Source organism: Cajanus cajan, chromosome 7 (assembly GCF_000230855.2).
Source record: "Cajanus cajan strain Asha chromosome 7, NIPB_CcT2T_4, whole genome shotgun sequence".
NCBI lineage: Eukaryota > Viridiplantae > Streptophyta > Magnoliopsida > Fabales > Fabaceae > Cajanus > Cajanus cajan.
Window position 1 is genome coordinate 53,520,378 of NC_138523.1, and position 135,590 is coordinate 53,655,967.

The 135,590-nt window shown below is 29.7% G+C and overlaps 10 protein-coding genes across 26 annotated transcripts; 7 read left to right on the forward strand and 3 right to left on the reverse strand.

Moving 5' to 3' along the window:
- Nucleotides 1-394: 394 nt before the first annotated feature.
- LOC109805856 (Cleavage/polyadenylation specificity factor, 25kDa subunit) lies at nucleotides 395-3,623 on the reverse strand. The gene is made up of 7 exons (XM_020368113.3): nucleotides 3,313-3,623; nucleotides 3,163-3,208; nucleotides 1,644-1,737; nucleotides 1,468-1,541; nucleotides 1,267-1,353; nucleotides 1,056-1,166; nucleotides 395-718 (listed from the first exon to the last, which is right to left on the reverse strand). Exons 1-7 carry the CDS (start codon nucleotides 3,429-3,431, stop codon nucleotides 647-649), a joined length of 603 nt encoding a protein of 200 aa, XP_020223702.1. The 5' UTR covers nucleotides 3,432-3,623; the 3' UTR covers nucleotides 395-646.
- A 3,349-nt stretch (nucleotides 3,624-6,972) lies between these two features.
- MSH3 (homolog of DNA mismatch repair protein MSH3) lies at nucleotides 6,973-16,998 on the forward strand. Of its 5 annotated transcripts, none has more exons than XM_083060084.1 (14): nucleotides 6,973-7,931; nucleotides 8,991-9,179; nucleotides 10,054-10,218; nucleotides 10,799-10,897; nucleotides 11,020-11,268; nucleotides 12,112-12,348; nucleotides 12,444-12,575; nucleotides 13,687-13,947; nucleotides 14,026-14,097; nucleotides 14,523-14,672; nucleotides 14,974-15,438; nucleotides 15,744-16,036; nucleotides 16,639-16,678; nucleotides 16,749-16,998. In XM_083060084.1, exons 1-14 carry the CDS (start codon nucleotides 7,080-7,082, stop codon nucleotides 16,776-16,778), a joined length of 3,234 nt encoding a protein of 1,077 aa, XP_082916210.1. In that variant the 5' UTR covers nucleotides 6,973-7,079; the 3' UTR covers nucleotides 16,779-16,998. The 5 variants fall into 5 exon arrangements, 4 of the variants coding, with proteins under 4 accessions (XP_082916210.1, XP_020222085.1, XP_082916211.1 ...); XM_020366496.3 differs by having other exon boundaries at nucleotides 16,801-16,998; XR_003803821.2 differs by having other exon boundaries at nucleotides 6,974-7,931; nucleotides 16,438-16,678; nucleotides 16,801-16,997.
- Nucleotides 16,999-23,640: 6,642 nt separating this feature from the next.
- Nucleotides 23,641-27,994, forward strand: LOC109795360 (RNI-like superfamily protein). Of its 2 annotated transcripts, none has more exons than XM_020354831.3 (3): nucleotides 23,641-23,793; nucleotides 26,299-26,705; nucleotides 27,114-27,994. In XM_020354831.3, exons 2-3 carry the CDS (start codon nucleotides 26,347-26,349, stop codon nucleotides 27,670-27,672), a joined length of 918 nt encoding a protein of 305 aa, XP_020210420.1. In that variant the 5' UTR covers nucleotides 23,641-23,793; nucleotides 26,299-26,346; the 3' UTR covers nucleotides 27,673-27,994. The 2 variants fall into 2 exon arrangements, with proteins under 2 accessions (XP_020210420.1, XP_020210419.1); XM_020354830.3 differs by having other exon boundaries at nucleotides 23,646-23,852.
- A 3,125-nt stretch (nucleotides 27,995-31,119) lies between these two features.
- LOC109793055 (membrane steroid-binding protein 2) lies at nucleotides 31,120-33,719 on the forward strand. The gene is made up of 2 exons (XM_020352528.3): nucleotides 31,120-31,538; nucleotides 32,994-33,719. The coding sequence occupies exons 1-2, from the start codon at nucleotides 31,225-31,227 to the stop codon at nucleotides 33,343-33,345; spliced, it is 666 nt and encodes a 221-aa protein (XP_020208117.2). The 5' UTR covers nucleotides 31,120-31,224; the 3' UTR covers nucleotides 33,346-33,719.
- Nucleotides 33,720-46,811: 13,092 nt separating this feature from the next.
- LOC109790402 (protein phosphatase inhibitor 2) lies at nucleotides 46,812-51,016 on the forward strand. 9 transcript variants are annotated; one of them, XM_020349548.3, is made up of 6 exons: nucleotides 46,812-46,862; nucleotides 46,993-47,061; nucleotides 48,213-48,284; nucleotides 48,443-48,558; nucleotides 48,934-49,119; nucleotides 50,516-51,016. In XM_020349548.3, the coding sequence occupies exons 3-6, from the start codon at nucleotides 48,280-48,282 to the stop codon at nucleotides 50,707-50,709; spliced, it is 501 nt and encodes a 166-aa protein (XP_020205137.1). In that variant the 5' UTR covers nucleotides 46,812-46,862; nucleotides 46,993-47,061; nucleotides 48,213-48,279; the 3' UTR covers nucleotides 50,710-51,016. The 9 variants fall into 9 exon arrangements, with proteins under 9 accessions (XP_020205137.1, XP_029126459.1, XP_082916217.1 ...); XM_029270626.2 differs by lacking the exon at nucleotides 46,993-47,061 and having other exon boundaries at nucleotides 46,844-46,862; nucleotides 48,446-48,558; XM_083060091.1 differs by lacking the exon at nucleotides 46,812-46,862 and having other exon boundaries at nucleotides 46,881-47,061; nucleotides 48,446-48,595.
- Nucleotides 51,017-55,189: 4,173 nt separating this feature from the next.
- On the forward strand, nucleotides 55,190-61,870 carry LOC114916396 (uncharacterized). Its single transcript, XM_029273020.2, has 4 exons — nucleotides 55,190-55,545; nucleotides 55,808-55,829; nucleotides 60,710-60,752; nucleotides 61,591-61,870. The coding sequence occupies exons 1-4, from the start codon at nucleotides 55,239-55,241 to the stop codon at nucleotides 61,675-61,677; spliced, it is 459 nt and encodes a 152-aa protein (XP_029128853.2). The 5' UTR covers nucleotides 55,190-55,238; the 3' UTR covers nucleotides 61,678-61,870.
- A 7,651-nt stretch (nucleotides 61,871-69,521) lies between these two features.
- Nucleotides 69,522-73,367, forward strand: LOC109795106 (transmembrane protein 161AB protein). 4 transcript variants are annotated; one of them, XM_020354526.3, is made up of 3 exons: nucleotides 69,522-71,000; nucleotides 71,092-71,132; nucleotides 73,044-73,367. In XM_020354526.3, exons 1-2 carry the CDS (start codon nucleotides 69,634-69,636, stop codon nucleotides 71,120-71,122), a joined length of 1,398 nt encoding a protein of 465 aa, XP_020210115.2. In that variant the 5' UTR covers nucleotides 69,522-69,633; the 3' UTR covers nucleotides 71,123-71,132; nucleotides 73,044-73,367. The 4 variants fall into 4 exon arrangements, with proteins under 4 accessions (XP_020210115.2, XP_029126460.2, XP_082916218.1 ...); XM_029270627.2 differs by lacking the exon at nucleotides 73,044-73,367 and adding an exon at nucleotides 72,284-73,035; XM_083060092.1 differs by lacking the exon at nucleotides 73,044-73,367 and adding an exon at nucleotides 71,624-72,239.
- Nucleotides 73,368-79,088: 5,721 nt separating this feature from the next.
- Nucleotides 79,089-80,540, forward strand: LOC109794597 (heat stress transcription factor B-2a). The gene is made up of 2 exons (XM_020354047.3): nucleotides 79,089-79,536; nucleotides 79,616-80,540. The coding sequence occupies exons 1-2, from the start codon at nucleotides 79,297-79,299 to the stop codon at nucleotides 80,129-80,131; spliced, it is 756 nt and encodes a 251-aa protein (XP_020209636.2). The 5' UTR covers nucleotides 79,089-79,296; the 3' UTR covers nucleotides 80,132-80,540.
- Nucleotides 80,541-84,720: 4,180 nt separating this feature from the next.
- On the reverse strand, nucleotides 84,721-88,798 carry EMS1 (Leucine-rich repeat transmembrane protein kinase). Its single transcript, XM_020368955.3, has one exon. The coding sequence runs from the start codon at nucleotides 88,678-88,680 to the stop codon at nucleotides 84,877-84,879; it is 3,804 nt and encodes a 1,267-aa protein (XP_020224544.1). The 5' UTR covers nucleotides 88,681-88,798; the 3' UTR covers nucleotides 84,721-84,876.
- A 29,283-nt stretch (nucleotides 88,799-118,081) lies between these two features.
- On the reverse strand, nucleotides 118,082-122,729 carry LOC109793977 (E3 ubiquitin-protein ligase XBAT33). Its single transcript, XM_020353456.3, has 10 exons — nucleotides 122,424-122,729; nucleotides 122,290-122,349; nucleotides 121,868-121,939; nucleotides 121,455-121,639; nucleotides 120,897-121,057; nucleotides 120,758-120,816; nucleotides 120,629-120,675; nucleotides 120,386-120,529; nucleotides 119,468-119,559; nucleotides 118,082-119,109 (listed from the first exon to the last, which is right to left on the reverse strand). The coding sequence occupies exons 1-10, from the start codon at nucleotides 122,598-122,600 to the stop codon at nucleotides 118,568-118,570; spliced, it is 1,539 nt and encodes a 512-aa protein (XP_020209045.1). The 5' UTR covers nucleotides 122,601-122,729; the 3' UTR covers nucleotides 118,082-118,567.
- Between the last annotated feature and the right edge of the window lie 12,861 nt (nucleotides 122,730-135,590).

A 135,590-nucleotide genomic window follows, 5' to 3' on the forward strand; every position in this document is an offset into this window, starting at 1 on the left:
ATGTGCAAATTTAAGTAGAAGTCTAAAAAATAAGGAATCTAGAAGTGTGACTTTAGATAAAAGATTGAAAAGGAAAACGAGCTACTATCATCAATAATTGAATCAGGTGATACTTTACCACGCGTGCACTAGCAACAACTTCGGGAAGTAGTAGTGGATACACATACACTAAAACTCTGTATTTAATAAGTAAAAGTACAGTTTAAACTTAGCCGTTGTTTTATACATTTTGCCCCATGAGGATTATGTTGGAATTCATGCGTATAATTTTGTCACTCAATTCCTTTCACCACAAAAACTTACACTAAAAACCAATGTCATCCATTCCTTACCCCTTCCATTCCAATATTTTGGCATCCTGAGCAGGGCAGAGGCAACATACATAGGATCGAGATACTTCTTAATCACATTGATTTCTCCTACGGCTTAGGTATACAGCCTACGAATTGATTACATGATAATATCTTGGGTTGATAATCGAGTACAGTAAATAAAAACAGAGAAACCATGTCACAAGCTTACTCTATTCAGAAACCCACTTCAAAACTCAGTTCTCTAACTAGTCTCTCAATGATAATGTCAGTCCTAGTTACGAAAATAACAAATAAAAATAGTGATTTATCAGCATGCAAGCTTCAATTTACGTTTAATTGGTGATCATTTTAAACTGGAATCTGGACAGTTGCTGGGGAATGGTGGATATAACTGGCCCGTATCTCTGCAAAAAAAGAAAATGGTACACAAATTTCATACAACACAGAATAAATTATAACAATTTGATTGATAAGCATAGTTATGTGAATAAGTTTCATAATTAATACCATAATCAATCATCAGATGAAAAATTTTAATAAGTGCCAAATAAAAGCATTTTAGATATGCCCCATAATCTCCCACATCAATTGATAGGATTCCTTTACTTGAAACATTTTCAGTTAATATATATGTTTTCCCATTAAACAATAGATGATAAGAATTTTAATTCTTCACATTATAAAGAATTCATTATACAATCTAGTGATAGAAAAAAAAAATTAAAAATATTAAGTTCAAACCTGGACATTGTCATAGAGTTCAAACAACGGAACAGCAAGCAGTTTTAAATTTTTGGGCACTGCAAAGTATTCTCTCTCAGACAGATGAACAAGGAAAAGCTTTTTGCACTCCTACATTCAAGATAGTCAACCATATTATTGTAAACAAGGACCAACTGACTAAGAAAGCCAGGAATGCAAGATATCCAATGACATTGTCTTCGTAAATTACCTTGGGTTTAGTTATATGAGGAGGGCAGTATGGATACATTATAGTTTCAAAATTTGGCCTCCACCAAATTGCAACACACTCGCCAATCTGCAGTTTTCCAAGGATAAGTGCTAATGAATAACAAATATGGGGATAGTCACAGAATGCCAAATTTAACGTATTTATCCAGAGTCCCAACATCTAAAGAGTAAGTAATAATACCTCCCAGTCAGGCACAAGAGCTGGTGAATTAGCACCAAGCTTGCTAGTCAACTTTCTCTTCAAGCCCTCAGTTTCTGTAAACAGCATCAAATAACCCCAAAAGAAAAGTACATTAGGAAAATCATAAGCTGCTATTTTCAGACTATCATATTCAGAATATAGAAGCAAAATCTTACCATTCTCTCCTGGTTTGAGACGACCACCTGGTAGTTTGCAGAATGTGTTTCCTATTTGCAGAAGAAGTATATGAGGATGATTGTGTTCTTGTACCTACAAAATTAAAAGCATAAAGACAGCAATAAGCAGATTCTCAAAGCAAATTAGATGAAAGTCTTTCTTAATGAAAGCAATGTGACAGATGAGAATTAACAAGAACATAGTGGGAAGCCATGGACTAAGTAATTGAAAAAGTAAAAAATCTAAGTGACCCAGACGAATTTAGCAGGGAATTGATCAGATGTGTAAAGGATCTCACTGACAGTGGAATCCACTTTTTTCCTCACTTATAGAAGTGCCTTTCTGACCTCAGCGTGTCAAAGCTTTTTTTTATTTTTTGTGGGGGGAGGGGAGGATACCTCATGACCACCAAGTTGAAAGTTAACAATCTTATTTTCTTATTGGAGTAAACCAAGGATATCCTCCAACCGTTAGTTGAAGACTAATTCTTTTTGAGACATAGAAATCACTGAAAAAGGGCACCGCTAAAGAACTGAATTATTGTCATAATGGTTAACAATCTTATTGTTGCACCAAGATTCGCCCTCATAATGGGCAGCACAATGCATAAGGTTGTAGAGGGTCAAATGTAAATAGTCTTACCATTATCCAATCTAAGCATAGAATTATAGATGTCTAGGATTGGATACTTGTCAATTCTTTATTATTCACCAAAACAGCAACTAATGATTAGTCCCCATGTTCCATAATATATGTCTATTCTATTGTATACAATTCCTGCGTGATAAGTCAAACATGCCTCTCTTCTACAAAATGAAATTAAAGTTGCATGGGAGAAGTGACAAGTATCCAATCTATCACGCAGAGAAATTGACTCGACTAAAATCAGGCAGGTATCATCTATCACCAATCCTTCAATTCAGATAATTAACACAACCAAACATTGGCATACAAAATCTTATAATTTCAGCAAGTTATTGAAATCAATTAACTCAATTTACTATCATAATTCAAATCTCAACCAACACTAGTTCCAACTTTTAGCATCCTACAAGAGAATATTTCAAGTAAAGATCACAACATCAATACTGTTCTGTACCTTCTACACACCAAAAAATAAATAAAACAGCAAAGCCCCAAAACGTGGCAGATAATTGTACGTTATCCTATATACTGTGTTACAAGTTCATGGAAATAATTTTCTAGCTAATGATAAGTTTAGATAATAATTAATAAAAATTCAACCATGACAAGTAGTCTAGTCTAGGGACCAAATTGAAAAAGAAAAAAAAAAAAAAAAAGTGTCATGTATGTAAACCATAAATACTGTATATTTAGTTCTTATACGCGATTATCATTTTCAATTTAGCTTTTTCATGAAACAATTGTTTTGAATTTTGCGCTTATACTTAAGGGTAACTGAATGGCAAGGCAACAGATGATTAGGAGGAAGTTAAAAAATGTTGTTCATATAGGGAGGAAACTGAACTAGAGAGAGAGAGCAGTGACTTAACATACCAGTAAAATTCCTTCGACACTGGTCCTCATCCCTTCCTTCATGTAGCTGAAACAAAAGAAATAAACAAATTTCATAACCGTTAGGGTATAAAACGAAGAGGAGGTTAGGGTTTGGGGTTTAGGAAAAGAAAAGGGAGAAAGGATACGAACTTGACTTTCATACGAGCGAGACGATCGGCGACGGAGGTGTCCTTCTCCATCTTGGGCTCCTTGGTGCCGAAGGTGTAGCTGGACAAGGGATACGTATTCACCACCTTCGACGACACCATTTTGTGTTCCCTGCTATGGATGAATCGAACAGAAGAGAGTGAGTTTGTTTTGTCTTTTGGAAATTGGGATGACCGATTGATTAGGTCTGTGTGTTTTCATATTTCAATGTCCGTTCCTTACTGTTAGATCTCACCCGCACCGGATCATGGGCCTTAGCCTTAGCCCGCTCCCTTTATCCACCTTCATGTAAAAACACACCGCTTCAACTCGGCTTTAAAAAATAATTCATTTTCATTAATACTATCTTAGTTTGCCTAATATATACAATAAATATTTCTTTTATATTTATAATAGGTAATTTTAAAGGTTTAAATTATATTTTATGTAATGCACTGCTTCAAATCTTAGTTAAAATATAATTTTATTGGCCGGAAGTAGTTTATAAAATAAAATATCCAACTTGAAAAAAAATAGAAATGGTGAATGTCTCTTTTCAATTATATGTTTTCTAAATCAATTTTACCAAACTCTAAAATAATAAGTTAAGAATTTATATATATGAGGTGACATACTCCATAATTAAAGAAATTCATTATATATCCAACTTCACCTCCAACCCAAGGATGGCGTTGCCCCTTAAACTTTGAGGTTATCTCATTGGTTTCGTTTCGAACATTGTACAATATTAATTCGTTTAATAGTTGTGACTAACTGATGGGGTTATTTTATGGTACTTGTCTGAGAGGATATTTTATAATTTTATTACAAACATACTCCACAATGATGAGATATTGTCCACTTTGGGACTTAGCCCTCACGATTTTATTTTTTGGTCATCACCCAAGGCCTCTCAATCATTGAAATATGTTTATGTTATATAAATTGTTATTTCTTGTTTTATTTTATCGATGTGGGACTTGTTTAAATTTCAACACTAACCTACAAAACAATATTGTTTGGAGGTAGTAATAATGAGGGTGGGAGGAGGTAGTAGGAGTTCAATGTCCTTGAAAACAACGTTATGGAGAAACTTGACGAGGAGTGAGAACAAGGTTGCATGAGGAGATGTCTAACCGCAATGATGAGAGGAAGGGACATCAAGATCAAGACAAAACAAAGACATCAAAAAGAAGCTAGTTTTAGCTTTTGGTGCCGAATAATGTAACACTTCGATTTCTATAAAATATAATATAAATCTTTTATCGATAATTTTGATATTTTTATTTTTTATTAATAAGAGTTCTTTTATATTTATTTAATTATTTTATATTTTTTAAAATATAATATAAGATATTTTATTAAAAAGATTTATTATGATATTTCATTAAGATGGAAGAGATTTGTAAATGTGATTATGTATTTATTTGAAGGAAAATCATGGGAAGGTTAAGGTTTTTAAAAAAAAAATTAATCAAACATTTTTTACGTTTTCATTTTATACATGCACTTTGGAGTTTAAAGAACAAAAGTAAGAAGAAAATTATCTTGGAATCGTGCATTCGTCTTCTTCTACTTACTAAGGTAAGAATGAGTGAGAAGTCTCACTTTGAATGTGGGATTATATGTTGGATAATGGGATTGACATCGATTATGTGCATGTTGTATGCCTATGTGTGTGAGAATTTTCCAAAATGCGTATGTTTTATCTCTTTTTCTCTTTACACGTTCTTAATGACATGAATTGTTCAGATGTATGGTGAGTTATATATGTTTAGATTATAATTGTATGACTTGAGGTTCTTATGGGTTTGTATGGGAAACCCTAAGGGAATTTGTTGTGATAATTTGTTCAATATGTATCAAGCATATCTTGAGATTGGTACCACATACATGCAAATTTAAGAGTTTGTGTCATTTGCATTTCATACTTGCATGTAAATGAATTAATTATGATTGATGTGTCTTAGATGAGTAATTGTATAAATGATGGTAAATAAGTTTATTGTATTGATTGTGATAATAGAGGAATGTGTGATGTGTGAAATGAGAGCATGTGTATGTTATTGCATAAAGTTTGTTTGACATGCATCATATGCACGTAAATTGACAAATCGACAAAATGTTTAATATGCATTGTGCATATCTTGAGATTGGTACCATGTGGATGCAAATCAAAGTTCTATGTTCTCTATATTGCATAGTTGCATGTAAATGAATTAATAATGGTTGGGGCGTCATGAATGAGTAATTATATCAATGATGATGAATAAGTTATTGAATTGGTCGTGATAACTATTATTAATATCATGTTATTGTGTAAATAAAGTGTGTATGATTATTTGTTATTTATTTCATGTCATTAGCTAAAGTGGAAAGTGTGCATGGCTACGTATTGTTTTATGTCTTGTTTGTGTTTGACTATCCAGTTTGCATTTTTGCACCATAAGCTAGAGTGAGGTGTTTGTCACTCCATTTGTCTTGTGTTATTTTCATTAGTTGTTATGCATGTGATCATCAACACGAGGTTGAAGATGTTGGTGATAAGGCTTAAACTTCAGTGTTAGGTTTTACTTTAATAAAACATGTGACATTGGACTAGTTAGGACTAGATTAGGATATCGTTTAGTTGAATTATTTTGTAAAATATTTTTTTATTTTCTTACAATTTCATTGATTATGTTATTTGGTTGAGTTAAAAATATGATACTTAAAACCTAAACATGTTTAGTTTATTTATAGAATTTGTATTATTTAGTTTATTTCGTTACTTATGTGTTATGGCATATGTGGAATAGAGGTGTTACAAATAAAGCAAATGGCATCATCGACCTCTTTAGGATATCAAACATGAACTAAAAGACAAATATTTTAATTAAAGATTTAATAATATTTTTATTATAGTTAAAAATATTTTAAAAAAATATTTAATTATCTTAACTTGTTTGGATCACATGACAAGCTTCCTCGTGATAGTATTAACCTAGTTTGATATGATAGAAATTGAGAAGAAACTAGATAGAGTGAAAATGAATAAGAGATAGGCAATAAGATTTTTTTTATTAGTAGGAAAGATGTAAACAACAAAAAGGAGAAAAAAAATCTAACAAACTACCCCTCAAATACAAGGTTCTCATTATATCCCAACAATGAAAACATGTGAGTAAGATAAGAAAATCACATGACCAACGTGTCAAATAAGATATTTCCAATCTTAATAAAAGAGTTTGCTATCCTATTCTATTCCTGATAAATATATAAAAAAAATGAAAGTTATTTGGATATAGAAAGTTTATAATTTTAGAAGTTAAAAGAACATAAGGAGAGTCAACAAAATTCAATATTGAATAAGAAAAGTAATCACTTATAAAATTTATTCACATATTATATTTAGAAAATCACATTATTAAACTATAAATGAATAATGAAAAATAACAAACGGTTCATTTGTATTTGAAGAAAAATTACACAATTCACATATCTCTTTATCCAATTTCTAATATGATATTTGAAAGCTCCTCCAAAAATTGAAAATTAAAAAATACAAACAAATAAATAAATAAAACATTAAATATATTTGAATTTATTAAATTGATTTTGATTTAATTCGATATAAATAATTACAAATTCGATTTAATTTATTTTGATGAAGAGGAAAAATTAGGGGGATAGAGTGAGTGCAGTGACAGTGACGGTGATAGCATTGGGGACGTAACAGAGAAGAACATAAAAAGGCGAAGCGCGCGAAATCCAGCATCGGCAGTGGGCAAATGGGAAAGCAAAAGCAACAAGTGATTTCCCGCTTCTTCGCTCCGAAACCCAAAACTCCTCCATCAGCCACTTCCCAAACACCTCCTCCTACTCCCACTCCCAAAATCTCAGCCACCGTCGCTTTCTCCCCTTCCAAACGCCGCCTCACTTCCCATCTCACACCCCCTCGCAAACACCAGAAGCTTCTCGAACCTTCCACGTCCTCTCAGCCACAACCTTCTTCTTCTTCTTCCAAGCCCCCAAACTACACTCCCTTGGAACAACAGGTCCTAAACCTCAAGGCCAAACACCCCGATGTCCTCCTCATGGTCGAAGTCGGTTACAAGTACCGTTTCTTCGGCCAAGACGCGGAACACGCCGCCAGAGTTCTCGGCATTTACGCCCACGTGGACCACAACTTCTTAACCGCGAGCATACCAACTTTTCGACTCAATGTCCACGTCAGAAGGCTCGTCAGCGCGGGCTACAAGGTCGGCGTCGTCAAGCAGACCGAGACCGCCGCCATCAAGGCCCAAAGTTCCAACCGTTTGGGCCCATTCTGCCGTGGGCTTTCGGCCCTCTACACCAAGGCCACGCTAGAGGCGGCGCCGGATTTGGGGGGACCCGAGGACGGGTGCGGGGGAGAAAGCAACTACTTGATGTGTGTGGTGGAGAAGAGTGTTTTGGGTGAGAAGGGAAATTGTGGGGTTAATGTCAGGCTTGGGTTTGTTGCTGTGGAGATTTCCACCGGGGATGTTGTTTATGCGGAGTTTGGTGATGATTTTCTGAGGGGTGCGCTTGAGGCTGCTCTTCTGAGCTTGTCTCCGGCTGAGTTGCTTCTTGGGGACCCTCTTTCGAAGCAAACAGACAAGGTAGTTTTATCTGTAGGAATCACTCGCCTTTTAATTTCGTCATGTTCATTAATGTGTTGTCAATGGAACTTCAGTCTGTATGTAGTTGCTGCACGTTATTTGAAATGGTTTTTATTCATGGGATGTTGAATGTTGATGTCTTGATACATGGAGCATGTGTAGTTTGAAGTTCAGGTTTCAAGGTAGCTTCTTTCTTGCTCCCTCGAAGAGGTGGAGCATGTTTGATACTGCAATGTACTGTTTCTTAACATTGCTTCTAGCTGAGCCATCTAAAATTGGATTCATTTGGATTTCGCTTGTTGAGGTTGGTAAAATATTCATGGGCACGGGTGTTTATTGAGGAAAAGTAGCGAAAACATTTGATTTATCACTCATTGTAATTTATATATGGTTATGCAGTACAAATCCCTTATCATAATACAGATATTTTGTGTGACAATCTGATTTAGATTGTCACACAGATACAATAGATGGAATTTTGAATAATCTGAACAGAGGATTAAAGTTTCCAGTATTGTATGTTTTGATTTGAAAAACTTATCAACAAAAATTTAATGTGCGTGAGTGTTTCCATTCTTAGTGGAGTTTATACGTCGGTCCTTCATAGTTTAAAATATATCATCAATTTAGGGGTGAAATTGGTGCTATTTTATTTTAAGCATTAAAGGACCAAATTGATGTCCAAAATCATTGTTGGACCAACATTACATCTTATGTGACAACCAATTTGATTCTTTACTCTTACCATTTATATACTGTACAATTGGGTATATCTTCGCCACTTTTTGAATCATTTTTCTATTTATCTCCATGTTCTTGTATCTTGGCAATCTTCTCTTCTAACAAAAAGAATGATGTTTTAACAATTTGAAGTTTGTTGAAATGATTTCATGCTTGGAAAACTTATTTCTGAAACTATAAGGTAATTACTGTTCTTAATATTTTTTTAGAATAAAATATTATCCCAACAGGGAGAATGTTCTTATAGTTACTAAATGAATTACTGTAAAACTCTACTATCATTGAACCCAATTATGTGATCGGGTGTTCTGTTATTAGTTATTGTTGAATTTTGCTGGACCTGCCTCAAATGTTCGAGTAGAGCGTGTTTCACGAGATTGCTTCACTGGGGGGGGTGCTCTTGCTGAAGTTATGACCCTGTACGAGAACATGCATGTAGAAGGTTCATCAGATTCAATACAAAGCAATGATTTGGCTGAGAACAGAAGTCAGCAGTTAGTAATCAAGGTATCAACTATTGGTATATATACTTATATATAAAGATGATTTCCTATTTTTGTGCATACATTTTTTTTTTTACAAATTTTAAATTTTAAATAAAAATAAAAAACTGCACGATAATAGTTAATAAAAAGGTCATAAAAGTCTTTTAGTGTACAAGTTTTATTCTTAAAACTATTATTGAATAAGAATAACTGCACACTATTTCACTAACATGTGTATTTAAGCGGAGACACAAATTGTTTTTTTTTTTTTCCTACTAGTTTATTAAGAAAAGTTATTCCCTTAGAAGGCATTAGAAACTCTTAAAATCATTTTTTTTTGTTAGTTTGAGTATGCATTTTTAAGTCAAAATCTATCTTGTGATTATTGACCATGCCATTGTAATTTGTTATATTTTATGACAAATGTAACCAGGTGCCAAATTTCCATATACTTCTCTCGGTGTTCTTATAAGACCCAAATCAAGTGTTGCTTGGTCCTTTTTATAAGAATTAAGTTAAAATGTCTCTTGCATTAATTATTTTCTTACAAGAAATACCCTTTAATTGAAGTAGTTGGTAGAGTAAGAGTCTCATTAATATTAGGGTTATTTAATATTTATGGGAAAAAAACAAATTTAGGGCAAATTTAATTCTATCAACTAAATTAACCAACTTCCTTAATCCTAGTGAATTAAGTAATTGGGTTTTATAAAAAGGAATGAGGGAGTACTTCTCTTTTCTATCAACTCTTATGTGTTTAATTTTTTATTCACCAGATCATAGCTTGTAGTTTTTTTTTTCTTCACAGATGCTAGCTTTACATTTATTGTTTTTGCTCTTTCTAGTTTCTACTCATAACTAGTTCTGTTTTCATCTCTACTCTTTTTATTATAAAGGAGGTGATGAACATGCCAGATTTGGCTGTCCAAGCTTTGGCCTTAACTATTCGCCATTTGAAGGAATTTGGTTTTGAAAGAATTCTGTGTTCAGGAGCTTCTTTAAGGCCCTTCTCAAGCAAAACGGAAATGACTCTCTCAGCCAATGCACTTCAACAACTGGAGGTGATTATAAACTGTACATTTTTTGATAACGTTTAGTAAGTACTGGAGCATATTTTATGCTTACTTGCTACATGTTTTAATTTTTTCGATGTCTCAAAGTGAGCAATTACAAATTGTGCATATGTGTGTAGGTTAAACTTAAATATTCAGTAGGAACTAATCAGTATTGCTCCTTTGTCTCACAGTCATGACAATTTTGGCTAATTACCAATCTTGTAAACATACACTTTGACTACGATTTCCTTTCAGTACTCCTACAATGCATGAATAAACTGGCACTATTAATAATATCTAATCAAACCAAAACCTGAACTGCCCTTTCTTTGGTTCAGGTATTAGTTCTCGTAGATTCATATAATTGTATAGCAATCAAATATCTTGGCTTTATGCTGGCCAGTTGCTTCTGGCCCATAACATGAATGGCTGTATTCTTTTACAATGAGTCATAAGATGATGAATATATTTTATACTTGTGAAATATATTTTATACTTGTGTTCTATAAGCTAGAAGATCATTTTTAATACCAACATAATATTCCCTGTAGTTCTTGTAGCCAATGAATGCTTCATGTATTTTCAGGTTTTGAAAAATAATAGTGATGGATCTGAGACCGGTTCCTTGCTGCAAATTATGAATCGAACTCTTACTATATTTGGTTCCAGGCTTCTTAGGCATTGGGTATGAGGTGCTTTCATTCCTCATATACAAACACTGAATGTTGAATTCTTGATTGTCCTGTCTCTATGAGCCATTGAACGAAGAAGATCCATCTTTAATTATTGTTCTTGTGGGTGATACAGGTATCTCATCCTCTGTGTGATCAAACCTTAATTTCTGCTCGTCTTCATGCTGTAACTGAAATTGCAGAGTCCATGGGATCTTGTAATAGTGTGAAGAATCTTGGACATGTTGAGGAAGATCCTGATGTAGCAATTGTGCAACCTGAGTTAGCATACATACTTTCACTGGTTTTGACAACTCTTGGCCGAGCACCTGATATACAACGTGGAATTACAAGAATTTTCCATTGCACTGCTACCCCATCTGAGGTGATAAATGGATTCTTGTTGTCAATTGTCATGTTCTTGTATTTCACTATATTCTGTACTTCAATCAATTGTCTTTATATTCCTTGTAATTTCTTTTCACAATGGAGCTTTATATGAGATAGGGAGACAGAAAGAGAGCTAAACATATTCTGTGGATTACTTAATGACAATATTCTCTGCATGGGCATGGCAAGATTTAACTGTTCTGATGTGAGTCTCGTTTCATGTTCAATTAAGAGCAATATGCATGCTAAGAATCTGTTAGGAGTTCTACAATGCATGCTTTGAGCATTTGAGTGGGAGCAGCCAAGGATAAGGCGTGTTTCAAAACCCATACTACAACACAAGAATACAAGTGTATTTCCAACTGTAATAGCACTGTGCCTCAGATGAGGCCTGGACCTAATCTGAGTGTTTCTTTAATTATTACCAAGATACAAGGAACATATGAGGGGTATGTCATTATGCTAATTTGTTTTAAAAACACCAGCTTCTATCTTTAGAACTTGAGTATTTAAAGTTTGTATCTAATGTATATAGTCAATGAAGTGATCTATACTTGATCTTTGAAAAGATTGAGACTGTTTTTAATATGTGTGAATTTCAGGTTTAAGAAAGTGATCAACTGTAATGAAATTAATATTTTTTTTCATGAAAATAGTCTCATTGTTTGATAACTTTGAGTTTTAATGTGGTGCAAGGGAATGGTTGAGAATGTTTGTGTCACTGTTACTGATCAACTGTAGGCATTCAGATTCTTCATTTATCATATTTGATGTGTTCAAAAAATTGACAAGAAGGCTGCTATGTATTGATTGCTTGAATCTTCTTGTGTTTATACAGTTCGTTGCAGTAATTCAAGCTATTTTGTCTGCTGGAAAACAGCTTCAACAACTTAACATAGGAGATGGGAATAATAATACATTGCACTCTAATCTGTTAAAAAAGTTAATTTTGACTGCTTCCTCTGGCATTGTTATTGACAATGCTGCAAAATTGTTGTCATCTTTAAATAAAGACGTTGCTGATCAAGGAGATCTAACAAAATTAATCATTGCATCAGAGGGACAATTCCCAGAGGTTTGTCAATGTCTTTTGCATTAAAAATTTACTTTTTACAATTTCCTTCTTTATACTTTTATCTTGAACCATGTTGGTTTTATTACTGTGTATAGATCATTAGAGCTCGGAAGGCTTTCAAGCTGGCGGTGGAACACTTAGATTCATTGATTGACTTGTATCGCAAACGGTTTGGAATGCAAAATTTGGAATTCATGAGTATTTCTGGAACAACTCATTTGATTGAGGTAGTCTAATACTCTAATTAGATGGAAAATCCATAATTTTTTTTTACTAGAAGAAAATCCATAATATTTAAACATTGCAGATGCTTGAAATTTGGTTACAAAATTCCATTTAGTATTCCAGTTCTTGCTACTTCCTCAGTTTTCTCTTATTGCCATGTAGTGCTCCAAATTTGCGTCTTAATATTCTTAACTTGATAAACTGAAGGAATGTGTTTTAACTTAAAAATAAATTACGGTAATGGCTCTCTTTCGCTTGCCCTACCTGCACCCCTCAAATAAGGGTATAATGTATAAGATAAGACCCTTCTTTTTTGGCTTCTTTTCTCCTTAAGCCTCTGGTTGGTATCAGTGAAATACTATGGAAATTGAGTAGAGGGTTAAGACTTAATTTGTTTGGTATCAATGAAATATCTAGGAAAGAAATAAAAAGGTTGTGGGGCTTAGATAAAAAAATCCTCTTCAGAAGGAGAGCGGAAATGTTGTGGAAATGGGAAGATGTGAGGAGAGAGAGTATAAATTGGGAGAGTTTAGGAGAGAGTGTACTTTTTTATCCTTTTATTCTATTTTCTTCTTTACTTCTTTCAAACCAAACACCCCTAAATTTCACTCCTTGTCTGACCTATTTTCATTCACTTTATTTCTCTCTTCTCTATTTTCATCTATCTGATTTATTTCTCTCTTATCAAACACACCTTGAATGTAGAAGACAAACCAAACATATTTACAATAGTCTTAAAATCAAAGTAGTTTTTTTGGTAATACACAAAAGACAAAAAAATAGAGCTTTTGTAGGAAGGAAAAGAAGCCCCAAAACTGGGCCTACCACTACTAAAGATGGGTCGAAAATGCTTATTGCATGTTCCCAATGCCCATTTGGTACTTTTAAACTTTTTCTACATTAAAGTTGATATTACCAATTGTCTCTATTTTATTTTCCTTTCTTTCCTTAAACAATTTTTTATTTATTTATTTTTTTTATAATTTTCTGTTTCTTGTTTATTAGTCAAGAGCTCTGATTTAACTCAAGTTCAAAACTGTTGTATTTTTCCATAGAGTAAATGCTTGACAGTGAAGACGTTTTAATTGCCATTTATTTTATGTTTGGCTGCAGTTATCAACTAATGTAAAGGTTCCTTCAAACTGGGTCAAGGTAAATAGCACAAAGAAAACAATTCGATATCACCCTCCTGAAGTAGTGTCAGCATTGGACAAGTTATCATTAGCAAAAGAAGAACTCACTGTTGCCTGCCAAGCAGCTTGGAATAGCTTTCTTAGGGACTTCAGTAAACACTATGCTGATTTCCAAGCTTCTGTTCAAGCACTAGCTGCTTTAGATTGTCTACATTCACTTGCCATTCTTTCAAGAAATAAGGTTTGTTCTTAAAGGAATTTTCAAGTGTCTTCAAATATTTCTTGCATCTTTAATATAATTCTCTATTTTCTGTAATAGGGTTATGTTCGGCCAGTGTTTGTAGATGATCATGAGCCTGTTCAGATACAAATTTGTTCTGGTAGACATCCGGTATGAATTTAATGGCTTATACTTTTGTATGAAATTCTTCACCTTGTGGGATTAGGCTTTTGTTGTTGTTGTACTTTTGTATGAATTGACATTCATGTTTTCTTGAATCCATTTGAGTTGCAAATCCTTGCCTGTAATATTTGTGGTTTTGCTGGTTTGTGTATTTAGTACACACCCTCATGTGCATTAATTTTCTTCAAATTGGTTCTTGGATGACTAAGGCATTGTCTTGTGCATCGAAACAATTGTTTGACGGTTGCAAAAGTAGTTGAAATGACTTTTGCAACTTTATCTAGTGTAAACCAGAATACACTTCCCTCAAAATTATCAGTGTTGCAATACTTTTGACTTCAACTCAGTTGATTCAAGTTCGTCATTATTGATTGGTAACCAGAGGTTCATTCTTCTAAGTCATTTCTCACCAGGTTTTGGAGACTACCTTACAAGATAATTTTGTTCCAAATGATACAAACATGCATGCAGATGGAGAGTACTGTCAGATTGTTACTGGACCCAATATGGGGGGAAAAAGTTGCTATGTTCGCCAGGTGGCTCTGATTGCTATAATGGCTCAGGTATCAATATAGCATCTGCCATATTTGTGCTTTGATTTTCTCCCATTAATGCATCAACCTGTTGAGGTTGTGCTGTAGAGCATAAGCTTTACTTTGTAAATACTGAAAGGCAATTATATAGTGTGAAAGGTTCTGTATATCATGTCTTGAAATTCAGTTAACTTTTTGTTTCAAATTATTTTCTATATTTTCAGCTTAAGTTGATCTATTTCCCCCTCCAAAATATTTAGCTTACTGCTTTTCTTTGACAACCTAGTCCCTTCCGGCTGTTGCTTTATTGAAACATCTCTGATCTCTCTAGGTTGGTTCCTTTGTACCAGCATCATCAGCAAAACTGCATGTCCTGGATGGAATCTACACTCGGATGGGTGCTTCTGACAGTATTCAGCAAGGGAGAAGCACCTTCCTAGAAGAACTAAGTGAGACTTCACATATACTACATAGTTGCACAGAACATTCACTGGTTATCATTGATGAGCTTGGGAGAGGTACAAGTACACATGATGGTATGGCCATTGCTCATGCAACATTGCATTATCTTCTGAAGCAAAAAAGAAGCATGGTCCTCTTCGTCACTCACTATCCAAAGATTGCCAACCTGGCTGCTGAATTTCCTGGCTCTGTGGCAGCATATCACGTATCACATCTGACCTCACGTGATGCAAGTAAAAATTCCAACTTGGATCATGATGTCACTTACCTCTACAAGCTCGTGCCTGGTGTTTCAGAGAGGAGTTTTGGCTTTAAGGTTGCTCAACTAGCACAGGTAATAAATTCACAAAATTATATATTACTATTGCACACCTGTCAGAAATACAAACATTACTAGTGCACTGCTGACAGAGCAATTGGTTGATTTTGTTTGAGTTGATAAGAGATATGTGATGCATAAATCTTCCTCAAGTAAAGCTAGTCCATTCATTACAGACAAACATTAGGGCTAGGAAATTTGGGGATTGCCTTAGTCCTTAGCATCTGAGTTTGACTGCTGAGGTCTCTAATGATTAAATTGTTGAAATTTATTATATATTGACTTTCATTTAAGAAAGTTGGAAACATCATGCTTTTCAGTTACCATCACATTGCATCAGTCGAGCCATGGTCATGGCTTCCAAATTAGAAGCACTAGTAAACAATAGAATACATAGTAGATCAAGAAAGGAACTACTATTGGATATGCTGGTGATTGGTCAAGAGCAAGAACAGCTTATGGCTCAACCATATGATCGTCCACATCAAGAGTTTGGTATGGCTTACAAAGATTTCTATTTAAACTTAAAAGCTGCTCTACAAGATGATGACTGTGCAAAAAACTTTCACCTTTTGGAGCATGCTAGAAGCATTGCAAGGAAATTAATTGGCAGGTCAGCTACCTTGTCTTTTCTTCTTCTTCTTCTTCAACTTCTTTTTTTTCATTTTTTAAAAGAATGGATATTGTTAACTAATTTTTATCTCATTACTCACAACTTAATAGCTCCCTTTAGTTAACTAATATGTCAGTACTTTTCCACTATAAGAAAAGGAGGAGGGCTTGCTTAGTGACAAGATTATCAGTTTAGACCTTTAACTCAATTTTCTCGTCAGATATTATCTATATAATATATTTAACATCAGAATAGTTGTTTAGTTACATGAGGCTGTAACAAAGAAGCTTTGATAATTATGTTTGGAGTGATTGACTAACTGATTTCTTTGTGGTTGATGGAGTTAACGTCAAAAATTTTATTTATCACAACTCTAATTAAGTTTGCATATGCATTAGCAGATAAATGCATTATGGGTAAGACAGGATGACTTGCAGAAGCAGGGTTCAGGTCTCCTCCAGTGTTGTAGAATGTAGATAATATCTAGCATAAAATAAAATTGATTCCGTAATTTTTGCTTCTTTACCTTTCTCCTGCCAAGCTTATAATTTTGTAATTTTGGTCATGCTTGGGAATTGATTTTGTTTACTGCCATGTATAAGGATGTCCGTCCTTTTTGAGCCTACGGAAGTAAAAGCAAAGGTATGACTGTAAATAACTACGTTTATCCTTAAAATATTTATTTAATATTATTAACTACGTTTATTGACAGATAACTTGCATGCTAGTATCATATAAATAATTAGGCTCCGGTGTTCTTTCAGTGCGGCATATGGTTGTCCTGAGGGTATCTTTTGTAGAATATGGCTTCGAATTTAACGGGTCAGTATTGGGCTAATAGAAGTGTTAGTAGGTAAAATGTCTTTCTCCAAACATTAATGGGTGGAAAGTATTAACAGTACTTCATGCAAAGGAAGTTTTGTGCAAATAAATATCTTTCAGCTGCAAAAGTATATATATATATATATATATATATATATATATATATATATATATATATATATATATATATATATATATATATATATATTAAATGACACTATTTCTTAAGAGGGGAAATGTGTTGTAAAATGATTGGTTTAATAGAGAAAAATTATGTTCAAGAAAGTTATTGTATTATATAATTTAAAAATCTTCATCTATCAAGTTATTCGATCACCACCCATTCTAAAAAGTGAAATAGGAATGGTGTGATGGGAATTTTATGCTTTAATCTCGCAAACTTACTTTTTTAGTAACCGTGCATGGGAAGTTTGTGATCAATAAAAATCTTCAACAATTCATTCAAGTCTTCACAGGTTCTGGTAGAGTAGATTTGCATATCAATCGGTGTTAATAGCTTTAGCAGTGAAATCAAAATGAAAGAATCAGGGATACATGTCTATATCCTAATCACAGTGGGTAAGTTCTCATTAGCGTGTGGTATTTGGATCAGTGTTGACTGTTGATCCTCAACAAGACTAATAAATCAAATTGATTGATAGTGTCTTCTACATGAACATCTATTATTTTACCCTAAAAAGAAAAAAAGAGAATGAATAATAATAATAATAATAACCTGTGTTCTATGGAGGGATTAGGATCTGTGTAGTAAAACCTTTTTTTTATATCTTAAATGAACCACATACTTTACTTTCATTACGAAAAGTAGAACAAAATGACATGCTTCACTACTAGACGATATTGTTCGGCTAACTTGGACACTGGGCTATTGTCACTCACCGCTTAGAAGTTAGAATCCTCCTATAACGTCCAACCTTAACGAAAATTTAGATTGCTGAACTTGCTATTCCAGTTTAAGTGAAAATAAATAAATAAATTATCCAAAATGGAAGATTTCGTATGTCCATTCCAGGCAAAACTGTTGATTATTTTCAATCACAATATTAACTTGATTAACATTTACAATTTTGCTATAAAAAAACGTGAAAATGACGCATGCTTAGTACTTATGTGACACTGCAATGCTTAGTACTTAGTACTTATGCTTAGTATTTATCGATATCTAATTATAGAGACAATATATAATTCCCATTCACACGACATGAAACCTAAATCTTAGGTTGCAATTTTGTTGTGCGACCCAAATTAAGTGTAGTATGGTAATCGAATATATATTAAGTGTTATATTCTACAACTACTCATATTACATAAGAATGAATATAATATTAGTTTTTTTTTTTTCAACTTTCGATTTTTTAAGTTTTTATTTTTATATGATAAATTCAATGATCCGATATAATTATAGTTGAATTAGTTTAATTCAATTGTAAAACAAAATTAGAGAAATCTAATAAAATCAATCTAATTAAATTTAATCGGATAAAAAAATACAAATCCAATCTAAATAGATACGTGCCACTACTAAGAAAAATACAATTTTTTTTCAACAAAAACAACAAAACTTCTAATTTAAATGAGACTAGTCAAGACAATCTAAACTTTGCATGTGATTTTATACTACATTTATACTTTATGTAAATTTTTATATTTTGCATTTCTATTATTCTGGAAAAAAATACTTTATGTCTGTTTTAAAATAATAATAAATAATAATAAAACAATTATTTATTAGTAGTTTTAAAATAAAGTAAAAAATGTTATATTTCTGACATGTGAGCAATAGTATCATAGTTTTATTACATAATATAATGTTACCGTTTATTTAAATTAACTTTGACTTAATAATGAATTAATATTTAAGTTAAAAGAAGCCTCAAATATGTTTTTATAAAATGATGGAATCTTTTTTTTTTTGGTAAAGATAGGAAAAATTACAATGATGATCGCAATGAGGATTAAACCTAGGTCCTCATGCTTTTAACTACCCCAATCTCTCCCCACTTAACTACTAGACTAACTTTAGTGGTCATCTTGATTTTGGTTTATGTATAAAGAACTTTTTTTTTTATCTTTCTAAAATTGAGAAACATTACTTTGATCTATTTAAAATGAATGGATTTTAGTTTTGATTTTTATAAAATATTTATTTTTAACTTTTATCTCTTTAAAACCTAAAATTGTTAATTTTTTTAATCTTAAATAATCATTTGAAGGTAAACCAATAAGTTTTGCTTTAATAATCAATAATTTTTCTAGACAATATCATTAACAATTGTAATAGTACTTGAGATGACCATTTAATAATTTAATAGATAAATAATAATTAAAAATAATTATATAATAGAATGAATTAAAAATAATAGTTCTAAATTTTAGAGAAATAAAAAAATAAATAATTTATAAATACTAAAACCAAAAAGTTTATTTATTTTCTAAAGACTATAAATATATTTAATATGAAAATAATTATATTTAGAAAAAAATAAAAACAGGCCGAATAATAGACTTTGAACATAATAGATGCTTACTTCGATTGCAAAGGTGTGAGCACAATATGGCAATGCAACAAAAAGGTTATTTTGAGTGGGATGGTGAACATATATGTTACCGCTAATATTAAAAACATGAAATTAAAACATATATGTCGTAAAGATAATAATAGAGTGATTTATTTTTTAATTTAGTCCCTAAAAATGTAACGATAAGTTAAATTAGTTTATAAATTAATAAAGTAAAAATTCTTAAAATTATAGATTATCAATCAATTTACTCCTTAAAATCGTAATGAACAGTCAAATTTAACCTTCTGTTCCGAAATAAGTAAAATGTATGATAAAATAATTATTGAAATTATAAAGTATTAATCAATTTAGTTCATGGTCCATTAAATTAGTCCTTAAAATTAACAAGGTTTTATATTTAGAAAAGTATTAAAATTTAATATAATAATTTTTTATTAATTATTTTTTAATTATATATATATATTTATTTATTTATTTATTCAATTATATATAATTATTTGTACATATTCTACCCGTTTATCTGCAGTGTAGTATTTTTTTAGAGATCTGCAGTGTAGTTATTCATAAAGAAATATGTTCAATCAATAAATTGATAAGATATTTTATAATTTAACTATTAAATAAATTTATAAATTTAATAAATAAATTTTTTTAATTTTGAAAATTTTTGAATGTTGCAATTTTTTTTTAAACTTTGAGAGTCAATTTGACTGACTGTTATAATTGAAAGAATTAAAATGATTGATAATTTACTATTTAGAGATTATTTTTTCCATTTAAATTATTTATGAACTAATTTGGCTGTGTATTAAATTCTTTGACTAAACTGATTGATAATGTATAATTTAAAGGATTGTTTTGTCACTTTATTAATTTCAGCAATCAATTTTATTGACCACAATAATTTTATTGATCATTGATTAACATTTTAAATATTGTTTAATTATTATTTAGCAATTATAAAAAAAAATTGGACAGAAGTTATCAATTATAAAATTATTAATTATAATTGATACATTTGACTATCTTTAAGAATATTAAAATTTGGATTTCTTTTTATATATATAAATGACCTTGTGATGGGTTGAGCCAGTTCTGCATTTCAAGTACATTTATCAGTGAAGATAGCACATCCTCAAAGAGAAGATGATGATTTCAAACCTTCTCTCAGGTACACAATTATCGATTTTACTCTTAATTAACATGCCATACAGTGCATCAACTCACGATTGTTACACAATCACACCCTTATGAAATAATCGATTTAATTATGTTTGAGGGTTTGATTTTGTGGCACTTTAATATTTGGATGAGAACTCAAGTATGTATTGGTGATATATTAAATTGATTTTAGGCTTTCGTTTATTAGTGAATTTTGATTCATTTGTCCCAATTTTGGTTTGCATTTAGATGATTAAATATGGAGAATTCGTATAATGCACTACCGTCCCTTAAAATTAAAACAAATTATTGATTGGACAATTTTACTTTTTTTTTTAATGAACTTATGAATATTTACACCGGACTTTGACATCATGAATTATATCTTCTTAACAAATAAAAAAAAAAAGTGTGTTGTTTCAAATTATTTTTTTTTATCATTAATCTTTAAGTTATTCTCCTTTTTTTTTTGTCTATCACATCATTTATTATGTTTATATGTCTTTATAATTTTAATTTATTTTTCTTTCTCTTTACAATTATTTTTCTTACAATTGATAGCATTAAATTAAGAACAATGTCATATTTTCTACTTCTTCCTTCTACAAATTCTCTTCTTACCTAGTAAGAAAAGTATTAAATGAAAATAATATACTATTTTGAATGTATTTTTAAGATATAAAATACTATATATATATATATATATATATATATATATATATATATATATAATACTTTCTTTATAAAATAATAGTTGGTTTTTGAGGAGGGTGAAGAGAAAATAACATTACTCTTAAGTTAAAAGTAATTTGATAAATTGGAAAAAAAAAAGTGAAATCTATAAAACTATGTGTGAAAAAGTTACGCGTGATAAAAAGATATGTTTGGTTTTTTCTATGTGAAAATTTTATTGATGAATAATCTATAAGTATATTTAAAAAAAAAAATTGAGGTTTAGGATAATGGATAAGTTTCTGAATTTTATCTCACCTAATTTTTTTATTATAAAAAAATAAAAGAGAGTAGAGAAGGGCATAGGTGAAATGGAATAGATATAGAAATTGTTACACACATTCTCATGTGAGTATAAATAGATTGAGTTGAATGTACGTTTAACTTTTTTAAATGATAAAACAAACATGAATATAGTAAGTGGCATGCAACTAAGTTAAGGCTGTGGCTGCGTTTGTAGGCAACAATTGCTGCTAACTCAACCCACCAATTCATTATATGATGTCAATATTTCTATAAACAAATATCTTACTTTAAACTTTCTATATTTATCTCACACTAATCTTTTATTTGGGTATAAGGGATGAAAAAAAAGTTAAGATAGAAAAAAAAAAAGGTCAGCACGAGATACACCATTTTTTTAATATGAACTTATGATATTTTTATTTGTGATTCATTTATTTGTTAAAAATTTATATTGTAAACTTATTTTATTACTGTTGGTAAATTTATTTGTGACTTTTTTTTTTTGATGAATAGACTTATTAAATATGTGTGTCAATGAACATTTGAATTATTACTAATTATATATATATATATATATATATATATTAATTATATCTGATCATAAGATTTGAGATATCTTTAGATAAATTTTTTTGAACAATTAAAATAAGTAGAATGAAAAATAATTTATAAATATTTTCAATAGGTTGGCAACCAATTCAGTCTTTTTTTTTATAATCCAAATAATTAAAAATAAAAGAAGTACAAAGAGTATTCCAATCAATTCAGTTTAATTCATTTTTTTAATAAGATAAGAAAAAATTAAATTAATTGAATTGATTTATTTGACACTCTTATTGATTTATATTTTTTTTGTTATATTATTTATTTAAGTTGAACATGATTATTTTTTGAGAATGTATTTGATTAACATTTGAAGAGTATATAATTTTTTTAACTAATTTATAAGTTAATCTTATTAAAATAAGTTTAATTAATAAGAGTTTATTTTCATGAACTAATTGAAATAATTTATAATTCATGAATTCTTATTCTGTTTTCCTTTTTTTTGTAAGTTTAATTAATAAGAGTTTATTTTCATGAACTAATTGAAATAATTTATAATTCATGAATTCTTATTTTGTTTTCCTTTTTTTTCTTGTTAATTTACTATAAATTATTTCTTTTTATCTTTTTTAAATTTATAAATTATTTTTCTTATCATGTTATTTTCTCATACTCGTTACTAAAATCATTTAATAACATTTAACATTTATTAGTTAATCTTTAAAAATCAATTCAATTAGCTAACTTACAAGCTTTCAATTCTTTTGTTTCTATCTTGTAACCAATAAATTTTCACCTAAACTATAAGTTAACTTTTTCAAACATATCTAAAAAAAATATTAAGAAAAAAAAAAAGAATATCACGAATGATAATTTTTTAAGTTTCACAGTAATTTATTTTTAAGAAAAATAATCACTTTTCGTCTTTATTTTTTAATAGACTATTATACCCTTTAAATATATATAAAAAAACTTTTTATATTTTTTTTAAATAATTACATGTAACCTTCTAATATTTTGTTTGTGTATAAACTCTTGTAAGATTCATGACGTATTTTTTTTATTGATTAACGGTATAAAAAATAATTATTGATAGTAAATCAAATTTAGAGTAATGTTTTTTTAGATACTCAAAAAATTACAAACACACGACTGAAACTCTTTATTTCTCTCTATCTCTCATATAACATTACAAATTATATCAATTATTTATTTTTCATTTATTATTTTTTTAAAGTGTCTAGTGAATAGAGAAGAAACGGTTAAGATTAAAATAGTTAAAAATAAACACTTTGATTCGAATTTTTATTATGATCATTTTAGTAATTTTTTGTATGTTAAAAGAAATCGAATCTTTTAGTATATAGAATGTGAAGTGAAACTCAAATTTTAATAGCAAAATAATATTAAAACCATGTAATTAACTGTATTTAAGTGTTTTTTACTTCTAGAAATGACTGCATATGATGATGACCTAAGCTAAGCCTTTTCCCGTAATTTCTCACCGTCCCTTGGAATCCGCATCTACATCCACCTTTCTCTTTGCAATTACATGTTTCCCTAACAATTTTATTAAAAAAAAAAAGGGGAAAAAAAAGCGTAGCATGAACACCTCACAACCTTTGCACTTGTTCATCCTCAACTCAGCTACTCAACAACGACACCAACATCCTCATCCACACCGCACACTACTTGTGTTCTCTCAAGGTCTGTTTTTTCTCCTCATTCTACACAAAGCAATCACCTTTACACTCGCGTACTTCTGTGTATGCCTTCCTTCCTTTATTTTATTTTATTTATTTATTTTTATTTTAAACAAAGACCAAATTTTGGGGTAACGGGGGATTAGATCTTCATCTTAAATGACCGACCCATGATTTTTAGAGTTTCCAAGGCTTGTTTTCCGTGCCTTTTCATTTCTGGGTTTCTGGATTTTGTTTGATCACAAATTGTGGTGGTGATTGGTCCTGTACTTGTTTCTGTCTCGGATTTGGTACTTTTGCGATCTGGTGTGTGAGGGGGTTACAAGTTTTTATTTTTATTGAGCAATTATTCTGTCATGAAAATTTTCAAGTTGGCCCGAGTGGCTGAGTGAAACAGGACTAATTGGGACTGGGGAGTTTAATTGAATGAGTGTCAAATTTCCTTTGGGAGTTCAGTAATTTTCTTCATTCTGTGCTTAATTGTTCATTTCCCCACTCATTTGACATCCATTCTTCATCTTTAATGATCAAGTTTTATTTTTGCGCGAATGTGGTTTGGACTCGTAATACACTTTGCTCGTCGTTTCCTATGTCTTTTTCTTTTGGTTTGTTTTTCTTTGCTGGCCTCACATCTCTTTTGTTATCCTACTCGTAGTTTGTAGATGAATGATGATATATTTGCTAATCAAAGATCTTTCTGAAATCTGAATTAAAAGGTTTTATTGAGCGTGTTTATGAGAATCATGGAGTGGAGTTAGTGGTGTTTAGTATAGAGGTTATGAGAATTGTGAATTGCTTCTATGTTTGTCATTTAGCATTTTATCTGTCTAATTTGTAAGTTCAGGCGAAAATGATTGAGTTCAGTAACAATGGGGTTGTATCCATGGTGGTTCTGGATGATGAGTGTGAAATTCTCTCTGTCTCTAAAAGCTTTCCGATGGGGTGATGAAGGTTAAAGGTTTTTAGCCCCTGCATGTTAATCGGAACTTATGCTGATGCTTAGTACTGCCAATTAGTTATTGGTTTATGATTAACACTGTATATTAGCACTGGGGTGTTTGGTAAGGGGATTCATTTAGGTTTCACAGGAATCTTAAGTTAGGAGTGATAAATTTGTATGTTTGGTAGGATTTTTTTATAAATATCCTGGAGAAACTAACATTTTGGGGATTTCCTGTAGGAATATTTTACCCATATTCAAGTTAACATTTCAAGTAGGATTACTGAGACACCTGATTTTTGAGAAACATAATTCATGAATTCTTTGAAGTCTACATACTAAATGTGCTATAAGGAAATGTTATCACTCCCATTAATTTGTTGAAGAATAACAAAGAAAGTTGTCTTTCTCAAAACTTGTGATGTGAGATTGAGTTGTACTTGTATACCAAATTAAGAATTTGAGTATATTAAGTTATTTGTGAGCTAAAATCTACATTTTTTGTGAATGAAAGCTAGCATCTCAGGCTCAGTGTTTTTAACTCTTTTAAAAAGAAATCTTTGTTTATTTCTCCATCTATTATCATTGTTTTGAAAAAGAAATCTTTGTTTATTTCTCCATCTATTATCTTTGAATAATGTGGTATTGGCAGAAAGGAGACTTGAAATATCGCTGTAATGAACAGAAGATTAAACATTAAAGACCAAAGACTGAAAGCTTAAAAAGACCAAAAGGCAAAGTATAAAAGTTGTTAATATAAGTTAATTATGTATTTATTTATTTATTCCAAAGGCAGCTTAAAACAACCTTACTAAATAAAGTTGTTAGTTTATATTTGTCGTTTACTTTGTTGGTCCAAAAATGTGGCAATCTGGTGATGATTGTAATCAGGGTTGAGATTAGTGCGCATATAGTGCCGTGGCAAAGCACACATAGCAGTGTGGTTCGGTGTTTGCGGCTGTAATGGCTGTGATAGCGCCATCATTTTGTTTTTCCTGAAAATTCCCTCTAAGGATTACTGTTAGAGCTTTTATGTAACGGTGTTTTTGGAACATTATTCTGCTTTGTTTGCATGTATATACAACAAAAAACTCTTCTAAAGTTTGAAACGCTTATGACAGTTATGCAACCAAACTCCTTTAAACCCTTTCATCTTTCTTGCTACCCACTCTTCCTGTGATGTCCTTCTCTTCTCCAGCAATGTTACACTAGGAAATTTATTTTTGACTTTTGTTGGTATTTACTTTTATCTTTTGTTTAAGACACCTATGCTTGTTTATTGTTAATTATGAATGTCTTGAATTGAGTAATTTTTATCATTTTTAGAATTTATGTGTGTATATAGTTTACATTATATATATTATATACTACACAATATTTTTTTAGAATAGAGGCTATCCCGCTATAATGTTTTTTTGATCAGCTACTAAGCTGTTGAGATTTGAAAGCTTGCTTGTAATTGCTGTTACCCTGTGTTTATTTCAGAACTTTTATTCGTTTCATTGACTGCTGTAGTTTTTCACTCTGATGGTTTAAACTTGCTACTGTTTTTTAATTTGGTTTCTGCAGGTGTTTCTTCAAACTGAAATTGTGTTAGAAATTTGGAAAACCAGCATAATGGAAGACAACGACTCTAACATAAGGAGATGGGAGGATCTGGACATAGATATTTTGGTGAAGATTTTTCAGTTGCTTGACATTTTTCAGTTGACATCTGGCATCTCTCGTGTTTGTAGTGCATGGCGCATGGCTTGCTGTGATCCACTTCTTTGGAGAACACTAGATTTGTCACTGTTAAGATCTAATTTCATCAAGATCCCATTAGAGCCATTTGTTTACGTTGATGGACGATCTGATAGGACATTGACGCGTATATTGAAGATTTCACTGGGTCTCAGCCGGCTGAATATAATGACTTTGATCTTCCATTTCAACTTGTACGTAAGTGATGAGCAGTTGACATACACTGCTGAAAGGTAACTTTTCAACTTTCAAAATCAGGATATCTATGTATTAAACGTATACAGTTAGCATAAACGATATGAAATCAATACACACAGGTTGTACATAACAATGAATATTTTTAGCCTTTGTTTGGAATATGATATCTTGATCCATCATGTTTCCCTTTGGTTTTAACATCTTAATGATCTTGCTTGATATTGGGGGCAATAACTTCCACTAGGACTAGCTTTTGTGAGATTTTTTCCCGTGGATTGCTGTAAAATTTATGAAAATAATGAAGTACTAGCAAATTAGTAGGATAGTTTGGTTGTATTTCAATTTTAGAAGAGAACGGGGCAACCATTGTCAGTTATTAACTCCTTCAAAATGAAGATTGCATATGTGGTTTGTCTGAAGAGCTAATCATCTCGCTTTTGCAGGTGCCCAGGACTCAGACGACTCGTGCTGCCAGCTTGGAACAGAATCAAGAAACCAGGAATGTGCAAGGCCATCCGCGGCTGGAAGGAGTTAGAGTCCATGACAATGCCTAGTATAGCAAATCCACCATATATTTTGGAGGAAATCTCAACGCACTGCCAGAACTTCAGTGAACTCAAGATTATGGGGCCATGTGACATGTTCTTTGCTAAGTCTCTTGCTGTGTTTCTCCCAAAACTAAGAGTCTTGAGCCTTCGATGCTCAATATTATATAAGGATGTTCTCATTTTCATCCTTGACAACTTGCAACACTTAGAAGTGCTCAACATATCACATTGCATTCTGATGGAAGCCCTTCCAGCTCCTCATCATAGAAGAACCATTAAAGAAATTGATGTGTCTATTTGCCAGAAGGCTTCTCGGTTGCGTGAATTTCTCACATGCATGGACGACGCGTGTGTCATGTGCCAAAGAACAAGAAATGATGAAGGATTGGTTAGGTGGTACAAGTACGAGGAAGGGCTTTGGAAAACAGATGAGGTGAGGTCTCTCGCACTTTAAGCAAACAAAAGCGATCTGATACTGATCTAGCTGTTACCGAAACACATGTCACATTTTCTTTTGTCAAGTTACAATGCTACCTTTTTTTGGGTACATAGTTACCATGCTACCTTAAGTCTAGATCCAAATAAACAAAGTTTTAATTCTTATGCATGAATGCTGTTGCACCCTTTAGGAGTCAGCCATATCTTGTAACTGTATATAGGAATAATAAGTTAGTTTCTGTAGTTGGTTTCATTTTGAGAAGTATTATCTATCATGAAAATTTGATAAGACAATAATTTTAGTTCTTTATAGAGTACAAGGAGATTAGTTTTGGCCTGTTCTTTAGTTTCAAATTTACATGGCTACCTTTCTTCTCTTCCTCTGCCATGCTAATGGATAAGTTTTGTCTTTCTCGCATCTTATACTATCAAGTAATATGTTTTAAAAATCGGTTGAACCGACTAATTGGAAAGAAAGATTAGGATCCTCTGTAGTTGGTAAAAACTTCAAGAAGCTTCAGTTTTTAATGCGAGTTAATAGTTTATATATTGACGGTTTAAATGTTTTTTACGTTTTCTAATCAGGCAATTGCAAGTTGTTATGTAGGGTGATTTTGTTGAATTTTTTTACTATAGTAGTTTTATGAGTCATCAAATTTATGATGGATTCTGGTATAAAAATATCTATATCAACAATATATAGAAATCAAACTCTTTTTATACAAGGTTGAAATTTATTAAAATACATTACTTGATAAAAATTTTCATCGCAACAAATCTTTTTTTTTTTTTTTTTTTCGAGATCTCATGCAGTTTTTGCAAAACCAGAGACGATCTTCCTTGGAAAGAAGGGTGATTCAATGTTCATGGGTCAATGAATTTAATTAGTGGTTATACTATATTTTAAAAAATAATTAACCTTACGTGATTATATATTGAGATTTGTCGATGTACACCAAGAAGTTTTCGAAAGGAGAATGTTAAAAGAAAAAAAAATTCTTAAAATATACCTAGAGATGTAAGGTGTTAGCATATATTTTTTTTTAAAAAATAGATAGGTGTATTGTAGCAATCATGATTACTAACATACATCTGCTTTTTCTTTTTCTTTTTTAAGGTATAAAATATGCTATAAGTTTTATTTTCTTTAAATATACTAGGTATAATTTGACAACAAATAATATTATTAGTGCAAAGCATTAATGTTTACTAACAATTCAAATTCTATTAAATAAAGACTATCCAACTACTACCATTTATTTTGTATTAGCATATGGTATGTTTTTGTAGTGTTAGTTTCCTTTATTTCTTTAACTAATATTCATCTTCTTTTTTTTTTATATATCAATATTAAGTGCAATTAGATGTTTACAAAATATCGTTAAAATACTGTTTTATCAATTGAATTAGTTTTTGAGACTTTTCAAAAGTGAAAGTTTCAATTCTATTTATTTTTATTTTATTTTTTCATCAATAAAATAATTTTCTAATAATTAAATTAATCTTCTCGTAACTAATCTATATATGTGTCATATGTCTTCACAGGGACCCATATATAACGCATAAACTGCTGGTTAGCATAAAGTCATTTTGTATTTTCTAATAATTTTTAGCAAGAAATATATTTTTATACGAGCGAGGAACGATTCAACAATAGAGAGATAATTAATATTAGAAGTTAATTACTTAAAATCACCTGATTTTTATGTTTTAATTGATTTAAGTTTTTTACAGTAAGTTTTAATAATTAACAGTTATTTATTTTACTCTCATATATGTATTATGTAAAAGCTTCTAACTATTATAAATATTAATTACAACTATCTGATTAAAATCAATTGTGCATTTTCGTATTTAATTACAAATCACATGTAATTTTTAAAATTTTAGTATGATCTTTATTATACAAGGAAGAAAAATGTGTGTTAGATTTGTCACTATACAAACTTGAGCCATCAATTTTAATTTAAGGGTTGTAATTAAATTTTTTCATTTCTCGTAATAATTAAAAACTTTGACATGGTACATTCTTTCTTTCCCTCTCTGTATGTAGTTATAAATCCTAAAATTTGAGGTTCATCATTCATCCCCCTTAAAAAATATACTATATGATGTAAAAGATTGGCGCGGAAACATGCTGTAAAAACAAAAAAGTATCTTAAAACTTCTAAGCCCAACTCTTTCACTTTCACTTTCAGTCCATAAAAAAGAACATCAGTCTTCAATCTGCTAAAATACAATAAAGATAAATTGAACTGGTTTTAAGCATGTGTTAGAAATCTCAACCCAGCATAACTTGAAGTGTGAGTTATAAAATGATGACCCAAAACACTAATATTGTGTTTAGACCAAAAATTTTACAAATTAAATTTTTTTTTAAATTCTTGATATTTAAATTAATTTGATTTTAATTTCTATCATTCTTAAATAAGTCAATTTAAAATTTTTAAAATTTTAAGTTATTAAGTTGAATATGATAATTTAATTCTACCATGATAAAATTAATTTTAAAAATATATTTATATATTAATATTTTTAAATTAAATTTTATAAAAATAAATATTAGTTAATTTTTAAATATTTAATAATTTAAAAAATTAATATTAGATAATATTTAATAATTTTAAAAATATTTTTAAATATTCAATAATTCAAAACATGAAGAAATAAGAGATAAAATAAAATATATAAGTGAAATAAGAAGAAAAAAAAAATATGAAAAATTTTAAATTCTTACTTGTTTGGGAGAATTTAAAATTCTACTATTTCTCTTTAAGTTTCTTAAAAAAATAAACTTATAAAATTTAAGTTTTAAGAAAATTCTATATAAATTCTCCTAAACTTAATTAATGTTAACCTCAACTCAAAATAATTTCTAAATAACTAAATTAATAAAAATTTCTTGATGCTTAAAATTTTATATTACAATAACTATTCACACAGTCTTTTAATTAATAAAATTAAACAAATAGTCTCTCAGTTTCACAATGTTACAAATATTTTATTCACTTCTTTATTCTAAAACTACTTATATTTTTCAAAAGTTCAAATATCACTTATATTTTAGCATAATATATGTAAAAAATTTATTTTATATAAATAAAAATTATAATAAATAAATACTTCAAATATTATAAATATATTATAACTAGTATTAATAATTAAAAACAATTGTTTATTATAAAATTTAATTATATAAAATAAATAATTATTCTGTAGACGGCACGAAGTAAATAATATTTTATGAAATGGAAAAAAAATGCTTAATTTTTAGAAACGTTTAATGCCTTAGGAAGTTGTAGAGAAAAGTAAAATTATTATTTATAATGAATTAATAGTATAATTAAATTTATAACCTTGCATAAGTGACAGGGTAATAAAAGGGGTCTGAAACGTGTGGTACATGTCTAATTAATAATGAATTAATTTGGTGGAATAAATAACGGGGTTAGGTGCGTAGATGCCACAACTTACAAAATGAAGTGCAAACCCTCCACGTTCTCTCTTCATTCTTTATCTACTCTCACTCTCACTCTCTCTCTCTCTCTCTCTCTCTCTCTCTCTAGCCATGGCTGTGCAAGCGTGGGAGACCTTGAAGGAGGAGATCGTCACCTACACTGGGCTATCTCCAGCCACCTTCTTCACCGTCCTCGCGCTCTTTCTCGCCGTTTACTACGTCGTTTCGGGTCTCTTTGGCTCTTCCGACGACCACCACCGCCGCCACCGCTCCGTCGAGGACGAGGAGGAGATGCCGCCTCTCCGCCCGCCGGTTCAGCTCGGCGAGATCACGGCCGAGGAACTCAAAGCCTACGACGGCTCCGATCTCGAGAAGCCCTTACTCATGGCCATCAAGGGCCAGATCTATGATGTCTCCCAGAGCAGGTTTGCCCTCACACACAAACCACCCCTTTCTTCTTAAATTTTACTTTTTTTGTTTCCTTTTCATGCTCTATGCTTATTTTGGGTTTTGGGTTTATTTTATTAGGTTTTCTTTGCTTAATATTATTAGTATATTTTCCGTCTGTGCTGTTTGGGGGTGCTCTTTTGTGCACGTGATCGATCATGTTGTAATTTTTGAGTTTGAGGTGCTTTTGCTTTTGTAAAGGTCTGATTTTTTTTTTCTCTTTGTACATTAGCTCCTTTATGTGGTTATTTTTTTGTTTGTGCTTTATGAGGTACCTTCTCGGTTGTTTTACGGCTAAGTAGAATTAATTTTGAATAATTGAACCTATTTAGAATGCATGTCCGAAGCGATTCGAGCGTGTGTTGTTCGTTTAAATGTGTGAGAATTGTTGTCATAACCACAGACTGAACAAACAGGGGCGAAGTCCATCGGAAGGTGGCATTTTAAAGGTTGAACACAGGGTTCATAGGAACTTGTGTTGTGTTGAAGTTCTTTTTCAGTTTTCAACGTTCCATTTTCCATCATCGCCATTATATTAACTTTACTGTTTGCTTGTATGAGTGGGTGGAAGGGGGAAACTTCAGTGTTTGCTCCTTATTTCCATGTCTTCATGTAAGTGTACACCTTCATATGAATCGCAGAGTTGAAAACATGTAGTGCTCATAAGATCTTTAATTTGAATGGGTTTAACTTTGATTGAATTGGAACTAGATGCTGATTTGAGGAGTTGAGTAATATGATATCAGTCATGTTCTTCTTTTGTAAATGTAATATTGGATTTGTGTGCGTATTTAGTTTTCCCTTGAAGTAATGTTTCGGGATTATTTCCAAGCAGGTTCTGTTGACTTGGAGCGTCCCATTTATTATCCAAAATCAAGTTGTCCGATAAGCTAGGATTTCCATTAAAAATTATACAATATTTAACAGTAGCATCTAATTTATGTATAGATACAGAGTCCTTGTTCCCATTGTATTGTTTGTAGATGCAGTCAAAATATCCTCACTGCAACCTAACTTATTTGTTCTGAAACTAATAAGTAATGAGCAGGTGTGTGTATGTTTTCCCTCATTGTGTTTCATTTAATTTTGATTACAAGAAGCATCATTTGTTGCTGCTGCAATGTCTGTTTAGTCTGCTCTAGCTACTTTAGCTGAGCTGGACTTTCAAGTCTTAAAACTATAAAATTGGACACGACATTGAGTATGAACCTTGGCCCTCTTTAAAAGAGTGTGTACTCTTAGTTTATAAATGGTGATATCCAAGAAACTGAAGTGACATACGATTTTGCTTGACAAAATGGTTGATTCTCCATTAAGCAAGAATGAATTCTGTTTATATATATATATATATATATTGCTTATTCTTTATGTTTAACTTAATAGGGTGCTAACACCACTCCTTATTTTTATCACCTGGAATTGTGTACTTTCAGGATGTTTTATGGACCTGGTGGACCATATGCCCTATTTGCAGGCAAGGATGCTAGCAGAGCTTTAGCGAAGATGTCTTTTGAAGAGAAAGATCTGACGGGGGATATTTCTGGACTTGGCCCATTTGAGCTTGACGCCTTACAAGACTGGGAATATAAGTTTATGAGCAAGTATGTAAAGGTTGGAACTGTTAAAAGTGAAGTTCCAGTAACTGAACCAGAGTCCACCAGTGAACCATCAGAATCTACTTCCCGTGATATTGATGCTGCTAAGCCTACTGAAGATGCCAAATCAGAACATGTAGCTGTTAAAAGTGATGAAACCCCTTCAAATGTTGAAGCAGATAAAGAGTAATGCCCGAGTTGTCCCACAAGTACCCCTGCAGAAAATGGAGAGAGAAAAAACTTCATAGTAAAGGCTGAGCAAATGTAAGTCAAGTTTTCGAAGATAGAGTAGGCTATCACTTTTGCACCGGGCCTTTACTTTGAATTCTTAATCTCATAAATAATGAATTGTCAGGGTTAAATTTATGCATGGACCAAAAAAATTAGGGCAAATTTAAGTTAGATCTTCTTTTCATTTTCATATTCCATAGTATGTATATCATTTAAAGGCAACAGACCAATACATTTGGGGTCATATGTTTGGCTTTAGTAATGATCTTCTGTTTATTTGAATAATACGTTGTTGTATGGAAACAATAATTGAAGCACAAGCCTTTTGAACAATTGTTGGTGAACTAAGCATTGGTCTAGCTAGTGAGTAGTAACTTAAAATACCTATCCAAGAAATTGAGTGAGAATTCATCCGATGGCATGTATTAAGGAAAACAATTGACAGTGTATGGTGATGTTGCTTTCTGGATGCTCGTTAGAGCTCTCAATTGGATGCATTTGTTACCTTGGAGCCGAAAACATGGAATAAGTAAAATTTATGGCAAATGTCAACAGAAAACACAAACAGGGACTTCGTATCATAGGATAGGTAGATATGCAGGCTAGTATGGTTTGATCTGCATAAAAGTCAAAAAAAGGCAACAAAGAAAATTGTGGTGTAAGTGTCATCAATGAAAATAGTGTTCGGTATGCTGAGTGCCAAACGGAAATGTATGCGCGATACACGAGTGTCAAATAAAAAATACTTGGAAAAAAATAGGGTATGCACATTGATCGTGGAAAATAGTTTTATATTGTAACGCAATAATATTTTTTGTAGATTTTTATAATAACTTAAACGGCATACTGATAATAATGTTTTATTGGTATGCTGTGTAATTTATTTATTTTAATTAATAAAGACTATTTGATAAGATAAAATAAATATTCCAACTCTTGATATGATAGCTTATTTTATTATTTTAATTTAATTCGTTGTCTGTTGTATCAATCCTACAGGATAATTTAATCTTTTTCTTATTTTATTATGTTAATTTAACACATTTCTTATTCTAACATTTCATTTGGTATAGACAAAATAGGTAGAAAATAAGTGAGAGGTGAAAAATAAATAAAATTATGTGTTTGGTTGAAAATAAATGAAGAAGAGAGAAATAAAAAGTGATTCAGCTCACACCTTATTATTTTTGTCGCAAAATTAAGCGCAAACATTGAAGAAGTACACAATTATGTTAAATTTAATCAATTAAACATATATTTCATCGGTTAAAGCTAGTTTATATCTTCAAATCAAATGATGATTTAAATGGTATTTTATGTTATTCTATTAGCATAATCAAATAAATCTTTTATTTGAATAATCATTTTAAAAAATTGATTTAAAAATATTTTTAATTTTTCAATTTTATTTTTATTATTTATTTCTTATTTCTCTTATATATTTTGTTTATTTTTTTTCTTTCTATTTTCATACACTATTTCTTTTTATCTATTTATCCATATTACCAAACATACATAATATTATTTCTTTTTTTCCCTCTTAAATCAAATACCAATTTCATTTCATTTCTTATTTATTTTCATCCGCCTATTTGTCTTTACATTATTTCTCACATATTTCTTTTTTTTTTTTTCTCTAACAAATGGACCAAAGAGAGAATTGTGTTAGAACCAACAAAATATGATATGTTCTCTCTCCCTTTCTATATATCCACTATATATCTAATATGTTAAATAATATAATAAATTACATATATAATGTATTGAACCTATAATATATAAATTTTGTATTGAACATATAATATATATTTATAATACTTAAAAATATTAATTAAAATATTAAAATTAAATAATAATTATTTTTAAAAAAATTTCAAAAACTATTTGAATAATAAATATAACAACTCACCATGTCATTACACTTAACGACACATGCTAATAGCAGAAGAATATAAAATTACAATCGATTGAGATTAACATACTAGTAATACCTGAATATATAAATAGTATATATATATATATAATTAAAAAGTTAATCAACTATTGAAGCCTTACAATATGAAAGAAATTATAGTTGTCAATCAAGCAATACTACTAACAACCATCCACACTAAAGTTACTAAAAAGGTTCGTATTACCATCGTCCAACATGGCTTCAAAACAAGTTTCAATAGTAACTTATTCCTACTTTATTCTTATATGATCATCGCAATCCAATCACATGGAAACATGCAAAAGTAATGCATAAAACTCATAAGAAATTACTTAACTCTAAAGTTTTTCAATAATTGTTCAACAAATCAACACAACTAGCAAAATGTACATTGTTACAACAAATAGACAACACACACATCCTCCCCCTCTCCCTCTCTCAAGATAAGTATCTACATAAATAAACAATTATTTTGTATAATTTAGTTAAAATTATAATTTTATAATTTTAATAATTTGTAAAAATTTGAAAATTAAATTAATTTTCTTAGAGAATTATATATAATTATAACAATTTTGTCATTCGAATATAATTTATAATATACATATTCATATATTATCATTATATAGATATTTGGTTGGTGGTAAGTAAAATTAAGTTTTGTATCTAAAATTGGGTTGAAGTAGAAGTAATAAAAAATAGTTTTTTGAGTTTAAATAGAAAAATCTATACCAAAGTTGTTATAGGTAAAGTATGGAACACTTGAACTTTAGAAAAAAAAATATTAATAATATTCTATTTTATAGTAGAAAAAAATATTTTTAATTAATTCTTTAACCGGTGACTTAATGGTGTGTTTGGATGATGAATTTTATAAATTCAAGAAATTTTAAATTCTTGGTATTTGAATTACTTTGATTTCAATTTCTATCATTCTTAAAATATTTTGTTTGGATGAATCAATTCAAATTTCTTAAATTTTAAATTGTTAGGTTGAATATGATAATTTAATTCCATCATAGTAAAATTGATTTTAAAAATATATTTATATGTTAAGATTTTTAAATTAAATTTTATAAAAATAAATATTAATCCATTTTTAAATATTTAATAATTTTAAAAATTAATATAAGATAATATTTAATAATTTTAAAAATATTTTTGAATATCCAATAATTAAAAGAATGAAGAGATAAGATAAAATATATAGGTGAAATAAGAAAAACAAATATGAGGAATTTCAAATTCTCTCATTTTTTAGAGAATTTGAAATTCTATTATTTTAAGGAATTTCACAAATGCTTGGATTTCAAATTCTTTGTAAATTTCTCATCCAAACAAAACATTTCACCTCAAGAAATTTAAAATTTTTCAAATAAATGAATTACCCTATATAAATTCTTCATCCAAACACATCATAAAGACGTAATAACTACTAAAGTTGTGAAAAGTGCCATGAAAATTTGTGGTCCTTGCACGTTTATTAACCTCTTCTATAGCCAATTATGGATCTCAAATTGTACATAGCTTTCTGCTCTTATCCAACATAATCTGTTTTATTGTATTCATCAAGGAGACATAGTTCTGAATCCCTTATTTCACATGCAATCCTAGCTAGTGCAATAAAAAACTTTCAATTCTACCTATGCATGTGGACCCATTACCTCTTTCAATTTTTTGAACCAATATTATGTATTCTCCATGTTAAATAGCTTTTATCTACACGTACTGTAGATTTTCCCTCTACTTCAATCAAGCTATATATCCTTACTTCCAAAATACTTTCAGCTTTTCAACCAGAAACAAAAACACTTCCAGCGCCACATTTTATATGCTTCTCCTTTACTTCAAAGTAGATACCCTTCTCAAGTGAATAACCTTTTAAAGTGTTTGATTCGATCAAGCTATCGACCGTAGATTAGTTTTGTTAGTCAATGGCAATAGAATATCATGCAATAATTAACAAACTTTGTCAAGAATTTTGGTTGTTTTTTCCTTAATTAACAACAATAATGTCAATTTCTTGTTTGTTTAACAAAGCAGCCTGCATGCCAGCTAACTCCCCTTAGTCGTATTATATTTATTAAAATACAAAATATTATTATTAAAACGTATACTTGTGAATAATTATTCTACCTTTTTCTTTTCGTATTGAAATTTGTATACCAGACATTACCAAGAGAAAAACTGAAATACGACAAGGAAACATAAACTTCGATGAATCTAGCTGAAGTTTGAAAACAAGTTTATGAAATCAATGACGTCCATTATCAAAGAAATTTTCATACAGAAGAATTGACAACTTGGCACGATCATCAATGGATTACTTGGGGCAGCCACTCATCGCTTTCTGAAAAGTCAAGTTTTGACATTTGGCATGTGTGAGTCACAGAATGTGCTCGTCACATATTCTCTCTCAAGTAAATTTATATTTTAAATCTGCTTAATTTGTCAATCTATAGCCTCTAATTTTCACATTGTCTACGGTTAAGTATAGACCCTGCCATAGACTTGTACTCAACCAACATATTCATAAACACAATTTCTTACTTTCAATTTCTATCCTCTATCGCAATTATGGGAGTTCCAAAATTCTCAACCCTTTTTCTGCTTCTCATCATTTTGCTGTCTTTAATGCAAGATTCAACCTCTCGTTATGTAGAATTGAAAAGGAGATCAGAAAGAAAGGTATCTCCCATGTTTATTCAGAGTTATTCTGCCATTGTCTCCTCTTTGAACTCAAGAAAGAGTAAGTTCAAGCAAATTCATGCAGTTTCTCACCGGCTAGTTCCTAGTGGACCAAACCCTCTTCATAATTGATCAGATATATACATGGTTCGTTCTAGATGGATAGCATGCATATAAATAAATTAAGAGTTAGCAGTCATGAAGTTATATTTATTTGTCAGCTTTAGTGCATATATGTATATATATAGAGACCTGAAGAGTTTGATTGCTGCTTAGGCTTTTTTCTTGAGTAAGTGCATGTGCAAGTTCTCCAGTGATTACAGATAAAAAAACAACTACGAAATTTATGTTTTGGTCTGGTCTCTGGTAGATATATATGTATCATGTAATCATATGTTACTCTTTTTTTTTTAATCTTAGTACAACAAGTTCAATGATCTATGTGGTTTTATATGTTCTAAACTTCAATGGATGCTTCATTTTCAATTCAATATCATCCTAAATTCAGTTCCCAACATATCATCGATTTCTGATCATTTGCTTCTCATCACGTAGAAATTCGCAGACTTTTCACATTGCAAATGTTAATTTTCATTTGTGGGTTTGGTTTCGTAATTCAAAGAAAAAGAGACTTTGCGATCAAAGTTATTTTGGTGGAGAAGAAAACGCGAACTGTATAGTTTTCTTCATCGTTTAGAATCATAAGGAAGGGTATTAGCTTTCGGAATTATTATCTAGCGTGTATAATGTTTCCTTTGAATGTGTTTCTCTTCGTTGACCAAGTTTTCTCCATGCCAAACATTTCCTCTGTTTAATAATTGAGTTTTATACTTTTAAGTTCTGCTAATGCTACAGTAATGTTTTTATGCTGTTCTTGTTATTTTGTATCTTATGTACATTATTTTGTAATATTTCATCTTTGTTATTTTGTACGAGTATATTTACTTATTTTGATTTGTTTCATATTTTTATTTATCAGGTCATTCAACTATATTAAGATTCTGTAAAACAAATAAAAAATAAGCGCTACAATTAAGTAAATTGATTGATATTTTATTTAACAAATTATTTCACTAACTAAAGTTATTAAATCTTTTAATGAAAAATTACATACAAATAATTAAAAAAAAAATAAGTATACGAAGATTAGTTTTCATTGTGTATTTCAACTAAAATATACAACACAAATGTATGTTTTTTATTTAAATTTAATGATACATGAACGTGTCAATCTATATGGGACAATAACTAATTTCTGTTATGTATTTAGAACACATACAAGAGAAATTAATTTTTATTGTACATAACTACACAATAAAAAACAGCATTTTTTCTGTTAAAAAACAAAAAAATACTTTTTCGATCTTAACTAATTTTGAAAAACAAAACCAAAAGAAAAGAATGGTGCGAATATCGAAACAGGTAGTGTATGATAAGTTGGTAACCATTTCTCTTTGGGCTTCTTCATTTCACCTTTGTCACTTTTTGAAATAAGAAATATTGCTTTTACGAATGTGTTGGCAGTCGCTTATGTTTTGTTTGGTGGAGGGTAAGGATCAGAAGGAAAAAGGTGGAAAAAAGTTACAAAATATTTAATAAAAAATATATATAAGAAATAATGTGAAATTTGTTTAATAAGATGAAAGCAGATGAGCAATAAAGATAAATTAAAAACTTTAAATTAAATATTTATATGAAATAAAATCATTTATATAATTATTATTTTATCTTTTTCTTACTTTTTTTTACCGATGCGTAAGCTTTATTTATATATATATATATATATGTGTGTTTATGCTTATTATATATAATATAATAAATTAAATTTAAATATTTTTAAATTCAAATAAATATATAAAATTGTTATTTGCAACATATGTTAAATTTTAAATTATAAATTTCAAAATAAAATTAAATATATTATCATTTTTTATTTTCATTATAATAACTAGAAGGATCAAGACATTTCGTGTCTCTAATAATTATACACGGACAAATATTATAAATTATAGAAGATATAAGAATTTTTTTTTTTTACAATCAAGGATATAAAGGTTCACAAAAAAGTAGAGACCAAAAGAGTAGTTAATAAAATGTATAGATAAAGATGTATTTTTTTTTATTATGCTAGGATTATTTTTTTTATCAAACTCTACTCAAACTTGAGACTTTAAGATTTAAAAATTAATTATATTACCAATTGAATCAACTATTGTTAGTATAAAGATGCATTTTGGAGTTGTTACGGTACCCTCAAAGATCGAGGAGTTTCAATACATTTTTATATATAAACTCATAAAAATTTTAAAAAAAATTAATTTAATTATAAAATGAATAATCCAAATTATACTTATAAAATAAAAAGTAAGATAAAATTATAGAGATTAAAATTATAAGATTTCAATAATATTATAAAATATTAAAAAAAATAATAAATAAATAAATAAATAGTAGAAATAAAAATTTATTAAAATTACAATATAAAAATTCAAAAATTTAAGACAAAAAGACAAAAAATATACTTAAAAAATTATTAAAATTAAAATATAGAAATTCAAAAATTTTAAGTAAAAAGATAAAAATATACTTAAAAAATTATTAAAATTAAATTATTTAAATATAATAATATTATTACAAATAAATTAGAATATATAAAATAAAAATAAAATGACTAAATAATTTAAAAACTAAGAGAATAAAATATCATAAATATTATTTAAATAAATTATTAAAAATATAAAATATAAAAAATTGTACTGATACTCTCTCAAATAACATGAGTACCATAGAATTTCTTAATATTTAAACGGAGGAGACGAAAATCTAAATATTGAGATACATTTTTAAGATGTGGAACTAAATTGATTCAATTAATTAAAGTAAGACTAAATTGAATCTAATAAATAATATAAAGAACAAAAAAATATATTTTTGTCTAATATTTACTCATACAAGATCATAATTATTTGTGATTAACTTTTTTTTATTATCAAGATTACTTATGACATTCATATATTATATTATAATTATTTTTTATTGGTAAAAAAATCATAAAGACATAACGAAAATTCTTCTCGCTTTAATCTAATTTACGAAATATTATATAACAATATAAGATTATAGTTAGTGTTGCATTAAGTTTTTTTCTTTTACCAATAAGATTACTTATGGTAGCATCATGATTACTGATGGATTATTAATTTTTTTTTTACCAAAATAAAATTACTTATGATATTCTATAATAACATATTTATTACATGTAATGTTATTGTTGTCTATATTAATTATAAATATAGAATGTATGTTGCATATTACAGCTATATATTGTTGTTATTATTGTAAATGTATATTAATTTGTATATAGGTAAATTTTGACTGAGATGATAAAAATAAATTTAAACCGAAAATATAAAATTAATTATGGTCAACTGTTTAACATAATTATAATGCATTATACTGATATATTTATTGTGTAGGGTTATATAAGTATAGACACAACAAGTGCCATAGACTACTCATATTCACATAAGCAATATATCTTCTTTCAATTTGTAATCCTCTGTTACAATCATGAGATTCTCACTTTCTCTTCTGTTTTTCATCGTTTTGCTATCTATAACGCAAGACTGTACTTGTCGTTTAGGCGACAATACAGATTTGAAAAGGAGTTCAGAAAAAAATGTTTCTTCTATGTTTAGTCAGAGTTATTCTGCTATTCTCTCCTCTTTGAATTCCAGGAAGATTAATAATTTTAAGAAAAAGCAAGAAAATGTGAATCGGCTAGTTCCCACTGGACCAAACCCTCTTCACAACTGATCAGATATCAGATATCAGATATGTATATCGCTATTCCAAAATAGACGACATGACACATGTATCTCATATGATACAAATAAAATAAAAGTTTCTTATCGTGAAATTATATTATTTGCACTTTTAATTCTGTGCATATTTATTCTTTAAATGTATTTTACGGGAGAAATTAGTCTCTATCTATTCACGAGAGATATTTATAAAAAAAAAACAAAATAAAACCATCGTTGTGGCCTTGAGCACGAATTGGTGAGGCAGCCGTTGAGAGTTTTATTATTGAAGGTACACAAAAAAAAAATGTTATTTTAGGAGAAATAGAATTTATCTTTTTTGATGTCTATTTAAATGACACACATATTTCTTTTAATTTTTAAAGATCACTCATACCTCTTAGAATAATATCATTGATTAAAGTAAGATAGAGAAAAAATAATAGCAAATTCATATTTGGTTAATTATATACATGTTTATCTTTTATTTTCGAATTACATACAATACTCTGTTTATTGTTCTTTAATTTTAAAAATATTAATTTCTTAACTCGTGCTTTAAAATTGTTTATTAAAATTGATATATTTTTAAAAGTATAACACGTGATATTTATGATATAATTTGAAGTTAAAATTGAGTAACACATTAAATCTTATTCAATTATTGGAGGGTGACTCTTCTTAACGGAGATAAGCCTAGGTGCAAGGCGGCATGGCAACATATGTTAGAGGTTTTATGTAGTAAATTGGCTTCATGGGAACACAAATATATTTCAATGGATAGAAGGGTGACTCTTATTAATGTCGTCTTTAATACTCTTCCATTGCATTATTTATCATTTTGGAGGATGCCACCGAGGATCATAAAAGAAGTGGTGAAGATTCAATGATATTTTTTATGGAATGGAGTGAAGGAGTCTTCTATAATTTGTTGGGTAAAGTAGGAGCAAGTGTGCAAACCAATTAAAAAAGGTGGTTTTGGTGTAAAAAATGTGGGATGGTTTAATATGAGTCTTTTAGATAAATGGGTGTGACAGGGATTGAAATTTCCTAATGTAATGTGAGTTCAAATTTAGCTTATCTGTGTTTCTAATTTCTTTAATTCTCTTTATGTTTTAAATTTTAGCCTATCTTTGTGATGTGTCATAATTATTGATTCATTTTTTAATGTGTAATGATCTATAATGATAATTCATAATCTCATATGAATGTGTTATATATTTAGTCATTTTTTAAACAACTGTGTATTTAATTATTTATTTATTTTACACTTTTAAATTTGATAACCGAGCACATAAGTAGTTTTCAAATAATTATAAAAATATTTTTTTTTTTACTTTGCCCAAGTCACTAAATATGATTGCCACCACCACTACCAGGAAATTTACCATTAATCAAGAAAAATTTATAAGGGCAACCTTTAATCCTTTACTTTTTTTTTTTAAGTTGAAAATGTAAAATTCATCTCAATTCATTAATTTTAATATAAAGACTATTATATAATTATATTTCTCATAATAAAAACATTTCTTTCACTCTATAAATTTTTTATATAAAACTATTATGTGTGAGAGAGTGACTTATTAACTTACACTCATTTTTTTAATTGCGCTATATTAACAAGTTATGATTACAATTTTCTTAAAATACATTCGTGATGAATCTTGCTATTTTATTCCACCTAAAAAATTGTCGTGGTGATGGTTGTGGTGATTGCACCGCCGTTGACCGTTGTCACCATTATTTCTATCGTTGTTGTCATTATTGTTATTGTCATTATTACTGTTGTCTTTGTCATCCTTTTGCTATCGTTGTCATTGTCACTACCATCATTGAAATCGATGGTGGCAACAGTGACAATGACAACAATGGTGGTAGTGGTGATAATGACGGTGATGATATTAGAGACAATGATAGTTGTAGTAACGATGAAAGTTGTGATAACAATTATATAATTATGAGAGTACATACTAATTTTGTTTTTTTGTCTTTTAATCCCACCTATCTATTTTAATCTAATGATTATTATTAATAGTTCTTATTTTTTTATATTAAGAAATTTCTTATTTGAATCATCCTCCAAAACTTAAATAAAATTGATTTATAGTCCCTGTAATTTGAAAAGAAAAATCTTATTTTAGTTCATCTACTCCAATTTCATTAGTGAATATGTAAAAGAAAACTCATCTTTTTGTCACAAAAAATTCACCTTCTATTGTTCTTATTAATCAAATATCACATTAAATTTAGTTGATGTTGCATATTTATCTCAATATATTACACTCAATTATGCATAATTAAGTTAAATGCATAAGTCAAATGTTTATTATATATAATTAAAATTTATAATAAATTATATATAACAATAAATATTGTGTTTGAATATAACATATATTTAAAAATTATATAAATAGATATTTTTAAACATATAAATTATATTTAGATTTATAATTGTTCTGGTATATTTAAAAGTCTTACATCGATTGAGAATTTAGGCTAAGGATAATTTATAAAAATCTTCTCTCCTTGACCCACCGAGACATCTTTATTTACCAATATTTATTTTTAAAATGTTAAAATTTATTTCATATATAATCATGATAACTAAAAATTGAATTAGATAAGAAATTAAAAGAATTCTTAAAAATCTTTTAGAAAAAGAAAAGTCCCTAAAAATACTATTACTCAAGAAAGATGTTCATGTTTAATATATAGGAGTTAATATTTTGATGCATGTTGTATGTTGTGTTTTCAACAGTTTAATAAGACTATGAGGGTTAAGAGACCTTAAGGGTTGAATTGTAGAGTCACAGTATAAGTTGAGTTCAATTGGACCAAAAAAGAAAAGAAATATAGGTTTTTGGAAACTAAAACTTCATAAGTTTCATTTACCAAAAACTATAAAGAGAAGTTAGAGATGAGAGCTTTGGGACTAGGGAGACAATTTCTTCGCTAGATTCTTCTGGATGCTTCCATATCCTTCCTAGAAGTTGAAATCAAGCTTTAGAAGCTACTTAAACATCTGTGGAGCATATTTGAGGAGAGAAGTTGATACTATAGGAAATTGAACTCTTCCTCCTCTTCCTCCTCTTCCTCCCTTTATATAAAAGGTGTTGTGGATCGTTATCAAATCTCAATGTCTCAAATTCGAGTCTTAGGTTTAATAAAAATATGACGCAATATATATATATATATATATATATATATATATATATATATATATATATATATATATATATATATATATATATATATATATATATATATATATATATATATATATATAGGATAGATTAGTTTAGAACTACTTTTTGTCCCCACTTGATAAATTAGTTTAAAACCATTTTTCGCCTCCATCTTTTTTTTTTTTATTTATAATTTTATTCTTAAATATTCAAATAATAAAAAAATATATTAAAAGTAACTCCTAATATTAAAAGTAACACCTCCTCCTCCTCCCCCTCCCCCTCCTCCTCCTTCTCCTCTTCCTCCTCCTCCTCCCCCTCCTTCTCCTCTTCCTCCTCCCCCTCCTTATCCTCTTCCTTCTCCTTCTCCCTCTCCCCCTCCCCCTCCCCCTCCTGATTGTTAATTATAGAGACAATAATGTCCAATACAAAAATGGAAATCAAAATTGTTACCAAAACTATCTCCTTTATATTTTATAACTGGAGTTGAAACATTTCATATCTTTATTAAAAATAAAATTAAAATTAAGTGATAAAAGTATGTTGGTCCAACTAGTATTATAGTTGGTCCTTGAGCCTTAAGGTCTTGAGTTCAAATCTTGGGTTTGATGAAAATATTAAAATTTTAAATTATTTTTAAAAATAATAAAAGGATATAATGGTCTAACAAATGTGGAGATCAAGGTGGTTATTAAAAGGGTATGTGTGGAGATCAAGGTGGTTACTAGAGGTATCCCTTTTATATATTAATATAGATAATTGGTGTCTCTATTAAAAATAAATTGAAAATTAAAATTAAGTAATAAAAGTATATTGATCCAATTGATGTTATAATTGGTTTTTAAGCTTTAAGATCTCGAGTTCAAGTTTTCAATTTGATGAAAATATCATTTTTAAATTTTTTAATAATAGAATAATATAATGGTCTAAAAAATATGAAAATCAAAGTGATTAGAAAAAGAAATATTCTTTTATCTAAACAAATATAAATATAAATATAAATATATAAAGGAGGGATCAAATGACTCTAAAAGTAACTTTTACTTAAGTTACTCCAGTTAATAACTCATGTTGTATGTTAAATTTTAACGATCCAATCGTTGCATTAAAAGATCTTAATGTATAGATCAAATATACAAATTTTAAAAAAAATTGAAAATCACATGATACTAGATTCAAATCAATGTATAAAATATTTTTATGATAATTTGCCAATTTGAATTAATGAAATGAAATATTAAATAATTTTAAAAAATTTAAAAATTTGTATACTTAATTTATGCATTAAGAACTTTTAATTTAACGGTTTAATCATTGAAATTTATCGTACAACATAAATTATTGAGTAAAGAAGTAAATTATTTGATTTCTCCTCCATAATATAAATATATATATGAGGAGGGTTATAATAATATTGGTATAACTTTTACTAGGTATTATACCTGCTTAATAACCTTATATTAAATGTGAATTTTGCAAATCCAACCGTTAGATTGAAAGTTCCTTACTCTTAGATCATATATACAAAATTTTATATTAATCCAAGATGATTTGATATTCATTCTTATAAAATAAAAATTGATATAATATATACATTTTAAAATATACTAAAATGTAATTACTTTTAAGTTCTTATACAATTTTAACAAAATTTAGTATACATATATAAAATGATATGAACTTTCAATTTAACGGTTGAAATTACAAAATTCACATTTAATATAAAGTTATTAAACAGTGTAATACTTGATAAAAATTATACCGGTGTAATTATAACCTCTATATATATATATATTATAATTCTTTATTATACTCTAATTAGCTTTTACAACTTGTAGGAGTTTTACAGCGGATTGGGTTTTTGAAGGTACAACTGTCTCTCTCTCTCCCTCTCGTGTATTTTCACTTCCATTTTAGATTTTCAATTCCGGTAGCTATTTGCTTCCCGAGAAAATGCGAGAAAAATGGAACATCACCTTTTGCATCTTTCATTTTAGACGGTGGCTGGGGTATACTTTCGTGCTTTCAATTTGACTATCAATTTTATTGCCACGATCTTCATTTTCGTAAGTCTACCTCCTTTTCCTGTTAAGACGACTCAATCAACAACTACATGCGCTGATTGGTGGTTAATAACATACTTTTTCTACAATAAGATGTTGCATGTGCTATTTGGTTATGAACTTCTCTACATTCATGCCTTTTGGTTATTTGTTCTGTGTCCCTTAAATGGAAATATCATTGTTTGATATGATTGAACGGCTTTAGTTGTTTATAGTTGTAATTGTGTTTCGCAGATTTGGAAAATTTTGTTAGGGATCAACGTTTTGAATTTTCATTTTATAGTTGCAACATAACATTATTTGATGTTATCTGGAATTTCAGATTCATGTCGTACAATGATACGGTCGCGTTATAAGTTCATGCAAAAGTGTATACCTAATGATCGATGGAAGGGATGAGATGGAATGGAATGGAATAAAATAAAATTTGGCTATTTGGTTATGAAATAGGGTAACGTCTTCATTTTATTAAGGAAGTTAATGAATAATAAGTTAAATTTCATCCCATTCCATCCTATATATTTTTGTGGGGAAGGGGTGGAGATTGGATGGGATGGAATGAAAACTTACTTCATTCCATTGCATGCTTTTCCACCAATCCAAACATAATGCATCTTCTTTTAATTATCATGACTGCAGCAGTAAAACCTTATTAATCACCGGTAGTTGTAGATGAAGACATGGTTGCATTCTTTCCCCAGTCTTTCCGTGAAATGATTTGCCGGCCTACTTTTTTCTTAAATTTTTTTTTTTTGAATCTTATCTGGTGGGGCAATACTTCTTGTCCTTTTTCTTATTGATAATGTATTTGATCAACTTTCTGTGGTTTTTGTTGATATACATTTTCCCTGCCTTCTATTTATGTAATTATCAATTTAGTATGTACCCGACAGAAAAACTATACTTGTGAGAAGATATGGATGAGTTATTTTTATTGGAATGCTTGATCATCTTGCGTATTCCATTTGCTGCTTCATCAAATACTCAGTTGACGTATATATTTATAACTGCTTTGGAATTCTTTAACTTGTTTTGAATGTTGTTTTTTCATTGATTTTGCTTGCTCCTTCCTTTGTTGTTCCTTTTTTATTTTTTTGTCATAATTTGTTTTGGGAGCTCTAGGACTTACCACATATAAACTTATTTTTTCCCAGTTGACCAAGCCACTTGAGAATAGCTTTGCATACTTTTGGTGTTCGAAGAGCTCTTCCATCAGCCAAAATGAAGTAATATTAGTAGTCTGGTTTATATTAATTTGCTTATTTGATTTGAGAAAACAAAATTATATTTGAAATATATCATAATATCATAATATCATAATTAGAAATATGTTTGATGAACTGACTAATCTTAATATTATGTGTCTCCCTTTGTTTTCACATAGCAGGGGACGTGTAAGATGGAATGAGGATAATATTGGCGAAATTGAAGCAAACAAACCCGTGAGGCAAAAAATCACTGAACCTAAGACTCCGTATCATCCTATGATTGATGACGACAGTATGTAAAGAAGATCAGTTAAACTGCATTTATCCTTGTAAACTTTCTTGCACGTATCAGAATAAGTACATTTGTATGGTTGTTGACTTGTGGCTTTCCATTAGAAATAATATTAGGAGGAAAAATAGAGATATTTTGTTACCGTCAATTTTACTGTTGCATTTAGTGAGTATCAAATTCTAAACCTTAGTTTGTCTCCCACTTGATTTAGTTTTTATATGATAAAAGCTACTTTAGTGGTTTAATGAAATTCTCTGTTGTGGAGTTTGATGAAGATCCTTGTTTGTAGATTTATTCTCAAGCTTACCCTTTAGCTCTATATCATAAGTCACTTTATTTGAAGCTACCTTTCATATGAGTAACCAAATCTTTCAGGTTCTCCGTCCCCTGTACGAGGAGATTTTGACGAATATATTGGTGATAAAAATCACTCAGCAAATGCTGAACAAAGTGCTTTTAATAATGCGGGGTGTTGTAGCAGAAAAGGAACTAGTCCTAGACAATCTAATGGTTGGACATCATCGGAGGATGAGGCAGAAGAAATTGAAGGAGATGAGGAAGGTAATATTAGTTCGTCATTTGGTGTTTTTAACAATGATCATTACCTTCATTTTTTATTGCAATCATTACTGCTTATATATTGCACTTGTTCATGACAATTTTGGTGTTGATGATCAATTTTTTATACCAACAATTTACATCTTCTGATAATATATCATATTATTACCTTACTTGGTAGAAATTATGTGTAAAATGGAAAGATAAGGTGGAAAGAAGTCGACCTATTTAAATTTTGAGATGATATTTAATCTGTTTTCAGTGTAAACAAGGGGAGTTAATTTAAATTTGTTTGTCTAAGACAGCTACAAGAAATGATTGTATAATGCAGTGAGTGTAGTAAATATTAAACAAGATGATTCTAAGTTTAGGACAGATCGCGCATCTTTGACCCGAGAACCCTGGGCAATTTTTACACATTTTCCATTTTTGGCATATCTAGAGTTTGGAGTAATTTAGTTATTAGCATCTTACAATTCACTGTTCGTTCGAATCTTCCGATTCAATACAATATGGTTTACCTATCAATTTGCATCACATGATAAATCTCAAATGATTTTGTATCTTTTAATACATAAATGAATATGTGCAATTTCTTATGATTAATATGGAGCATACTATTTAACAGTGCGTTATTTTTTATTACTTTTCTTTTAGTAATTCTCATGAAAAGAATTGAAAAGTTGCATCGGATTAAATTGTTAAATGAGAAGGAATTGAAGTAACATTTCCAAACTTGTCCTATTTGATTATTTAACTACTTTATTTGTCATCTACTCATTCAATGCATGTACCTATTTGGTTATTAATTTGCATTACACGATGAATCTCAAATGACTGTATCTTATGTCACATAAATGAATATGTGCAATTTCTTATTATTAATATGGATCGTACTATTTAACAATTCGTTATTTTTTTATTATTTTTTTGTTACTTTTCTTTCACCAATTCCCATGAAAAAAATTGAAAAGTTGCATCAGCTTAAATTGTTAAATGAAAAGGAATCGGAGTAACATTTCTAAACTTATTTGATTATTTCATAACTTTATTTGTCATCCACTCATTCACTGCATGTACTCTTTTTGGTTATTTCATTGCTTGGTTTCCATTTGTCTAAAATAAGACCTATGGTTAAGTTGTTTTTATCTGTTTCTAGTTAAAATCATTACATTAAACACTATATATTATTTATATCATATATTTAAGGTTATTTTTCATTGTCTTTTAATCTTACAATTGAATACAAATTATGATTCATGATTCAAAAATTAGATCGAAAATTCACTCTTTGAATCTCAGTTTGATAACCTTAAGTTTTTGTGTTGGTAGATTACTTATACTATTCTGACCTAGATTTTTTTTCCTTGGTTGGGAATATTATTTGATTCTTAAACAGATAAAAGTTTCAGTTTTAAAGAGCACAGGAAGGCCCACTATGATGAATATCTCAAAGTCAAAGAACTGCAACAGAAGTCTTCAATTCTAGAGGATAGTAGTGATGAAGATAACAATGCCGAGCTTCCCAAGGGGAAGAAGAAAAATGACTCATCTTCTCCAATGAGTGATACCGGCAGTGGTGAAGAAGACTAACACCGAGGAGAAATAATGTCTTTCATTCAATGCCTCCAACTAAATGCTTCTTATATGTTCAACAAATAAAACCCACTCTGTTTTCTTTAGCCTTTGTGTATGATCGGCAGGAAATAACAGAAGGATCCACTGTATTTATTGTGTCTTTTGTGTAAAATATCTTTTCTTTTTTTCCCCCTCAAAAAAAAAAATCTTTTCTTTTTTTCATTTGGTATGTTCATCTGAACTTGCATGAACATTCAAATTAGATCCTTGTAATATGTCAAATTAGATTTCCTTTTTGCCAGCAACAAACATTCTTGTGATATGATTATGAGTGTGATTTCTAAGATGTTGCACTCCAAAGGTGGCATTTTAGTAACTGTTTTTTTTGGTAAATAGAGATGATCATAAACTAAAAAAGCTAAACAATTACAATCTTAGATACTGCATCTCTAGCAACAGCCAAGAGATAATGTTTCAAGGGGAGGGGGTGGAGAATCCAATTCCAGATACGCAAAATTATAATTCGGACTCAACCGAGCAAGAAAATTAGTACATACATTACTCTCTTGTAAAGTATGTCTTTGCTCAACAGTCGAATTATAAGATAACAACTCATGAATAATCATAATAATAGAAGCATATATGATATATGTGTCTATTGTCACAATTCTGTTTCACCAACAATAAAGCACAAGACAAGTCTAAAAGATACAAAACATTGGAGTACTTGAGTCTCTTTGCCAAGCACAACCCAAAAAGCAATGCAATTAATTCAATTTTTGTGTTATCAGCATTTCCAATATGGCCGTAAAAGCCTCTAATCCAAATCTCAGAGGAATCCTGAATAAGGCCTCCAAAATCAGCTGGTCTTGGTTGTCTCAGATAGTCTGAAAGCTGCCATCAACATGCAGTGACACCTGATTACCCATAGCCTATGCATACAAACCCAAACCTCCTTTGTTCTCGAATTAGGCAAACTGTTGCCTCCCTCATAAGCCCGCGAGCTGGCTTCATGCAAGGAAACCACCTGTTGCACTAAGCTCCAAGGATTGCTCACCTTTTGGTTAAAAATATGCTCATTCCCAGCCTTCCACAACATCCAGCATGCAACTAGAGGGAGCGTTCCAAACTGGTCAAGGCTTGTTCGCAACCAAGTGATCCATTGAATGCTCAATGTCGGTGGTTTAATTGCCTTCAAATGCAACAATTTCCAAACCGTGGTTGCACACTCACATTGAAAGAGAACATGCACAACATCCTCACAACCATTGCCACACCTCTGGCACACTTCGTCATCACTGACCCTGTCTCTTAAAGAGCATGTGTCTCGTTGGCATCGCTTGCTTGCAAAGCTGCCAAGAAAAAAACATAATAAATTGTTAGTCACCCTCCCTGCTCTGTTTAGCGCCCTCCCTTTCCAAGCTGCAAGTTTGGATTGCTCACCTTATCCACCACCTCATTAAATAAATTGTTAGTCACCCTACCATGCACCATGTTAGAGCCGAGGTACTTATCCAAATTATGCGTAAGCCTGAGTTGAGATATAGCAGTGTCTTGTTCTTTCTGTCAGTGTCTTGTACTTATGAACATTTACTTTTAAGTCCGGAAGCTGCACAAAATTTCTCCAAGATAGAAGCCCTTTTGAAGGCATTTCAGTAATTAAGGTTGTCTTATATTATTAAGTTTTATTGAGAGAAATTAAAACTCACATTTAAGATTTGATTATATTTTTAATAATATTACCTATTGTATAAAATACTAATAAAAATAAAAACCAGTGATCATCCTATTGCTTTGTAAAACAATTATTCTAGGAATTGATTGTGAACCAAAATGAAATGCTTGTTTTTACCGATAATTAAATTAAGCCCACTTGAACACCTTTTCAGCGGTATTTGCAACTTCAGAAGTAAGAACGATGGTCGAGTTTAGTGACTCCGTCAAAACTCAAAAATAAATAAATAAATAGACAAAACCCTAGTACTATACCAAATAAATACTTGGAGAGATGTTTCCATCGTTTGACTTATTTTTTTGTAAACGTCAATTTCTATAATAAAAGCTTACATCATAATAGTATAAATAATACAATGCAAATAAAAACAAAAGCTTTATTTATTAAATGCATAACTTGTCTTATTAGTAATATAAATATTAAAATTATCAAGCAGATACACAATGAATCGTTTGTTTTATTAATTAGTGATTAATGATTTTGAGTTTGAGTTAAAGATGGATAGTTAGTTGGGTTAAATATTTGAACATGGAGTTTTGAGTTCAAATTAAAGTTAAAGTGAGGTGAATCTGTCCAAATTTTGCTTGATAAAAAAATTTGAGCTAACCAAATTAGTTTTAGGATGGTGTGTATCCCAAATTTATCTGATTAGAAAAATCTGATACAATAAAATTGTGTTAATCCTACATATAAAATCATTTTTGGATCTTTTATCTCTAACTCGTTTATAAGTTTAAAAATTGAAATCCAAACCATGGAAATGATTCTAAACAACTTAGATAGCACAAATCTAACATTAAATCCAACATACAACATAGATGCATCAAGAAATCATCAATTTTGGTTCTTAGGTTCATCAATCCCAAAGTCTCAACTTCACCATCCTCAACAACTACCTCAAGAATAACAATTTAAGCCACCAATGGGCTAATCAACAACAAATGCAACATGCAATAACTTCAAAGAATAAAATAACAAGTTTTCCTTACCTCAATTGTTCCAAAATCAAGGAAAGGAAAGGAAAGGAAAGGAAAGAAGAACAACAAAAATCAAACATTTCAAAAACTATAACAACTTCATTATTTGATTCTCAACTCTTTAACTTTGAATCTCAACTCAGCTATCACAACACTATTTTAGGAGAAGAATTGAAACACTCCTATAAAGTCAAAAAGAAGAAAATAACTATTTTAACTCTAGAGTTTATTTTTTATAGAACTCTAATAAATGAACTTATGAAGTTTAAGTCATCATAAATTCTTATATACCTCCCCCAAAACTTTGTTAACTTTAACCTTGATACAAAACAACCTCAATTAACTAAACTTTTAAGAATTTCCTAATCCTTTGAGTTTTAAAATACCAAAACAACACATAAGCATAAATCAATTAAATATTAAAATTTAAAATGAACAAACAACTCTCAACACAATGTTACACAATTTAACTAACAAAAATATATAATTTTAATAATTTTGTGAATATTTATTTAACTAAAAATCATTTTAATAATATTTTGTGAATATTTATTTATGTTATTAACTATATCATTTAGGTATTCAGCTGACCAATACTTTTAGTTGAAATAAGCATTCACCGGGTTTTTTTACATTTAATTATTCAAGTTTAGAAAGTTAGAGTCAAAAGTAAAATGTTTAATCAAGTATATGTATACTAATATATTAGTTATTTATCAAATTTAGTCCCGCAAAAATTTAATGTTCGAATTTTTAAGAGTTATAAATATTTATGGTAATTAAAGTGAAAGAAAATTATGTGAATTTTTCTATAAATTTTTTTTATGAAGAATCTTCAACTTTAGTATACCAAAAATAAGTATATAACTTTTTCTTAAAATTAAAAGATAAATTACATTCTTAAATATTATTGATATGAATTGACGATAGGTTTCTGTAGATGATGTTCTCCATATCTAAATTTTAACTAAACAAATTTAAGTATATGAAGAAATTTAAAAACAAAAATAAAATTCAGTTGATAGAAAAAATAGATGTAAAAACACAAGTTAAACTCTGTCTTCGTTTATTTTCTTACTATACCAAAAAGTAAAAAGACAGAAAGTATTAAACATAATTATTACACATTAATATTTAACTGTATTTATGATGATAGTCATTTGTTAGGAGAGATTACACTTATATTAATGATCTCTCTATTTTAAAATATTAATTTAGCCTTCTACAAAATAAATAATGATTTTAATAAGAAATTATTGTTAGCATAATTTTTTTGAATATAAGTTAAAAAATAATCATTATAATTATGATGTAAATAAGTTATAATTAAGGTAGTGATAGATTTTGGTTAGCAGAAATGAATTTGTTTGGAGCGTGGGTAGTTGATGATGGGGATTCCTATCCGTCTGGACAAGATTAATTAGTACGCCCTCCATTTTTTATTCATACGTTTAAGATTTTACATAAGAATTAAAAAAATATTAAAATTTTAGTTTTAAAAATATTTATTACTAATTTTTTTATTTTATTCTTATTTTTTATAAGTATTTTATTAAAAATATGTTATTTTTTTAAATGTAACATTAACTTCTTATAAATAATTAGAGAAAAAAATAAGTAGACATTAAAAATAAATAAATACATTATTTAGTAAACATATATTAATTATCAAGGATAAAAAAGAAAAAAAAATTATTAATTTTAATAAAATGATAATAAAAAAATAATAAGTTCTGACAAAAATAAAAAACGGAGTAGTTAAAAGAAGTATGAAGATATTTTGGTTCTAAACTAGGCTGGGCAGCTAATAAAGCCACCCTATCCCATTCGCCATGCTCATCACTTCTGTTTGCTACACCTCTTCTCTCTTGACTCTTGATCCCATGGAATTGGAAAAGGGATCCACCCTCCACCTCCAACAACCCCAAACGCCGTGGGTTTGGACCGACGAAAAGCACCTTCACTTCCTCAACACCATGGAAGCCTCCTTCGTCCGCACAATGCTCCACCACTACGGCCTCGTCTCCACCCAACCCCTCCGCCTCGACCGCTACCTCCCCGACACCTCAGAATCCACCTTAGATTCCAAACCCAACCGCACCCGCACCCGCACCCGACCCAACCACCATGCACCTTCAGGTACGCAACCCTACCCTCTTCCGCAAGTGTGTTTGACCAAACAACACGCAAACAAAAGGAATTTCGTAATTCCTGGAAAATACGGAATATACCTCTTAGATATTTTTACTTTAAGTCTTTCATTTTTTTATTCCCCTTCCTTTCTTTCTTTTTTATATTCCTCATTATCTCATCACAACTCTAAAATATCTCTACCTCCACCTACATCACCTTTTATTTTCTCACCTTATTTAATTTAATTAATTATTTTTTGTTGTGACAGATTCAATGAGCCCTAGGACGCGAGTGGGTGTTAGCATATCAGCAGAAAACATGAAAGGGAAAACTTCAGATTATTATTGATCAACCTGCTAACAATGTACAATCCTTATTGTTTAAATACAAAAGCTAGAGTTAGCTTGAAAACAGAAAACGGTTAAGAAGATAACCAAAAGATATTTGACTAAACTAATTAGATAAAATATAACGGATTAAAGTGTTAATCCTAATACCCCTTCTCAAGTTGGGTGATAAATGTTTAATAAACCCAACTTGGAGATAGCAGTATGAAATGGTTTAGGAAATAATGCTTTTGTAAAAGCATCAGCCAATTGATTTGCAGACAGAACATGAATCAAATGTAGAAGACCCTCTTGAATTTTGATGCGAATTAGGTGACAATCCACTTCAATGTGTTTTGTTCTTTCATGAAATGTTGGATTTTTGGAAATTTGTATAGCTGATTGACTATCAGAAAAGGTTGCAAATGGAGTTGGAATTTTGATATGCATACTATCACACAAGTATTTAAGCCACTGTAACTCACATGTAAGAGAGGCCAATGCTCTATATTCAGCTTCGGATGATGATCTGGAAACAGTGGATTGTTTCTTGGATTTCCATGAAATTAGAGAGTTGCCTATAAAAATACAATAACCGGTAACAGATCTGCGGGTAGTGGCACAAGTGGCCCAATCTGAGTCGGAAAAAGCTTGAATTTTCAATGGATTGGTGGAGGAATAAAACAAACCAAGACCAGGAGCACCTTTAAGATATCTAACAATTCTTAGAGCAGCCTGCATATGAGGTTCTCTGGGCTTAGAAACAAATTGACTCAATTGTTGGACAGAAAAACTTATATCTGGCCGAGTATTTGTCAAATATAGAAGCCTGCCAATTAGTCTTCTAAAAACAGTGGGATCATGTAACAAGTCACCATGATCAGCATGTAACTTCATGGCTGGATCTGCAGGAGTTGGAGCAGGTTTACATCCAAGGAGACCTGTTTCATCAATTAATTCTAAACAGTATTTTCTTTGATTTAAAAGAATCCCCTTCTTAGATCTAGCAACTTCAAGGCCTAGGAAGAACTTTAAGGAACCAAGATCTTTGATATGAAATTTATTATGAAGATGAGCCTTGACTTTCTTAATTTCTGTCATATCATTGCCACTGAGGACTATGTCATCAACATAGATTAAAAGTATAGTAATAGAAGACCCTGTAAAATTTACAAATAATGAATGATCTGCAAAACTTTGCTTGTAACCCATTAAGGTAAGTTCTGAGGTGAGTTTTTGGTTCCAATTTCGACTGGCCTGTTTAAGGCCATAAAGGGATTTTTCTAGTTTGCAAACTAGTTTGGATGAAGGTAATCTTAAACCTTGAGGGGGTCTCATGTATACTTCCTCATCTAAGTCCCCATGCAGAAATGCATTATCTATATCTAATTGATGTATGAACCAATTATGAGATGAAGCAAGAGCAAGTAAAAACCTTATTGAAGTAATCTTAGCAACCGGTGAGAAAGTTTCAAAATAGTCAATTCCCTCAGTTTGTGTAAAGCCTTTGGCTACTAGCCTAGCCTTATATCGTTCCACAGTACCATTTGCTTTATGCTTAGTTCTGTAAACCCATTTACATCCAATTAACTTCTTTCCTGGAGGAAGAGTTACCAAAGACCAAGTTCTATTTCTTTCTAAGGCATCAAGTTCAGCAATCATAGCTTGTTTCCAACAGTCTTTTGTGCTAGCTTCTTTGAAACTTGTAGGCTCAATATGTGCAGATATGGAATTACAAAAGAAGGTATGATCAGTAGAACATTTTGAATATGACATATATAAATGCATAGGATAAAGAGAATTAGAAGTAGAATCAGAAGAAACAGTATTGTAACAGTGATATTGATCTAAGTATCCGGGTCTAGATTTAGATCTCAAAGAGACACGGGTAGTAATAGGTTGAATTTGTCCAGTTTCTATTGGAATAGATTGCGACATCTCAATAGGAGGGTCTTGAGTATGATTTTCAAAATTGTTAGAAGCATTTTCAATAGAGTTGGGATTATTAGTTAAATGATCACTATAGGATGGAAAAAAATCATATGGCTGAAAAATATTATCATTACTGATAGGTACAATATTAGAATTAGATTGATTATCAAAAACATTGATGTATGGAAAAACTGTTTGATGAAAAATAGCATGTCTGGATAATAAGATAGATTTTGAGTGCAAATTAAAAAGAACAAAACCTTTAGTTCCAGTTTTAAAACCAAGGAAAATGCATTTGTGTGCTCTCGGTTCTAACTTGTTTCTTCCTCCAGATAAAGTAGAAACATAAGCAAGACAGCCAAATGTTTTTAAATCATGCAGATTTGGCTTTTGATTAAAGATCATTTCAAATGGAGATTTGTTGTTAAGGAAAGGAGTTGGTAATCTATTTATAATATGCACAGCATGTTTTATGGCAAATGACCATAATGACTTAGGAACTTTAGACTGAAAGAGAAGTGATCTACAGACATTCAAGATATGTTGATGCTTCCTTTCAACAATTCCATTTTGTTGAGGGGTCTCAACACAGCTTGTTTCATGAAGAATTCCTTTAGTATTAAAAAAATCTTTAAGAATAAATTCTTTTCCATTGTCGGATCTAAGCTTCTTTAATTTGCATGAAAACTGATTTTCAGTAAGGAGGATAAAATTTTGTAAAATACTCCTAACCTCAGTTTTATTTTTCATGAGATGAATCCATGTGAAACGACTATAATCATCTACTATAGTTAAAAAGTATTTGTAACCTTCAATAGATTGAACATTTAAGGGACCCCAGATATCAACATGAATAAGTTCAAAAAAATGTGTAGATTTGGTTATACTTATAGGAAAAGATAATTTCTTTTGCTTAGCAAAAGAACAAGTGTCGCAAGCATCAATTTTATGAAAAGGAATATCAGTATGATGAGAAGAAATGATTTGAAGAATTTTATTAGAGGGGTGACCCAATTTATTGTGCCATACAGAGCCAATATCAGTAATGTGTTTGTTATATGAAACAGAATTACAATCTGCTATTCCAATAGAAGAAGTAGACAATTCATTTTGTTCCAAGAGCTGAAACAATCCGTGAATCTTCTTAGCTACTCCAATCCTCTTGAAGGTGGGTATCTGCACAATAATGCAATTGTTTTGACAAAATACCACAATGCAATCATTGGTGGCAATAAGTTTTGGAATTGAAATCAAATGTACTGTGAAGTCAGGTACATATAAAACGTTATGGAGAACCAAGTTATTAAGATGAATGGTGCCTGTAAAGCTAGCAACAGAGTATTGATTATTAGGTAGTCTAATAGATATAGGTTTAATGGGTGTAAGAGTATTAAAACTAGCTTTAGAGGGGCAAATATGGTCAGTGGCACCACTATCCAATATCCATCTAGGTTGAAAAGAAGGAATACCTGGATGATTATCAGTGCTTTGATAAGCACTGTTGACAGAAGAATTATTGGTTGGGGGTTGTTGAAGAAGAGCTAAAAGAGCCTGATATTCATCCCGAGAGAAATAGAATTTGTTCTGAGATTTAGTTTCCTCCAGTACAGAAGTATCTTGAACGCTTGTGGATCCAGTTTCAGCATTGTTGGCAGAAGATTTTGTGGAATTAGAAGGCAGATTGTTGTTGTTTTTGTAGCCAGGAGGGAATCCATATATTTGAAAACATGTATCTATGTTGTGGTTGGTTTTTCTGCAGTTAGTGCAGAATTTTGTGGTTTTATTGTTTCCTCTACCATTAGCTCTGCCAAATCTTCCACCACCACGAGTATTAGTGAAGCCACCTCTATTTGGGAAAGTAGTTTTGGTTGAATCGGAATTAATTGTTGCTAAAGCTATAGACTCTTGAGAATTTGATCCACCAAATTCACGTTCTTGTTGAAGTATCAAGGAAAAAGTGTGAACCATATCAGGCATAGGTTCCATTAACATCACTTGAGATCTGACTTGGGAAAATTCATCATTAAGGCCTCGTAGAAATTTAATAACACAATCATCATCACGTTCTTTTTGAATCTTGGCAATAAGACCACAAGAGCACGTAACTGAACACTTACATACCAAAATCGTGCGATACATGGATAATTCCTTCCAAAGAATTCGTAAACGAGTATAGTATTGAGACACAGAGAGATCACCTTGTTTGAGTTGTTGTACCTCCTCTTGAAGATCAGCAATTCTGAATTTGTCGCCATGGGTGAAACGATCGCAAAGATCTTTCCAAATTTCAGCAGCGGTATCCATCCACATGACAGATTGCTTTATGTCAGAGGTCATAGATCGCGTTAACCATGACATTACCATCTTGTTGCAGCGACGCCATGCCTCATGCAAAGGATCTTTTGAATCTGGACATGGAATCTTGCCAAGAATAAAGTGTTCTTTGTTCTTTGTTTCCAGAGCCACGAGCATATCGTGTTTCCATTGTTGAAAATTAGTATCAGAAAGTAATGGTGTGACGAGAACAAGAGCTGGATTTTCTCCAGGATGAAGAAAGTACGGATTGCTTGGGTTGATAAGGTGATCGGAAAGTTGGTTTTGGTCGGAATTTTTATTGGATTCTGCCATGGTTGGTAAAGAATAGATGAAAAAGGAAAGGTTCAATGAAATTAAAGGAATGCGGAAGTTATGGATCTTGAGGACGATGATACCATGTTAGCATATCAGCAGAAAACATGAAAGGGAAAACTTCAGATTATTATTGATCAACCTGCTAACAATGTACAATCCTTATTGTTTAAATACAAAAGCTAGAGTTAGCTTGAAAACAGAAAACGGTTAAGAAGATAACCAAAAGATATTTGACTAAACTAATTAGATAAAATATAACGGATTAAAGTGTTAATCCTAATAGTGGGGAGCAGAAGAAGGAGAAGGAGATCATCCGCGGAGCAGGTGAGTTTGTGGGTGAAGAATTGGAACAACTTTGCATTTCCATCTCTTTCTTCCCAAGCACGTTTTCCTTTTCTTTCATCTCCCTTCTTGTTGGCCCCTTTAAGTTCCATTTAATTCACTACTTGGCACACCCATCATATTTAATACTATTTTCACGCTCCAACTTCAATGTGGGAGCGCTTTTCTCTTTTCACTCTCCATTTCCACAACAATACTATCACCCTTTCCGCCCAAAAATTAATACAATCCATCTTCAGACACCTCATCATTTCATTTCTTAAATTTTACAACTTAATCACATTTTTTGTAAAAAACAAAATTTCACATTTTATTATATATTTATCAACTTTGTACAACTGATCCTAGATTTTCAATGCACTGCATTCATGAGACATGTCATATTCACCATTCAAATAATACGTTACATCAATAATTCTAATTAATAATTAACATCTCACAATAATAGTTAATATAGTACATTAAATAATAAACAAAATAGCAAAAATATGTAAAATTTAAAGTTTAAACGACCAAACTTACAATTTTAAAAATTAAATAATAAATTTTTTAAAACAATCAAACTTATGTTAAATAGTGTTATTAAGCCTAAATTTAAAATATCAACTGAAAATGTAAATCATAAGATATTAATCGAAGAATTTAATTTTAGATTGTGATGAATATTAGGGACTTTATTATAAAAGTGAATAATTCTTTTATAAACAGTAATTATAGTTGAATCATAATGTAAAGATAGCGTGCATGATTTATTTTGTGTAGAATATGAGTATTAAGTTGAGATATATAAGGAGTAAGGGGTTTATATATGTTTCCGCAGGCCATGGTGGCAGAAATAGAAAATGGAAGAGAAAGTGGTGCTTGCCTTGTCGGAGGGGATGATAAACAACCCACAGCTAACATTTAGGGTGGTATACCTCTTCGGAGTCTGCCACCAAAGAAACATTCATCCACTCTCTTTTTACTTTTTTCTTTTCATTACCAATTATTCTTTCCCCTCTCTATCTCTCTCTCTTTGGTTTTTAATTTCTTCTACTAGTATTTCTTTTGTTTGTCCAAACGATTATCTTGTAATGCAGTGCTCATTCCTTTTCTTTTTATTTTTTGTGTGTTTCTAATATTTAAGTGGTATTATTTATTAGATGGTAGAAGCTTGCATGCGTGTGCAATAAGAGCAAGAATTTAAATAAAGTATTAGGAAAAAAGAGTCTACAATTTTTTAAAAAAATATTCAATCACAAATCATTAAAAAGTATGATCAATTTAAATTATAAATAGATATAATGTGATACAAATAAAATAAAAAAAATATAAAAAAATATAAGAGATGAATTAATGATAGATATAGGTATATCATTGCTCTAAACACATCAATGTCCGTGTTGCATAACCTAGCTAAGCTATGCTTGATGATTTTATTTTTGATTAAATGGAAGATATTTTATGCAAGTTCTAGGTAAGATCCGACGAAGATTATACGACGGTGGCATGAACATAGCGAACAATAGAAAAAAATGGAGAAAATAACTTTTTGTGATATTTTCATATGATATGATATGATGTATACTAATTATTAATGTCAATGAATGTATAGTAGGAGTACACCATGGGACGCATAGGGTTTTCAATCTTTTCCCTGTGATAGTGGTAGTTGATGGGTTAATCCTTTCAAATCCAACCCATTCTTATGTACTCTTTATTTTCATTTAGAAATTCAATCTCGTCCACTCACACCAACTTTTGCTCCTTAGTGCATGACTTTTTATTCTAGTATGTACGTAAAATAATTTATATAATACATTATTTTCTTTATTTCATTATTTTTATACTTTAATTTTTCTTTTTTCTTTTCGTTATTAAATTTATTGTACAATTTGTTATATAGGTATAATTTTCTCTTTTTATTTTTAAAAAAATAAATAAATCATGTCAAATAATTAATATTACTTAAGTTGATAGTTTACATAATCGATTCAATTCATTAATCTTGTCTAACCAATTAAAATTTTGTAATTATATAAACAATTAACAATCAGATGTGTATAATTTTACATGAGTTTGTACAATTATACATTTATACAAACAAATTGTTATGTATTATAATTTATTTATATATAAATATGATGTTACAGTATGAGTATAATTAAGTTTAAGTTATTGCCTATATAAAACTGTTATCAGTAGAACATAAAGTATATATTTAAATACTAATTTAAAATTAGATTTAACAAAAAAATAATACGTATTTCAATAATAAAAAAATAATTTTTTTTTTTGTAAGTATAACTTTTTTTAACCCATAATTATAAACATTACTATTGAGTTTCATTATATAAAAGTAGGTGTGAGATGTGTTTCAACAACTTTGAGCATGTTCAAAATCACATCAATTTTTGTTAAATGTAAATCATAAAAATAATAATTAGTTATTTTTATTAACTTTTATATTATTATTTTTTAAACGTAGATCTAACCACTTAAAACATCCATATCAAGTTATCAACAGTTCTTAAATTCCATTTTTTCTTTACCGATTCATTAAAATCTACCGATGCAGGAAATAAATAAATAAATAATACTCCATGTTAAACACTTGATGCTTATACAAGTATCAATGCTTAATTAACAAGTCAATGGGTCCAATAAAAATATTTTTAATGATAAATACTCTTTATATAAAATAGTCAAAATAAAATGTATTGAAATTAAAAAAAAATTGTAGCAGTAAAATTTATTTAAATAAAATTAAAAAAATGACGGCTTGAAGACAATAGTTACTTAAATCATAAAAAAGAAAAATAAATTATGTATATAAGCGAGATCTTTTTAAGAATTTAAAAACTAATGCTGAACTATGGATGCTCTTAATTAGGCATAAAACAAAATCATAAATGATAAAGTTTTGCATTAAAAAAAATGATAGCATGTATAAAAAATATATGAATTATTATAAACCAGTTATTCAATTACATAAGAACGTAAAGTGTTATTTTTTTTTTTTTTTTTTAGACAGAACGTAAAGTTATTATAGAGAGCTTAGTAAGTAGGCACCGCAGCCATATGCTCCTTAATTCATATGCTCTATTTATATAGTTTTAATTGGACCATAAATGATTCCCTCCAATACTTTTAAACTTAAGTAATTTTTAAAATACTATATCTCATGATGAGAAAATATGTATAATTAAAATAAATAAATAATTAAGGTAAGTAGTCTAATTTTTTGAGAAAAAACATATTTAAAAATAAACTGATGCAATGTATTTGGGTGGGTGGGATCCAGTGTGATGGACATAATTCTTATCCAGTTCTACCAGACCCATCAAATTTCCCCATTAAATGTTTGAAATTGAAACCATGTGCAAGAATTATTGGATTGTACTTCTGCTGAAACTGTGTTTCTCAAAAATATAATTCAAAACTATAATCCATATAAAAAAAACGAGGGAAACTCCACCAAAAACAAAATAATTCAATACTATAAATTGAAAACTTTACTTTAGAGGGTGAAAATTTTCATTTTCCCTCACTTTTAAATTAAATATTATTAATATTTTTTTCTTTTCTATTTGGAGGGTTTATATACTATTTTATTTATTATTTTCTTAAGTAAACAAATCTCTATAAATTTGTCTATGCACTCATTAAAAGTCGAACTCTTATACTCAAGTGACAAAATTATATACTAACCATGATACATCTAGTTAGTTATATACTACTTTTATAATTTGTTAAAAATATTTTCTCAACTATTTTAGATTTTAATTTTTTTTATCTACATCTATATGCCTAATTTGTGATGATTTTACTAACTCTAGAAATCTAATTACAAAAATTATAAATGATTAAAGATTTTGTTATAAAAATTTTCTTTATCTACATCTATATGCCTAATTTGTGATGATTTTATTAATTTTAGAAATCTAATTACAAAAATTATAAATGATTAAAGATTTTGTTATAAAAATTTTCATTCAGAAATTTAATTAAAAATTCATAAATGAAATAATATATTAGACCTATATATAATTCTCTTGCCAATGTCATGGGCTTTGAATTGTGCTTATTTAAAATTAGTGAGGAAGGCTCGCTATCTTTTTTTATGCCCAAATATAACACCTGACAAGTAGAACATTTAAAGGTTGGGTCTGTTTTAAATGTTTGTTTAAATTTGGTTCGTTTCTTTAATTAAGTCTGATTTAAAGTTTGTGTTTTATATATATATATATATATATATATATATATATATATATATATATATATATATATTTTTTTTTTTTTTTTTTTTAAATTGAACTTGACTTGTATAGCTTATATTTAACTTAATTATTTTTATTTTATAATTTTTTAAAATTATTTTTTAACTTAGTCAATATAACATTTGATAATTATTTTAATGCTAACATGGGATAGGTGGAATTAAAATATTTTTGACTATTACATTTTTATAATTTAGTAAATAAAAGAATCACAACTTAATTGATTATTAAAAAAAAACTTCAAAGTTAATTTAAGATTTTTTGAATAAATAATAATGTTTTTAAGATAAAATTGAATTTATTAAAATATCAAACTTAACACACATAATTTTAGGTTTGAATTTATTTTTAAACTAAATGACTCTACTAAAACAAATTATTGAAAAGTCAAACTCAAATAGTTCATGAATAGCTTGACTCATTAAGTGATATATGAATATCCTTTTTACTTTTTATTAGCGATGAACCATAAATATTTTTTAAATGTTAATATATATTTGTAATACTTAAAATCAAAACTCCTAAAATATAGTATTTATCATTTTTTTAAAATGGTAGTTACCATTTTCCTAAAATACAAGAAAAATTTTATTTGACACAAATCAAATATTATAAGATGGGTAATTAAATACACATTGTTTAGTAATATTGCACAACAATTGCACAACACAACATATCACAAAATAAAAACTCACAAGAGAAACATAATAGAATCACCCTTATAGAGTGTCCAAAAATCTTGACCGATTTTGATACTATAAAAGTGTAACAATTAGTCATGATCTCCATACTTAACAGTTCAACCATTAATAGTGAATATCATACACAACTATCTAAGGTTAGCATACAAGCAATTTCTAGAAAGTACATGTAAAAACATAAATATATGTATAAGGATAAACCAATCAAAAGGTAAATGTTCCTCAATTGAACAACCATAAGTGTATCCAAAACAACTGTAATATAAATATAGGTTGTCAGTCAATCAAATCTATAAAACTATATAGAGGTAGCATCAAGCTACACCATCATCTAGCATGGCCCTTGACTTGCTAGACTCTTCCAACGTAACCTTATCTTACTCCCATGTAAACATGATTATCGTAGCTTAACCACAAAAAAATATATATGGATAAGATAATATTCAAAAGAATAAAAGTATAACAAGTATAGAATAAAACAAATATACTACCAACAACATCATGTAAACCACACAACACTGCACCTCATGGCTTACAACAGAATCAACACATCAACAACTCATCAAAATGAAATTCAACAACCTTAAAAAGGTAACAACAATTTCCTCACACACCAAAAATCATACCATTCAACAATAAAGCAACCCAATATATGAACAACACCAAAATTAATGCATTATATACACGCATTGTCATGCATTCACCTATAAAGATTTTCTACAACAAATGTGAGCAGTCTAAATTGGTTGGCCCTACCAAACCAACACAATTTTTTTAAATATGCTAGATCAACAACCAAGTTGGATATCAATCCATAACAACATGATTTCTCGAATTTTATCACTTAAACTAACAAGTCTAGTATTATTACCAAATTAAAACAACTTAAGTGTAAGTATACCACGACATTAACTTGCATAACTAGGCCTCGTATGAAACTAGTATGTCGATTACCCTCCAAATACTATATATTTCTAGTACTCAGTTAGGGTACCTTAGTCGGTTAGTCACTTTATATATGTATGTATCAACCTTGCCAACATACGGATTAATAATAATCACTTGTAATCAGTATAACTTGACATGGTCCCTATATTGTGGTCACTTCTAACTAGTATGCCTCGACCTGACCCACATATTGTATCAACTAAGATCCTATAAAAGACCCAACGATCCACTTTAAGAGTTAACTACTCAATAAAGGGGTTTTAACAACTAGGCTCATAAAGCACAACACAATATCCTCATAATGGGATATTTAACTTTAAAAAATATTATTTTATTTAGTCATAAGTCAATCAACAGAACACATCTTAATGTCTAATGCCTTAAGCACTCTCAACATCATCACCCTAACTTTCACTATAGTTAATCGACATAACATGCCTAAAGCATTCTCAGCATCAACGCCTCAACAGTTCAATAGTTATTCATCTATATGCATTATTTATACAACATATATCAATATATAACATGTAATAAATTCACCTAACCTACACATGTTCATTATTTTCTCCACTAAACAACATATTTTTACAAGACACTTAATGTTCGGTGTCCTTAACCTTATTTAGGGATGGTAAGTAAACTAGCACCTGTGGCGGCAGTGTTTTAAAACCCGGACCGACCCAGCTGGTCGAACCGGTTGGACCGGGAACCGGTGGTCTAGCCGGTCCGAATCTGAAGTTAGATCGGTTATGCAGTCGATCCGTTTCAAACCGGATTGAACCGGTCAATTTTTCGGTTCAACCGGTGAACCGGTGGGTCAAACCGGTTCAACCACTTTTTTTTTTATATAATTTTTTTAAGGGACCATAAATCACAAAAATAATAATGAAAATTGAATCTCTTAATGAAAAAGCAAAGAGTCTTATTAAATATAACAATGACTACTTGTTCTAATATATTTGTTTGCAATATATACAACTTAAATAACTTTTATAGTATATTATTAATTTTAAATTATATATTTAATAATTCAATATCTATGTAAATATTACATATATTATTTTGTGATATTAATTGCAAGCATATTATATATGTACGTATTATTTATATTTTTAATTTGTATTAATATACCGTTTAACATGTAATTTTTTTATGTATTTTTTTACAAAATAAAAATAAAAATAATTTTAAATAAGATAGAAAAATTTAAATTTAAAATAATATATGAATTTATTAAAATTTATAAGTATAAATATATTTAATATGAATATTTTTTAATAAAAATAAATAAAAATCGAGTCATGCGGTTCAACCAGTGACCCACCAGTTCAACCTTTGACCCACTGACCCAATACCTTAACCGGTTCGATGACCGGTCCGGTTTTTAAAACTATACCTGTGGGTAATGTTTGAACCCATCCTGACTTTGGTGAGGAATACTCAATTTGATCGAATACAGGTATGAGTAATATTTGATTTATTGAATTGGTTACAAGGACAAGGATGAATATATACATACTTACCTTGTACCCGTACCCACTTTAAATTTTTAGAAACTTAATTTAGTTTTTAAAAAAATTTACTTGACATTTTTGTTACTTTATATAATTGTTGCTTTATGTTGATATTTTTGTTATTTTTTTTAAAAAAATATAATTAATTTTTGGATGAGTATGAGACAAATACGAGTATAACTGATACCTAACGGAGACAAGGATGAGACACAAATTTCATACCTACCGGGAATAAAGATAGGGATGCATATAGGATACAAGAACAAGAACAGAGACAGGGATAAGGATGAGGATATTGAAACTCATACTCTTCCTATCCTGTTGCCATCCCTACCTTGTGCTTAATGTTGTTGAGACAGAAACTATCTATCTCATCCATATTTAACACCATTCAACTTGAACCTAATGTGGATGAGGTTAAAGAATTCCTGGGTCAATCACATATGGCGTGACTAAATCTATGTCTAACCTCATTTCAAGTAGAGAAAAATTCTCACTCCTCACACCCAACACCACCAATTATGCACCCAATGCAAGTAAGACAGAGGACTCAAGAAGGAGGAGGAAGAGGAAGAGAAAGCGGCAAAAGCTTTGAAGAAGAAGAAGAAAAGGCGAAAACTTTGCACCAACTCAAATTCTTAACTTTATCAACTCAGTTGATCAATAATGATCTTCTACACACTTGAAAAGACTAGAAAGAAAGAAAGAATAATTCATAATCCTAAAGTTTTTCACTCTAACTTTTTTCTAAAATTTCGTGATAAATTAGTTTATGAAACTCAATTTAAAAAAAAAAACCTTATATTTTTTCTTTTTCTTATAATCAAACTAGATCGTTATCTAGAAAAACACCTTAAATATCTAAAATTCATGAGAATTCTTCAAACTTGCATAATTTCTCAATAATAACACTTAAAACCACTACATCATATAATTATTAAAAAAAATGTAAAGTATTATAGCTGTCGTGATTCATATTACAATTTGTTGAAACTTTCCTTCGCTGTATTTTTTTCTTTTTCTCTTTACTAAAGCTTGATGGTACAAATTTGTTAGATGTTTGAAGGTTCTTTCTTTACATCCCATTTTTTTATATTCAATTTTGAAATACACTTACACAATAGTTAATCTTATTAGATGATGATGTTGGATTTGAAAATGATATTATTTGAGGAATAAACATGCAAATCAGAAGATTTTACTCGTTTTTTTAGGTATTTAAATGCTGTAATTTTAAGAATTTGTGTTATGTGTATGATTTGATGGAATAGGATCTTATTAAATAGTACTATTAAACTTTTCGACCTTATTATTTTAATATGAAATAGAAATATTGAGTTGTAATATCGTTCATAGTTGATTCTAAAATCCAGCGAGCAACAGCATTTTACATTAACAAGAGTGAGTTAGAGAAGAGGGAGAAGAAGAAAGAGCAACGACGATGCTGGAGTTGGTGTTGTTGTACAAGAACCCATTGCTACAGATATCACTAACCCTAATTATTGGTTTCACCTTCGCCCTCTTCAAAGTCCCTCTCCTCTTCCTCTACGGTCTCCAGACCTACATCCACCCTGATTCCCAGCCGCAATCCAACGGCGCCAGAGCCGCCATCCGCCGCCCCGGCGTCGACGGATACCAACCCTTGTCGGCCAAAACCGCTGCCGAACTCAAAAAGAGGAACAAGTCGAAGGACAAGTCCGATTTCGACGAAAACAATGCTCAGATCTTCAGAATCCGACTCAACCAGGATCACCTCCAGTCTCGTCTCTTCATCGATCAGTACTGCGTCGCTTTCACTCTCTCCTTCGCTGCCCTTCTCTCCCTTTTGCTCCACAACTTTCTCCAACCGCAGAACAATCGTGGCTTCTTCGCCAACGGCGTTTTCCTTCCGTTTGCTTTGTCAATTTTGAGTCTTTACATGTGGGGGACGCTGCTGGCTAGGGTCACGTTCGAGAGATCCGCGTCCAGGAGGTTTGATAAGAATTTGAGTGTTGTTTTGGGGCTTTTGGGGCTTTTCTTAGGACTTTTGTTTGTTCCTGAGGGTGTTTCGTTGGTTTTGGAGTTTCGTTTTGGGGTTCCCTTTGATGGGTTTTGGAGGGTTTTCGTTGCTGCATTGATGGGTTGCCTTGCGGGGTTTTTGTTTATTCCTGCTTCTAGAAGTGCTCGTTGTTTTTGGATTGGGACTGATCAGATTCGTTGCAATTTGTCCATGATGACTTGTGGGTGGTTTACCCGTGCGATTCTTTATGCAAATCAGGCGTTTGTTATATTTGTGGCTTTGTTGTGGATTACCCCGTTAGCTGAGGTTTTTGTAAATAAGAGAGATGGTGTGGCAAAGAGTGCATTTGGCAATGCAGAGAAATTGCTGGGGAATGTGGGGTTCTTGGCTTCTGATTTTGATAGGTTTAGGCAGTGGTGCTTGTTGGGGTCTAGTTTGTTGCAGATTGTGGCTTTAAGGCCTAACCTTCAGATGTATCTGAATGAAGCTCTCTTGTCTTGGTACCAAAGGCTTCATGCTAGCAAGGTTCCTGACTTGGATTATAGTAGGGCAAAGATGTTTCTGCATAATCATTACTTGTGCCTTGTGGTTTTGCAATTCCTTGCACCTCCTGTGCTTGTGCTTCTCTTCCTTGCCTTGTCTCAGGTTGATGGTGTTTCCTTTGGAAATAGGAGTTTTCCCTTGTTGAGTGGTTTACTGCCCAGCTTTGCTTTATTCAAGGAAGTTGCTTTGTTTTTGGCTTGGTGGGTAACATTTCTCTGGGCGCTGTTCTCTTCAGCTATCCTTTTGCTGCATCGCCATTGTGTTTTGTATGTTTCGTGAGCCTTTGCTTTCCCGAGTGCGGTTTTATTGGGTCTTTCAGTGAGCCTTTTATTGTAACTTGAATACTTTCATTTTCAGAGGAGTGTTGCTCTGTTGGACTTGTAACTGAAGTTTTGCAGGTTAGTTGACACTTAATCATTCTTTAGGAGACCTCAGATTTTCAAATATAACTGTGTTGTATGTTGCTGTTGAAGTTATTGGCAATAAGAAAATCATACACAAAAAACTGACCATAGAAAGGCCAAAATTATAGGAAATTAGACATTCCCTTCAAACTATCGTTCAGACTTATATACGTTGTAGCTTGTAAATTAGAGGTATATTTACAGCCGAAACATCTTTACATATCTTTCTATGTAATGGGAAAGTCTATCATTAGATAAGCCATCTGAGTACTTTTCCTTTAAGTGAACTTTGTGATGTTTGTTCATTTATCCTTTTGACCTTTTGTTGTCTGACTCTTTTTGTGGCTTTGCTGCACAGTTCCTTCACTTGCTTGAAACATTTATAAACTCGGTCTTTTAGTTGTTTTTTCCTGCTTAATGATAGCATTAGTATATCATTATTATATTTGCACCTTTTGATGCTTTCTTTCCCTCCATGATAACAGTGTATTAACGTGAAACAAGTACAAGCATTGTTTGCTAAAACAATTTCAAACTCCCTTTAGTATTTCAAGATCTATATTTACTGTTAGTTGTGCTTTTAATACGGTGTAATTGTGGTGCATTAAGTATAATTATGAGCATGTAAAGTAAAGTGTATCTGTGTATGTGACATAACATTTAGTTTTTGAATCGTGTTAATTAAATAAAGAAATAAATCACAGTTATGACTTGGGTGTAAATTTATTGGCCCATCATTCTCTGCCATGAGATTGTCGGGTTGTAAATGGAAACTAGAAATGTAAACATTTTGAGGTCTTTGCAATCTGCTGTCTCTTCATAAATGTTTTGTACTTTGACCAGAAATTCATCTTTGCTGGACATTGCCTTATCTTTTTCTCTTTCCCAATAAGAGCTTCGCTGTGTCTCTGTTTAGATAATCTTTTCATAAACACTTACAAAAAAGAGAGAGAAAAAAATTGAGTCTTTCGCGCAAGTTAATATCAACTTATCATTTCAACTTTTGGAGGTTAGAAAGGGAGACTTTTACAAAAGTTAAAGTTGTAAATTGATTTTAACTTACGGTAGAAACTCAGTTCATTTTACTTTTTATTGTCTTCTATAAATTTATTCGAACAGGACCTACTAATAACTTACTACGTCAGGAAACTAAAGCGTGAAGCTTGCTGTGAATGAAAGTGAAATGATGAGTGACAATCGGAATTCTGGTAATAAAATATTAAAACTCCTGTTGTAAATTGTCTTAGTGTTTCAAGAAATAAAAGGATACTAAATGACTTTGTTGCTGCATACTAATTAGTTCATCATCTGCTCCTGCTCTTGGTTTTACATACTTTTATGGGAGTGTACATGTAATATGTACAAATGATTCTCTGCTATTGGCTTGTGTATAGAATACCGATGAAATGTTAAAATTAACAAGGTATTTAAATTTATGGTTGAGAGGCTGTCTTCACTTGTTATTGTATTGGAATTGGAGTGTATACAAAATGGGGTGCGAGATGGAACATATTGGGTGAGAACATGAGAAATAAGAATAACTACTTAACTAGTCTTTACGATTCATCTATTGTTGATTGGTAAAAAATTTAGCTGATCTTATTTCTTATTTTCTCACTTGATACACAACCATTAGTCCATGATTTTGTTTTCCTGTAGCCGTTTTAGCTTCATTATGCCTAAGCCAATTTCTATGTTCAAGAGTAGGAAGCACCTTTATGTTGAGACTGGAACTTTTGCTATGGCAATGAGTTTTAATAATTACTTTGCCAGCTTCACCGATGAAAGAGTGGGATTTGTTAGACAAAATTCCTTATTCAGTAATACGTTTCTATTTGACTGGAGGTGTCTGTCTCAACTTTTTTTAAATTGGCATTCACATTTCTATCATTCTTTCAAATCTAGATCAGGAGAGCTCGCTGTATTCATGGAATTTGATACCTGCAGTATGAACTCTGAACATCAAAGGTTATTATGAAACTCAGATTCTTATTGATTTTCTGTAGGCATCTATTGTGAATAAAATAATCATTTTTGGCCAGTGATCATGTTTTTAGTGAACACAAGGTTTAAAAACTGTGTTTGGATGAGCATTTGCATATTTAATCTTGGATAATCCAAGAGTCCAAGACTAAGCTTAAAAGCTGTGTTTGTATATTAGTGTAGTGATTTGTGATCAAAACTTTTGTACCAGAAGAAAGTATTTATTGAAATGTAGTATGAAATTATTGATGAAAAAAAATTGTTTGATTTTATTTTTACTTCCAATGAAATATGTTTTTAAGAGAAAAGTTGATTTTAATGGGAAACAATCAAGCCTGATTTCTGTACACAAGATCACGTAATTGGTATCTTAAGCTGAACGTGTTTTTTAATGGGAAAAAATGTTCTTATTTTCTGTTGAGTATGTATAAGAGAATTGGAAATTCAATATACAAATAGAAAATAACAAGAATAAAGAATTTTTCTGTTCCTGTATAAAAAATGTTAGAGTGAACAGTTAATATTATATAATATTTTTGTATTATAAATTAGAATATATAAGTTAGAGAAAATTTATTTTTCTCAACTTCATTAACCATTCCCAATGTTTTTTTCTTTCTTTCGAATGAGTATTATACACAAAACCTTGGTAACCTCTTATTGATGACGAAAACAATAATATAAAATGAATTAAATTTTTCTCGTTAGTTAAAGTCAATTGTACTTTTAATTGAAATTATTTCATTTAACTTTCGCAAAAAGTTGAGGTGTATTCATCTACCACTACTTTCAAATCCATCCCACACGTTTAACAACTATGTTCGGCCTTAAATATAAAATATACTAATGTAAAATATTTATTTTCCTTTATAAAAAAAATGGGTTTTTTTTAATAAATTATCTAATTCCATGGATAATGTAACATTCCTCGTAATATAATATAATATTCAACGCTGATACGACAACTATCTTGGAGTGTAATATTCAAAATGACTTTTCTAAAGTAATTATCTATTCCGCTGGAATAAAAGAAAACATCTATACTTGTAAGTATGACATTTTCTAAAAGAAAAATTGGGAAATATTGAAACTTGAAAGAATAGATAGTTCATGCACCTATAGGAAAAAAAAGTTTTTTTAACACTAATTCAATTTAAAACTTTTTTATATGATAAATTTATTATTTGTTATAATGTTTACTTTAAATATCATGAAAAAAAGTTTATTGATTGAATGTTCACTTATGTTTTAACTATTATTTTTTTTCTATCCAGATGATACAAACTTGAGACCTTACTTGAAGGAATTGAGTCAAGTTTCACTCATCAAACAACTTGTTAGTATAACCTTAGTTATCCTTTACTAACTTAGTATCTCAAATTAAATAATTATCAATTTAAATATTCAAAGTTGTAAAAAACCAAATAATACATATGTAAAAAATTAAATATGTTTTTAGTTTTTAAACTTTTGTGAATTTTTACTTTTAATTTGCAAACAAAATTTATTTGATTTTAGTCTCTAATATTTTTCTCCACCAACCATTGCCTTAACATTGGGAACAAAACATGTTAACGAAATAAAAAATTCAAGGACTAAAAGTAAAACTCAACAAAAATTTAGGCACTTAGACTAGTAAAAAAATGTTCAAGACTAAAAGTGAAAATCAACAAATGTTCAAAGATTAAAAACATATTTAATTCATTTGCTAACCTAGCCTTTTAACCTAATAGTTCTATGATATAAGAGGGTTGATCTGGTGTTCTTATGTTCAATTATTGTTTGTGTTAAAATAATATTTGGTCAATAGAAACTAAGTTTCACGAGCATAGATAAGTCATAAATTATCAATTTTAGAATATTGCGTAAACTATGTTTATGAACAAAAAAAATTCATATGCATAAATTATATTTAACTATAAAAATTGTTTCTTATAACATGTCATTTTCTTTGTGTCACCATGCACTACCTATGAGGTGGTTCGCCTTAGTCTCAACCTTCCAACAAACTCATTATTTGTTACCTTTTAGACTCAATACCAAATAAACCAAAACACATAAAAAGGAAGGGGTTGAACTGTGTGTTGGTGTTTTTTGAGAAATTTTTTGCAAATAGGTTTTCTTAATGTTTTAACATAGAAAGAGAAAGATTGTTCAAGATATAAAATATAAAGGATAAAGAAAGAGAAAAAACACAAACATTTATTTTATAAGTTAGAGCTATATTAAGTCCCTTCAATGTGAAAGATTTTCACTAATTACAACAACTTATACCAAATGTTCTTTAAATTTTTTTAGACATTAGAACAAATAATCTTAATATATTCAAGATTACCAAAAAAAAATCTAAGTATCCTTTACCACTAAGTCTCTTTTGACTTTCATAAAAATTCATATATGAAGAATAACTCACAAAGTAAAAGTAAAAAAGTTAAATAGAAATACACGACTTCTTAAAAAATGTTATAAAGTATGTTTGAAAATACATTTTAAATGGAATTATCATAATTTTTGCAAAAAAAAATAGTCAAAAAAACTAATTTGTATGTTGACTTGTTCATATCTCCATCTTCTTTGTCAAGTGAAATTCTCCTTTAATAGATGAATGAAGATAACTATCAAAGAAGATTTTCTTCTAGTATAAGAGTACATTAAATACAAGAGTATAATTACTTCCAAATTACAAAGTTTGACAATAATATTTAATCACCAAAAGTCATATTTTACGAACACAAATTATTGTTTGCTTATCAACTTAAAAATATTATATATATTATTTTTATGAATAACAAAAATAGACAAAAATTTATCTTCCTCATACGTGAAGAAAGAAGAGTAGGCACAAGTGTGTTACACTTAGACAAATATTTTGACCAATACATTAAAAGTCACATAAAAATGGATATATTATTATAATTTTTTTATATTTAAATTATCCAAATTGTATAGAAAAAGATTCATGGGGAATTTATAAATTTTCACAAGCTGCGTTCAATTTTTTTTTTTTTAAATCTATTGAATAATTTTTTGCAGATTTTAACATTTTATTAATTCAAATTAACTAAATAATGAGAAAATAAATATTTTTATTTTTTCAATTGAACTTCTCAATCCAATTATGGGTATTGCGATTGGAATTTGCTTCATTTGAATTTGAAGAAAAAAATAGTTAAAAACTTACTTTGACTATTGGGACATTTTGAAGATTAAAACAAAATAAATTGACATTTGACAGTGCCTTTTGATGTAGTTACTTTAGTTTTGAGTTTTGACTTTTTGAGTGGTGTAACGTAAGATGGGAGCGGCTGTCTTTAAGAACAAATAAATGCTCCCAAATCAAATTGACCGTCTTATTTTTTTAATATTAATATAAAATATCTATTAACAAAAGTAATAATAAATTTCTGACTAAAATAATATTTTAGTTCCTTATAATAATTGTTTATTTTAATTTAGTTTTATTTTTATTTTTTGTCTCAATTTGGTTCTTAATAAATTAATTGGTTGCAATGTCGGACTTCCGTCCAAATTATTTAGACGAAATTAACTGTTAGTCACGTGGAAGCTACGTAGATGTCACGTGGAAGCTACATCCATGTCACGTGGACGTCAAATTTTGTTATGCATCTGGAACCAGAATGACCTGTTCTGAAACTGGAACTGCCCATTCCAGTTGCAATCATGGTGTGTAAATTTTGCATCTGGAACGACCCTTCCAGATGCATTATTTAACACCAACGCGTGCAGCAGAACGGGTCGTTCTGAGACCAGAGCAGCCCGTTCTGACATCCAAGACGGGCCGTTCCAGAACGCCAACCAATATAGTGCACCAGTGTAGTTCAAAAATCGAAAGCAAACCATTTACACATACACAATTTTTTTTATCTAAAAAATAATATATTTTAAAAAATAAAAATTATATTCTAATATATATATATATATATATATATATATATATATATATATTTAAATTATCGTATGTATAAAATATAAATTTCGAGGAGTTATTCATTTATCTGATATTTGTCAAACTTTTGTACTTTCTATTTATTGTTTATGTTGATAAAAAAAATTAAAATTATAAAAAGGCTTAAATATGTTTTTAGTCCCTCAAATTTAAGATAAATATTTTTGGTCCCTCAAATTTAAAACTGTTATTTTTAGTCCTGTAATTTTCAAAAATCTTGTTTTAGTCCCTTAGGTTACCAATAACATATTTGAAAGTGTTAAATTATTATTAAGTAAGTTTTTAAAATTGTTATGTAACCAAATATTTTAAAAAATGTCTAGACAGATAAATATATAATATTTATAACATGTATTTTTAACAAAAATTAGGTTTAAATCTGTTAAATTATAGTCTGATCTACTTTATTTTCATCCTTAATCATAATTGTAGATATAAAAACTTGTAAAAAATAACTATAATATATATTTATACTTAAAAAAATTATATATATAATTTTTAATATTACAAATATATGAATAAGTATTGTCATCACGATCTAAAATTTATGGATATAATCATTAATTGTATGTATGACATTATAGAACCAGAACGACCCGTTCTGAAACTGGAACGGTCATTCTGGTTTCACTCGTGGTGTGTTAATTTTGCATCCGAAACGGCCCATTCTGGATGCAAAATTAATGCACGAAGAGTGATACCAGAACGGGCCGTTCCAGTTTCAGAACGGGCCATTCTGGTTCCAGATACATGACAAAAATTTGACGTCCACGTGACATCTACGTATCTTCCGCGCACGTGACCAACAGTTAACTCCGTCTAAATAATTTGGACGGAAGTCCGACATTGAAACTAATTAATTTATTAGGGACTAAATTGAGACAAAATAAAAATAAGACTAAATTAAAACAAACAATTATTATAAAGGACTAAAATAGATTTTTAGCCTAAATTTCTATTGAGATCACGAGAACACACAAGTGCACATTTCCTTCTCTACATAGTCAATAATATCAAATGTTAAAATTTGAATTTAGATAAACTTAATTAAAAAATATAATCCACTACCAATTCTTTCGATAAATGTTGGTTTGACCGTGCCATTCTCTTCTACTTTTGTTTTTGGTGTGTAAACCCAATACTTGATTCATGCTTTATTATTTTTTAAAATTTTTTTAATTCTTATAATTTTACTTATTTTACTCTCATATATATATATATATATATATAAATAATAGTTTCACACATATTAAAGAAGGTAGTTAAATGTATTTAATTTTTATAATTTTATATAAAATATACTATATATTTACTAAAACATCCATAATCTCATTTATTGTATATAGTATTCTTATTTATTATTTTATGGATATTTTTGAATTAAGAGTAGAAAAAAAAAAGTTGATTCAATTTGTTTATATTTGAGTTATATATATATATATATATATATATATATATATATATATATATATATAAGGAATACTTTTTATTCCCAATGATTTAAAATAATTTTTTAATTTTTATATTTAATTTTTTAATATTTTTTAGTACTTATAATTTAAGATAAGTCTTTTTATATCTATACTTGCATATTTTTTAATCATTTTAGTTATTATTGTTATTTTTTTTTTTGTAACATTTGTTATGTGTTAATATAGTAGATGTCTTCAATTTTATGAAGGTAAAAAAATATACAACGGAAATCACAAATAAAAGTATAAAAAAGACATAAAATTTTGAGAAATTTAATTTAAAATGATCAACAAAATAAATTCGACATGAAAAATAAAGTTAAATTAATATTTTATCATGCATATATAAAAGAAATAACGTTATAAAAAAAATAATGACATAAATTTAAAAAAATTAAAAATAATAAATACAAACGACTATCTTAACTTATAAGAATTAAAAAAAAGGTAAAAAAAAATGAATTTACAATAATAAATTGAAATGAGAAAAGAAAAAGAAAAAGAAAAACTTGTGTGAGGAATAATTTTTCATGCTTTTGGAATATACATGCATACAAATTGTAATGATTTTGATATAATTTTAGAAAGAAATGTAGGATTAACGTAAGTTAGCACTAAAGGCAGTGGAAGGGGAAGGAAGTTTGGGGAGAAAAAAGAGGTAACGTATAGTAGAGCTGTTGTTTTCTTTGAAATGATTTTCCATTCCACGTGAACCTTCTAGAACTATCACCATACCATGCCTCCGCCGCTCCAACGCAACAACGCCCATTCCACCACTCTCCGATCCCTTCCCACGCCCTTTCTCGCCAAGACCTACCACCTCGTCGACGATCACACCACCGACCACGTCATTTCATGGAACCACACCGGATCATCCTTCATCGTCTGGAACACTGCCGTTTTCGCCACCGATTTCCTTCCTAAATATTTCAAGCACAACAACTTCTCCAGCTTCGTTCGCCAACTCAACACTTATGTAATCTACTTTTCTCTATCAATTTCTTTTCATTTTTCTTTTTTCTTTTTTTCTTCTTCTAATTTTCCTTCATTTCTAGGGTTTCAGAAAAGTAGTGCCTCATCGTTGGGAATTCTCCAACGACTCTTTCCGTAGAGGCCACAAACGTCTTCTCTGCGAAATTCAGCGACGGAAGATCCTCTCGCCGTCGCCGCCGCTTCCTGCGATTCCGATCGTTTCACCGTCGAACTCGTCGCCGGCGGCGCTGTTGGACGAAAACGAGAGACTCAGAAAGGAGAATGTTCTGTTGACGAAGGAATTGGAGGAGATGAAATCACTCTGCAACAATATATTTAATCTGATGTGGAATTACGCAAACGGTCAGGCGGACGGCGGTGCGGCGGCGGCGAAGACGCTTGGTTTGATGCCGGCGAAGCAGTGCTCCGGCGAGGAGGAGATGAATCCGAAGCTGTTTGGAGTGGCGATTGGGACGAAGCGAGGGAGAGAGGAGTATGATAGGGTTCTGAGTGTTGATGATGGGTCGTTCCATGTGGAGGTGAAATCTGAACCGTTAGATTTGGCGAGACATGGCGAAAATAGAAAAAGTGGTGGTTGAATGAGTGTCATGCATCAAATGAAAGAGTGTGCAATTGACACGCGGCGTTGTTAGAGAATCAGAGTCCGTGAGCACGGAGACGCACGTGTTGAATGGAATGTGTGCCATTACTATGAGCGTCGATAAGCCTTTGGGACTTTTTTCTGCACAAGTTTCGCTTCTATCTTTTCCAACTTAGGGGCATAACTTCAAGTGTTACGTGTAGATTCGCCTTCCAACAAAATAATTAATTAATTCTATATCATATTTTCTTTTCTTCCCAGCTAAATAATTTTATTTTATTTTACACAGAATGGTTGCTGTGAGGTATTTATATTATTAATTTACCATATAAGTTATTAATTTTAAAATGCGTTGGATCATATGAAATTGATTATCAATTATGAAGATCCGAGTGCCGTTTGGGACATCTTTCGCATAAGTTTCTCAGAAGAAAACGTAACTCTGTTGTTCACTTCCTTTCATGATTCTCTTTTATCTTTTTTCAAGTTAGAAACATGTTTTAGACTATTTTTAATATGCTTGGCAAGAAAAAAATTAATTAATTCTATATCATATTTTGTTTTAAGTATTTTTAATGTTATTTTTTAAAATTATAAATAGCCATATGAATTTTTTTTATTTTTAATTAAAAATAAGTTATTTTAGGTTTATTATGTGTGACTTATGTATTCTGTTTGTTCCTTACTGCTTTTAGATTATTTTTTTCAAAATTTATTTGCCTCTCTACAGTTTTTTGAGTTTATTTACTTTTTGCATGCAGAAAATAATAATAATAAAGCTTAAACATAAAATTTTATACAAATTATTCAAATATCTCATTAGTAAGTTGATTTTAATAATATTTTTTTAGTTTAATTTATATGCATTATGAAATTTATTAATATAAAGCTTGTGTAATGTATAAGATAATTGTTTATTTTATATGACTACAATTTATAATAAAATAAATATTTTAAATACATAAATTATTTTATAATTAAATTTTATAATAAATAAATACTTTTAATGCATAAATTATATTTTAGATTAATAATAAACAATTTATATTGTAATATAAAGTTGATTTAAACTATTATTTTAAAAAAAATATTGAAATTTAATTTTAAAAAAATGAAAGAGGTGAAATGTTGAAAAGCAAATTCTAGAAGTGTTATCGTTAAAGAAAATTTACTAAATAAGTCATTAAAAAATTAACTAAAAAAAATCTCGTTCAAGTATAACTACAAAAAATATTTTCATTTAAAATATTCATCATAAAGGAGTTTTCAATCCTAAAGAGATTTAGAGTCTAATTTAATTGAGTGCTTGAATTATTGTAAACCTCCTTAATATATTCTCTTATATAGAAGAGAAAAAAAAAACAGAGAGAACAAAATAAACAAGCTTTAAGAAAAAGAAAACTCGTTGTATGCATGTTTTCTTCCTATCAATGCATGCAATATAAATGAAAATAAAAATTTAGAACAAAAAAGGATTAGATAAAATTACAATTATTTGTGTCGTCAGCCCATGTATGCAGGTGGATATGGCAAAAATATTTATACTACAAAAACAAAGGTTTCATAACTCGTAGTAAAGGATATCTTTGTATCGTAAATAAATAAAATAAATAAATAAATGATCTCTCTTTTATTTAATTGGCATAACTACTTATCACAATATATATTATAAATACACGCAAACTACTGGTGTTAATCTAATAGTGGAGATTAAAATAATATAGATGTAATATTGAGTTCGATTTTTGATGTTATTATAATTTTGATGAATAAAAAATATTATTTATACATGAATGGAGAAAAAAAATCCCTAACATTAATGTAAATATGTAATGAATTGTTTTTAAAACAAACTACTTAATCAGCAGAAACTAAACTTACCTAGAGTGTGTTTGTGTCACTCTCTTCCTACATTTCAAGAAATTATAACTTGTAAAAATAATTTTTATTGGACGACTTGATAAGAAAGAACTATATCTCCTTATTAAAAAAATATATATTTATTAAAGACTCAAATTTACGTGAGTTATCACGTATTTAATTTACTACCTTACAATTTAATTATTAAATGATTCATATAATGCTTCATAATTATATTATAGATAAACTAAAATAAGTTATTTTACAATACTCAAAAGTATACAATTTAGTGAACAATTTTTTTAGTGGAGAGAGATTTCGTAGTGTCCAATTTTTATTTTCTAAAATTTATAATTTCATGAATACAAAATAAATTTTTTAATTCATTTTAAAGTTTTTTTTATTTATAAGAATTACAATGGTGATAATAAAGTTCAAATCAATGACCATGTGTATATTATCTATATATAAGAAATTTTTAATTAGCTTAGTGAAAGATGATGGTGGTGATGGAAGATGAATTTTGAAATTTAATTTTAGGCATAAGTATTTTATGGACTTACAAACTTCATTTCTTATCATAATCCCAAGATAACCAAGTGATAAGAGATTGAATCATATCTTTTGTGAATACAAAAAATTTAAGTTAAAAATATAATATTCACTTATTCAGTATCTGTCAAACTCATCATAGATGACGGAAAGGAACCCTTATAATTATATATATATATACACATATATATATATATATATATATATATATATATAAATTTAATCATCTATACACTGTCAGTGTAAAGTTTTTTTATACTGGCAATCAATCATATCTTTTAATAGTGTCATATTACTTGCTTATTTAATGAACTAAAAATAAAATAAAATAATTTAAAAGATATGATTAGTTGCTAATATAAAAAAACTTTACACTGATAATGTATAGATGATTATATATATATATATATATATATATATATATATATATATATATATATATATAATATTCATGAGGTCTCACTTGATATGCACTCTTATCTTTTAAAAAAAAATTCACATCCTTGATTCCATTGGACCATAGAAATTGCACCGTTCTTAGCCCATTCCATGTTTTGGAGGTTCGTAGCCCATAACCATTATCTTACTTTAAGTTGTTCTTCAGTTTCTCTGAACTGGGTCCGGAGTGAGTATAGGAGGTTGAAGTCCAATAGTTGAGCCCATTCATCGACTAAAGCACATTCCTTGACTTATCTTAAGGTCCAAGGCATTATGCCATTCTTTTCTTCCTTCTTCTTGGTCACAATCAATTCCCTATCGGGATATGCGACTGAAACATTAGTCTCCTTATCGATGCAGGTCATACATAAAAGGAAATAAGTTGTTCCACTTCGCCAATAGCCCATTAGGCCACCTGAAACCGCATTTTTTTTTTCATACAAGATTATGAATAAAAAGTTAATCATTCATATATTATCAGTGTAAAGTTTTTTATATTGTCAACCAATCATATTTTTTAAATTATTTTATTTTATTTTCATTTCATTAAATAAGCAACTGATATAGTACTATTAAAAGATATGACTGGTTGTCAATGTAAAAAAACTTTATAATGACAATATATAGGTGATTAACTCATGAATAAAACAAGGTATTTTAACAAATAGTGTTTGAAATCTCATATCAACTTTCATTAAAATAAATTATATATAAGTGAGAGACAACTTTTACTTCATAAATTAGTTTTAGAGTTGAATTAAGATTAAATTTACATTTTTAAGAAACTTTAATGCCTATTTTTATGTTGTTAGCTAGTATGTTAAATTTTGTACTTAATAAGAAATAAAAACTAATGATTGCTGGCTGATTTTTTTTGGACTATAGCACGTTAAAAAACTTAGTTGTTGTAATTTTTTTATATCTAAATATTAATGTTTACAATTAATTAACATTATATTTTTTTTCCATAACCAACCTCCTCAAATTTCTTTCTCTTTTATTTGTTTTCATCCAATGGATCATATCAATTCAATCTAAATCCTTGATTAAACTTGATGCAACCTTATCAATTTCCCACTAATCCAAATTTTCAAAATCCTTCACTTTCACCAAACCTACAAAATAAAGACACTTTTTAATTACCTATGCTCCCCTTTCATATTAATTTTTCTTGTTTCAATCACCGCAGTATATATAACAATATCATTAAAAACAATACAAAAAAACTTCTATTCTAGTATATTTTAATTCAATCTTAATTTTATTTTAGACAATACAGATTTTCTCATATATTGTTATTCTTTAATAAACTCTCTAGCATATAATATCATTTTCATTGTGCGAATTAGGGATATAAAAAAAAATATGGGAGGAATAAAAACAAACAAATCGGTTATGAATAATAATTTTATAAGATAAAACAAACACAAGCCTTGGTCTTTAGTCCAAGTCGGTTATGAATCTAATCAATCCACCCATAATCCTCTGGTACAATTATTGCTTTTAACCTTGATTTATTTGTGTGGGTTTGGATTTGCTGAAAAATTATTTTTTAACCTTAACTTTTTAAATATCAGTTCGTTAGTCGGTAACCTACTAGCATTTTTCTTCTAAGTAATCAATCCTCCCGTATGAATGGAATCTACTGCTGTCATCTTCAAAAATATGTTTGGCATTGTGAAAAAATATAACTTGCATACACGATATTAATCAACATCTTGTCAAGACATGAAATCATTTGAAAAATAAGAACTTTTATATATATTGATAAAGCATAGTCTACATACAAATGCAATTAGATTGCTGATGTACTAAACTCCTGTTAGAAAAGATTGCAGTTAATTGTTACTACTGGAAATATCATATCAGCTCCTAATGACTTAAGCTATGAAACTACTCTCCCCTGATCCCCTTCAAGAATTTGTGCACTTGAAGCATGTTAGGCCTGCTTGCAGGATTATCAGATATGCACACACAAGCAATTTGCAGCATTTGAAGCATCATCTGCTTTGAGTCAGCATCAAGAACTGTTGGATCAAGAACATCAGCAGCCTGCCCCTTCTTGATCTTCTGACTAACCCATCCAACTAAGTTACCACCTTCGATCTCCTTAAAATCTGGTCCTGTTGGCTCTTTACCAGTCACAAGTTCAAGTAAAATGACACCGAAACTGTAGACATCTCCTCTTGTTGTGGATCTCCCACTCTGCCCATACTCTGGTGGAATGTAACCAAACGTTCCAGCAATATCAGTGGTGATATGAGTCTCACAAGCACTGATCAGTCTTGCCAGTCCAAAGTCTGCAACCTTTGGCTCAAAGTCTTCATTCAGTAAGATGTTGCTGGCTTTAACATCCCTATGAATGATGTGGGGTATGAAACCATGATGAAGGAAAGCCAATCCTCGAGCTGCGCCAGTTGCAATTTTGTAACGTTTGTTCCAGTCAAGGATTTCAAGGGCCCCAGTCTTATTCCTCAACCAAAGATCTAAGCTCCCATTTACCATGTATTCATAAACAAGGAGTTTCTCCTCACCTATTGAGCAATATCCAAGCAGTGCCACGAGATTTTGATGCTTCACCTTGCCTAAGGTTTCCATTTCAGCCATGAACTCGCGGTGACCCTGCGTTTTAGCCTCGCTAAGCTTCTTCACAGCCACTGTTTTTCCATTAGGTAAAGTGGCCTTGTACACAGTTCCAAAACCTCCATCTCCAATTATGTTTGCCTTGCTGAAGTTGTCAGTAGCTTCAAGGATGTTCACCAAAGTTAATTTCAGGAGAGGCTGCTCAAACATTGCAACATTGATACTCAGAGGTTCCTTTGATCTGCTGCTGCTTAAGAAATAAAGATTGTGATCCACATAACTGTTCAGTTTGCGCTCCTCAAACTCCTCAGGATCACTTTGCCTCTTGGTAATCCATCTATGTAGAACAAAAGCAATGCTTAGAGTTAGTAATGTGAGTGCAACGGCAATTCCAGCTAGCCTCCATGCATTATCCAATGCTGATCTGCCAATGCCACTAGCCTGACAATTTATACCCAACATCTGGCCACAAAGGTTTTTGTTCCCCACAAGTCTAACTCTGGATAGGTTCTGGCAAATACCATTTTTTGGTATGGGCCCTTCCAACCTGTTTTGAGAAAAATCTAGGTATTTCAGATTAACTAGGCTGCATAACTTGTCTGGAATCCTTCCAGATAGCTGATTACCTGAAACATCAAAATACTCCAGTTGCATTAGATCCCCGAGGTCTAAAGGAATCTCTCCTGTCAACATATTTCGATGAAGATCCAAATTTGTCAAGTAAGAAAGATTTCCCAAAGATGGCGGCAAGTTCCCATTGAAGAAATTAACACTTAAATTCACTGTCTCAATCCTCCATGTCATGGGGTTTGAGAAGAGGTCCCCCACTTGGCCAGAAAGCTTATTATTCTGCACGTAAAGCCCAACAAGGCTTTGCACTCCTGAAAGAGAGGATGGAAGCTCGCCACTGAGCTCATTACAGCTCAAGTCCAAGTGAGTCAACCCCTTCATGTTCCCAAAACTAACCGGAATTGGTCCAGAAAGCTTATTTCCTGTCAAATTCAGCTTCACCAAACTACTCAACTTGCCGAAGCTTTCAGGGATGGCACCTGATAGCTGATTCTGTCCCAGATACAAACCCTGGAGTTTGAGGGCACCTCCAAGCTCTGGTGGAATGGAACCCGACAACAAGTTGCCAGATAAATCCAAAGTTGTAAGATTCGTCAAGCGTGAGAGTGATTTGGGAATGCTCCCAGAAAGCATGTTGTTGCTGACTAAGAGATCCACAACCACTACACAGTTCCCAAGTTCATCAGGTATGGGGCCAGACAATCTATTATATGAAAGATCAAACACACCAAGGTGCTGAACAAAGCTCAAGTCAGGGATGCTAAGTTGTCGAAAATACGACGATTTCTTGGCAGGAACAGCCCCAGACAGATTATTGTGAGAAAGAACTAGGCACTGCAGCTGGCTCAGTTCCACCAGTTTCTCAGGAATAGACCCATTCAGCTGATTGTTTCCAAGGTCCAGCGTAGTAAGGGAAGTGCAATCACCAAGCTCAGTTGGAATATTCCCTTCAAGCATATTCCCATTCAAATTAAGAACTGAAAGGCTTAAGAGACTTCCAATTTCCTTAGGAATAGCACCTGTCAGGCGATTATTGCTAAGAACAAGTCTCTCCAGCATAACCGCATTCCCAATCTCCATAGGAAGAGAACCCTCCAAACGGTTATTAGCAGCAGAGAATTCCATCAGAGTTGAAGAATTCCACAGACCAGAAGGTATTTTCCCACTAAAATTGTTAGAATCAAGGTCCAGCACCATCAAGGGAAGCTCAGAAAGGTACTCAGGTATAGAACCAACAATTTGATTATTCATCAAAACCAACTGAGTAAGGTTCTTACACTTAACAAAAACATTGTCGATAGTACCAGAGAGGAAGTTGTCATCAAGATCAACCTCCAAAAGTGAGGCAGCATTACAAAGCTCCCAAGGAATGGGACCTGTCAGCAAATTGCTGCTCAAACTGAGGTGCTCCATCACAGAACAGTTCCCAAGCTCAGGAGGAATCACCCCAGATAAACGGTTAGCAGAAAGCAAGAGAGAATCAACATTGGCCCACTTTCCTAGCCAAGAAGGCAAAGGCCCGTGAAGCTGATTCTTCTCAGCAGAAAAGGTTAACATAGGAAGCTCAGAAAGTTCCTCAGGCAGTGACCCAGAAAGTGAATTGAAAGAAAGCATGACAGACCTCAGATTCTTACAATTCCCAAGCTCAGCTGGCACTGACCCATTAAGCTGGGAAAACACAAGGTCCAAAATTTCCAAACTCTCCAACTCCCCGATGAACCTCGGAATCGAACACCTCAAGGGGTTGTAAGAAAGGTCAAGCTTGGTCAACGATTTCAGCTTCGCCATTTCCTCAGGCAAAGGACCCTCGATGGAACAGGAAGGGGAGTACAAAATTTCAAGTTTTGAAAGCAACCCAATTTCCCTCGGCAATGTCCCAGACAGCTTGTTAATCCCCACGTAAAGGGCACTGAGGTTCCGCCAATTCCCGATTTCCGGCGGCAGCGCGCCGGAAAACGAGTTGTTCGAGATATCAATGGAAATCAAAGACTTTGCTCCGACGAACAGACTCACCGGAAGAGCACCGGATAAAAGATTGTTGCTCAGGTCGAGAAACTCAAGCCGGGTCAAGTTCCCGACGCTCTCCGGCACTTCTCCGGCGAGCGAGTTCCCGGAGAGGTCGAGAGTTTGGAGGCTCGTGAGGTGACCAACCACCGGCGGGATTTTTCCGGCGAGCGAGTTGGAGCCGAGTCGGAGAGTGTGGAGCTGAAGCAACCCCCCGAGCTCGGCGGGGATCTCGCCGGAGAGGTGGTTGTCGCGGAGGTTGAGGAGAGAGAGCGAGGAAAGAGAGAAGAGTGAGGGAGAGAGTGTTCCTCTGAGGTTGCGAGAGGGAAGAGAGAGCGAGGTGACTCGGCCGAGTTGGCAGGTGACGCCGAGCCAGTGGCAGTGCGGGGTGGCGGGGTGCCAGACGGTGAGGACGTGAGGGTTTTGGAGAGCCTGTTTGAATGAAAGGAGGGAAAGGTTGTCGGAGGTTTGGTCTGCAATGGCAGAGAGTGTGTGGAGGACGAGGAAGTACGAGAGTACGAGGTTAACAGGTAGAGCCATTGAAGAAGACAGAGAGATAGGGAGCAAGATGAGGTTTGTATTGGTTTAGCATGCAAATGGCGTTGCAGATAATGACTAATGAGTAGAAGAAGGTGAAGCACGAAAGCCACGCATTGTTTTCGTTTTTAAATGAGAGAGAAATAACAGTGCCAAATGCCAATGCCAAAAGAGGTTATTTGTCAGAGTGCGCCACGCATAGCACGTGACTTCCACCTTCCCTAACGCCTAATATTACTTTCCCTCTTTTCTTTTTTACTTTTTACTTTTTACTTTTTACAACGCACATACACTTCATTTTCTCACTTCAATCCTTCTTTTATTTCTACTTTTTCTCTTTTTTCCACTTCAATCTACCCAAAATTAGATACCCCAACTTTATTAATCAATTATTAATTATTCATTCTTCAAGTATACTGAAACATTGAATCAATTTTAACCAAATAACTTTTACCATTCTTGGACTGCATATAACAAAATGATAGAAGAGAAAAATAAAAAAAGTTAATTTAATAAGTGGTGTTGCGAAAAGGAATACACGGATAAAGTTTAAAATGTATTTATAAAATGAAGATAATAAAGACGGTAGATAAAAATTAAGAAGCAGTAGAGATACAGTATTACAATGTATGATTGACAGTTGTTACCTATCCGCAACATTAAAATCTAAAAGATAAATTCAGATTATCCTTTTCGTAATTTTTTAATGCATTTTTTAAATGATGAATGACATTTTATGAATTCTTTTAGTGCATTTTTTTAAATATTAAATAAGACTTTACGAAGAAAAACTAAGTTAATCATGATTATTTTGTGTGATAAATTAATTTTTATAATAATTATTTCAAAGTATTGATTATATTTTTAATTAGTTGGTTATATAAATCAACTTCTATATATTAAACATTATTTTTTTTTAGACAAATGTATTTTTTTAAAAATTTCTTATAAGTCAAATTTTAGGAATATTTTTAACTTTTTGATATTTTTTATTAATTATAATTATTTATAAATTAAATTTTAATATTTTAAAATAAATTATTAATAAATAAAAAAAATATTGCACTATGATATAAATTATTTATCATAAATCTAAAATATAATGTATATATTTTAAACATTTATTTTATACAAATTTTAAGTATAATGTATATATTAAAATATAATATTTATTTGTATATATAATTTATTATAAATTTAGTTGTATAATAATCATTTAACATATGCATTGTATCAATTAAAATACTAAATTTTTATATTTAATATATTTGTTAGTTCCTTAACTTAAAAAAATAATTAAGTCTCTAAATTATAAAAATTGTAATTGCGTCTTTAATTTTTTTCAAATTTTCGTAATTAGATATATGAGATCAGTGATATATTTTCAAACACTTAACATGTGTTCCGTGACCCATAGGCAAAAATTGATAAATATTAGGGATCTAGTTAAAAAAAAAAAACTGAAGACATAATTCATATAAAAATTTTGTTTGTTAAAGTGTTTTTTTATATTTTTAAATGAAGAGAAAACTATTTTCTAAAATATTTACATGTGGGAAAAAAATTATAGCCGCTTTTAAAAATTAAAACTATCAAATTTGGTATGGCTCAATGGTTTGGTGGGTTTAGTCACCGCTAGGATAAGCTAAATTGAACTTTTTCTTTGAGAATTGAAAATAACAAGTTGCTTAGAAGGTTACTAAAACTAATTGTTTGGATTTATTTTTTGTAAACATACGTAGGTTTGTGCAAAGGAAAAAAAAATAGCTAGACATGTCAAGTTAGACAAAAAAAAAAAAAAATTGTGGTCTATATGAAAATCAGCTTCACTCATTAACTTATTTCACTCATATTTCATATTTAGCATAGTGGAAATGATTTGATAAGAAGAGAGATACATTTAAAAAAAATATTTGTATTTAGTAAAAAATATTTAAGAAAAATTATGAGAAATTAGAAGTGAGTCTCACATTATTTTATATCTTCTTCATTGAAAAGATTCTTATAAATTTTTAAAAATGTGTAAAATTACATAAATTAAAAATATTATTTCTAATTATAAATACTAAAATAAAAGTAAAATAATAATCATAAATACTAAATTCACTTTATTTCTTGCTTAATTTTAGTTTGTTAAATAACTACAAATTTCATTTTTTTTCACTTAATATTTTTGCTTAATTTTTATCAAATAAAATTTTATTTATTCTCTGTTATTATCTTCTATTCCTTTCCCTTTCTCCGGAACAAAATCTTTGACACGAATAGCACTGATGAGTTTTGTTTTTATGTTAAACAGTTGCAATATGAAACTGAATCTACATAATTGTTTTTAATATCCTTTTATATTATTTTTAAGAATTAATGATTGGTGGAGGAAAATCCTTAAACAGTTAGTAACACTGTATCTTTCCTTTGTGAGATTATAATTTAGTAACCTATAGTCTATAGCTAACCTATTGGGTCAGCTCCTTCAGAAAACACGGGCTTTGTCAATCCCCTTTTCATGGAATTAGGGAATTTGTCTCTTCTCTCTTCCTTTTCTTATGCTATTACCTTTGTTTTCATAATAAACAAATCGATTGAGTTTTTCATTGGATTGGACAGGCTTGTAGGATTTGCACATTGCACGGCTATACTTACATTCGTTATAGAAAGTCCAAAAAGATTCCAACTTTTCTTTAAATTATATTTATATTATTATAGGACACCTTTCTTAGTTTCTTTTATCTTCTTTGCTTTGCCATCAAATTCATATGCATTCTTTTTGTTCGTTTCCACCTCTGCATCATGCCATGTCACTCTCTTTTTATCACTTTCCCATAAACCACTCTAACTTCCATTATAATATTCATCAATCTTTTTGTGTCTTTCAGTATTTTAAATTTTATTGTCATTGCTATATATAAATTAAGATCATTCTCGATAATTTAATTAAAACCAATATATAAGAAATATGTAAATATAACAGTATCAAGCAATTAGTATGCATGTTCTATGTTCCTACTATTTTTAGATTTAACTTATATTTAAAAAGATTAAAAAAAAGTATATTTTTAAAAATCTCTAAAAGTTATAAAAAGATGTCTGCATAGTTAATTTTAAATGTTTTAAACAAATAAATTGAAAAGGAAAAATATGATATTTTGAACTAAAAATATTATGTATAACTAATTATAATAATTGGATTAAAATTTTTTAAAAGTTTAAATGACAGAGATATATATTGCATTTTAAGGAAAAAGAGAGTAAAAATAAATCATTGTCGTATTTTATTATTATTATTATATAAACAAGTATAAAATAGATATTTTGTGTCTTTATGTCTTTTTTAAAATTAAAAAAAATTATTTGAACCAAATTCAATTCCTTCAATAACTATTTATAATTCTTTTCACTTCCTCTGAAAGAAAAGTAAAAAATAAAAATAATAGAAGAAATTACAAAATAATAGATAATTTATATAATAGAAGTAAGTGATTTGAGAATGATTATAAAAATAAAAATATTATTAAAAAATTATGCATAAAAAAGACTTTATTGTCTTTATATATTATAGATTAATTAATTTAACATAAAAAATAAAAATAAAAATAAAAATAAAGACATAGTTAGCAGTACTTTTGTAGGATGTCTAGTTTTAATTAATATGTCATACTAGTAAAAGGGAAAAGGGTAAAAGTTAGAAACGAATTAATTCATGACCATGTGTCGACCATCTTTGGATAAAAAAAATACTGCTTATTTACCAGTTTACTATTTTTTGCTCTACACTTTTTTTTCCTCATCCACTTTAAGGTAACTAATTTTAATTAACACATGATAAAAGTGGTAGGTAGAAATTAGAAATTAATGAATCTATGAAGATTGTGTAAATTATTTATGGAAAAGAAATTATATATGTACAAGTTTCTAGTTCTGGCTTTTGGCATTTACATAGCAGGTGTACTCTCCCCCCTCTTTTCGTTGTAATAATAGAACTGAATAATTTAACCAAAAATATGACATGATAACTTGTTGTCTATCTTTTGCAAGTACTTTCCTTGTTTCCATAGGCTTCTCATTTTCCTCATATTGTTTTCTTACACAACACTAAATCATTTATTTATACCTTAATATTACAATAGAATACGCGCACACATCAATTTTATGTGTAACGACCTGGCTGGCCACTACACTTTCAACCACCGCACACCGGAAACACTAGACAGAATAGAATGAGTATATAATTATAAGGTCTAGAATATAAATATATACAGAGTTCCAATCCAACTAGAGTTAGAGTGTACAAAAGAAATTACAATCAAATGCTACTATCCCAAGTAGCTACACAGCAAAAAAAATCATAAAAGCAATCAGCTCTACTGGTCCGCCGGAGACTCATCATCAGACGCCCACCTATCCCTGCTCTGCTCTCATACATAGTATGATCATTGCAGTCCAACATCATGGAGACAACAAAAGGGTAAGCTAGAGTAATTAAAATTCAACATACAAATATATATATATATATATATATATATATATATATATATCAATATAAATAAACAACAGATACAGTTATCAGCACACTTGTACAGCTTATACCACTCAACAATATCAGCACCGCAATGCGGCAATATCAGCACTGCTTAGCAGCAACAACAGCACCACTCGAGTGACTATAACGGCACCGCAAAGCGGCAACAACAGCACCGCCTTAGCAGTTAGAATCAGCACCACATGTGTGGCTAACAACAGCACCGACTTAGCGGCTATAATATCACACAACTCAGTACAGCCCAACATAGCATAGCACAACACAGCACAACACAACACAGCATAACACAACACAACAATTCAACACAATTATTATTTTCTACAATTCAGCCCAATAGTCTATAATTCCGCTATACTATAAAATTTCACTTATTAATCCATTGATTCCAGCTCAACAATACACCTCTAATACAACTAACATATTTATCTCAGCTTTATCCCCTAGTCATCACAACATATTCATCAAATACAAGTTGGTTCAGCATATAACATCATTGATTAACAATCTCGGCATAATTCAACAGCCAACATCATATAGGTCATCATCTCCTTGCGCGCCCGGCGTACTCGAGGTCGCGCCCAGCGCGGCTTAACCCGAGAGCACCAGGGCCAGCGCGCCCAGCGCAGGAGTACTCGCGCCCGGTGAGACTCAACCCGAGAGCACCAAGGCTCTCCCGCGCCTGGCACAATTCCAAATTGCGCCCAGCGCCTGCCTGGCAGAGACTCAAGGAGTCTCGTGCGCCCAGCGGAGCCTAACCCGCGCCCAGCGTACGGAAGGCAGAGACCTACCAAGGTCTCGCGCCGGCGCAATTCGTATTGCGCCCGGCGCAATTCGTATTGCGCCCGGCGCAATTCGTATTGCGCTCGGCATGCTCTTGGCAGAGACTCCCAAGGAGCCTCCGCGCCCAGCGAGTCCAAACGTGCGCCTAGCGCGACACCAATTATCCCAAAACATGTTACTCTTGATATCGCGCCCAGCGCAGCTCGAGTCACGTCTGGCGCGGGCCAACCAGAGACTCCCATTTGCAAGCTCGCCCAGCGCACACAGCCTTGCGCCCGGCGAGCTTGCCTAAACAGAGTCTCCTGGTGGTCGTGCGCCTGGCGCGAAGAACAGCGCCCAGCGCGAACTCATCAGAAACTTCCCCAAGTTCGAAAAATTTCCAAAAACCTGCAAAACTTAACAAAAAAACTACATGCAAACGGTTCAAAGTGTCACAATTTCATCACACATCATGAAAAACATCTCCTTTTCAGCATGCATTCACAGATTATGAAGATCCCCCAAATTTTCACCCTACCCCGAAAACCCCAAAGGTGAGTGTTCCTCACCACTGCTCATCAATTTCATGAAATCGGTTATGCCATGTGATTATGCATTCTTTCACAAACCAAACAGCCATAAGTCTAACTTCCCTTACCTCGGTAAAGAATCCGAGCTTCCGGGAATAAAACAACGAGAAGAAGATGAAGAAGAGTTTGAACACCCACTGAAGGAGAAGAGTGAACCCCGAACACCAACTATGCACTCCACTTACTCAACTCTACCACCTTGAATCAGCCAAAAAGAAAGGTCCCAAATCAAATGAGTGAGCAAAGAGAACCAAGAGTTAGGGAGTTAGGGAAGGGAGAACAAATCCGTACGGGTCTCACCAAAAAGCTTGAGCAACGAAGGAGGAGAAGAAGAGAGAAGGTTTCGAACACTCAGCTAGCACCTCCCAACTCTAGCTCAGCACCTAAAGGTACCAAAGGTCAGAGAAAGGAAAACAAGGCAAAGAGAGGAAGAGTGAATGGGGGAGAAGAAAAGAGTGAAGGGAAAAGTTGAGAGGGAAGAGGGGTCTCACTAGGCATGGCAACGGGGTGGGGCGGGGGCGGGTTTTATGTTCCCCGCCCCCGCCCTTGCAAATTTAAACCGCCCCCGCCCCCGCCCCCGATACCTGCCGGGGATAAAATTTGAGTCCCCATCCCCGCCCCCGGCGGGGTTCGGGTTTCCCCGCCCTGCCCCCACTCCCGCTCCTATTTTTTTTTTCTTTTAAATAAATATGAACAATTTAAAAAAAATAAAAGAAAAGTAAAATAATATAAATTTTTACATATAAATATTTATAATTTTGGTTTATATATATATAAAATTAATTTTTTAATTATATTATTAAGCGGGGCGGGGGCGGGGGGCGGGTATGGGGGCGGGGGCGGGGTGGGTATTAGCATCCCCGCCCCCGCCCCCGCCCCCGATTTTATCAATCGGGGAAAACCTGAACCCGATAAACACGGGTTTTCCCCATCCAAATCGGGACGGGTTCGGGCGGGTACCCACGGGGGCGGGTTAGATTGCCATGCCTAGGTCTCACTGATTTATGATATGACTGTGCTCTAGAATGATGAGTTGAGTTGTGAGTAGTAAGCTGTGTTGAATACTACTTAGCTGTGTTGTATACTGACTTTGTTGTGCTGTGTTGTGAGCTGTTTTGCTGTGTTGTTTATTGCTGAGTTATATGCTGTGGTTAGCCACTATTGTGGTGTTGTTATAGCCGCTATGTCGGTGCTGTTAGCCACTATTGTGGTGCTGTTATAACCGCTATGTCGGTGCTATTAGCCACTATTGTGGTGCTGTTATAGCCGCTATGTCGGTGCTGTTAGTCACTATTGTAGTGCTGTTAGAGCCGCTGAGCGGTGCTGATATTGCTGAATTTGCTGTGGTGTAGTATAAGCTGTACGGGTGTGCTGATACTATATGCTTTTATTTACATATTTATATATGTATATCGATTTCTTTACACTAGCTTACCCTTTGTTGTTTCCATGTGATTTGGATTGCGATGATCATACTATGTATGAGAGCAGAGCAGGGATAGGCAGGTAGCTAGTGGTGAGTCTGCAGCTGGTAGGCGGAGCTGGATCTTTGTTGATGTTTTGTTGTTTTCAGCTACTTGGTGTAGCCGTTGATGATGTCTTTTGTTTTTGTACACTCTAACTCTAGTCGGATAGGAACTTTGTATATATTTATATTCTAGATCCTATATTTATATACTTGTCCTTTCTGTTTGGCGTTTCCGGTGTACAGGAGTGCGTGTAGTGACCAGCCGGGTCGTTACACTTGCTAATACCGTTAATTATTAAAATAAATTACGCAGATAAATGATTTTATATATATATATATATATATATATATATATATATATATATATATATATATACTTTTAAGGGAATGTTTGATAAGGGAGAATTTTTTTCATACCCAATAATTCTTAAGAATTATAAATCAAGAGAATCGTGATTTATGTGAATAGTTAAAATCTATTTGATTACTCATAAATATTATTGAAAATATTCATATAAAATTTTCAAGAATTAAATATTTTTATATTTGATTACAATAGTATATTTTTGGATAATAAATATTTTTTTATAAAATATCATTTATTAAAATAACTTTATTAAATATATTTAATATTTTAATTTTATTAAAAACATGACATTAAACTTTCTTAATAATCTAATTATTTTTTAAAGATAATAAAAAATTAGTTACATATATATAAAAAAATTATATAATAATATTTATACTTGAGAAAACTTAAACTATTTTTAAAAAGTTGAAAATTTATAGTTAAAATTATTTAAATATAGAATTCAATAAAAGAACCCAATAAAAAAGTGCAACCTAATAATTAAGATAGATAAAAAAATACAATCTTTTATTTTATCCAAAATAAATAAATAAATAAATGTTAACAAATATCATTAAACGGCAAGATTAAGAAAAAATGAAATACTAGAAAGAGATGGAAAAATAGAGATATGGGTGAGAATGAGGATGAGTGAGGGAGAGTGAGAGAGAGGATACGAAAAAAGATAAATAGGAGAGAGATATTTAAAAAAAAACTAAACTTAACTATTTATTTTTTATTTTAAAAAAATATTATGATTTTTTTTTAAATAATTAAAAATTGTCCTCCAAGTCGAGAAAGATATATTATCGATAAACAATATTTCTTAATATTTTTTTTAACAAATATCAAACATGAAAAACTAACCTTCCCTATCTAGTATCTAAGATTCTCAAGAAATTTAAAACTTTTTTCCTACCAAAACGCCCCTAAACGTAAACCAAAATTTCACATATATTCGTTACTAAATAATTTTCTTATGTATATTAATATTAATAATGATATTGATAAATTAATACTAATAATATTATTACAATACCGATGCATTATAATATGTTTTATAATATTTTAAATTTATATAATTATTGATCTAGCTATTTAAATTATCTTGAACTTTAAAATTCTCATATATATAAATAGTTTTTTTTCTAAAATGCAACACAAAAAAAAAGAAATAGAAAGATTGAGTATAGTTAGTTCTTTAATAATTCTGTATTCAATATTTGTGGAAGGTACTTAAGTAGTTACAATTAATTTAATCTCAATTTTGTTAAAATGTGTCATTGTTTGTTAACTATTAAATAGATAAACATTCTGTTCTTAATTTTTTTTCCAGAAATATCTTTGATATGGATAAATAGTTATATTTAGATTCTATCGATATATTTGTTATATTCATATATTTATCTGCATCTCGTTTTACCAAATAAACAAAAGAGTAATGATTATGTAATAAAGTGTAAAATAAAGTTTTATCGTTTGTAAAACTGTTTCCTACCGCACATAGTTTTAATTCTTTCTAACTGCCATTTATTTATTTATTATTATTATTACAAGAACTACCTGTTTTATTGTACATTTACATCGTTTAAATTATGACACGCAACAATATATATATATATATATATATATATATATATATATATATATATATTTATTTATTCTACGTGTGAGCTTATCTTAATTTATTTTATTTAATAACATATATTTTGTATCAAATTTTCACGATTTAATTATTGAATTTAAAATTCTTAATACATAAATGTAATTTTTTTAAATAATTATAAATTATTTTTTATTTCATTTTATTAATTTAGATCAACATATAAAATATTTTTATGATTATTTGTTAATTTAAATTAATGAAATAAAATATTAAATAATTTTTAATTTTTTTTATAAAAATTTATAGATTTAATCTATGCATTAAGAAATTTAAAATTATTGATTCAATCATTAAAATTTGATGTAGAACATGAGTTATTGAATGAAGTAAGTTTAGGTAAATACACACAATCCTATATATCAATAACTCTTAGAGTAAGTCTACAAAGACTTACTATTAGAGTAATGTAAATTTACTTTATTCAATAACTCGTGTTTTACATCAAATTTTAATGTTCTCACTGTTAAATTAAAAGTTTTTAATGTATATATTAAGTTTGCAAAATTTTAAAAAATTTAGAAACTGTTTGATATACTTCGTTTCATTAATTCAAAGTGATGAATAATCGTAAAAATACTTTATACGTTAATTTAATTTAATGAAATGAAGTATCAAATAGTTTTAAATTTTTTTTAAAAAAATTTTCCAAAGTTGATCTATGTATTAAATACTTTTAATTCAACAATCAAATCATTAAAATTTGATGTAGAAGGTGAGTTATTAAGAAAAGTAAATCAACTTAAACTTACTTTTAATCTACGTATTTATTTATGTTTTATATTATAGTGGCCACATTAAACTAGTAATCATGAGTGTGACTAATGTTGATGAAGCGTATGCTCATCGTCATTACTAGTGAATTAGGGATCATGAAGAGAAATAATTTTTTTAAATCAAATTAATTATTTTAAATGATTACAAAATAATGTAATGATTGATTAATGTTTAAATTGTTTCTATTTTGAATTGATTGTGTAGATATTCAAAAATCTACATCCATTTTGTTATGAAGACATGGAAGATATCCATAAAAGATGGAAGATGTCTTTTCTTGAGGCAATTAAAAATTGATTTACGTTTTTGTACATTATTTTATATTTATTTGTGTAAATCAACTACATATTTATGTTTAGTTTTAGCATTTTTGTACACACACATATATATATATATATATATGTATATATATATGTGTGTGTGTGATATATATGTGTGTAATGAGGGATCTATAAATTTTAAGTAATTAGGACAATATTCATATACAAAATTGTAGTAATAAAATACAATTTTTCATTTTTTGGAATAAAAATATACATTTAAATTATTCTCTACGATATTTCGTATTCTAAAATTACTAAATGATTTTCTCATTTTTGAACATCTTCAAAATTATTTCTTCTTATATAAGTAATCAAACAATCATTTAGTCATTAATTTCTCACATTAAAACTTTGTCTTTTTAAAAAAATTATAATATGAACTTGAATATAATATCATCTTTTGACTAATTTACTTAACTATAATTAACATGATACACTGTGCACACACACGTATAAGTTTGGTAAGTCACAGTTACTTATATTTCTTAAAAAAAAAAAAGAGGAATAAGTTAACAAGTTACATTTAAGTGCATTTTAAAAAATATTATGATTATAACTTATCAATATACTCCTTTTAAAAAAGAAGATGTATTTTAACAAATCTCACATACATTTTATTACTTACATCCATTTATTTTTTAGAAAAATTAAGTTAACAAGCTACACTCATATATATTTTTTTTAAAAAAATATATTTCAAAAATAATGTATTGATTTAAACCTTTTTTTTTTACAACATAAAACACAAAACATAGTGAAATATTTAGTTTTTAACATGATATATAATATATTTTATTATCATATATAAAATACTTGACATAAAAAATTTAGTAGGGACATTTGTCCCCACTTCTACCGGAGTGGATTCGACCTTGTGTGTATATTGTTATTAATTAATAACAATTATTATTAACTCTAAGATTAATTGATATAAAGTTTAATTTATATATTATTTTAATTTAAATAACATATTTTTTTATATTAGATAGATTTGTACTGAATGGACAAAAATATGTTGAATTAAACTGTTTTGAATGTATTAAAATATATATTTATTATGGAAATTTGAGAAAATTCAAAAAGAAAAAATAAAAAAAAAACCCAACATTTTATGATAAATGTGACATTACTTGTTATAAAATACACATTTTATGTTACACTTATTATAAAATGTGGGTGTAACATGTCGTATCCTATACTATGACGGATGTTGACCATCTTACATAGAAAGTGAATCTTTTAGATCACGTGTTGACCTGTCATAAATTGTCAAAACATTTTATATCATCAAGATTTATATCATATCTCAAATCAACATAAAATATCCAAAACATCGATTAAGAAATGTCCCATCTGCGCTAGTGATAAAAAAAAAGTAATTAAATTAATTCAAGTAGATTGAACTAAAAGGCAAATTGTTACTTGCTTACACTCTTAGACAACAATAATAATGCAATAACATAAATAATAAAGATAACAACAATAATAATAATAAGTATGATTATAATAATAATAATAATCATAAAAATGAAAATAAAAATGATATTATAAAAAAATATTTATAATTAATATTTAATTTTAATTATTTTATTAATATTTTAAAAGATTATTATTTAACCTCTCATAGTCTCGTTGTTTATAATAAGAAGAAATTTTTTTTTAATATTTCTTATTTATTTTTAAAAAACCCTGTCCCAATTTAAAGTACTGTAAAGTGCTTGCTAATTAGTGAACTGACATAACAGCGCTGGATAGTGATTAAGGTTGGGATTTGGGATGAGGTTGTTTTAGTCATTATGAACCAATTGACTTTTGTTGTGATTGTGAATTGTGATTGTGATTGAGGCATCAAACCGAGTACTGCCTGTTTCAGGGCTGACCTGTCTCTTCCCTGGAAGCATGTCCACATTTGGAATATTTTGGAACTCTGCAACTCTCTATTGCTACCCCCACCCTCTTCCATTTTTACCCTTTATTTATACCATATACTCAAATCCTTTTTTTTAGTAGCTTGGTCCTAATATGAAAATATATATAAAATATGATTACATGAATGTCCTTTGAGTTGTTTACCGGGAAACAAGTCTGGTTGAGCTGGATTTTAGTATTTTTTTTCAACCACATGAAACCCATCGAAATAAAAAAAAAGTTGAGAGTTGAAAGTGAGTATCAAGAAATTTGGAACATTATATTAATTTAATAATTAAGTACATGTATAATTATTATATTTAAATAAATTTGCTAAAAATAATTTTAAAATAGTTAATATCATTTGAATATATTAAAAAAATGTAATTTTTAAATAGTAAATTAGTCTTAAGAAATTTTTTTAAACAATTATAATATCCAAATTCTAACCTCATGAAAATAACTTATATTTTACAAGTCCTATAGTTTCATCAATTTTATGTCTTAATTTCTATAGTTTCATAAATTTTATTCTATTTTAATTTTCATATATATTACTTTTGTTTTTTAACCGTGTCATTTATTTTTATAAAAATGAAAATGTAAACATGAATTGGAATTGGATTGTGATAAACACAAGATTAAGAAATTTGGATAAGCACAAATTTATGTAGTTGAATAGGAATTGGTGAAATAGAATAAAAGGAAGGGGGTATGAAGTATGATGGATGGGTAGGGTGAGTAATAACGTCCTTTTGTAGTTTGTCGTATTGAGAAGCAAGAAATAGGAAAAAGGTTGAAGAGCAAATCTACACTTTACTCATTGCTGAACCGTACCATATCATATCAAGAATATCATGTGCAGCCCCATCCCATGCCTATGTGGTCCCCACTACCCTAAACTATCCCCTGCTAGCTGCTACTCTACATCTGCATAAAGCAACCCCGACTCACCCTTTCCTTGTGACTTCTGACCTACCACTTTCCCAGGCCTTCATCATTTCTTTTTTATTCTCTATAACCAATATTTTTATATATTCTTCACTTGTAGCCTTGTAATTTGTAACTTCACATACCATATTTTGGCTTGAATTTATCAAACCTTATGAGTTTGGAGCAGCCACAAATTAAAATGGTCAAAACCTTGTAACAATAATAACAACCTGGTCCTGATTGTGGCAACTCAGACGAGGTAGAAACATTAACAATTACTATCACTTTCAATCCAATATAATCAATCAGACACCAAATAGTTTCTTGTACTAATCAAGCTTGCAACATTCCTATCACCAATGCCTATGCCTCCTTGATCCATCGCCATCTCAATTCACTATTGTTTTTTGTTTTTATCTCTTTTCCTTGTTCGATCTTAATTTTGCCTTCAACAAAACCATTCTGCACCAGAATACACTTATATTCCACGTAATTATGAACAAGGTTAATGCATGTATAGCAGCTTCATTTCAGGTATGTTATTCATGGTTGTCACAATCACTGCATTGATTTGGTTTTGGCAGGGAGCTGCCAGTTTCTGGCCATTACTGCCATGACACATTGATCACACTAAGTTTTGATTCCCCTTAGTTTCGCATTATAAAGTATATAGTATAGTCTTTTTCTCAAGTCTTAACCTGTGTACATAAATAATGATGTTAACTGTTGGGTCGAGTCCTTCTTGGTCTTTTAGCATTAAGACTCATAAACGACTATTACATTTTAAGTACGATGTTCAAATGGATCAGCTTTATCGTTTTCTAAACCTCAATTTTGGCGTTGTCTTTTTGCATTCAATTTACTGCTGCACGTGAGTCTGCTATCTGCCATTGGGTTTAGCCATCCAGATCATACCATTTTAACTAAAGTCACTAGTACTACTATAATGTGTTTAAAATTAATATTATTGTCGTTACTCTTGTACTTAGGAAATAACATAACATTTCACCATTTTTCATCCAAAATAAACTCAACTTTCATATATTTTTAAATGTGCATCAACATATTTCACACGATGTAATAAATTTAATAATTAAAATCTAATTTATGTTTGCAGGATATAATTCTTATTAAATAAATATTTTTTAATACTAACAGAAGTTAATTAATATCAGAAACACTAGGTTTGCGTTGTAAATTTTAGCACACACATACTTCCTGTATTCTGTATTATAGACAAAATGTATATAAAGAAATTTAGTTATTTGTATTGGATTTTATTTCTCTCATAACAATTTTTTTCTTAAATTGTTATTATTATAAATATAAAAAGAATAGTATAATGGAAAAAGTCATACATTAAAGGAATGACATTTTAGAAAAAAAATATCATTAAATTGTAGGAGTACTCACGTGTTAACCCTCTTGAAGACCAAGTTAATTGCCGTTCAGGTTCCTATCCATGTGCTGTTATCCTTGTTGAAGTTGTTATCATATCTGTTGTTATCTTTTCGTTTTATTTAGGCTTCAGTTATTACGTTAAAACAATACTATACAGTTTTCCCTTTTCCTATATAAATAAGGTAAGAAATAGTTAAAATTTGTTTATACTTAAAAAATGTATTTTTTTCTCTTCTTATAATAGAGAATAGAGGGGATTGATGTTGCCACCGGTGCGAGGTTAATTAAAAGATGTATAAGAGAGAGATCCACTTACTCTAATGTAAGTCTTAGTAGACTCATTACATTCAATAATTCATGTTCTACATTAAATTTTAATAAATTAACATTTAAATTAAAAAATTAATGTATAACTAAAGTTTACAATTTTTTTTTGTAATATTTAAAAATCATATGATATTTCATTTTTTCTATTCAAATTAACATATAAATATCTTTACGAATATTTGTCAATGTTAATTAATGAAATCAAACATTAAATAACTTTCAAATTTTGAAAAAAATTGTAGACTTCATGCATATATTAAAAACTTTTAATTTAAATATTAGGTTGTTAAAATTTAACGCAAAATGTAAGTCATTAAGTAGGATAAGTTTAAGTAGACTCCTTTACACTTATAATGGATCCCCACATTATATATATATATATATATAGAGAGAGAGAAATTAATTTACTTATTCTAAGAATAAGTTTACTTAGACTTACTTCACTTAATAACATATATTCTACTTCAACTTTTAATGATCAATTGATGAATTAAATTTTTTTAATACATAAATCAAGTTTATAAATTATTAAAAAATTGAAAAGTATTTGATACTCTATTACATAAATCCAAATCAACATATAAAATATTTTTATGATTATTTGTCAATTTGAATTGATGAAACAAAATATTAAATAGTTTTTAAGTTTATAAAAAACTTTATAAACTTGATCCATGCATTAAGATTTTTTAATTTAACGATTGAATCATTAAAATTTGATATAAAATATGAGTTATTGGAATAAATTTAAGTAAATTTATTATTAAAGTAAATAGATTCCTCACATATTAATTCTTAGACATTAGAAAATAAAGTTTAAACACATATTGAAATTTGATTTTTGTCTTAAATATAGAATCATGATAAAAGAAAATTTCATTTATTTCTATGTTAACTGATTTGGATATATAAGTGGGAGTTATAACTCTTAATCATAAAATATTAAAAATTAAATGCAATATTAATTTATTTCCTTTAGTTTTAGGTTTAATTTACTAAAAATTATGATAGAAAAACTAATTTCTTTAATAATCTAAATAATTGTCGAGAGAGAAAAACTAACTCAAAATGGTTTATTTATACCAAAAAAAACTTAAGTGTATCTTTTTTTAAGAGGAAGAGTATAATCAAAGAGAGGAGAACGTAATTTATCTTTATTTATATGATTTTTCATGTGATTTTTTCTTCTATTTTTTCAATTGTATTTTTATAACAAAGAATTAAAAATGATTTTTTCAAACTAAAAATTGATATTTTATTCATCACCGCACTTACTGGAAATTTTTAAATGGCATATGAAATGAAATTTAATTTACGCAAGTGTTATTTAAGTACGTAATTTGAATTTCATTAGCTATCCAAGTTTTTGTTTAACTAAGTGTGTCTGGATACACGTTTGAAAACCATGTTAACGGAGAAGTAAAAAAAATTTGCTTCTTATTTTTACGTTTTTGATGTCAAACGGACGTGATTAAATGTGTGAAAACGTATTTCCAAACACACTAATTATTTATCGAACAGGATAAAACGCACGTTTAATTCGTTATTATTTAGTATGAAAGATGTCGTTTTTCTGTTGTTGTCCGTACCACTAAACAAAGTTGCAGTGGTCAGTGGATAATATCATAATTTTATGATACCAAAGTTGAGATCTTCATCCTCAAAGTGGCAGCGTAAGGACGAAAGTAGGTCAAATTATATATTCCTTAAAACTCAAAACCTTGTGACTACCTTACATTAAATATAAATTAAGTTAGTTAGGTTAATATCTTTTGCAAAAACTTTATTAAAAATGTTATATATTATGTTTGAAAAAATAACTGAGAAGTTAGTCAAAATAAATAGTGTAATATAAAAATATTTTAAAAATTACATAAAAAATAATAAAACTCCGCCTTACATAAAGAAAAGTAAAAAATAAAATATTGTTATAATAATAATTATTATTTTTAATGAAATTTTTTTATAGCAATATATTTAAAGCTTTATATTTGTTAACTTTTGCACAAAGACTTACTGTCATTATCCTAATTAGCATAAAAAACACTTTATACTTTCGTATATTTTATGTAAAAAAATTTTAAATTAATTTTAAATATTTAAGAATAATTAATGATTAAAATTTTTAAATAATTATTTAAAGTTTGTGAGATGTTTAAAAAATAAATTTATGAAAAGTAGACGGAAATAATAATAATAATAATAATAATAATATAGGAGAGAGAGTATTTTGAAAGTTAAGAAATAAAATAATCAATAAAATATGTACATATAAAAATAAAGAATGTATCGTCTTTATTAATAATATAAAATAATAGCAAATTTATATTATTATTTTTTAAAAAATTTATAAAATATATTTTTGAAAAAAATGTTTATACTTAATAATAAAAAAAGTTCATATTTAATAAATAGACTGTATTCAATCTTTAAATTTGAAAAACAAGATATGCTCAAATCTTATTAATTAAAATACATGGTATAACTTGCTTTAACCTTATGTAAAAAAATAAGAACAACAACAACTTACTTGAAGCCATCTTCACTCGTAAAAAACTCCTTGGTCATATTGATATTTTTTATATATTAATTCTCTTGTTATCCAATTTCATTTAATTTAGTGAAAAGTTTCTTTATTGGTTGATAATAAAATATCAAATAATTTATATTTATTATAAGATATTTAATTTTTTTATAAAAAATAAAATAAGATTAATTATGTTGATTCAATTGATCTAACCTATACTTATTTATGATCGAGTTGAGTTAAGTAGAATTTTAAAAAAAATTTGCACAAATTCAATTAAATTCAATCTGTTAAATTTTGATCAAATTAGATAACTAAGTCATCTAAATTCAGTCAATTCAACTTATTTATACACCTACTTTATATAAAAAGTAAACAGATTCTATTTTATTATCCTAATTATAAAAATAGTCTCACTTTAATATATATTAATTGCTATTTTTTATATTCTTCATTTATTGTCAAATATATTAATAAAATATTTATATGTCCGTCATGTAAGCCAATGTATTTAATAAACTATTAAGAAAACAAGATACACTTCTCATCCATAAATAAAAATAAAAATTTGAATGAGGTATAATGTCATTAAATATAATAATTGTTTAAATTATTTAGTTCAAAAAATATTTTATAATAAAATTGAAATTTAGCACATTAGTAATTAAAATTAATTATCTTAATTTTTTTTATGAATTATTAATTATTAACTTTTAATATCAACAGCATTATATAAAAAAACTAATCTAAAAGTTTGCTTTAGACATGGGCTGACCCTAAACCATAATTAAGTATGCTACAGAGACCTGATTTGAGAATCGATTAAACTTCTTAAAATTAATTGAAATTGCCATGCAGTTCATTTTGCTGTCTCCTTTTGCAAATTTTTAAATGGATATTTTCTTGTTCTTATATATCCCCTTGTTTTGGGGTGTAAGCAATGTTTTCATTATGATATACCTATACATGCAACCTAATTAGTCGATCACTTTTTCATAATTTGGCTGCATTATTTTATAATTAACTATAGGTATAGGGGATATGTGTGTCTAAGCATCCCACACTAGCTCATAATTGAGCCATATGAAAATAATACAAGAACCCGCACTCAAAATAAGAAACAAGGATTTGAAATTTCATTATTAGCACTTTATGCGGTTGTTTTTGGGAGAATTATTCAAATTTAAAAGTGGAGAGATTCAAGAAGAATTATTTTAGAAATTTAAATCTTTAAGATATTATTTAAATTTATAAATTTTATCAAATTGTTTTAATTTTTTTAGAGATTTGTTTTTCTATATATAAAGTTAAGAAATAAAATGGTAGGAAATATGTTCTGATTAAGATATTTGGCGTGTGAGTAATTGTGTTGTGTGAAAGAGTAGTGTTTTTCCCATCAGTTGCTGTATAGAAGAGCGTCCTTGATTAATATTAGTGCATGGCCAAAAGTGAATTCCCATTAGTGGGTAGTTTTCTAGGAAAAAGAAAGAAACAGAATGGTGACAGTGGCAAGGCAAGAAAGAAAGGCATGAGCATGCATGCAGATGCAGATAGGCCCCCCATGGACCAAAGCATAAACCCCAATCACTTATTCACTTCCAACTATGTCCTGTGCACACACAGTACTCAAATTGCATTTGCATTCGCATCCGTCACCTTCTCTAGTTACAGCATTAAATAAAGGCATTCTCAAAAGCATAAAACTTTCATGCATCATGATAGTGTTAGGTGTGTTTTTTTTCTTCTTAAAATAGATATGATTCAGGGAGAAAAATAGTTATTAAAAAATAATCATAAGTTTTAAATTGACAAAAAAAATAATCTTAAACATGCTATTAGATTATCATAACTGAGTTAAAATTATAATTTTTATTAGAGAATAGAACAAACCTTTCATATTGGATATAAGTTCTTAAATGATTATTATGAATTTAATTCAATCTTACGATCTGACTTGAAAACTGAGTTATATATTTTTTGTTTACTGCATCTATAATGGATGTTGAAGTTGATTTTTTTCTGGTATAAGTTTGATCCTTTCCAAAAATGAGGTAGAGTTAGTTTGGTTATGTGCCATAATTACTAATTAGGATCTTATGGGGATTGAGAGAGTGATGGGATTGATGGAAGGGTGTACGCTTAAAATGGGTCTCCAAGGTGGGAAAAAATTTCCTCTATTTGATGACTGAGGATTTTGCAACTGCTAGAAAAAATGTCCCAAAAATGGAAAATTGAGAAAGACTGTGATATGACATTGCGTGACAAAAGCGAAGCGAGGCCAAATGAAGTCTCTGAATCTGACTGCTTCTCTATCTGCTTTATTGCCGAGAGAGTGAGAAATAAAGCGAGATTCTTATTCTATTTTTTTTCTTCTAATGTTCGGAGTTGATTGATGGACATGTTTTGCACCCAAAATATAAAAATATGAACTCTTGGTGTTGAATTGTAGTTAAGGTGGTATCTCTATCACTTTTTAATTTTGTTTTGTTTTTTTGGTTTGTCATGAAGTGCAGGATCGATAATAATGATGTATAGGATAGTTTAGGTAGTGAGCACTCAAGTGGCAAGGATGAGAATTGGTTGAAGCAGTGTACCAAAAAGGTTGGATTGAAGTAAGTGTTGTAAATAAGATCATGCACTGCCACTGTGCACTGTGCACTGTGCACTGTGCAGTAATGTGTTGGGGCCCTTAGCAGTTGAAGTGGAATCTTTATATAGTTTCTTCCTCTGCTTTTGTACCCAAAACTATTTCTAATTGTAATCCCAAATCAATTGCACCCATTTTCTGGAATCCCTAATCAATGGCCATTGTCATATTTTCTGACACCTTAAGCCTACATTCGGATACGCTCAATCGCCAACATGTGCTGCTATCCTTGTTACCAGAGCACCCTTCAAATTTCCCTTTTTTTTCCCCTAACATTTTCATCTTTGTTATGTGTTGATAATATATAAGCATGTTTATGCAAGAGCATTTTATTTTTAATTCATTTTAGCAAGGGACAAACAAATAGTAAAAGCAACTTGTTATTTGATAAAATGAATAGTATAATAATAATAAATATGTGGGTGAGGTTGTTCATAATAGCATGAGTGACAGTGAGGCTAACCCTAAGTAGAAGCTAGGCCGTACTATGGAGGGAAATTGAATGGCACCGCACATAGCAATTGTAGCAATTATCATTCATCAACTTGTTGTAATTGTAATTGTACTCGCTATTCACCGCGCCTACCACTTTAATTATTTTGGCTATCTATTATTAATCATTCACCTACTCACTATCACTATGCAATCATCATTTCATCATTTTACCCACCACTAATGACTAAATCAACCTTATTTATTCTCCATCTAAAACCTTTCTTCATTCACTACCAAATTATAGCACTTTTTTATAATTTTTATATATTATGTGATGTAATAAATCTCTTCTATTATTTCTTTTTTATCAAATAATTGACTAGTTAGCTTAAAATTAATTATTCTACTTTAACATGTTATTTTAAATTTGAATTCGAGTTTTAATATATATTTACATTGAATATTTTTTTAAAAAAAAATTATCGACCATTGTAATTTTACTTAATTTAAATAAAACTATTTCATATAAAAGATATCTATGAGATTTATTTGATAATATCAAATGTTTACTTACACTTTACATTAATAATTAGTACTCTCGTCATTTGAATGATATCATTAAAAGAAAGAAAACATATGTTTGGTATTTTAAGAAAAAAATACTTATTTTTTTATATTATTTATTTTTTAAAAACAATGTAGGATTTTCAAAAAAAAATGAAAACATAAATTATCTTGAAAAATTTCTTTGATAAAAAAAATTATTATTAAAATAGTTAAAATATAATTGTAAATCATTTCAATGTTTAAATAAAATATTAAAAGAATGTCACAAAAAATAATTATTATTTTTATTAATTTGATCAGGTAAAAGTACTTTGAGAAAAAGGAGTGTAACATTGTGTGTTTGGGGTCATATTGTTCTTCCTTCTCTTATCCTCTCTTTGGTTTGGATCAATAAGAGGTAAAATAGGTTTTGTGTTGTTTGTTGAAAATGCATGTGGATTATTACTAAGCACGAGAGAGTTGGAGATTCTTAGTCTCAACCACACTAGGCGTGGCTAGTGTGAGAATGGGTGTGGGCAAGATAAGAAATCCCTTGCCTCTATGGCATCGTGCGTCCAGGGGATGACACTGGGTGCGAGTTGCATGATTATAATGTGATGTTTTGAGTTGTTTAATGATTGAATGATGATGATTATTTTGTATGATGAAGATGATAAGATGATAGCTCATTATGTTTCAAGTTGATATACTAGATAATGATGTTTATGTTAATAAGTTGTAAGTTGATAGATAATTAAGTTGTAAAGTTGTATGATGCTACGTTTGATTTAGATGTTAAGTCATTAAGCAAGTGGTGTAGATACATGTCTTTGTTGATATATATATAAAAACTAGAGAAGAGTAAAAGATGTTTCAGAAATTAAAATATCTCATTGTGTGGATGTAAGTTGTAGTGCTTTGAGAGTCTAATTGAGAACCCTTCAGTAAGTAAGCTTACTTATAAGTGAGTAGTTGTTTTAAGTTGTCTCCTTTAGATTTTATGTGAAATTTATGTGTGGCAAGGTTGAGACATATGTGAATAAAGTTACCAACCAAGTAAAGTACGAGGTCAGATGCTTAGTTCCTAACTGAGTACGAGAAGGGCATAATATCTAGAGGATAGTTAGTGGGCTAATCTCATAAGAGGCTTAGTGTTGGTAGTTAATGTTGTGGTAGGTTCATATCCAAACAATTCTATCTTGACACTAGTAGTAGACTTTCTTATATTAAGTGACAGAACCTGAAAAATCAATTTTAAGTTGTAAACCTGATACTCTTTGAGGCTTAAGGTTGTATATGCTTGACTTGATTCCAATAGGTCAAATAGTGTGGTTTAGTAATATTTAGTCACTTAAATTATTCACCTCTATTGTAGAGGATTTTTGTACTTGATATATGTGACAACGTATTAGTTGTTTAAATTTGTTATGATGATATTGGTTTGGTATTATAAATTGTTGAAATGTTGATATGATGATGTGGTTTATAAGTTGAAGTTGATATGTAGAGTTGGATTAAATGTTGTTTAAGTTGTTTATATTGTATTGTTATAAATTGATGTTGTGAATGTATTTTGATTTCATTTAACAAACTTACCCTTTCTTTTCTTTGTGATTGAAACTACAATGATCATACTTTATATGAGGGCTTTTTGACCAAAGTGGGGTTATTTTAAAAGTTTATTACGTAAATGGGGTTGTTTTGAAACTATTTACGCCTTTGGGGCTGTTTATAACGGTGTCGCTATGGGCCATAGCGACACCGGTGACACGTGGCATTTTTTTTCACTTCAGGGAAGCCATGAAAGCCATATAGATAAAGTCGCTACAGCCCACAGCGTCACTAAACGGCTTAAATAAAGTCGCTATAGCCCATAGCGCCACTAAACGGCTTAAAAAAAATAAATTCAAATATAAAAAAAATTAAGTTAATAATTAAAAAAAAAAAAAATAGTGGCGCTATGACCTATAGCGACACAGTGTCGCTATAGGCCACAGCGCCACTATGATAAATAATAAAATACATATTTAATTCGTGATAAAATAATCTAAAAAAAATATATATATAAAGAAAAGAAATTACACAAAAAATAAGTTTATAAATAGAAATTAATATTTAATTTGTAATATAAAATAAAAAAATTTTAAAAATAATTAAGTAAATAATTCAAATAAAAAAATTAGTGGCGCTATAGATATGTATAAAATAAACAAATTATAGAAATAATAAATTTATAAATATATATTTATATGAAATTGATAATATAATTTACTATGAGTATATAATAATTTTTAACAGATATATTTTATTTAAAAAAACTGGGCAAAAAATAAGTGAAGGAAAAAAATGTAGAAAAACAAAAATGAAAAAAAAAACTGGTAGAAATCTGGAGAAAAAAAGAGACCCAATAACCCAAAAAAATGAAAAAAAAAAAAAAAAAAACTAGTGTCGCTATGGGCCACAGCGACACTGTGTCGCTGTGGCCCACAGCGACACTAGCCTTTTTTTTTTTCTTTTTTTTTTTTAAATTTTCGTTTTTTTTTTTCTACTTAAAGTCGCTATGGGCTATAGCGACAGAAAGTCGTTGTAGCCCATAGCGACTCCAGCCTTTTTTTTTTTTTTAGTTTTTCATTTTTTTTACCTCAGTTTTTTTTTTAAATTTTTTTTTGTGTTTTTTGGTTATTGGGTGGGTCATTTTTTTCTCCAGATTTATTCTACCAGTTTTTTTAAAAAAAAAATTTTTTAATTCATTTTCTTTTGTTTTTCTACATTTTTTTCCTTCACTTATTTTTTACCCAGTTTTTTTTTTAAATTTACATATAAAAAAATTATTAATAACTTAAATAATAAATTTTCTTTAAACTACACAATTAATTATTTTTAATTAAATTTATTAACAAATTAATGATAATATATTTTTAATTATATTAAATAAAATACTTAAAATATAAATTTAATTAAATTTATTTATTTCTGTACTTATTTAATTAAAAATATAAAATTAAGTTTTTAAAATGAAATTTTAATATTTAAAAATAATAATTTTCCCCATTTTTTTAAAAAATTAACATATTTATAAAATAATTTTTGTTTTTATTTTATTTACTTATTTTTGCCACAATTTTTTTAAAATTTAACATATTATAATATAATTTTATTTTAACTATTTAGTTTCTTTCCAAACAAAATAAGTTAATAACTAAAAAAAAAATTAATAATAAATAGTGGCGCTGTGGGCCACAGCGACACTAGTGTCGCTGTAGGCCACAACGCCTATTTAAAGTTTTTAAAACGAGAAAAATATATATACAAAAACAATATAAATTACAGAAAAATAAATTTTATAATTAAAAATTAATATTTAAGTGCTAAATATAAATTAAACAAATTTCCAAACAAAATAAGTTAATAACTAAAAATAATAATAATAATAATTAGTGGCGCTGTGGGCCACAGCGACACTAGTGTCGCTGTAGGCCACAACGCCACTTACATAAATAATTAAATCTATTTTTTAAAATTACCTTTTTAAATAAATATTTTTTATTTTTATAAATATATAATAAGTATACTCAGTTGATTATTTTAAGATTACATTTAAATTATTTCAGTTTTTTTCATTTTTTTTCTTAAGTGGTGTCGCTATGGGCTACACCACCTTTGTTGGCTCACAAACTGTGTTGGTCCAGCCCATAGCGACACTGTTGTGGCTCATTCCAGCCATCCCTACGCCATAAAAAAAAAAGCCACGTGGCATGGGTGTCGCTATGGCCCATAGCGACACCGTTGTAAACAGCCCCAAAGGCGTAAATAAGTTCAAAACAGCCTCATTTAGGTAAATAACTTGGTCAACGACCCCACTTTGGTCAAAAAGCCTTATATGAGAATAAGACAGGATTAACAGGTTTGTTAGGATGGTTGGTGGTGGTGAGTCATCCTGGTGATGACTCTTTTGTTTGATGTTACTATGATATAGTATGATTGAAGTATAGACATTTGACTAGCGACTACGAGTTATTTTGTGTACAATTATGTAGTTGTTGTAGATCTTATATATGTATACGAGGTATATGTGTAACCCTGTAAAGAGATTTGTTGATTTCAGTTGTTTTATTTTCCATCTTATACATGTATAGATTGTATACATGGCTATGTAACTATTGCATGAAAATCCTAGGTTAGTTGATTTGAGTTGATGTCTACACTACGTAATAGTTGAAGTATATTAAGTATAAGGATCTGTCAGGTTATTATAAATAAAATATATTAAGAGTTTGAGAAGACATTTTAGTAATTTATAATTTTTTTAGCTAGCTCGATTAAAATGAGTTTGTTTCAACCAAGTTTCTTGATTCAATAATTGTAAAATGTGTCCTAGGACATGGGAGTTTGACCTAGAGCACCTAGGTTCGATTTTCGTCAGTGTTAAATTAATGTTTCACTAGTAGGAGACATGTCTTACGAGTATCGATTAATCTTTGGTTATCAATTTTGAAACATTATGTGAACTATGCATATGAATAAATAAATAAATAAAATTTTTAAAATAATACTTTATTTTAGAAACTTATAACATATTTTCGTAAATTAATTAAAATAACTTATATTTAAAAAAAATTTAGTTTTTTTATCTTAATTAATCTATTTAGTTGTTTTTTTTTTTCCTTTTTTAATTAAAAAACCTTTATGCGTACGTTATTGCTTAAAATGTGTTTGTTTGTGTTGGGCTTAAAATGTAGATAAGACGAATGATGATGAAAGGAAAAGTGTATTGTTATCTTGTCTTGTCCTTTGACCAGGAAGAAAGAAAAAGTGAGGTATCGGTCATTGAAACATGAGAATGTGATGTGAGTGAAGTGTTTATGTTAATACTAATAATTGCCTAACAGTTAGTACAAAACCCAATTATTTAACATGGAAGCATGGTTACTTTGCAATCATGACCCGCGGTTCAGGGTAAAAACGAGGTCGCCATTATCATATGGTAAAACAATTTTAAATTAAAACTAATGATTTTTAAACAATTATAATTTTATAATAGAAAAATATTTTTGATTATATAAGTCACAATAAAGTTTAAATATAATTTTAATCTTATAAATAGACGAATTTTAATTTTCATCTTTGTAAGTTTTTTTTCTTAATTTTTAATTATTTCGTAATTTTAAATTTCTAAATTTAGTCAAAGTGAGTGAACTATAGTTATATTTAAAAGTCATCCCTCAAAACTTAAAATTACATTTTTTAATCTCTATCAATCATTTTAAAGTAAATAGATAATATTCATTTTCGAGGATTAATTTTTTTTAGAAATATCATAACTAACTCAGTACCATAACGTACACAAGTGGATATCACTTGAAATTGAATAATCACTTTGACTTTCATCAAATATAAATAAATAAATAATAAATATCACACAATAATAGAACAAAATATAATGGTTTTAGATTTTTGTGAATGTAAAACCAAATACATATTGTTTTACAAAAATTAAAATCACTACTCATTTATTTTATAGGACTAAAAATGTATTTTAATCTTATAATAAATAAAATTTTAATATATAAATTATATTTTAACTATTATAACAAATAATTTATATAATAGTAAGAGATTATTTTTAGTTATTTTTAATTCCATAAAAATATTGAAATACAATGTAAAGATAATAAGAAACAAATGTGGTAGATTAAAACAGATAAACAATTAATATAATCAAACACCCGAATAGATATAAAAGAATGGTGGCTTGAGATAATAGAAGAAAAAACAAAAGTCCGGAATCCACATTCAATTCAAATGAGAAAATAAACAATACTAAGAGTGTTTAGTTAAGAGAGCATAGAGTCTCACTCTACAAATTTATATTCTAATTAATATTTTAGTTTATGTAATAAACAGGATGAACGATCTCAAATTTAAAATTATTTATTTTTAATTTTTATAATTTTTGAAAAATATTTTAATATTTTACTCAAATATTGTTAATAAATTTTTTAAATATTATAACATAAAATTCACCAATTAATATTTTTATAATAAAAATATTACATTAAATTTAATTGATACATAATTGTCTTAATTTATTAATGTTAGTTATGTTATTAATAATGTAAAGAATTAAAAGAAATAATTTTAAATTTAAATATTTAAAAATATATTTACTCTAAATTTGATGTCCTAAAAATATATTTAAGTTAAAAATAAATAAATCGAGAGTATTGTTAAAAGAAGAAGAAGAAAAAACTTAAGAAGTAAGGCCCAAATTCTGCCTGACAATTAATGTTTTTTTTTTCTTTCAAAATTGTTGATCTAGTAGGGTATTGAGGAAGTAGTATCTTAAAGTTAGGGAATAGAAGATTGTTTTCTGCACCCCAAATATCTGACAGATATCAAATGTGTTCTGGAATGGGAATATATGATTAGTGGATGAGCATGCTTCATTTATGCTTTTCACCCAACTGTGGTCGCTGGAGATATTCATTTTGCTTTCTCACCGCTTTTATTATTTTGGAAATTGGAATAACACATAATTCTGTTCCAAATACAATTTGAGTATTATTTAACAATGCTTTGTTAAAGCATCTCTAATGATTACAGATGTTCTTAAAATCGACAAAAATTGTATTATTTATTTAGGAGAGCATAAAGAAATGTTCTTTAGATTATATTATTATTATTATTATTATTATTATTATTAAATGTTCTTTAGATTATATTTAGACGTAGAGAAAATTAAAGAAAATCATTGAAAATAAATCAGAAAGAAAAAATAGCTTTAACTTAATAAACAAAATTTAGATTTTTTCTTTCTAAATTTATTCTCCAATTCAAGTTTTTTCCCCCTCTCTTTTCACATTTTCTTTCTTCTAATCCTCTACAAAGTGAGTTTCAAATCCATAAAGTGAAAGTCAATTCCGCTTATATAAAAGTCAGTTACTAAAAACCTTATTTCACTTGAACTAAAATTCTTGCACATATGTTGTGAATTACTCTTTACAAAAGATTCATTAATTTACCCAACTTTGACCAATTTAGTTAAAGACATTTTAATATTTAGCGCAAATTTTGCACGGAAAGGAAATTGATTGAAATCCGTGAGATATTGCAAATTTCGAAAATAAAGTATCGTCCAATAACCATTATTTTTCTTCATAAAGTACATCGAGGAATAAAATTCAAGATAAATGGAATCCTCGTAGTATGCCTCAATCTAGCTAAATCTATAACTAACGCTGTATTACTATGTCGTGCTAGTTTTAAGAAGGTGAATTCGTGAAGATATTTTATGGCAAGTGACTATGTATCATAACTAAGTCTTTTTTGTATTGTTTCTATTGTTCTCTAATTCTATTTATTATTAATATATATTAGTGAAATAAAATTCTAATTCTAATTAAACAACAACACTAACCGTTGTCTAAGTTTTGTTCTTTGTATCCATGTTGGACAGCATTTTGACATTACTATAACTTGGGCTACAAATATCTATTTTTAATGGTTTTTACATGCTAAAAAAACCAATAGAGATATATGATCCTTGTGAAATACACATCTAGCCAATTTGAAAAGCTAAATTCATGGGCCAGCATTTTCGCTGGGGCAGACCTAATGGCTAATAGATTTGACAACTTCAATTGAATTTAACTTGATCAACAAACTAAATATAGGGATAGGGTTGTAAATTTGTATTGTTTCTCGTTTATTGAAATTATTCAGAATAAAATTCCTTTGGAAGGCATGATAAATTTTAGTACAAGCTTAAATTTCTTGACTTGGGTTTTGATAATCGACTCTCTGTTACATTTCTTTGTTGGATTTCATCTCTGTTACTATTAAAAATTCCCCCTTTCCAACAATCATAATTTAATTGAGAAACTTAATTTGATCTTTTGAAAAAATAACCTAAGTTGTGTATACTACAAGTAATTAAAAACCTAGTTTTATTTCGACTTCCATCAAAGACTTACAGAACCTATAACCGAAGCTCCACCTAATAGCTAACAGACGGAATTCACTCTACCATGCTGTCACAATCAGTTGACCGTTGTGCATTAGCAACTCTATTAAGAATCATCACAAAAAGTTCCCTTTACAGAAACAAATTTGGCAACAACAAATACATTACCTGCAAATTTAAACAAGCATACTTTCTTAAAGTAGTATTTCAGCAGCGCAATATTAATGTTGATGATAGAAACCCTCAAGTCCATAAAAAGAGGTATTTATAACTGCATCAGCAAGTTTCAGTCTCCAAATTTGTGCTCTGTAAACCTATAAATTCATGGCAAGCATAATATACAGATTCTCCTAACATGATACATGCTATAACAAGCATACGATATTCTTTTCCCCTTGGAAGACACTTTTTTCTTTGATAAAATGAAAAACAAATTGCAATAATCACAATAACAATCTCAAGAAACCGAAACTAATTTCACACACGCTCTCTAAATATCACAAAAGGACATATCCAGAGGGTGGTTCTGTTGCTGAAACACCAGAATTGTATCTATCTTCTAGCATACAGCTTTTGCGACCAAGCAGATCTGCAGAACAGTTTTTTCTCTTCTAGAGATATCTCGAGTTCCACTATTTGAGGCTAGATAATAATGCAACTATGGATTGCTGTGTTAATATAAATTGTACTAGGTTTCCACAACACAAGCATAGGTCATACAAGCACCTCACGAATCAAGCATTTATTTCTGAATTGCATTGGTGCTCCCTGCTGCAACTTCTTCTACCCCAGAACATGCTAGAACAGGTTGTTTTATCCAGTCTTGGCCCTTCAACTTTATCCTGATCCATTGTTGATTCTTGAGAATGATGAGCTGATTCATCTTGTGTTTCTACTTCACGGGGTTCAAATGATGGACATGGACCATCATTGCAGGTACACATGGGAATTGCCATAGATGGAAATGGACTACAAGTGACGGGGCAGAGTATCTCCGAAGGAACAGAAGCTACACGATTTCTTCCAATCTCTGGTGTACGAGAAAGGGATGGCCGGTCTATGTCACCTGGATGTAGCATGCATGGGGTACACAGGCCAAGGGACACGTGTAATTTATTTTCTTTTGCTTGGGAACCTGGTAACTTCACGAAAGATACAATTCCATGTCTACAAAGGGGGCAAGGAATAGAGCCAGGAGGGCCAAGCATTTCGGAAGAAACATTGTTTGTTGAGCAAAGATAGAGTGCACATCTTACACAAAGCTCATGTCCACATCCTGCATGTATAATCTAATGATATCACTTAAGCTATTATGCAGAGCTTAATGTGTGTTTCAAATTCTAATACCAGAATCTTGAAATTGTGAGCAAAAAAAGGGTGAAAATATGGTGACAGAGGACGAGACACCCGCTCCCCCAGCGTGAGGCTAGACACACAAAGGTATGATAGCTTATTATGCTCTCAATGATATTTCTATTGTATTTTCTGGGTTTTGGAAACTAGTCCTTACTCCTTATATAATTCCCTGCTTTAGGGAATTAGGATCTGGGTCCACTTTGAACCGATGCAGTTCATTAGATATTTACATGCAGAAGGCAAGCAAACAGATATTCAAAAGATAAAGAAACCAGTACCTTCTGCAGCCACTGAACATGGCCTCTCCAAGCATACAGCACAAAAGTCAATCTCATCCGAGGAGGAAGCAGATGATCGCAATCCATACTCTCTGCAGTTATTTCAAATCAATCTTAGCACCATTTTTCAACATAGGAATGCGTCTTCCCCTTTTCTTAATATTTAACTACAAAATAAACTTCAGCTAATATCTAAATCAACAAATCCGTGAGGCCAGGTCAGACAGAAATTCAGATTTAGTTGTAGCAGATTTTATAAATAAATTTGTGTAGTTTCAATGAAGGAGAGTTCTGAGTAGTGAACATAAAATGCATGATAAGAGGGAGTAATTTACTTTCAAAATATTGGTTATGTCAATTGACATTTCAAACTTTCATTTATTTCCAATATTTATATTATCAATCAACACAGATGGTGCATCAAATGCCCATTATAAGAGTCTACCAACACAGTTACAATGTCCTGTTCAACTTCACATGATTACTCTCATTTGCATTGGCTTACAATTCACAATTCAACTGAATCAACTATTTCAAAAGGCATGGTATCCCATTCTTTTTTATCTAGAAAATGAAACAAAGTGTAACAATGATTGCCTTGTAACATACAATTGAATTTTCATTGTGATGAGTAAATTAAGGTTCTGCTGATGGATCACAAGTTCAGGCATGCAAGTTTTTTCTCCTCCTTTTCTTATCTAAATGAGGGGTAATGAGTGTATACATTCCTACTTTCGTAGCTTATCTAAATTATTTTGCTTTATTTTCAATGGGCTATTCATGGTCCCCAATAATCTGCCAAAAATATATACAGAAATCTTCCCCTATATGTCTGTTATTTTCATTATCTAAATAGATTTCCACATGAAAAACAGTTGGGTTGACTTGGAGAAACAAAAATAGTGGATTGCAAAATACCTAGCTATGTTGAGCACACTCATAAGAGGCAAGGACAAGTATTTTGAATGAGAGAATGTAGGTATTGTGGTATCAGAACTAGGTGCCAGTAATTGTTCAAGCCAATGACGCCCCCACATCCTAGCAATGTCAAGAGGAAGCCACCTAGGGAAAAAGAAAAAATGCAAATTTGTATTAATATATTATCAAGCAAGTAAAAGTTTGAGCCAAAATACCTATTTACAATGTCTAACGATATCTCACCCATTGCAATTTAAAGCCATCCGACTTGCACCTCGTGCAACAAGGATCTGAAAAAAGAATAACATTATTTCCAGTTTCAAAGGAAAGGGCCAGAAGGTATTTCACAATCAAAATTCAAACAATTCTTGCCTGACAGCATTTTAAATTGCCCCCACAAGCAGCATAATGCAATGGAGTACTTCCAGCACCTACATCAAATCACGTTAGTTGTGTTGAACGGCAGAAAACAGCCTTAGAGATATTTAATATGTTAAACAAAAAGAAATACCTATTAAATCCATTGATGTTCCATAATGAAATGTCACAGCAGACACATTTGCATTAAGATCAAGCAGCAGTTGTACACAATCAAAGTACCCATTTAACGCAGCCATATGAAGGGCAGTGATACCACCATCAGCAGCCTTATTTACAAACTTGGACAGGGCACTGCACTGGAATAAAGTAAATAAATTGCACACCTAAATGACAACTTTAGTGAAGTCAGGCCTTAACTCTTGTAACAGCAAGAACACTGAACAAAATCTCATTGTCATCATTCCCTTGATAAAATTATGCATGCCTTTTTACAACTAAATTTTTTATCTAAGATTTACTTATTCTTGGAGGAAGTAAGTAAAAGCATGTAGTTGCATATGTAGGACATTTGAGAAAAATCAAAGTGAGAAATAAATGAAATACTCCATAGTTGATGAAATATACAAAGGAAATTTAAATAAAAGCATACCAGTCATCAAACCTATTAGTCAAATGTAAATTATAACATATAAAATTCACTACAATAACATCTTACTATGAGAATAAATAATGAAAAGGAAACGGATACCTTTGCTCATGTTTGCCTTTCACATTTGATCCACCACCCTTGTCAACATCCGTGCAGGCATTTAGAGCTTGATAAGGAGCACTTGGTACAAAGTCAGCCACAACAAGTCTAATACACCTTACATGCCCATGCACAGCTGCAAAGTGAAGTGCTGTCCTCCCAGTAAGATAATCAGCTCTCATAACCTGTTATTTAATAGGCTACAGTCAAGTGACTTCTGAAATCAACTTCTACCATGCAAAGAGGAAAGAAACACACAGAAACAAAGCAATCAAGTACCACTTAGCAGGTAGTTTCTCAAACCAACCGTATGACCTCCCATCTCCATGTTATGGTAAATACAAATTTATTGTGAAACTCAGAAAAAGTTGAGATAGAAAGAGGGGAAAAAGAAAAAGAAAAACAGGACTCACATTGCATCTGAAGAGCAAAAGTGTCTGTACAACTTCCCAATGCCCATATCTACAAGCTTGCATCAAGGCCGTCTTCAGATCATGAATAGCAAACCATAATATGAAATTAGTAAAGCCTCACACAAACATGCATTAAAAGGGGGTTGGGGAATATATCGAAAGAAATTGTGATAAAAAGCTTCATGTTATGCTGCTTCGACTGAATTGAGACCAGATCCATGGATCTGATCGGTTATTACAATGCACACTCTATCCATGCGTCCTACCAGAAATGGAAAAAATGTATATTCCAATTGCCAAACACAAAACGGAACCTCTAATGAAAATTCAGCAGTAAATAAATTCAAGCATCTCAGCCATCAGTAATCACATGATGCAGTTTTATTTTTGTTCTCCTATTGATAAAATTAAGAAAGGGTCACCTGGCCACAATAATTTCTGGAATTGACATCAGCTCCATTGTCCAGCAACAATGCCACAATCTAACAAGATAGAAAAATAATAAATAAAAAGCGGAAAGAAAAGAAAAAGAAACGAAAAGGGTGAGTGAAAATACGTCGTTGTGGCCTTTGGCAGCTGCGAAGTGGAGAGGGGAATTGAGGCCACCGAAGGTAGAATACTTGGCGAGACAGGGATTGAAGCTCAGAAGCATCTTGGCCTCCACCAAGTCGCCGTCCCTGGCCGCCGACACCAGCCTCTCGCCGGAGGCCGAACATCCGAAGGAATTGCCCATCACAAAACCCTCTATTTCCTTTTACGTGCACTGCCCTCCTTCTTCTTCCTTTTTCTTTTCAACGAATCAATGTCAATAAATAATTCATTCCCCCATTATCCACAATCTTTATGCATTCTCTTCTTCTAATCTGTAAATTACAGGTTTAAATATTTTTTACTTTTTTTATAATTATGTTTTTTAAATTGTTTTTTTCCTGCGTTAATTTTTTTTTTATTTTTATAACGTTAATATTTTCATGCTAAAAAGTAAATACACCTTCCACCAGACCGTTATAACGTTACATCTTCATTCGCACAAAAATTTTAATCCATCGCAAGAAAAACTATAATAAGATATTTTTTCCCGCTTGGTTTAGGAGCACAGAGAGAGAAATCTTGAGATGAAAGACTTCTGATTGTTTTTTTTTTCTCTTCACAATATCAAGTTAATAAGTATATGTGACTCACAAACATGACATTACAAAATAAGTAATGGTAAAAACTTAAAAAGTTTAGTTATATAACATAAGTGGTGAAAGACTCCTGTCATTTGATCAAGTGTTCAAAGTTTGAATCTTACCTCTTACAAAAGCAAAAATTTCAAGTTAAAAAATGATGTCTACTTATTTAGTATTTATCAAACTCTCGAAAAGTATATTCAACAAGAAATATTTCTTGATAATAAAAAAAAAATTAAATGATAAAGTGAATTTTTGAGAACTAAAAAATTATTTTATCTTAAATTATAAAATGATAGACTTAAATATTTTTAGTTCATACAATCTTCTGTATATGTTTTTTGTCTTTCAAATTTAAAATTTGTGTTTTTAGTTCCTATAATTTAAAAAAAAAATTATTTTGACCCCTGAAATTTCTAACTTGTATTTCTAGTCTCCAAATTATTCAAAATTACTATTTAATCTCTCTCAAATTTTCACTATCAGTTATAATATTAGTGACTAAAATAATTTTTAAAATTACAAAGACAAAAAAAAAACAACTTTAAATTTTGAGGATTAAAATAATCATTTTGATATTTTAGAAATTAAAAATACAAATTTAAATTTTAGAGGCAAAATATAAAGACTCCAAAAATAGGTAAGCCAAAAAAATATTTCTTTTGGTTCACACATTTTCTATTTCTAATGTATCCTGTACACATCTATTAAAAAACTGTAATCTGTGTTCTCACGCACATAGTTGTTCTGTTATTTTTATTTTTTATTTTTAAAACATACACAAAGTCTTTCTTGCACTAGTTTTATAATTACCGGGATAATTTTAATTTTCCATTCATTAAATTAAACCTTTTTACTGAAGAAAAAATGGTGCCTTAGGGGGGTGTATTGGTTTAGGATTTCGTAGGATTTAAAAAAAAAATTTTGAGTAAAAAAGTCCATTGGTATTCAATCAGGATTTTATGTCACTTAAAAACAATCCAGTGGTATTCAATCTGGATTTTCAAGATTTTTTAAAGAGTCCATTAAAATCCACTGGTATTCATTTAAGATTTTTTACAACTTAAAAACAATCTATTGGTATTCAAAAATATAAAGATTTTAAAGGATTGTTGTATGAGAGAGATTTTGAAGGACTTTCTAGTGTTATCTATAAATACCAGATTCATAAAACAATCTCATCCAAACCCATCGGATTTTGAAGGATTGTTTGAAGTGACTTTTCAAGTGTTTCAAGAATTTTCAAGTGAATTTTTCATATTTTTTTTCTATGCTCCTGTCTTCTCCATTTTTTTCTCTACTAATAATACACTATTATTCATTGCTCATATATAATATTGTAGTACTGTTCTCATCTCATTCCCCTATTTTGTGAAACTCTAATATGTAAATGATAGTGTCATTGACTTGTTATATTTTTCTGTTAGTTCTCTTTAATTGACTTGCTTTATTTTATTCTATGTAGTTGAATTTGTTCCTTTATATAACAAAAAAAAAAACGATTGAAATTTTAATTTTCAAGTGATAATTTTTTTTATAACACACGTCAAGAAAAAGAAAAAGGTGAAAGATGAAATTAATATCATAATCTCTACAATATATATATATATATATATATATATATATATATATATATATAAGATGAATTTGTTAGGGTTTCTGTGAGTAGAATGAGATGAAAATGGATCTTAATTGGGAGAAGAACCCTCTCAGCATAAAAATTGCGATCTCTCTCCTTCCCTTAATTTGTTACTCTTATCCTTCCTCATTTTATGACTCAACAATTATTTTATTTTTTTTACTATGAATTTTTCTTTTTATTTTTATATTGTAAAATTAGGATTTTTTTTTTATATTTTAAAAAAAGAAAATTAACATAAGACATTGTAGTATCTAATTTTTTAGGGTTTAGGATTTATGCCTTCATTAGCTTATTTTTTTTAAGAAAAGGAAATATTGTTAAAATATTTGTTAGAATATTTTACATTTATAAATATCGTTAAAAATTATCATATAATATATAACTAAAATTATATATATATATATATATATATATATATATATATTCTCTATATCTAAATACTTTTGTTTATATAAAAGAAAATTATATATCTAAATATTTTCCCAGTATCAAATATACTGATTTTTTTTATATAAAAAATTATCTTATGTTTCTATATTTCTGTTTTTGCATGTTTTTTTATAATGGCTGAGGTATTTGATCCATTGGGATAACCAATATATATTTGATCTTGTATGATTGGTGTGCTTCTAAAAATAATAATATAATTTTATTGATTTTGTCTCTTATCCATAATTATTTATATAACTAGTTTTCAACATATATTGTTTTAGTAATTCAAATGGGAGATTTACAAGGAAATAATAAAGGAAAAGGAAAAGAGAAAAAAATATGAAGCTTGGAATAAAGAGGATTCCGATGAATTGTTACAATTGATAGTAGATGCTATAAAAAAAGGATAGGATATTATGGACAATTATTATTATTATTATTATTATTATTATTATTATTATTTATCTAGACATTATTTTTTTTAATTATTTTTGTCTTTGACTCTTTTTAAATTTGAATGTATGAATTTTTTTTTTAAAATCTTATCAAATGTCAAAACTCCACAAAAATTCTACAAAATCCCACAGAATCTATTAAAATCCTGATTTAAAAGTCTTGCAGAATCCATTAAAATCCTGATTTTAAGTCTTATAGAATCCTGCAAAATCTTAAAAGTCATGAAAATCCTGCAAAGTCTTTTAAAATTCGCAGGATTTTTTTTAACTAAAAAAGTCCTTTAAAATCCTAATCCAATACACCCCCCTTAGTGTTAAACACGGCGAATTAGGTCTTGAAATTAAAAAACAAAAAAAGAATAAAATGAAAATAGTATAACGGCCTTTTTGGTTTTTTCGTGAGTTGTGTCACATATTAAAAAATGTAAAAGTAAATTGTATCTTGAAGTGGATAGGTCATCACGTCCATAGATGAAAAACATCATCCTTTTTCCGTGCTCAATCATAATATTTTTTATACTTTTATTTTCTTAGCTTAACTTCATTGGTCAGTTAAAGATAAAAAGATTTAAGTTGATTGTTTAGATTGTGAAATTATCATCTTATGGCTTCTTCACCCGCAAGCTTAATTATTATTAGTTTATTATGTTGTTGGGCTAAGAAACACTAATGGCAAGCATTCTGAAAGTTGTCTGCCTCCAAAGTTTTTCATATATTTTGGAATTTTAGGATGTAAATCTCTTGTCTTATTTTCCTATCTCATTCCATATCTTTGTAATGAAAATTTGTCATAATTATCATTTAATGAATTCACGTTACAGTTCTCTCAACTTTAATAGATGATTCACAATATTCTAGTTTTTTTTTTCTTCTTCTCTTTCAATTCTCCCTTTTAACCTACATTTGTTTATTATGTGTACATTGATTGTCTTCCCCCACAACTTCCATGCATCAACGCATTCTCCTTACTTTTGTTTCTTCATTCATGGTTCTTCCTACCTATACTCATTTCTACATATATTGTTTTTCCTTTGCAACATCAGCTAATCGTAAGATAAATCAATAATATTCATTATTTATATGAATTTAGCATACTAAATTATTCATTTAATTGTTGAAGATATAATTGAATATACTTTTAAGAATTTGTTATGTGTTGCATGAATCTTAAAATTGAGAAGTCAAATTTTTTTTTTGTCTAATCACACATTTCAATATTTCAGATTTTTAATAAAACAAACTTAGAGACCAATTGTTTATTATTGTGATGATAAGGGAAACCTGCGTTATTTAATTAACTTTAGACATCTTCCACTATAGGCCTTAAAATTAGGCCTATAATATTTTCCACACATATCAAAAGTATGTGCTCAAAATCCATTATATTTTATCACATTATTAGTGGATTTAAGTATTATCAAATTGATCATAGTATTAGATCGTTTCTGGAAAAAAAAAATCATAATTGATTGTAAGTTTGTAACCCACAAGAATTTATGAGAAATTTCAACATTATCCTACTTAGTTAAAATCAAATGTATAATTCATAACTTTTAAATTTTTTTGAAAATGACTCTTGGCTAATAATTCATTATGGAATCAGTGCTAACTGCATCCCTTATTAATGTTGCACCTTTTATGATTACAAATGTTATCAACTTTGTTGAATAATCATCAATGTAGAGTGTAACAAAAAAATAACATATTAATGTGATCAAAAAGTCACACTATCATTTTTTATCAATCTTCAATTTATCTCCAATGTGATCAAAAAGTTTACTAATTAATTATTTAACATTGGATTAACTTCTGTTAATATAGTTTTTTTTCTCATACAAAATAAATTGTTATTATAGATTTTGTGAGTAAATACTAACAATATGATATATTAACACAAATACATGATACATTAGCATATAATAAAATTTATTATCGCCCTGATCAATCATAAAATTCTAAATTTGTAATAATATAATAACAATTCATATAAATTTATTTTCACAAGTAACATGATAATCAAGACAAAAGATAAATATTATCATCAGAAGAGTATTAATATGCATGCCCAACCGTGTAGAATTTATTCTTGAACCCACTTTATTTCACATTTATTTATTATAAAAATAGAGTTGCTCTAAAAAATAAAATAGATATAAAATTACTCTTGAATAAAAAGGAATTTGTCAGTTAGTAGTATACTTAAGACATTAGTTAAATAATTAATAAAGAACTTTATTAAAAAAAAAGTGATAAAATCATATTAATAATATACTTTATGTATGGTTGAATAGTTTTTTTTTTTTTTTTTTTGAATTTGAAAGATTGTGGAGATATTTGAGGTGGTTAAGATAGAAAAGTATTGTAGAAATAGGAAAGGAAGAGAGGGCTTAGGTAGTTGCGCATGAGTGAGTGAGTGGGTGAGTCAAAGCGCGTGAGGCATTTGTGTCAGTGTGTGTGTCTGCCTGCTGAAACAAAAAGAGATCAGCTACCCCGCGGACCACAAAAGCGACATGCTCTTTTCGTCCCACCTCCCACTCACTCACATGCTATGCTACACGTGTACTCAAAAACTATTCCTAAATATTTCCTCATGCCATTCACCCAAACATTAATCACTTTCATATACTGCTTTGCCTAATCATTTTTATTAATACAATCAATTAATTATTAAATCAATCCAACATATTTTACAATCGCTGATTCTGCTCTTCTCGTTAGGTTTCATACCCTCACTTAATCTCCAAAACAAGATTCTGGCAGGAAAATATCTTATTCAATATTTTATTTTTTACTGAGAAAATATCTTATATGTTGTTAAACTTGAAACAGTGACATATTAAATATCTTATGTTGCTAAACTTAAAACAGTGACATATTAATTGTTCCCGTCTTTCTCTTTCGGATTCGTTGAGCTTCACACATAATAAACAAACATTTGAGTACACAATATTAGGAATCAGATATGTAATCACTTATTATTTAAGTTATAGTAAAATACTAATGGGTCTTTCATGGCTTGCGTAAATTGACGTCAGTGTAAAAATTATTAATTCTTCATAAAATGTCTCATCACAATTTAAGTGACGTCTTCAAAATGGACTTGGTAGCAAATCTGGAATGTTATGTTGATGAATTTCAGCTGGAATGTTGATTTTGTTTAATAAAGTGGGAAGTTATTTGTTCAAGTGGATCGCTGATTTGTCTAAATTTTTTTCAAGTTGATCAAGGTTTTGGTTCTGGCACGTCTAAGACACTTTAGTCAAATACCTACGGGTTGATGCATGTCATATTCATAAATTAGACTCTGTATATTTTGAATATAGATTTATGAGAAGTATTAATATTTTTTTTTTACATTAAATCACTTTACAAAAATACAAGTCTCAACATTCAGAAGATTTTTCAGATTATAACTTTAGAAGGATTAAGCATTTTTTAATTTATATTATATTTTATATCGTTTTAATTCTGGAAGACTCCCTCTCTTTTTTTCATTTTACTCCTTCTCCCTAAACTATTTCATTTATTTGGATTCTCAAAGGTGTTGAGCATTAGGTAAACAAGAAAGCTTTAAAACTCTAAAGTCAGATTTTCATTTCTATTTCTTTTCTTTTCCTTCTTCCTTAGACAGTTCGGATTCGGCATTTTTCATTGCGAGGTAAGAGAAGCTAGAAATTTATTATTCATTGTTGCTTGTAGCATGATAGTGGTGTTGTTTGATTGGTTGATGAAATGTGGATTATTTTGTGTAGCATTTTAGTTGAAAGTGAGGTGTTGAGTGAAAGGGAGAGAATGTGGTGGTTTGGATCGAATTCTTGTTGCATGTGGGTTATGTGATGTTTGCTGAGTTGCATGTTGATGGTAGGACTGTTTTCTTGCAATTGCATGTGTTGGGTCTCCTTGGATTGTAGGTTTTTGATGAATTTTGGGTGAAAAATATGTAAGAAGCCATGGAAGGGCAGAAAGCTCTGCACTTCGCGTTGGAGTGTTGAACCGACACTGCAATTGTGAGAGAAAACATAAAGGTCGAGACCTGGAGCTGCAGCTCCAAGTTGGGCATTGCGGCCCTAAAAGAAAATAAAGTTGGCAGAGAGTTAGAGCTAGAGCGCTGAATTGAGCGTTGTAGCGCCAAGGATAGATGATCGAATTTGGTCTTAGGGTCTTCATGAAAGTTGTAGCCTTGGATGTTATCTTTGCAATAGCGCTAAAAACACCCAAAAATAAGGTCTAGAACTCCAGTTATGACCTTTTTAGTGAGCAAAGGTCAAACTATCAGGATTTACGCTAATTGTTACGGTTTTTACATTTTTTAATAAGGTAGATGATAGAATTAGGACTCAATGTCTTCATGGGAATTGTAGAAAAATCTTCTTATCTTTAAAATGAGCTAAGGATGAGAATGATAAGAGTAGTATAACTTCATTGATGTTGTTTTATGTGAAGTTTGCTATTTCACAATAAGTGGTTTGGTTAAGTTGAAAGTTGTTTTGAAGGCTTAGGTTGATTTATGTTGTTTATGTGTGTAAGTTGGCATGATAGATAAGTTGTAAATATTTAGTTTGAGTTGTATTATGTGATGAAAATGTTGTGTGCTGATATAAATGATAAAATGCTGAATAATGATGATTGTTGTAGTATGATGAGAAAACATAGTTGTGAGTTGAGAGTTGCATGTTGAACCCTAGTTGTGTAGATGTGTATAAATGGTATTTAAGTTGTTAAGATGACTATGATGTTTGAGTTGTGAGTTGAATGAGATGATAATTGTTATTGTGTTGTGATGATGAGTTCTTGATCACTAGAAATAAGGGAGATATTTTTAAAGTTGCTCATTTCATTGTGCAGATTGAGATAATTGTGGTGTTGAGATCCCAATTTGTACCTCCTTGGAAAGTTGTCCCTTGGAGTGGATGATGTGTTGTTCTCCTCTAGGATTTACTTGGTTCCGTGTGTGGACAAGATCGAGACATACGTGTACAAAGCGACCACGACATAGGGGTCAGGTCGAGCTATACCGATTATAAACGACCAATTCGAGTAAAGTACGAAGTCGGAAACTTAGTTCCTAACCGAGTATCAGAGGGTTGTAGTATTTGGAGGATAGTCACTAGCTAATCCCATAAGTAGCTTAGTTGAGCTAGCTAATGTCATGGTAGACCTAAACTCAACTGTCCTGTCCTGACATAGTACTACACTTCCTTGTTTAAGTGACAAAGTCTGAGAAACCTTTATCGTGTTGTGAATTTTTATCCAAATTTGCTATTTACCTAACAAGCCCAAAAAGGTTATGTGTTGTCGGTTCGGTAGGACCTAGCCACTTAGACTGCTCATCCTGTGTTGTAGGAGATCTCCGAGTTAAAATGCATGACGACACGTATGTGTTGAGGAGTTGATATTGTGATGATATGAGTTGTATGTGTTGATGTGTTGTAAAAGTGTTGTTGAGATGTGTGTTGTTTATGTGTTGTGTGTTTTATGTTGATCTAGTTAATGATGATATTGATGTTAAGTTGTCAATGTTTTAAGTTATTTTCCTATATATGTGTTGTTTATTTTTACTAGTTTACCCTTGCATATTTCCATATGGTTTGGACTGCGATAATCATACGATGTATGAGAGCAAGGCAGGGATAGACATGTGTTAGCTGATGGATGGTCACTTGGTGGCAGGAGCTGGAGAGTTATATTTTGTTGACTACCCCTAGTGGTAGAGTTTATTTTATAGATCGTTGTATATATTGTGGCATGTTAGGCCACCTTTGGTACACAGTGATGTGTGTGTATGTATGTATATATATATATATGTATATATATATATATATATATATATATATATATATATATATATATATATATATATATAGGGAACATATCAAGTGAGAGAGAATTTATTATGAGAGATGAGAGACTTAAAATATAACCCTTAGATTAATCAAGTAAGAGAAAATTAATCTAACAGTTATATTTTAACCCTCTCATCTCTCATAATAAATTCTCTCTCACTTGATATGTTCACACATATATATATATATATATATATATATATATATATATATATATATATATATATATATATATATATATAGGGGAATGCTAATGTACTCCCACCTATTTTTTAGTGGGAGTATGTTAGCAACCTATACCAATTTTTTAGGACAAAAAAACCACTCATTTATTTTGATTTGGTTAATTCGTACAAAGGATATTATAGTAATTTAATTTAATTTTAAATAAAAATAAAAATATTTTCTCTCTCTTATTAATTTCATTCTCCAATTCATTTATTTTTTCTATTAATAAATTTTTATTTGTTCAGAGAGAGAGGAGAGAGACATCATGAGAGATGAAAGAGAAATGAGTTAAAGAAAGAATTTAATAGGAGAGAGATAAATAAGTTAGAGAAAGAATTTAATAAGAAAGAGAAATGAGTTGGAGAAGAAATTTAACAAGAGAGAGAAATGATTTAAAGAATGAAATTAATAAGAGAGAGAAAATATTTTGTTTTCATTTAAAATTAAATTAAATTACTATAATATTCTTTGTACGAATTAACCAAATCAAAATAAATGAGTGATTTTTTTGTCCTAAAAAATTGGTGTAGGTTGCTAACATACTCCCACTAAAAAATAGGTGGGAGTACATTAGCATTCCCCATATATATATATATATATATATATATATATATATATATGTGTGTGTGTTTTATATTCACATTATATTATTTAGTATATATTTATAGTTATTTAATTATATTGTTTCGTAGTGTGACGAACATGACAGGTTATTACAAATTCAATCTAATATCTTATATTTTAGTAAAAGTATATATTTTTTACATAATCATATATCAATAATACAAGTTCTTCATTTAATAAATAATATTTTAACGAAGATGTATAATATTAATATTGATATCTTTCTCTTAATATATATATATATATATATATATATATATATATATATTAATTGTAAGTATATTTTTTAATTCTTCAATTTAACTATATATATCAATAAAATTAATTAAGTCGAATTTTGTCACAAAATTGACCTTGTCAAAATTTTAAGCCAATAAGAACATGAGTAAATATGTATCAACTCATCCATTAACAGTCCTGAAGATACTTAAAAAAAAAAATATTCTAACGCTCAAATTATTAATAACCCTACTTAAACAACGAGATATAGTAAATATGCATCTATTTTACCATTTGTGAAAACTTGTCACATGACAGTCATAATGCAAAATGATTATATGTTGTTTCAGACTTTAGTATAGTGATAGATTAACTTGTCTCTTAGCTGAGATGAAGTTTGCTATACTTTCATGCATGTAACATTGACTTTGATCGGTCCTTATAATTTTTAGCCTTCGAGATATTTGGGCCTACGAGATTTGACTTGTGGATTGGGCTGATCTTAATATATAAGAATTGTCCCTAGCTTTTGTATGCTTGCAAGGCATGCACATCAAGTTATTTGCTCAAAAGTAATCAAACTGGATATAATGTTTTGCATGTGTTATTTGGGTGTTTTTTTTTTTTTTTTTTGTGTGTGTGAATTGAATGTTATTGCTTGATTATATCTGATAATTGGGCATCATTATTACAACGCATCTATCTACAATGTTCTTTTTTCGTCTTTTTAGGATTTACGATTTAGGATTGTTCTGTTTAAATATATAGTTCGGATGAGGTAAAACCGATTATTGAATTAATTAAACAGTTTAAATAGTTTTAGCCTCTATATTTTTTATTTTTTTTTTACCGGTAGGTACTTAGCTCACACTGGCTTTATCTTTTTATGGATTTTTGGTTAGGCTATCAACTTCAATCAGTCAAGAGTTTTTGACATTATTGATAGAAGAAAAGAAAAGAGTATCCTAATGCTAAAACTTTTCGAGAGAATGATGTCATAGAAGAAAAAAAAGAGCTTCAATCTCTGGGAGGAACCACGATCATGATACATTTCGAAGGTATAGAGGCTAAAACTATTTAGATAGAAGGTATTGATAACCATGTCCGAGAGATGGACGTTGTTTTATTATATTATTGGCTAAAATATGCTTTACTCCATGGTAAGGTTATTTTTTATCCCATAAATTTAAAATTAATTTTTTAATCATGTAATTTCAAAAAATTATGTATAGTCCTTAAATCATTAGTAACATTACATATAATGCTAGATCAAATCAATTTTGTAATATCAATTTAATTTAATATGATATTTTTACAAATAATAATACTAGTGTAGATAAATTTTTGTACAATAAAGTAAGTAATAAATTAATTTTGTTTGATAGATTTACTAAAAATACTTGAATAGAAAAACTAATAAGATTTTCTCAAACCACAAAGATTAAAAAATCACTTTAAAATTTAAAGAATAAAAACAAATTTATTTAATATTTAAGGGATTAAAAACATATTTAAATTTTATATTAATTTACACTTATTTTTTTAATGTAATTTGGTGGTCAAGAAGAAGAGTCTCATTAATTTGTGTTTAAAGCGAGCGGGTTGTACGTATTCTTAATTAAAGAGGCACATAATAAATTTATAGAAATTGTATGAAAGTAAAACTGAAGCAATAAATAGCATAATAATATAAAGTCTGAAAAAAGGAGCGTGTATATATATAAAGTGATAGAAGAAATAGTGTCGGATTCCAACATGTATTAGTACAATTACATAATTTGTTTGGAACTTTAATGTGAAATAATTCATTGCATAAGAATAGATTATGGAGATAGCATGCAGTGGAGTGTTGGTTGATTCAAATGATGTCAAAATGTTGCAATCAACTGAGAAGGGGTAGCTGGGTTTTAGATGACAACTAATTAGTGCATTTAAGGATCATAATATCTCAGCGCCCCATCAAATAAAGCTATGGTTCCATCCTTTGAATGCGGACGTTCAACAATTATATGGACCACATCACACTGCACTTTTCAATCACAAACATTGCAGATGGAAACTTGATGCCGCTTCCAAAGATTATTACCAACTATAAACAACATGTCAGACTTGGAAAATTATTCAACAAGGTTACTCATAGTTAGACACATATTTTTATGTTGTGTACCTGTGAGGCCATCTACTTCACTTCAATTTGTGACGTCTTCATTGCTATATGCTAGCTGTGACTCCAAAACCGGTTCCACCAATAGCAACTGTCAATGTTGGTCCAACTGGAAAACTCCAAAGCCATTTCCACACCCATTCCTTCCCAAAATAAAGAATCAAACCTTATTAATTATATTTTTGTTTTTACCAAGTTACATAACTCACTATATATGTAACTACAATGTCACGAAGTGGATCACTAGTGACGTTGCTAATTCACCAACCCTCGAAACTGTGTTTAACATCAACTATAGTACTTTGTACGCCTGTGATCCAAAGGGAGATCATCAATGTCAAAAACTGCATGTCTGCTCTCTTAATAGATGAAGTTGTACATGACAAACACTAGAGGGGTGCTTGGTAGGAATTAAAATGGGCAGGTAGCAAAAGGAATTTTATTTGAATTTTGACCTTATTCATTTCCATTTTACAGCCTCTCATCATTTTATCATATACCAAACACAGATGATATCATTCAAGAGTGTATGAGTCTGCTGCTACATCATACCACAGCTTTGTATGCTGGTTGAATCAATTTTATTGTCTCCGTTGGCATTAGTTTGTATCGACTCTAAACGAAAATAAATATGTATCATACAATAACACAGTATTGACAACTTGTAACACAACAGCTGCACTGAAGAAACATTAAAAGCAAGAATTAATTAAATCATACAGACATCAAAGTACACGCAGACGCAGTAGTCCATTGGCCTCTCGTTTACAGTCAATGATATCATGTCACTAACATTATAGGATTTTCAAATTGATGCAAGTGACATGAGGTTGATCGTTGATGATATTGGATTCGTGTTTGGTTTGCTACTAAGGAGAAGAATGAGAGGGAAGGGGGTTTGGGTAAAAAACAGAAATGGATGCCAATTATTAAATTATTTGAAT

Coding starts and splice junctions, on each gene's coding strand:
- MSH3 (XM_083060084.1), top strand. CDS start 7,080: ATGGGAAAGCAAAAGCAACAAGTGATTTCCCGCTTCTTCGCTCCGAAA. Junction 12,349..12,443: donor CAGAGGGACAATTCCCAGAG/GTTTGTCAATGT, acceptor TACTGTGTATAG/ATCATTAGAGCTCGGAAGGC. Junction 14,098..14,522: donor TTTGTTCTGGTAGACATCCG/GTATGAATTTAA, acceptor ATTTCTCACCAG/GTTTTGGAGACTACCTTACA.
- LOC109790402 (XM_020349548.3), top strand. Junction 48,559..48,933: donor TCCTATGATTGATGACGACA/GTATGTAAAGAA, acceptor CAAATCTTTCAG/GTTCTCCGTCCCCTGTACGA. Junction 49,120..50,515: donor AATTGAAGGAGATGAGGAAG/GTAATATTAGTT, acceptor ATTCTTAAACAG/ATAAAAGTTTCAGTTTTAAA.
- LOC109793977 (XM_020353456.3), bottom strand. CDS start 122,600: ATGGGCAATTCCTTCGGATGTTCGGCCTCCGGCGAGAGGCTGGTGTCG. Junction 122,350..122,423: donor CTGCCAAAGGCCACAACGAC/GTATTTTCACTC, acceptor CTATCTTGTTAG/ATTGTGGCATTGTTGCTGGA. Junction 120,817..120,896: donor AACATCAATGGATTTAATAG/GTATTTCTTTTT, acceptor GATTTGATGTAG/GTGCTGGAAGTACTCCATTG.
- LOC114916396 (XM_029273020.2), top strand. CDS start 55,239: ATGCTCATCACTTCTGTTTGCTACACCTCTTCTCTCTTGACTCTTGAT. Junction 55,830..60,709: donor TCAATGAGCCCTAGGACGCG/AGTGGGTGTTAG, acceptor GTTAATCCTAAT/AGTGGGGAGCAGAAGAAGGA. Junction 60,753..61,590: donor GGAGATCATCCGCGGAGCAG/GTGAGTTTGTGG, acceptor ATGTTTCCGCAG/GCCATGGTGGCAGAAATAGA.
- LOC109793055 (XM_020352528.3), top strand. CDS start 31,225: ATGGCTGTGCAAGCGTGGGAGACCTTGAAGGAGGAGATCGTCACCTAC. Junction 31,539..32,993: donor TATGATGTCTCCCAGAGCAG/GTTTGCCCTCAC, acceptor GTGTACTTTCAG/GATGTTTTATGGACCTGGTG.
- LOC109795106 (XM_020354526.3), top strand. CDS start 69,634: ATGCTGGAGTTGGTGTTGTTGTACAAGAACCCATTGCTACAGATATCA. Junction 71,001..71,091: donor CTGCATCGCCATTGTGTTTT/GTATGTTTCGTG, acceptor TTTCATTTTCAG/AGGAGTGTTGCTCTGTTGGA.
- EMS1 (XM_020368955.3), bottom strand. CDS start 88,680: ATGGCTCTACCTGTTAACCTCGTACTCTCGTACTTCCTCGTCCTCCAC.
- LOC109794597 (XM_020354047.3), top strand. CDS start 79,297: ATGCCTCCGCCGCTCCAACGCAACAACGCCCATTCCACCACTCTCCGA. Junction 79,537..79,615: donor TTCGCCAACTCAACACTTAT/GTAATCTACTTT, acceptor CTTCATTTCTAG/GGTTTCAGAAAAGTAGTGCC.
- LOC109805856 (XM_020368113.3), bottom strand. CDS start 3,431: ATGGTGTCGTCGAAGGTGGTGAATACGTATCCCTTGTCCAGCTACACC. Junction 3,209..3,312: donor CTCGCTCGTATGAAAGTCAA/GTTCGTATCCTT, acceptor CTTTTGTTTCAG/CTACATGAAGGAAGGGATGA. Junction 719..1,055: donor AACTCTATGACAATGTCCAG/GTTTGAACTTAA, acceptor CTTTTTTTGCAG/AGATACGGGCCAGTTATATC.
- LOC109795360 (XM_020354830.3), top strand. CDS start 23,691: ATGAACACCTCACAACCTTTGCACTTGTTCATCCTCAACTCAGCTACT. Junction 23,853..26,298: donor TTACACTCGCGTACTTCTGT/GTATGCCTTCCT, acceptor TGGTTTCTGCAG/GTGTTTCTTCAAACTGAAAT. Junction 26,706..27,113: donor TTGACATACACTGCTGAAAG/GTAACTTTTCAA, acceptor TCGCTTTTGCAG/GTGCCCAGGACTCAGACGAC.